The 144,179-nt window shown below is 35.9% G+C and overlaps 1 protein-coding gene across 2 annotated transcripts; it reads right to left on the bottom strand.

Annotated features, from left to right (window-relative positions):
* Positions 1-54,938: 54,938 nt before the first annotated feature.
* Positions 54,939-132,861, bottom strand: HAT1 (histone acetyltransferase 1). 2 transcript variants are annotated; one of them, XM_072612310.1, is made up of 11 exons: positions 132,524-132,861; positions 113,681-113,785; positions 98,263-98,338; positions 96,302-96,422; positions 81,542-81,721; positions 81,133-81,254; positions 80,528-80,632; positions 80,113-80,219; positions 74,799-74,950; positions 72,354-72,470; positions 54,939-55,345 (listed from the first exon to the last, which is right to left on the bottom strand). In XM_072612310.1, exons 1-11 carry the CDS (start codon positions 132,624-132,626, stop codon positions 55,178-55,180), a joined length of 1,356 nt encoding a protein of 451 aa, XP_072468411.1. In that variant the 5' UTR covers positions 132,627-132,861; the 3' UTR covers positions 54,939-55,177. The 2 variants fall into 2 exon arrangements, with proteins under 2 accessions (XP_072468411.1, XP_072468412.1); XM_072612311.1 differs by lacking the exon at positions 132,524-132,861 and adding an exon at positions 131,979-132,136.
* Positions 132,862-144,179: the final 11,318 nt, after the last annotated feature.

The following is a 144,179-nucleotide window of genomic DNA, read 5'->3' as shown; positions in this document are numbered from 1 at the left end:
TTGATTAGTTGCAATTTATTCTGTGTATATCTTATTTGTACATAGTACTTTCCATGTGTTCTCCCACAGTAGACTGTGAGCTCCTTAACAGCAGGGGCTTTATTTTATTTTATTTTATTTTATTTTTTTTGCCATTTCATGTATCCTCAGTGCTTTGCACAGTGCCTGGAACATAGTAGGTGCTTAATAAATGACTGTTCCCTTAAATAATTCCTAATTTGATCATCACTGTGTGGTCATGATGGGAAATCACTTTAGCTTAGAGAAACATTAGATTTCTTCATTTATTGAACTACCAGCATCAGTTTAATGGTTGCTGTAATTTTAGATTACTTTGCATTAAGAGGTAATTTCTGGAATTTAAGAGCTGCCTGATTTAGAGATAGTACTTTCACATATTGTCATCTAGGGATCTGGACTTCCCTTGCAGGGAAGGGGATGATTTTTGCATTTCTTGCAGCAGCAATTCAAATGCCTTTTCTTTCAACCTTTTTCCAACTTCAGCACTGGACAGTGATTTTGATGTCATTTTGAACCCAGTAGGAGTATTTAGTTAAGTAGAAATGAAAGGGGGTAGGGGATATTTTTTCTTTCTCTTTGCTCACTTTGTAAGTGAAATAAAATCATTTTGCCTGAACCCAGTCCAACCCAATTTAGTGCCTTCCACTCCTAACTTCCACAGTCAAATTTGTGAACGGAAATGCTATTCATCATTTGACAGCCAGAAATAAGAATTTCAATTTATCACCACCCCCATTTTACTGCCAATAATAGTGGTGGACAGTCAGTGGCATGAAATTGGCAGTAGACTGAACATTTAAAATGATGCTTACCTTTCCTAATTATATGACATCTAGTGACAGTTGTTGCTGAAAGATAAAGGAAAAACATGCACATCAATGTTTGTGGAGACTCAAATTACAAAAACTTAGTTCCTCTTAATAAAGGAAGCCCTGGACTCACTGCCAGATACATGATCTATATTCATCATATTCCACTGAACTCTGTACTTCTTTCTTTCCTCACACAAAATACACAGCAGCAAAATAAAATTTACAAAAGCATTTTTAAGATTATCTCATCTGTAGTAGCCAACACCCAGAAAAAGGCTGTTTGTAGCTTTGAGATGTACAAGATTAGAGGTAAGGGGGTTCATGTCCAAGGGCCTTAATCTTACTAAAATAGAAAGCCAAATGATTTGCTAAAATGAAGGGGGCCAGTTGGAGTTTTTCATGTTTTCTTTTTCTTTTTTAATCATCCATTTTAAAATTTTGAGTCCCAAATCCTCTCTCTCTCCCCAGCCCCTCTCCCACCATGATGATACCCATTAAACAGGTGAAGTCATGCAAAACTTACTTTCATATTACCTAATCCATGTTGCAAAAAGCACATACACAAACCAAGAAAAATAAAATGAAAAAAAATGCTTCAATCTGTACTCAGAGTTCATCAGTGTCTTTCATATTTCCTTTGGCCACCTTCTGATATGTTAGGCAAGCTAGTCATCTTAATGTATTCGTAGGAAGGAAGGAAAGAAACAAGTATTTATTAAGTACCTACTGTATGCCAAGTACTATGCTAAATTCTTTATGAATATTTCATTTGATCTTCACAGCAACACTGGGGAAGAAAAAAAATTGTTCAAGGGAATTAATGTTTTCAAGAATTAGTCAGCAGAGATTTGTTAAGTGCCTACTATGTACTAGGTGCTATGGTAGGTCCTGCAGATTCAAAGACAAAAATGAAACAGTAAATATGAACCTCTTAAAAATATTCTATCAGAGAAAATAACATGTAAGTAAATAAGAAAGTAAAAAATAAAGTGAACACAATATACCTTTGGGAGGAGAGGTACTATCACCTGGGTGGATCAGGATAGATCTCTTATAAGAGGTTGCACTTGAGCCGAGCTTTAAAAAAAGCTGGGCATTCTGAGAGGTAGAGGAGAGGAGGGAGAGCATTCCAGGAATAGGGTACATAACCTGTATAAAGGCATAGGGATGGAAGATGAAATGGTCCTACATAAAGAATGACAAGAGCAGTTTGACTGAACCATATGGTTGGTTGGTTGGTTGGTGGTTGTCCTTCGTCTTCGAAGAGGACCAAAATAACATCACCTTTATAAAGTGAAATTTCAGTGTGTCCAGCTGTGGCTGATCAGACCAATACGATCTTGGAACACTCTACCAGAGGTTGGGCACAGATAGTCCGTGTGAATGTTTGGGGTGGATATCCCAAATTTGCGCATCGTGCATTTACTTTGTGCTGTCTCAATTTGGCTTTGCTCAAAGAGCACAGCCCCTTTTCTTATGTGGGGATGCCATGCTGAGCATTCCTGTGCCAGTGTCTCCCATGTTGCACAGTCAAGTCCAGAGTTCTTGAGAGAGACCTTGAGAGTGTCCTTGTATCGTTTCTTCTGGCCACCATGTGATCACCTGCCCCATGCAAGTTCTCCATTAAATAGTCTTTTTGGCAAGCGTACATTTTTGCATTTGAACAACGTGGCCAACCCATTGGAGTTGCACTCTCTGAAGCATAGTTTGAATACTTGGCAGTTCAGCTTGAGCAACGACTTCAGTGTCTGGTACCTTATCCTGCCAGGTGATCCTCAGAATCTTCCTAAGACAGTTCAAATGGAAGCCATTCAGTTTCCTGGCATAGTGCATATAACAATGCATATAACAAGCATATAACAATGAGGTCAGCACAGCAGCTCTGTAGACCTTCAGTTTGGTAGTCAGTCTAATACCTCTTCTCTCCCAAACCTTTCTTTGGAGCCTCCCAAACACTGAGCTAGCTCTGGCAATACTTGCATCAACCTCTTTGTCAATTGTACATCCCTGGAGAGTACACTACCAAGATAAGTAAACCTATCCATAGCATTCAAAACTTCTCCATTTGTTGTAACTGATGGTTCCACATATGGATGGTGTGGTGGTGGCTGATGGAGCACCTGTGTTTTTTTGGTGTTAATTATTAGGCCAAAATTAGCACAGGCAGCAAAAAATTGATCCATACTTTGTTGCATCTCAGCTTCAGAGGCTGCATTGAGTGCACAATCATCTGCAAACAGAAAATCATGCACCAATCATGCACTCCCTCCACTTTGGTCTTGGCTTGTAGCCTTTTCAAATTGAAAAACTTACCATCAGTACGGTAATTGACCTTGATGCTTTGTTCATCCTCACTGAAAGCATTTTTCAACATGGCTGAAAACATCATGCTAAAAAGCATGGGAGCAAGCACACAGCCCTGTTTCACTCCATTGGTGACAGGGAAGGCACAAGAGCTTTATCCATTATCCAGAACCCAGGAAACATGCCATCATGAAATTGACGTTCAATATTGATGAACTTCTTCAGGCAACCAAATTTTGACATAATTTTCCATAAACCCTCATGACTAAAAGTGTCAGAGGCCTTGGTCAGATCCACAAATGTTGTGTACAAATTTCTGTTCTGCTCCTGGCATTTCTCCTGGAGTTGCTGGGCAGCAAACACCATATCAACTGTTCCTCAGCCCTTTCTGAAGCCACACTGGCTCTCAGGTATATGCCCATCTTCCAGGTGAAGGGTCATCCTATTAAGGAGAACTCTAGCAAGAATTTTGCCAGCAATGACTAAGAGAGAGATCCCCCTGTGATCATTGCAGGACAATCTGTTCCCTTTACCCTTATAGAGATGGACAATGAAGGCATCCTTGAACTCCTGGGGGATAACTTCCTCTTCCCATATAACCTGGAAAATTCAGTCAGCTTTTGTATGAGCAATGGTCCCCCTACCTTGTAAATCTCAGCTGGAATAGAATCAGCACCAGGTGCTTTGCCACATGAAGGAGCCTAATGGCCCTCAAAACCTCTTCTTCAATTGGAAGTTCAGCTAAGGAGGGATTGACTTCAACCTCAGATAAATGGTCAATGGCCTCAGCATTGATTGATGATGGTCCGTTGAGAACACTATGGAAGTGATCAGTCCATCTTTCTAGGATCATCTAGGACTGAACCATATAGTGTGTGAAAGGTATTAGTGTGTTATAATTCTGGAAATTATGAAGGGTTTTAAATGCCAAAGGAGTTTTTATTTAATCCTTGAGGTAATAGAGAGCCTTGGAAACATTTCAGATGGGAAAGCAACAACGATCGGTAGAAGGTAATTTGAAAAAGCAACAACAACACTTTTCTTTCTTTTTGATCTGTTCCCTGGTTCTTTTGTCTGCAGGATAAGCCTAAAACCATAACTACTATGAGGCTAACAGAGTTTTATCCCAAGGTACCAACCTGGAAGAGGACCATGTTGCATGAGGCACAAGATTCCTTCTCTCTAGAGAAACTACTTCTCCATACTTCCCCTTGCAGTCTTTTTCCTGAAGGGCTTCACTGTACTTGAGCCTCACTATCCCAGGGTCCAGTCTAACAATTCTATCCCTTACCAGAATTGAACCTTGAAGTTATGCTGACTTCTACAGTGCCCTCTCTCCTACCCAAATGTTTTGACCCAAAGTGAAATTATTCTTAGTACAAGCTCTGGGTAAAGTTTGATATTGGAGGCTTTCCACACTACGGAGGCCCCTGGGAGCTGGTTCTTAGAAAAGGTGTCATAAATCAGGAGAATCTACTCCAGTATTGCCTTTTCTAGGCTGAACAGAAGGATCAATGAAAAATCCTATGAACAGTTTGGAGGAGGAAGAACCCTATTATAGGAGTGCTTAAAAGGTGCAAATAAGAGAATAGTTACCCATCATTACTATACCCTGTGGCATATCATAGCATATTCTTTTAGAAAAGTATTACAAAGGTGTAGTCTTCAGAAAAAGAAGAGAGGTCAATTACTCAGAACTTAGTGAGTACCCTCTATGTGTTATCATAACAGCTCTCAGATATGGTCCAGCCCTTGTCTCCTCTGACACTGCCACCATTCTAATGCAGGCCCACATCATCTTATACCTAGAGTATGGAAATAGCCTGCTAGTGGTCTGTCTCCCTCACATCTCTTCCCTGCTCCAGTCCGTTCTCCATTTAGCTGTCAAAGTGATTTTCTTGAATATTATTGTGCTATGGGAAATGATGAGTGGCATGCTCTTAGAAAAATCTGGAAAGACTTACATGAGCTGATACAAAGTGAAATGTACCGTGTACAAAGTAACAGCAGTACCGTAGGATGATCAGCTGTGAATGACTTCACTATTTTTAGCCATACAGTGATCCAAGACAACTCTAAGAGACTTAGGAAAATGCTATCCATCCCCAGAGAAAGAACTGAATACAGATTGAAGCTTACTTTTTTTACATTCTTCATTTTTCTTGAAGGGTTTTTTTTTTTTGGTCTCTGTTTTCTTTCACAACATGACTAATAGGGAAATGTTTTGCATAACTAGACATGTATAACCTATATTGAATTGCTTGCCTTCTCAATGAGTATGGTAGGAAGGGAAGAAGGTAAAGAATTTGAAAGTCAGAGTTTCAAAAAGTAATGTTAAAAATTATTTATACATGTACTGGGGAAAATAAAATTCTAAATAAATTCCAAAAATAAAGTGATCTACTTAAATTTTAGGTCTGACTATGTTGTCTTCCTCGTCGTATCTCCAATTCAGTAAACTCCAGTTGTTCCCTCTTGCTTCCAGGATCAAATATAAAATTCTCTGGCTTTTAAAGTCATTCATAAACTGGCCTCTTCCTACCTTGCTAGTCTTCTTACAGCTTACTCCCTGTAAAGTACTTTACAATCCAGTGATGTCGGACTCTCCATCTCCAAAGTCTGAATTTTCACTGGTTGTCTCTCCTCATCTTTATTTTCTAACTTCCCTGGTTTCCTTTAAGTCTCAGTTAAAATCCCAACTTTGAAAGAAGCCTTTCCTAATACCTCTTAGTGAGTGCTTTCCCTCTGAGATTATCTCCAATTTATCCTATGTATATCTTGTTTGTATATAGTTGTTTACCTGTTGTTTCCCCCATTAGTCTGTGAGCTCCTTGAGGTCAGATACCATGTTTTTGTCTTTCTTTGTATCCCCAGCACTTAGCAGAGTGCCTGGAACATGGGAGCTTAATAACAATGAGGGTTTTTTTTTAAATTAAACTTCATTTTTTCAATTAACAAATGGTTCTCTCCCTTTAACCTTTCTCACACTGATTAAAAATGAAAGAAAAACAAAACTCCTGTTATAAACATACATAATCAAAACAAATTTTTAAAATTTTAAAATTTTATTTTTTTACCAATTACATGTAAAGATAATTTATAACAATCACTTTTTAAAAAAATTTGAGTTCCAAATTTTCTCTCTCCCTCCTTCACATCCCGCTTTGTCTGAGACAGTAAGTTATTAGGCCATACATGTTCAATCATGAGAAACATATTACCTTATTAGTCATAAAGCAAAATAAATTTCTGCATTGACCATGTCCAAAAGAAAAAAAGATGTGGATATATATCTCAGTCTGCACTTTGAGTCCATCACCACTCTATCTGGAGATGGATAGCATGTTTCATCATTGGTCCTCTGGAATCACAGTTATTCATTACACTGATCAGAGTTCCTAAGTCTTTCAAAGTTGTTGGTCTTTACAATGTTGTTGTCATTGTATAAATTGTTCTCTGGGTTCTGTTCAGTTCATTCTGTATCAGTTGATATAAGTCTTCCCAAGTTTCTCAGAAACCATTAATAAATTCTTCTTTACTTGATTTGACTTGGTTATACATGCCTAATATTTTGTACAAATTATGTGGAAGCAGAGAAGAATAAAATATGACTGCTGCCTTTAAGCAACTTAAACAATCACATGTGAAATAATTTAAGACTTTGGACTAAAATGCCAATATTTGTGGTTCAAACTCTGAGGAAGACATGGGAACAAAAATTAACATCAGATAAGGTAATAGGATTAAGAATACATTTGAAAGAATTTTTATTCTGGCTCTCCACAAACTCCTAAAACTGATCGCATAAGAAAAATAAGAAAATGCTCCCTAACTTTTTATCCCTTAAATCCCAGGATTTCTCATCTCTCCTTATAAAGAGGATGATCTGTAAGAGACAAGATGCATTGTCTTACATTTCTGTGCCAGAAGAGACAAGTATCAAAGTGTGTAGACAAAGACAAAGATTTATTTTGCCCTTTTGATTGTTTTTTTTTAAACAATATATATGGAGTTCAATAGGTATTAAGCCTAGGCTTTAGACAGTAAGATTTTACATAAACTTTACCCTTTTTCTCCTCTTTAATTTTTTTCCTCTTGCTTTCTTTTTACCACCCTGTCTCTTCTCTCTGCTTCATTCTTTCCTCCCTGTTGTGAATTGTCTTATTTTCTCTTTCTGGGTTTCCTTCCTCATTGAGCTACTCTGATGTTAACCTGCATACCTCTTTTCCCACTTCTTTTCTTTAGCTCCTATTAGCTTTTGCTAGATTCATAGGAAGTTATGTTTATGGGTGAACTCTTGAGAATGTGAAGCTGCAAGTATACATGGGGTTATATTCTTTTAGTCTGCTTATTATAGGGGTGGGCATGAAGAGAGGGGCTAAAGGGCCAGTCGTCTCACTGGTATAGGCTTTTGAAATTTTCTGTGGGTGAGTAATTTTGACTTATTCCAGCTATAAAGATTAAATTGTTTTCTGTTCCTTTGCAGCCACACAATTTAGTTTGCTGTGAGAACCGTTAAATGTTTACCTCAGAAAATACACTGCAACCTAGGTATAAAATAAGCAGAGTTTTAATCATAGGAAAAAATGACTCTTTCCTGAACTGGTGTATTTCTCAACCTATTCTTCCCAGACTCACCCCCATCCTCCCAGAGTACAGAGAGAGAGAGAGAGAGAGAGAGAGAGAGAGAGAGAGAGAGAGAGAGAGAGAGAGAGAGAGAGAGAGAGAGAGAGAGAGAGAGAGAGAGAGAGGAGAGAGAGAGAGGAGGAGGGAGAGAGAGAGAGAGAGAGAGAGAGGGAGAGAGAGAGAGAGAGATTTGAAGCTCAGTAAGATCCTGTCTGATTTAAGCTCTGGAAATAAGAGGGCAGATTCTGTGACTTTCCTTCCCATTGAACTATATCTCATCTGCCTTCACTTCAGTTCACTTCCATTGCATAAAACTGTGTTCAGTGTGCTTTAACTGGAAGGTATTCTTCTCATCGGAGGCACATTCAAAATCATTGCTGGTCCCTCTGCTCGATAAAGGAAGAAAAGGTGCAGCTGCTGTGGGAACAGACAGCACACAGGGCTTACTCTGCTGTCACCCAGAGCTATCACAATGAAGAATTCAGGAAGCCCAGGCAAATAAACATTTACAGCCCACGGCTTCTGCACAGATTCACCTGCCAAAATAACTCATTACAGTTCTTAAAGACTCATCCAGCTGAAGTGAGAGCTTGACTAAAACCCATTTCCCAATTAGTCTTTAATCTGGGATGGGGAGAGGAAATCATATTTAAAATCCTGTGCGCTTGAAGATGCAGTCCTAATGGGTAAGGAAACTGAGGCCCAGCTAGATAACCCTGCTTAGAGGTAGCTACACTGTTAATGAGTGCAGGAAGTTCTTTCAAATGAACCTTCAAAGTAAGGAGTTTAAACAATCCATATAATCCCCTTCATTTCCTACAATGCCTTGAATAAAAGTACATCTTCAACCATGCTTATCTCTGATGATCAAATAAAAGCTATAATCTGACTCACTTGGATAGTATTATTTGTTAGATTTTCATTACTAACTCCAGAATTAACTTATTTTGAAGAAAGTAGAGTTGAAGTGTCACCAACAGGCATGTTTCAGATTGAATTGGGTAAAGAATTTTAAAATGTCTTTTTTTTTTCCTTTTGGCTCTACCTGGCCCTGAACCAAGGTATGAAGATCTGCTACCACAAATAAGCCTTTTTCACCTCTGGTATGTGACATGGGAACCAGTATTCTGATGGAAAGTACTGTGAACATGAAGCTTCACCACAGCTCCATTGGTTATCTGTCTATTGTCTGAGTTGCTAGGTCTGCAACTTGGAAGCATTAAGCACAGACCTTGTCAGGAACAGCGGTCTGACTGGTTAAACAATTAACTAATTAGGTTAAGCTCCAATGTGGGAGGCCTGACCACATCATTCATAAATATTGAATAGAAATCCCAAATGATCAACCAACTCTTGAAAACAGTTACTGAAAATTCCATCCTTTGTTGCCATACATTTCACCTACATCCTTTCCACCAACACCAGAGGAACCAAAGATCGCCTGTAAACCAGGGTGAATTTTTTAAGGGTGAATTTTAAGACATTTTTTATGGGAAGGGGAGAAAGGAAAAGCAGTTATTTACTGCCCCTGGAAACTTTCTCTAGCTAATAGCCCAGCATTATAGCCCAGTAATTTGTCTGCTGTCCTTTAAGAGTAATAAGGACAATTCGTATTGACATAGTGCTATAAGATTTGCTAAATGTTTTTCTTTAAGCCTGTCCTATAAAGTAGGCAGTATGTTTATTATTATCCCCATTTTACAGGTGGAAAAAATGTCATTCTGAGATGAGTTGTATATGGTTACACAGAACTAATAAATGTTTGAGGTAAGAGTTGCATCCAGCTTTCCTGATTCCAAAGCCTATATTTTTTTTCACAGTAGTATGGAGCCGGCTCCTTTCTCAAAGGCAGTATTGAACCAGATAAGGTGTCCTGGGAGGACTAGTAACTCTGGTGGGAGGGCTTGCTGAGTCCTTTTCAGGGCTGCTCATCTACCTTTGGTGTCACCTAGCACTCAACTCTCACCTGTGGCTCCAAGAAGTTGTAGCATGCAGTGACCATATCTGGATAAAATATCTTGGCAAACAGGCTAACCCAGCTGAGGATAACCAACAGGCCTCAAACCTGTTGGTGAGTTGGGGCAGGGGGGCATCTACCCCAAGCATGTGGCTTCTACCCCTGGCAAAATGAGCAGATGAGAACAATTTGTTCCAATGACCATGAAAGAGGCTGAAGCAGACCCTGTGGAGCACTTAGAACTTGGTCAGACACCAAAGACACCACTGCATCCCGGGTCGTTGCCAGTTGTCTTGACTTGTCTTGCTACTAGGCTTTGATGACTCTGGAAGAGAGAGTGAGACTGACAACTTTTTGCAACTCTGCCTCACTTAAATCCAATTCCCAGTTACTCAGTGATGTCATTGATCCTTTTCAAAAACCAAGAACAACATTTGATCCATATAGAATTTTTAGGAAACTGCTAGATATATAGCTCTTCTGGATATCACCAAGGGAAAACCTTTTCCTGGGAAGGACACAGTAAGGTTGACTGGAGGAACCTTCTTGATCCATTAAGGTAGAAGTTCTGATCCAAGCCCTACTATTCCCTTCTCTCTCTATTCTTTCTCTTGGCAGTGTCATCTATTCCCAAAGCTTTAACTATCACCCCTGTTCAGGTGGCTGTCAGATCTCTATCTCCAACCCTGATCTCTCTCCAAAACTCAGCACCACATCTCCAACTGTCTATTCCATACATCTCCACATAGATGTATCCTATCAACTCCTCAAATGTAATATGTCTAGCCTTGAGCTTGTTATCTTCTCATTATCCTTGTTTTGTGTTACTTTGTATTTAACATGTTTAAAATAATGTGTTTGTGTTATTTTCCCTCCATAGACTATAAGCTCTTTGAGGGCAGGTACTATTTCATTGTTGTCTTGTATCCCTAGTGTTTATTACAGTGCCTTGTATGCAGTAGATGTTTAACCTTTCCTCCCTTCTGATTTCAGTATTTCTGTCACCGAACCACCTTTTGCTCAGTCTTCCACATATAAAACTTTGGTGTCATTTTTGACTCCTTCATCTTCCACATCCAATTAGTTACTAGTTCTGGTGATGCTAGTTCTTTTCACATTTGTTGTCTCTTCCCTATTCTCATGGTTTATTCCCTTGCTACTACTGAATTAGACTATTTTAATGTTATCCTAACCACCCGTTACAGTGGTTAGTCTAATCTGTTCTTACCTAACCCTACCTGGCCCCAGACCAGATCATGCTTCTCATCCAGCTGTCTACTCAGACAATACTGCCTTCTGCCTTGCCACTATTGCCCTGCTTCATTTTAAAAATTTCTTGTTCATTATGAATTAAATAATCATCAGCAAACAGAAATATTTCAGTATAAGAGGGATCACCTGGACCAGTACTCTCCACGTTAGACCTCCAAAATCAATACCCTCATTCCCTACGGAAGTTAATCCATTTCTTTTTGGAGCTCCCACTTTGGGGCTGAGGTATTCTGAGTGGCGATTAAGTGAATACAAACCTACCTACCTTGACTAATTCCAAACTAGATTATACTTCTCATTCTATTTATCTGTCCACCATGTACATCTTTCCATTTATTCTGCCACCACTAGTGTGGATTTTATATCCAATGAAAGATAAAATGACTGAGGGAACAAAGGTTTGATCTTCTGAGCATATTGATTTATCAAGCAGTGCATGCCAGTTGCTCAACTAACCAGAACCAGACCTCCTGGGTTTAGGCTTGGATTCTGAATACAGGGGGAGGTAGACTTTTATACATTAAAAACTGTTAATCAAACAGCAAATAAATTAAAAGGAAACTACAGCATTGAGTAATCTGGTTTCTAATTAGGTGAAAGATTAGAGACTTTTCGAGTTGGGAGGAAGAGAGTGAACAGATGCAATTCCTTGAAATCAGAAAAGGAGTGTCCCATTCCCCAAAGTGTCTATAAGCAATTAAAGGAACATGGTAACTGATTGTTCAGTATGGAAACCAGTTTTCAGATAAAATATATGGGTTGCTTGAGATGTACAATTGTGAGAAAACTCTTTGTATCAATCTTTGGATCTGAGTGAGTTTCTGGTCAGATAACCTAGGTCTCTTATTACAGGTCTCTAAGCAGCAGATAGAAGTAGTACAGTTTCCCAGTCACTCCAGGCTAAGCTAAAAAATACAACAGTTTTCTCTCAACTCCCACAGCTGAATAAAGTTTTCTCATAAGAGAGAGAAGTTGGGGAGTAGAAAGACTCACATACACATAGCTCCGAACCCACAACCCACAGAATGGCTAGAGGGGACCAGCTCACAGTGAATTCTGCACCCAGAGGCCACAGAATAGTGGAGCGAGGGAGATTTCTGTTCTGGAGAGACCTGCAAACCTCTCGCGGGGGGTCGTTCGCGCTGCGGACTGGGCGCCGGGACTGGGAGCAGAGGGCAGCCCTGCAGCGGCCGCGACACCGTGAGGAAAAGATCCGAGTGGGCTACAGGGACGGGATCTCCAGCGGCCACGTGGGTCCCTCCACCCACAGAGGGACCTGCAAACCTCTCGCAAAAGGTCCATCGTGCTGCAGAGGCAGAGCCCAGCCCAGACCTGCAGTGGCTGTGGCTCCGAGAGGTACAGATCCAAGCAGGCTTCAGGGACGGGATCTCCAGCGGCGGCACAAGCCCTTCCACCCACAGGTGACCGGGGTCGGTGAGAGAGTCTCTTTGGCGGGTCGAGAGGGGAGTGGGGTGCCCCCATGGCTCGGGCCCCCCTGGGAGATAGAAGCTGAGAGGCGGCTGCAGACAGGGGCTCCCCAAGCGGGCGGGAGCCTGGATCCATTGTGGAAGGTCTGTACATAAACCCCCTGAGGGAACTGAGCCTGAGAGGCGGCCCTGCCCTGACCTGACCACCTGAATTTAATTCTCACACTGAATAGCAGCCCTGCCCCCGCCAAAAGCCCTAAGGAGGGAAGCAGCATTTGAATCTCAGTCCCCAAACGCTGGCTGGGAGGACCAGGAGGCGAGGTGGGTGTGAGGAGAATATTCAGAGGTCAAGTCACTGGCTGGGGAGAATGCCCAGAAAAGGGAAAAGAAATAAAACTATTGAAGGCTACTTTCTTGGAGAACAGACATTTCCTCCCTTTCTTTCTGATGAGGAAGAACAATGCTTACCATCAGGCAAAGACACAGAAATCAAGGATTCTGTGTCCCAGCCCACCCAATGGGCTCAGGCCATGGAAGAGCTCAAAAAGAATTTTGAAAATCAAGTTAGAGTAGTGGAGGAAAAACTGGGAAGAGAAATGAGAGGGATGAAAGAGAAGCACGAAAAGCAGATCAGCTCCCTGCTAAAGGAGAACCAAAAAAATGTTGAAGAAATTAACACCTTGAAAACTAGCCTAACTCAATTGGCAAAAGAGGTTCAAAAAGCCAATGAGGAGAAGAATGCTTTCAAAAGCAGAATTAGCCAAATGGAAAAGGAGATTCAAAAGCTCAATGAAGAATATAGTTCTTTCAAAACTAGAATGGCACAGATGGACGCTAAGGACTTTGTGAGAAAGACAGATATCACAGAACATAGCGAGAAGATTGGAAAAATGGAAGATAATGTGAAATATCTTATTGGAAAAACAAATGACCTGGAAAATAGATTCAGGAGAGACAATGTAAAAATTCTGGGACTACCTGAAAACCATGATCAAAAGAAGAGCCTAGACATCATCTTCCATGAAATTATCAAGGAAAACTGCCCTGAGATTCTAGAACCAGAGGGCAAAATAAATATTCAAGGAATCCACAGAACACCACCTGAAAGAGATCCAAAAAGAGAAACTCCTAGAAACATTGTGGTCAAATTCCAGAATTCCCAGGTGAAAGAGAAAATATTGCAAGCAGCTAGAAAGAAACAATTCAAATATTGTGGAAATACAATCAGGATAACACAAGATCTAGCACCCTCTACATTAAGGGATCAAAGGGAATGGAATAGGATATTCCAGAAGTCAAAGGAACTAGGACTAAAACCAAGAATCACCTACCCAGCAAAACTGAGTATAATACTTCAAGAGAAAAAATGGTCTTTCAATGAAATAGAAGATTTTCAAATTTTCTTGATGAAAAGACCAGAGCTGAAAAGAAAATTTGACTTTCAAACACAAGAATGAAGAGAATCATGAAAAGGTGAACAGCAAAGAGAAGTCATAAGGGACTTACTAAAGTTGAACTGTTTACATTCCTACATGGAAAGACAATATTTGTAACTCTTGAAACATTTCAGTATCTGGGTACTGGGTGGGAGTACACACACACACATGCACACACACACACATACATAGAGACAGAGTGCACAGAGTGAATTGAAGAGGATGGGATCATATCTTAAAAAAAAAAATGAAATCAAGCAGTGAGAGAGAAATATTGGGAGGAGAAAGGGAGAAATTGAATGGGGCAAATTATCTCTCATAAAAGAGGCAAGCAAAAGACTTATTAGTGGAGGGATAAAGAGGGGAGGTGAGAGAAAAACATGAAGTCTACTCTCATCACATTCCACTAAAGGAAAGAATAAAATGCACACTCATTTTGATAGGAAAACCTATCTCACAATACAGGAGAGTGGGGGACAAGGGCAGAAGCAGGGTTGGGGGGAGGATAGAGGGGAGGGCATGGGGAGGAGAATGCAATCCGAGGTTGACACTCATGGGGAGGGAAAGGATCATAAGAGAATAGAAGTAATGGGGGACAGGATAGGATGGAGGGAAATATAGTTAGTCCTATACAACACAACTAGTATGGAAATCATTTGCAAAACTACACAGATTTGGCCTATATTGAATTGCTTGTCTTCCAAAGGGAAGGGGTGGAGAGGGAGGGAGCTAAAGAAGTTGGAACTCAAAGTGTTAGGATCAACTGTAATGTTCTTACCACTAGGAAATAAGAAATACAGGTTAAGGGGTAAAGAAAGCTATCTGGCCCTACAGGACAAAAGAGAAGACGGAGACAAGGGCAGAGAGGGAGGATAGAAGAGAGAGCAGATTGGTCACAGGGGCAATTAGAATGCTTGGGTTTGGGGGGGGAGGGGAAAAAAGGGGAGAAAATTTGTAACCCAAAATTTTGTGAAAATAAATGTTAAAAGTTGAATAAAAAAAAAAAATAGAGAAGTTGGACTTGACTCATAATTGAATAGAAAGGGAACTGAACTAGCTCCAGAATTGAGTCTTGAGATGGAATCAGTGTGGTTCATTCAATTCCCACAATTAACCACTTGCTTTTTTAATCTCCTCAGTTCTCACATCTAGAAAGTAATAGGTAGCCAATGGAGTTTATTAAATAGGGGAGTGACTTAAGGAATAGGAGACTGCTCTTAAGGAAGATCAATTTGACAGGTGATTAGAGTATGGATTGGAGTGGGGAATGACTTGTGGCAGGGAGACTAAGCTGTTATTATGACAGTCTAGATGAAGAGTGATGAGGGGCTGCACCAGTGTGGTGGCAGTGTCAGAGGGGAGTAGGGAGCATGTAGAAGAGATCTTATCAAGGTAGAACCAACAGATCTTGGCAACAAATTAGACTTGAGAGGTGAGAGAGAATGAAGAGTTGAGGATGACACCTAGGTTGTAAGCTTGAGTGACTAGGAGGATATTATTGCCCTCCACAGTAATAGAAAAGTCAGGAAGAAAGGAGGTCTTAGAGAAAATATGATTTTAGTTTTGGACAAGTTGAGTTTAAAGTCCAGTTTGAGGTATCTGATAGGCAGTTGGAGATATTAGACTAGAGGTCAACGAATAGGTTAGGGCTAGATAAATCTGAGAATTACTAGCATAGTGATGATATTTGAATCCATGAAAGCCAATGACTAAGAAAAATAGTATAGAAGGAAACAGTCAGAGCCTCAAAGGATACCCATGGTTAGCCAGTATGACAATAACCTAGAAAGAAGAAATAACAAAGAGAAAAGGGTGTTCAAAAGTTTCAAAAGCTACAGGGAGGTTAAGAAAAAGAATGTTTAAGAAAAGGCCATTAGATTTAGCCTTTGAATGATGAGGTTGGTTGGAAAGCAGACTGCAAAGGGGTATGATAGTGAGACGAAAGGAAGTGGGGACACCAATTATAGACCACTTTATCAAGTTTAACCACAAAAATAAGGAGAGATGTAACGTAATAGCCAGTGGGGACAAATAGATTAAGTTTTTTAAGGATAGAAGAGATATGACAGTGTAGGTAGTAGGGAATCAACCAGAAGATAGGGAGAGATTAAAGATTAATAAGACATCAGGGATGTCAGAGGGGGAAATATGCTGGAAAAGATGGAATAAAAAGGGATCACTTGTGCATGTAAAGGAATTAGCCTTGCCAAGTACAATGGCCACCTCTTCATTCATGCAGTCTTATTTCCAACCTCATCATTCAACCAAGACTGCTCTCTCCAAAGTTACCAGTGATATCTCAGTTACCAAGTCTAATAGTCTTTGACCCTCTTCTTCTAGATACTCTCTCCTTTCTGAGTTTTCATTAAAAAAAAAAAACTTTCTATTTATTGTTCTCCTTTGCTGGCTCATCATCCATGACACAAACACTAACTATAACACCCTGTCCTGGATCCTCTTCTTTCTATATATACATTCTCTTGGTCACCTCATTAGCTTCCATAGGTTTAATGATCATATCTTTACACATAACTCAGAGATTTCCATATCAAGTCCCAGTGTCTCCGCCTGAACTTTAGTCCCATATCATCAGTGATGGACATTTAAAACTGGATATCCCAAAGATATCTCAAACTTAATATGTCTAAAATAGAACTTATTTTCTCAATGAGTTAACATTCCCTTCCTTCTGACTCCCCCTTACCTTGTACTAGGCAATGCAGATACAAAGATGAAAGCAAAATATCCAGGAAGTAGAATGCATAAATAAATAGATACATAGACACATAAATAAACACACATGTTTGTATGTGTATATATGCATAAAACAGATAAAAGATAATGGAGGAGGAGAGAAGGAAAGGCATTAGCAACTGTGGAGATTGGGAAATGCCTCAGGTAGAAGCAGCTGAGTCTTGAAAGATAATAGGGATTCTAAAAGGTGCTGGTGAGGAGGGAGTGCATTCCCAAGATAGGGGAACAACCAGTGCCAAGGGCCAGAGCTGGAACATGGAGTATTGTGTATGAGGAACAGTTTATTAATTTTACCAGCCTAATTTTCTGGATTGTGACTCTTTATTAGGGTCAGGCTCTGAACATTTCTGGAAGGAATAGCTGGGCTTTGCTTTGATTTGTTTCATATTTTCTTTGAGTGCTAAGTCATATATTCTTCAAGATTCTCAGGGGCAGCTGAGGTAAAAGATGTGAAAGCTTTCAGTGCACCCCAATCTGTCTGATCCTAGGTGAAATTTGATTGCTGCCCCCCGGTCTAAGCTTTGTAAGCCCCTGACTCAGATTTGGGTCTAGACAATACAACTATGAGCCTGCCCCTGGTTGGAGCTCTAATAGACTACTTCTGGACCCAGTCAACATCAGCTAGCTGGAAGATTGTGCAGATTCAGAACAACAAAAATTGTAGACTTCCTCTTATTCTTTTATCCTTTCTCTAATTATTTAGTGGCAGGCTTTGGATCAGGGTGGGGGCTGGATGCAAAACCCCACTCCAAGTCCAAGTTCTGCTTACTTCTGTGCTTGTTCCTTGCCTATTAGATAGCATCAGGCCTATGACCACTCCTTGAGCACTCCATGCCCTAGTCTTCCACTTGTAGGTGCAGGTTCTTCCCTGAGTTAGCACTGGACCTACAACCAGCTCTAGAGTATGAGCAACAGAGCTGCTAGTTTCTACCTGTTCTTACCCCCACACTGCTGTCAGATTCCTCCATGCTAGATTCTTAACTATTTCTTGCCCTAGTGCACAGCCTCAAACTCTTGTCTGGTGTCTTCAGGTTGTAAGATTTCCTTTGGCACTGTCCTAGCTAGGCACAGCCTACATAGTGCTTACAGACCCTTGTAAATTTCCCAATGATGACCTGGGCTGAAAAAAAATGTCTTAACTGTGATTTGTCCCTGGATTTCCCTATCAAGACTCATTGTGGTATTTTTCTAGGCCTTTGTTGGAGTAGTTGTGGTAGGGAGCTGTGCTATACTCCTTCTCCTTGCTCTTCCAACTTGGATAGTCTTTTTTGTATTTGAGGAACATTAAGAAAGCCAGTTTACACATAGAATGAAGGAAGGAGAATAATGCGTAATAAGTGTGGAAAGGTAAGTTGGGACTATAGTCTCTCTAACTTCCTTTGTCCCCACTGGAGGGAAGAATGGGGACATCATCTGTCTTCTCAGATCAATATAAGCCCTTGCATTTAGTCCAATTTACTTGTTTTGGGCTTTCATTTTCATTATTGTAATCACTGTGTATATATTATTCTCCTGGTTCTGCTTACTTCTGCCTGTGTTCATTTAAGTCTTCCCACATTTGGGGGTATGGAGGTTCTATAGTTTGAGGAAGATGTGCAGATCAAACAGGCTCATATAAACTTCCTTTTATAATAGCTGTGCTATAGACTTGAATAAAAATGAGTTTTATCAGTAAAAATTATCTTTTTCTAATCTCCTGTCTTTGTACTGTTTTGTCCATAACAAGGGGTTTTGCTTTATAGAAATAGCACCAATTTATGTTTTGTTTTGGCCATTTTACTAGTTTTAATATTCCAGTTTCAAGAAGCCCACAATCCATTGCATGTTTGTCCTTCATTGCTGAAGAAGACCATGCCATCAGAGAAATAATGACATGACTTGCACTTGACTTTGTTTTGAGTGAGGGAGGGCTGTGCAGGTCACCAGCCTCACTTGTCCTCCACAGCCATCTGAATCCAATGACCAGATATTCATCAGGATGACTGGAGATGACCCAGGATGAGGCAATTGGGGTTAAGTGACTTGCCCAGGGTCACACAGCTAGTGAGTGTCAAGTGTCTAAGGTGAGATTTGAACTCAGGTCCTCCTGACTCCTGCACTGGTGCTTTATCCACTGCACCCCCTAGCTGCCCCTTCACAATCCATTACTGAGGAATCAATAACCATCCTTTCAGCTGCTATGTACCTCCTATTGTCAGGAAAGCATGTGCACATGACCATTGCTATCACAAAATGAAACCATATCAAAATTATTCCTTGTCCTGCATAATTCACACACTACTGGAGGCCACATTCAATTTTAGTTTTTTTAAATTTTATTTTGTCTTGCTGACATGTCACACTGTTAGGATTAAGTTACTTTGCAATTGTAAGATAGATTATACCAGGATAGGAATAAATAAAATTGATAGTATTATTTTCACAACAAATGATGAATATCTCAACTACACAACTCCATCCAAAGAAGGAATAACTAATTGGCTAATAACAATAGAGGCTGCAATTACAACCAAAAGTACATTTTCTTTTGTTATGACATTTGAAAAATTACAAATGATTCTTAGAGAGTTGACATGTTTAAATTTCTTATTCAAAAGAACTGAAATAATACAGGTAAAACTGACCTAAATCAGAATACTGGGATATGTATATTCTAAGCAGCATTCATCAAAGCAGTAATTGATCAGTCAATCAACAAACATTTATTAAGTTCCTGATACAAGTCAGGACAATGCTAGGCACAAGAGGTAAAGACAAAAAATTGAAAGTCTCTGCTCTCAAGGGGCTTACATTCTATTAAACAACTTGTACTCGTATAAGTAAATATAAAATATACTCAATAAATACAAAGTAATTTAAAGGAAGCAGCAGCAATTGGGAGTATCAAGAAAGGGCTCATAGAAAATGTAACATGAGGTGAATTTTGAAAGAAGCCAGTGATTCCAAGAAGAGGCGGTGGAAGAAGAATACTTACCAATAATGGGGGATAGCCCATTCGAAGACAAAGAAATGTTTTGAGGAACAGCAAGTAGGTCAGTTTGATTGAAATATAGGAGGTATGAAGGACATTAATTATGACAAGCCAGGAAGGAAAATCTGGAGTCGGATTGTGAAGGGTTTTAAATGTCAGAGAGCATGTGGTATTTTTTCTAGAAACAAGGGAGTTAGTGGAGATTTTTAGGAGGGATTTGTTATGGTCAGATACACTAGTCAAAACAGATGCAAGAATATTAAATCAGTCTTTTGAAAATAAGTTTTTAAATTTTTTTGTTTTTTACATCATCATAGTTTTTCCCAGTACTCTTCCCTTTCCCCTCCCAGAGAGCCATCACATATAAAAATAATATTTTTAAAGACAAAAAGAAAAGAAAAAGAAGATAAAAAATAGCACAATTTATTAATACTTTGGGGAAAATGTACAATGTGTAACACTTATTACAAAAAAGAGTGGATTAGGAATGTCCTTTCGTTGAATGTCTTTCAATGAATAAACAATCCATGTTTTTTCTTTATAATTTTGCAACATTAGTTTTTGATTTTGTGTGTGCGTAGTTCTTTCTACTTACTTTGTTGTAGTTATGGTGTCTATTGTTTTCTTGATTTTGCTTATTTACCTCTGTATCAATGCACATAGATCTTTCCATGCTGCTCTATATTCACACACATAATTTCTTCTAGCACCATAATATTCCATTACATTCACGTACTGCAGATAATGTTTAGCCCTTCCCTTCTCCAATGCATGGGAATCTACTTTGTTTTGAATTCTTTGCTATCACAAAAAGTTATATAAAATATTTTGATGTATACGAGGACATTCAATGGCTTTCTTGAGGTGTTAAGTCCAGTAATGGAATCTCTGGTTCAAATAGTATGAAAATCATAGTCACTTTATCTGCATAGTTCTAAATTGCTTTCCAAAATGATTGTACCATTTCACAGCCCCACCAGCAACGTGCTAGTGTGCTTGTTATTCCACAGTCCCTCCTATATGGATTACTGCCATTTCTTGTCATTTGTCAGTTTGCAGGGTGTGATAAAACCTCAGGTTTGTTATAATTAGCATTTTTCTTGTTATTAGTAATTTGGAGCATTTTTTCTTGTGCTAATAAATACCTTGTGAATTCTTCTTTTAAGGACTGTTTGTTCAAATCCTTTGACCACTTATTTATCGGGGACTGGATTTTAGACGTATATATATTGTTTATATATCTTAGATACCAAACCTTTATCAAAGAAACTTAATACAAAGATTCCCCACCTCCATTCCACTACCTCCCTTCTTATCCTAGGTACATTAAGTTTGTCTGTGAAGAAACTTTTCAGTTTCATGTAATCAAAGTTATCTACTTCATTTTTTGTAATTACTTCTGTTTCTTGTTTGATTCAGAACGTATCTCCTAAACATAACTATGAGACATATATTATTTGTTTCTCATCTAATTTTTTATGTCAAGGTCACAAATTTATTTACAATGTATTGTGGAACCTTTTGGTCTATGTCTAATTTCCAAAAAACTACTTTCCAGTTTTCCTAGCAGTTTTTATTAAAAAAAAAAAGTTTTTTCCCCTAGGAAATTGATGTTTTATACTTTATCATACTCTGGGTTGTTGAGTTCTGTTGCTTCTGATTTTCCTTGATGCAGTCTGCTCCATTGAGTTGTCTATTTTTTAACCAATACCAGATGGTTTGGATGACTGCTGTTTTATAATACATTTTTGAGTTCTGGAAATGCTATTGCCCCTTTATCTACCCTTTTTTTCATTATTTCCCTTGATATTGTAGATCTTTTGTTTTTCCAAATGAATTTTATTATTTTATCAAGTTCTATGAAATATTTATGAAGTACCTCCTTGGTAAATTAATTTTGGTAGTATGGTCATTTTTATTAAGTTGGCACACCTTAGCCATGAGTGTTGAGTATTCCTATAGCTGAGCGGTGAGAACCTTTTCATATTGGAAGGCTACATTAATATTTAACTGTAATTAAATAAGGCCACATTCAACAAACTTCAATTAGATATACTTTAAAATGCACATTATTTTGTAAAAATCTAACTACTATGTACTTAATACTTTCAAAAAATGAAAACTATTTGTTAATTTTAAAATGAACTAACTTTTAATAACTTTGTTGTGTCTGCTTTTGTTGGAAAGCATTTGAATATTTGGTTTCAACATGCAGGTCCCAGTTTCAGTTGATCCTCTAGGTGGGTATTAGTCATTTGTGACTTGAAGGGTCTCTTAATTTGGGTTAGGTAGTAGAATGCAGATTCACAGCAATAAGTGGTTGAAAAGCAAGAAAACATTTTTTAGGCATATTGCCAAAGGCATAGATATTCTACTGCATTTTTCCATATTTCAACTGGATCTTTCTTAGCATCAAACAACGACTTTAAAATGTCATCTGAGAGCTCAATCAATTCCATCTGTAGTTCTTTAGTTGTCCTGATGATATCACTTTGGTGAGGCTGAAATGCTCATTTGAGTGTGATGTCATGATTCTCAAAGTCAGTGAGCCTTTCCTTGTATTCTCCAATGATTCACACAAATCATCCTGCTCATCAATGACCTTTGCTAACTGGGGAAAATATTCGTCCAAAATTTCCTTTTGAAGAAATGTTTTAGAAAAACATAACTTTTTTCGAAATGCTTGGACTTCTTGCCACATATCATATAGAGACTTAGTTTTATCTTGCAAAGAAATATTCAAGTTATTTTGATTTAACATGTCACATAGAAATGTAGCATTCCTATAGAAATCTCTCAGTAATTCACATTGATGATTCTGTTCTTCATAAAATTTAACTGTTTTCACAGAAATAAAATTTTGGCTAACAGCTGTCCCTGCAACAGCCAGCACACTTTAGAATGATATGGTAAATCTACACTAAATACCTCATTGTTCAACTTTAGCATGTTATGAAATTGATGATACCATGTTGCATGGTATCATCAATATATAGTTAACTATCCTTATAACTTGTTGCAAAGTGTCAGTTAAAATAGTAACTTTAGCACAGAGATTTTGCTGATGCATAATATAGTGAAAAGAAAGGAGAGCATCCAGATCTGTTAATACCTTTTTTTATCTGTGCAATAAACCCTTCATGTTTTCCTGTCATGGAAGGTGCACACTCACTAAATTTACCAAATTCAGCCCAACTTCACATCTGTCTTCAAAGTTGTTGAAGATAACTATTCTCTGTGTTCTGTTCATAAGTGTGCCCAAAGCAACTAACTCTTCATAGCAAAAAAAATCTTCTATTATGACCCAAATGAAATATAAAATCTGCACTGTCAGTAGTGTCAGTTGATTCATCCAAAGTGATTGTATATATATATATATATATATATATATATATATATATATATATATATATATATATATATATTCCTTTTGCTTGAAGTCGTTCTGTTAAGTTGAAGGCTAGGTCTTGTTAAGTTGAAGGCTAATTCCTGCTGCGGTTATGGTTCTCCTTGAAAGAAGCAGTTGTTTACACTTTGAAACATTATCTGTGTATGTGCATCCTACAACTTTGACATTACGTTCTTTCACAATTTATACATCACTGAATGGCTTCCCTTTTCCCCCAAGTATATAAGCTACTTTAAAAATTGCTTCAGTGACATCATTTCCAGGTCTTATTGCTGCTTGAAAGAATTGTCATTGTTTTTGCTTTTCATCTTTTAATTTCTGCAATACAACCTTTTATGCCTCTCCTTCTAAATTTAAATATTTGTGGTCTTTATGAGTGTTATAATGCTGATGAGCATTTAATTTCTTTAATGTTGATATTGTAGTATCACAAAGCAAGCAAATCATCTTATCTTTAGCAGAAACAAGATAATACTGCAATTCTCAATCCTCATTAAAAAATCTGTTTTCTTCCTTTACCATTCTCTTGGTCTTCTTTGATATGATGGGATCCTAAGCAGACAAAATTTAAAAATACTGTCAAACTGAGATTCCACCTCAAACAGAAACACAGTATACCATTGTCAAAAACTGATAATAGACTGGTGGACTCAACCCCCATAAACTCTTGCCAGCCAGACTCATGTGGTAGTGGCACCAGTCAGGCAGGGGAAGTTAGAACTAAATAATGAACATAACAGCCATTAACTTAACCCTTATAGTTTACTAATATTCTGATTGTGCTGGTCAATCTGGGAGGATTATTTTGTTGAAACTTATTTTATTCTTTGATATTTTAAATTGATATTTGCTTTACAATTGCAAATTGATAATTGATATTCATTTTAATCATAAAACAAAAATATAAAAGTTGAACAAAATATATTAATAGAAATAAAAGGATTCTTTCTGTAAAATTTGGATTCAGTAAAAAGGCTGCATTTAAGGACCTAGTAGGACACATGTGGACTTAAGACCATAGGTTCCCCACCCTTGCTCTAGCTACTTAAGTTATTCTTTGTTTCTTTAAAAAGCACTTTGTAATTGAGTGTGTACTAAAGTCTTTTGTGTGCTTTAGTAAGTTGAGCCCCAGATCCTTTATGAATTTTCATAGTTATTTGGAATGGATTTTCCTTTTTAATTTTTGTTTCTTGGGTTTTGTTATTACATAGAACTGCAGTTGATTTTTGAAGGTTTGTTTTATAGTTTTCAAATCTGCTGAGGCTATTATTTGTCCTGATTAGTATCTTTGCTGATTCTCCAGGATTTTCCAAGTATACCATCGTGTCAGAAATAGGCATAATTTTATCTGCTCTTTACATATATTTGTGTCTTTAGTTTCTTTCCCTCTTCATTTTGCTGTTTCCAGAACTGCTCATTTCCAGAACTGTGTCAAATAATAGTAGGAAGAATGAGTTTCCTTGCTTCACTCTCATATTTACTAGAAAAGGTGCTAATATATTGCCATTACATATGAAGCTTACTTTTAGTTTTAAAGGGATTTTTTAATAATATTTAAAAAGGTCATTCTGTATCTGTTCTTGTAGGGTTTTAGTATAAAACAATGTAATACTTTTGTGAAAGGTTGTTCCTGCATCTCTTGAGATGATCATGTGGTTTTGAATGTTATTGTTTTTAGTATGATTAGTTGTGTTGTCTTCCCAACACTGAATCATCCTTGCATCCCTGGTCTTAATGAATGATTTTGTAGACACATCACTGTACTCTGTCCGATAGGATTTTGTTTAAAATTTTTGAATCAATGTTCATTAACAATATTGGCCTATAATTCTTTTTTATGTTTTATCTTTCTCCTATTTAAGTATCAAGTCTATATTTGTCTTACAGGATTCCAGTGGGGTTCTTTCTTTCTATATTTTTGAGAACAATTTGTGAAGTATAGTTACTAATTGTTCTTTAAAACTGATAGTATTCTCCTGTGAATGTGTCAAGGAGTTTTTTTCTTTAATAGTCCTTTACAACTATATTTACTTCCTTTACTGAGATTGGGTTATTTAAGATCGCTATCTGATATTCTGCTAGTTTGAGTATTGTATATTTTTTGAAAATATTCCTCAATTTCTTTTGTGCTCTCAGTTTCGTTAGCATATAATTTTGCATAATTATATTCTGATTATTCTTTTTATTTCTTCTGGTTTTGTTGTGATTTCATCTTGCTCATTTGCTATTATATTGATATTCTTGATATTCTGCCCTCTTCTTTCTAATCATATTCACTAAATTTTTATCAGTTATATTAGTCTTTTCAAAGAACCAGCTTTTAGTTTAATTATTATTTTCATGGGTTTTTAATTTCCAATTTATCTATTTCTCCTCTAATTTTTAATAACTTCCTTTTTGTTCTTATTTTAGGTTTGTTTATTGGTTGACTTCCTAAGTTTTTAGATGTGTATTCAGTTCATTAACCCTCTTTTCCTATTTTGTTAACATATGTTTGAAGGGATATTATTTTCCCCCTGAGAATTGCTGTAGCTACATCCCAGAAATTTTGACATGTTGTTTCATCATTATAATTTTCTTTCACATAATGATGAACTGATGCCTACTGTGATGTCACTCAGCACTCCCTCTTCCACTGACATTTTACATTTATTTACAACATCTCTGCCCTAATATGTGGTCAGTTTTTGAAAGTTTCATGTGGTGCTAAAAAAATCTGTGTATTCTTTTCCTGTCCTGCCAGGCCTAGAGGCCTGTGGGCTACCCGAGTCTTACCTTACCTCTATCGGAAGTCTTCGGCTGGCCAAACCGGATACTCGTATGAGAGAAGAGACCTATCAGAGTCGAACAAGGGTTGAGCTTTATTCAGGGTTCTGGTTACAAGTGCAGGGGGAATTCTTCCTTAGGAAGGAGAGAGAAAGATCTCCCAAGGAGGCAAAGATCTTATAATAAGAGATTGGAAGCAGAAGTGTAAGTGGGGAGAGAGGGGGAGGGGAGAGAGGAGAGAGGAAAAGCGGAGCCTTCTGTCCTCACACGTGGCCCCTCCGCCCAAGAGAGCCTTCAGGCTTTCCTGACCCCAATTAAGCTCTCCAGTCGCATAGTTTGCATCTGAATACCGTGCCTGTTAGATAACAATAGGCGTGCCCAGATCCGGGACAGTCTCGAGAGCGGGGATGCTCCTCCCATCACGTATCTCACGGGAAGAGGCGGAAATACACGAGATAGCTCGGTTCACCTCGATTCCCAGCCGTTTTCCTGGGGGGCCTCGTGAGAACTCTAAGATTTAGAAGTTCCCACCTTTACCCGCCCAAGACTGTCCACATGGAATTGAGCTTCCATTCCCAGCACTGTCCCATTCAGGAGGTACCACAAGTTTATTTGTTTTTAACTCTAGTTATTCTAGCAACAGTTCAGTTCCATATTTTTCCTTTTGTTTATCTGTCTATTGAACTTATTCAAAGCTGAGATATTTGGGAATATTGAAGTCTCATGTCACTATTGTGTTATGATCTGTGTCTTCTTGTAGCTCAGATAATGTTTGCTTTATGAATTTGGATGGTAAGGTTTTTGGAGTACATAAGTTTATTCCTGATATTGGTTTGTTGTCTGTGGTTCCTTTCAGCATAATATAGTTTCCTTGTTTGTCCTCAAGTTTTTTTTCTCTCAGGTTTAGTGAAGTACTGCACAACATACTCCCCACCTCTCAATATACACACACACACACTCAGAGAGAGAGAGAGAGAGAGAGTGAGAGAGACAGAGAGAGATCAGTTCCTCAGTTCTCTGGTCCAGCACCTGCAGCCTGGAGAGCTGCCTCAATGGTATTATGAGGTTGATTTCTGTAGTTCTAAGACTCTAGAAGGAGGGAAAGAGTAGGGTAGAGTATGAAGTTGAGCGCTTTTTCAAACTCAGACACGTGTTCTGATCTTTTCCCTCTGTTTATCTGCTGTTTTGCAGAGATCTTTTGCAACACAAAATGGTCTGTCAAGATGGAAACAGACTCCTAAAACCTGTATCCTAGATGTTCCTGGCACTAGAAAGAGGGAAAGTAGATTGGGTTATGTGGTTAAATTTTGCTGCAAGCCTTTCTATTAGTAGCATGGTGTACGTTGAAGGAGGGAGTACTGGGTGAGATCAATGTTGGCATCAATTTATGGGACTGAGGTTTGTTTGTTTTTTTAATTTAACCTTTTTGATTCAGGGTGTCCTAGATCAGAGGTGTCAAACTTGAAACCCAAACCAGATTAAAATGTAAAATGTAATTTCAGAAATATTTAGGAAATTAAAAATCCAACACAATATAGATAGTGTTATTTTATGGGTTTCTAAGTTAATATATGGCCTATAGGGATTGCTTTCTATTTGAGTTTGAGTCCATAGTATGGAGACAGTTGAATTTATCTTATCTTTGGCACATAATTTCTGTTTTGGAGAGGTCTGAGAAATCATGAGGATCAGAAAAAATTTCTAGTCCTACATCTTGTTGACAATGTGCAACAACTCTTTATTTCTTTAAGGATCACTATACTGTGCTTTTTGTGTGCTTTGGTAAATTGATCCCCAAATATTTTATGCATTTTGTAGTTATTTGGAATAAAATTTATTTTTCTATTATTGTCTCTTAGATTTTGTTAATATTGTTATATGGAAATGATGTTTTAAGTGTTAATTCGGTAGCCTACAATTTTCCTAAAGCTATTTATTGTCTAAATTAATATCTTTACTGATTCCCTAGGATCTTCTAAGTTTACCATCATATCATCAGCAGAGAGATATTTTTATCTCCTTTTCACCTAGAATTATGCCTTTCATTTCTTTCTCTTGTCTTATTGCTAGCATTTCTAGAATTATATCAAACAATAATGGGGAGAGTAGACTTCCTTGCTTTACATCCATATTTATTAGAAAAAGGGTTTTTTTGTTTTAGATAAATTTTCTATGACATTAAAAAGGTCCCCCATGCCTATACTTTGTAAGACTTTTTTTTAGCATAAATGAGTTATCTTTTGTCAAAGACCTTTTCTGTATCTATTGAGATAATCATGTCATTTTGAATGTTTTTGTTTTTAACATAATTAGTTATGCTGATTGCTTTCCCAGTTGAAACTTCCTTGCCACCAGAAGAATGCATGATGATGGGGTTCTTTTTTTGTTTGCCCATTCTTTCAGCCCACTCCTTTATTTGATGTTAGGGCTGGGTTTTGGCACCCTTCTGGAAAGAGGGTCTAAGCTGGTCCTTTTGCTGCTTTCTTGGGGTACTGAATGTTGTGTTGTTATAGGATCTTAGGTATAGGTTGGAGACCTGTAAGTTTTCATTGCTTTCAGAGTGCTCTGATCCAAGGCAAAATCTGATTACTTCCCCCATGATTTGAGCTATGCAAGTTCTTAACCTTAATTTTGGTCAGCAACAATAGACTGCTGCTGGGCTCAGGCCCTCTCAGCCAACCATAAAGTTCTACTGGTTCAGGGACAGAACTGTGGGCTCCCCTTTTGTCTAGGATTCCTGTCTTGGTCAATTTTCTGCAGGCTGGGCTGAGTGCTGGAACTGAAATCCTGCTCTGTTCCTGGGATCTGAGCCAAACCATTGCTGATGATTTCTGAACCTCTTGCTTTCTTGATACATCATTTAGGGCTTTCCTCTTTGGGAATGACACCCACATGTGCAGGTCTCCTCAACTTACATTGAATCTGTGACCTAGAACTAGGTAACTAAGTAAGTGACAAAATTGCTCCAGCTGGCACCTGTCCCCAGTGCAGTGCCCTCGTATGGGTGTGAGAGTGCCCATCCCCTGGTTGGTAGACCTAGTGCACATGTGGTTCCCTAAGCCAACCTGGGCTGGGTAAAAGACTCAGTGTGACTTTTTTTGGATTTCCCTTCAGGATTCTGTCTAGTGCATTTTCCAGATCTGTTTGGAGAAGTTGTGGTAGGGAGCTAACTCTGCACTACTTCTTGCTGCTCCACCATCTTTGTTCTACCTTTCTAGCTCCATTTGAATCCCAATGGGCTTTAACAAAGCCTAGTTTTCCAGAGCTATGTTTCAAGAAGTCATAAATGAAAATTACATGAGACAAAAGGGTTCATTGTCCCAATTTAAAAAAAAAAAAGAAACAGATAGTGATAGAATAAATAGGGAAGAAAAAAATCTAGTCCCCAAATCCCTAGACACTATGTAAAGTATAAGCCATCAAAATTTATATTCCTTTGGACAGACCACCCATATATAAGGGTATGATTCCCCACATGGACAGAGAGAGAAAAAGAAAGGGAGGAGTATGAAGTAGAGGAGAAGGAAGCATCAACATTGCCCAACTGGGAATGGCCAGCTAGGGGCAGTTACTGCTTCTCACCAACAACAATACCTCCCCAGCTATTCACTTACCAGAATGCTCTATAATCTACTCAGATTGCAGTCAAGAGAACTCACAGTAAAATAGATTAGGTTAACTCTTGGGACAAAGCAAAAAAGGCTTGTGGCTTACATCAGAGCTTCCTGGTAACTCACCTTTCACTTCACAGGTTAAAAACTCACGAAATCTCCTCTGTGAAATCAACATTCCTTATTGAATCATCCTTTAGTTCTAGTTATATGGTTTTTCTTTTTGTGAATTTTACCCTCTCAAATTTAAAAACCCTTACAAGTAAATAATGACCTGAGACACAGTACTCTGCAGCTACCACCATTAATCAGTTCTCAGAAAGGTCCTCCATCACAGTCTTTGTCCTTGAAAACCATTTCTTTAAGAAAAAGAAATTTGAATTTTTCTCAGTCAACTGCAATCTACCTTCTCTCCCTCCAATTTAAAAAAAAAAATAAAAAGTAATCAAGAACAAATTCCTGCGTTGGTCATGTCCAGAATTAGTCTACACTGAGACCATTACCTCTTTGAGCATGTTTAGCATGTTTCCTCATGAGTCCTCTGGAATCATGGTTGGGCATTGCATTGAGCAGAATTCCTGCCAACTCCTCAATCTTGGGATGCTTCTGAGGATCAAATGAAATAATATTTGTAAAGTGTTTAACACAGTACCGTGCATGTAATAGGCATGTAATAAATGCTTCTTTCCTTCCTTCCTACATCTTCCACAATTGTTTATATTTATAATATTGTTATTACCTGTGATAGATAATTTTAATTAGACCACTATTTTACTCCAATCAGTATTAATCAGTTTAGTATGATTCCATAGGGGTAGTGATTGTTAGAAATTATTAGCATTGTGCTTGTCTATCAATATACATTTAGTTGATCAGCTAATATTTGTATAGGAAAGTGCATATTAACACATTTTTCATTCAAGGATAATTCAATAAATTAGATTCTTTCTTATCATAGGCCTCAAACTTTAAACTATAAGATTTTAAGTTCATTTGCTTTTATGAGGTTCATTTGTTTAATCATAGGAACCTAAGCAGAGGACCAAGTCCAGTGTGATGAAGTGGAATCAGTGATATAGAATATCCCCCAGCTATTTTTGTTGTCCTTTCGTTCCTTATCCTCTCTCTATTGCCCAATATCACAGGGAGATGATCAACAAGTGACCCTGTTTGCAGCCTATGGCCTACCTCTCTACTGATCCATGTGACTGTTTTGACTTGTTTATCAGCCTAGTCCATGGGTTTGCTCATCAAACCTTGGTAGGACCTCCTGAAAGGTCAACTTAGGTCTGTTTCATTCTTCTCATACGCAAGGTCAAGACATAGGTTTATCAACCAATGGGATTCTGTATTTTATGTAGACCCTCCTGGAGGGTCAAGGTCAAGATCTATCTGTCAGTGAGACTCTGTATTTTTAGTTTGCTTCATCTGTATTGTCTAGGTATCAAGCACTATAAAACTAAGGCCCTGGAGGAAAATCTATGAGGATCATAAGGAAGACCTGAGGTACCATTCATTAAAGTGGGCCATGTCCCTTTAATAAATGCTTATTGCCTCAGAGCTCTGCCTCAGTTTCCTTTACTGCAGATTGGACAATTATGTGCATACATATACAGTATGTGCATACTGTATAAATAATTTCCCTCAAACAGTGAACCATGTTTTTAAAAATTAATTTATTTTAGTTTTCAGCATTCACTCCCATGTTTTGAGTTTCAAATTTTCTCCCCCTTCCTCTTCTTCCCCCTACCCAAGACAGCATGCAATCTGATACCGGCTCTACTTATGTATTCATATTAAACACATTTTCACATTAGTCATGATATAAAGAAGAATTAGAACTAATGGGAGGAATGAGAAAGAAAAAACAAAATAACAAAAGAAAAGGAGAGCAAATAGTATGTTTCCATCCGCATTCAGACTCCAAAGTTCTTTCTCTGGATGTGGATAGCATTTTCCATCGAGAGTCTTTTGGAGTTGTCTTAGATCCCTGCATTGCTAGAAGAGCTAAGTCTATCAAAGTTAGTCATCACACGCAAAATGTGACAGTGTTTTCCTGGTTCTGCTCATTTCACTCAGCAACTGTTCATATATGCCTTTCTAGATTTTTCTGAAGTCTGCTTGCTAATAATCATTTCTTATAGCACAACATCCATATATTTGATTACATCCATATACCACAACTTGCTTAGCCATTCCTCAACTGATGGACATGCTCTCGATTTCCAATTCTTTGCCACCACAGAAAAGAGCTGCTATTAATATTTTTGTACATGTGGATCCTTTTCCCATTTTTATGATCTCTTTGGGTTATAGATCTAGGAGTGGTATTGCTGGGTCAAAGGGTATGGACAATTTTATAGCCCTTTGGGCATAGTTCCAATTTGCTCTCCAGAATGATTAGGTCACAGCTCCACCAATAATGCATTAGTGTGCCAATTTTCCCACATCTTCTCCAACATTTATTATTTTCTTGTTTTGCCATGTCACCCAATCTGATAGGTTTAATGTGATACCTCAGAATTGCTTTAATTTGCATTTCTCTAATCAATAGTGATTTAGAGCATTTTTATTTGACTATAGATTGCTTTAATTTCTTCCTCTGGAAACTGACTTCATATCCTTTGATCATTTATCATCTAACTTAGTTCTCTATATATTTTTGAAATGAGGCCTTTTTCAGAGATACTGGTTATAAAAATTCTTTCCTAGTTTTCTGCTTCCCTATTATCTTGGTTGTATGGACTTGTGCAAAAACTTTTCAATTAAATGTAATCAAAATTATTCATTTTGAATTTCATAATGCTGTCTCATTTGGTCAGAATTCTTCTGTTCTCCACAAATCTGACAGGTAAACTATTCCTTGTTCTCCCAGTTTGCTTATAGTATCAGCCTTTATATGTAAATCATGTACCCATTTTGACTTTATTTTGGTATAGGTGTAAGCTGTTGGTCTATGCCTAGTTTCTGACATACTATTTTCTAGTTTTCCCAGCAGTTTTTGTCAAATAGTGAGTTACTATGCCCAAAGTTGGAGTCTTTGGGGTTGTAAGTAAACCACATTCTGCATCAATTCATACAAGTCTTGCCAGGTTTCTCTGAAACCAACCCCTTCATCCTTTCTTGTAGCAAAATAGTATTTCATTACATTTATGTACCATAACTTGGTCAGCCATTACCCAGTTGATGGGCATCTCCTCTATTTCCACATCTGCTCCTTACCCTAAGAACACCATCCCTGGATGCAGATCTCTTTCTCAGTTCCCTCTGTGTCTGTCACCCAGAAGTGGATAGTCAGCCACAGATATCAATTGATGTCAGAGCCAGCTGACATCAATTGCTGCACCCTGCACAAATTTAGTCCCTTTTGACTTGATTTGGGACTTCTTCCCCTGGTGCACATCATCTCCCTGCACTGGAATGCTGGGCCCAGAATCTACAGATCTCTCTGTTTCCCTGTGCCAAACTAGCTTGAAAAATGACTCTTTGCATTTGTCCCGCTTTGGATTTCCCAATCAAGAATTGATCAGGTACATTTTCTAGATCTGTTTGGAGTTGTAGAGTAGAACTTGGCTATTTGTCTTCCTTCTATTCAACCATCTTAGCTCAGCCTCTCAAAACTATTTATAATATCATTTTATCACTTTTTAACAAATAAAACTTCTTTCTCTAACCTTTTAAACAATCAAACTGTTTACATACAAACAAGACATCCCCCAACATCCTTTACAAAGTGATCTAAACCTTTATATTTATACCATAATTTATTTTCTGCCCCAAAGTGTTTGAAGCCTTACAACTTTGTTTTTTTACACTCATTTTTAGTAATTTTTATTAAACCAAAGTTATTTTCCTAATTTTTTTCCAGGCATCAACTTGTTCATCTATGAAAGAGGCATATTTTACATTTTTTACCAGTTGATTGAATAATTTTGTTAACTGCTATCTTGGTGTGGCTCTGCTACTCTTCCATTGACCTCTCCTGAATCCCAGGTGGGTGGAATTTTTCATCATGAGGCCTCTGGCATAGTGATTGCTCACTGTATTGTTCAGTGTTCTTCATTCTTTCAAAGTTGTTTGTTTTTATAATGCTGTTGTTATTGTATTAATTGTTCTACTGGTTCTGTTCATTTCATCCTTTATCATTTCAGTTAAGTCTTCCCAAGTTTCTCTGCAACTGTCCCCTTTATCATTTCTTACAGAATAATAGTATTCCATCACATTCATGCACCATAATTTGGTTAGCCATTCCCTCAATGATGAGCACCCTCCTTGTTTCCATTTCTTTGCCAGAACAGAGCTGATATAAATACTTCTATACAAATAGGTCCTTTTCTTCTTTCTTTGATACATTTGGGGGTAGAAATCTAGAAGTGGTTTATTGCTATGTCAAAGGATAGGCATAGTCTTGTGAGTTTGGGGGTATAGTTCCAAAATGCTTTCCAGAATGGCTACAACAGTTTACTGCTCTACCAACAATACATTAAGATATCTATTTTCCCACTGGCTTTCCAACATTTATTATTTTATTTTATTTTGTATAATTTTACCAATCTGATGGATGTGAGGTAGAATCTCAGAGTTACTTAAATTTACATTACTATAATTATTAGTGAATTGGAGCAGAGTTGTTATACACTCAGCCTTCAGGCTGCATGCAGCCCACAACACTCCCAAAGAAGACTAAAACATAATTAGGAAATATTTAGCAAAACAAAATTTTAAAATACAGTAAAATGTAGATAAAATTACATTTAAAAAGTAAGTCAATATGCAGTCTATAGGGATCCTTAGGTATGGATAAGTGGTCCCTATTTCTATATGAGTTTGACACCACTGTTTTGAAGCATTTTCATATGACTATTGCTAGCTTGGGTATCATCATGTGAAAATTGGTTGTTCATAACCTTTTATCATTTTTCAATGAGGAATGGGTCTTATTTTTATAAATTTATGTATATACATATATATCTCTTAGAAATGAGATTTTTATCTTCTCATTTTAGTTGCATTGATTTTGTTTGTACAAAAACTTTTCATTTTATGCAATCAAAATTGTCCTCTGAATTTTACCTTCTGTGATTCTTTCTGTCCCTTTTTTGGTCATGAACTCTTCCTTATCCATAAATCTGAAAGGTAACTTTTTTGTTGTTCCTGTGATTTGTTTATGATGTCCCCTTTATTTCTAAGTTATGTATTCATTTGTAACTTATCTTGGTGTAAAGAATGAGATGTCAGTTTACACAAAGTTTCTTCCAATTGCTTTCTAGTTTTCCCACAGCAATTTTTTAAATCAAATAGTAAGTTTTTGCCCCAGTAGCTGGGATCATGAGATTTCTGAAGCAGTAGACTACTGTACATGTTTGTTTCTATATATATTTATACCTAATCTTTTCTGTCGATCCAACCTCTTTATTTTCTAGCCAGTACCAAATCATTTCGGTGCTATACTTTGGGACCTCATATTGGTAGACCTCCTTCCTTCCCATTTTATCTATGCTTTCTCTTTAAATTTAAACTGTTCATTCCACCAGATGAATTCATGTTTTCTTTTTCTAGCTCCATAAAGTAACCCTCAAGAGGAATGAAGATTGAGAACAGAATCAGCGTCAACAAACTTTTATTAAGCACCTATATGCCAGACACTGTGCTAAACACTGGGGATTTAAAGAGAGGCATGTCCCTGCCCTTAAGGAACTCACAATCTAACAGGCCATAAGATTTAATAATTAAGAGATAATTAGTAACTTTAGAAGGAGAATTTTCAGTTGAACTATACAACTGGACAACAAAATGCAAAAAGTTAAGAAGAGAGTGAGATGAAAGGAAGTACAGGCACCAAATTGCAGACTCTCTTCCCAAGGAGTTTAGCCATAAAAGAGAAAAGAAATATAGGATTATAACAAGTGTGGATTGGTGAATCAAATGATAGTTCTTTTAAGCATGAGGGAAATATGGTCATATATTAAGCAGTAGGAAAGCAGTCAGTAGATAGGGATTAATTGAAGATTAGTAGAGAATAGGGATGTTAAAGGTGCTAGAGACATCCATCTCATCTCCTGTGATTGGCTATATTCCTTGTTTATCCATCTCATCTCCTGTGATTGGCTATATTCCTTGTTTGTCCAAGAATTCTTTCCCGAGGTTCTAGCCATAGATGTAATTCCTCCTCTGCTCCTGTAATTTCTTTTTGATATGACTTCTTATATCTAGGACACGTATATATTTGGAGCACATAGTGATAAATACTATAAGATGTTGATCTATGAACATGATTTCTCTCAGAATGCTTTCCAATTTTCCCAGCAGTTTTTGTTGAATAGTGAAGGCTTACCTCAGTAATTGATGTCCTTGGATTCATCTAACACTATGCTGCTATGTTGAATTGCTTCTGAATCTTATTTTCTTTTTAATTTTATTTATTTATTTTTAGTTTTCAACATTCATTTCCACAAGATTTTGAGTTCCAAATTTTCTCCCCATCTCTCCCCTCCTCCATCCCAAAACACCCATAACTTTTAAATTGTCTCTCCTGAATCTATTTTCCAGGTCAGTTCTTTTTCCAATGAGATATTTCACATTGTCTTCAATTTTTTCGTTTGTTGGGTTTTGTTGTGTAATATCTTGGTTTCTCAAAAAAGTCATTAGCTTCCATCAACTCCATTCTAATTTTTAAAGAACTATTTTTTTCAGTGAGCTTTTGAACCTCTTTTCCATTTGGCTAATTCTGCTTTTTAAAGCATTCTTCTCCTCATTGGCTTTTTGGGCCTCTTATGCCATTTGCCTTAGTTTATTTTTAAAGATGTTATTTTCTTCAGCATTTTTTGGGTCTCCTAAAGCAAACTGTTGACTTGCTTTTCATGATTTTCTTGCATCACTCTCATTTCTTTTCCCAATTTTTCCTCCACATCTCTTACTTGACTTTCAAAATCCTTTTTGAGCTCTTCCATGGCCTGAGACCACTGCATATTTATTTTGGAAGTTTTGGATGCAGAAGCTATGACTTTTATATCTTCCTCTGAAAGCACTGTTCTTCCTCATCTGACAGGATGGAAGAAAATACTTGTTCACCAAAAAAGTAACCTTCTATAGTCTTATATTTTTTCCCTTTTTTGGGCATTTTTCCAGCCACTTACTTGACTTTTGAGACCTTTGTCAAGAGGAGGGTATACTCTGGGGACCTGTAAGTTCTCAGTTCCTCCAAGGTGGCACAATGAAGGGAGAGGAGTTTACTGCTCTCCTGGCCTGTGCTCTCTGGTCTGGGAGCTACCAAAGCTTTTTTGCCCAGGATCTGGAAGTAGAATTCCCTTTCCAGAGCCTCCACAAGCTCTACCAAGCCAGTACTCTTCCTCAACCCAGGCCCGTCACTCAGGGCTGAGACCCACATCAGTGGCTCAATTCCCCCAGGGTCTTTAGGCTGAGGGCTCCAAAATTGGATGCTGCTGCTGCTTCTGCCAAAAAGAAGCAGCAGCAGCTGGGCCAGGGTTAGGGGAGGACCCTGCTCCCTTCTCACCTAGATGAAAAAGCTTTCTCTCTGACCCTTGAAGCTGTCTTTGGCATTTGTGGGTTGAAAGATCTGGGAACCACAACTGCTGCAGAGGATTCTGCCCCCCAAAGCCTGCTCTGGTCCTGCCATGCACAGTCAAGGCTGTGCTGGGCAAGCAATAGATCTTTTCTGTTGGCCTTTCAGGCTGCATTGGGTTGGAAATCTCATTCACTCTGTCGTCTTGTGACTTCTGCTGCTCTAGAATTTGTTTAGAGTCATTTTTACAGGTATTTTATGGGCTGTGGGGGAAGAGCTAGAGTAGGTGCGTCTTTCTACTCCACCATCTTGGCTCCGCCCTCCGCTTCTGAATCTTAGGTACTTAATATGTTGGCCAACTTTTCTAGTTTTTTATAAACAGTATCAGATAGTTTTGAATGTCCTTGTTTGTAGATAGTTTGAGAGCTGATATAGCTAGATTCTTTTCCTTCCCATTTGAAAAAATTTAACCTGAGTGTTTCCCTTTAAAAAAAAAAATTTCCTTATTCAAAATAGAATACAAAAAGAAGATTTCATATTAAACTACACATCTCAATTATACAGCTTGATTTTTTAAAATTAAATTATTTTATTTTTTGTCAGTGTTCTACAATAACTTCAATATATCTTAGATTTTTTTCTACCTCTCTCCCCCTCTTTCCCCAATCCTTCCCCACTCCCTCCCTGAGACAGCTTACAAACTTATATAGGTTCTACACATACATTCCTATAAAATACATGTTCACCTTAGTCATGTTGCATAGAAGAATTAAAATGAATGGGAGAAAACATAAAATAAAACAAGAGAAAACATTACACAAAAGAAAATGGTCTGTTTCAATCTGTGATCCAATTCCATAGTTCTTTCTCTGGATGTGGCAAGCGTTTTGCCTCAAGAGTCCATTGAAAATTAAGTCTTTGCATTGCCAAGAAGTACTAAGTCTACCAGAAAAATTCCTCATACACTGTGGTTGTTGCTGTGTACAAAGTTCTCCTGGTTCTGCTCCTTTCACTCAGTTCATATAAGTCTTTCCAGGCCTCTCTGAAGTCTTCTTGTTCATCATTTCTTAAAGCACAATAGTATTCCATTACATCCATATACCACAATGTGTTCAGCCATTCCCCAATTGATGGGCATCCCCTTGATTTCCAGTTTTTGGCCACCACAAAGAGAGCTACTATAAATAAATGGAACCCTTTCCCATTTCTATGATCTCTTTGGGGTGTGGTCCCAGAAGCAATATTGCTGGGTCAAAGGATATGCACATTTATGTAGCCCTTTGGGCATAGTTCCAAATTGCTCTCCAGAATAGTTGGATCAGCTCATAGCTCCACCAACAATGAGTCAGTGTTCCAGCTCTCCCACATTTTCTCCAGCATTTATCACCTTCCTGTTTTGTTATGTTAACCAATCTGATAAGTGTGATGTGGTATCTCAGACTTGTTTTAATTTGCATCTCTCTAATCAATAGTGATTTAGAGCATTTTTTTAAGTGGTTATAGATAGCTTTAATTTCTTCCTCTGAAAACTCCCTGTTCATATCCTTTGACCATTTATCATTTGGGGAATGACTTATATTGTACATTTGACTCAGTCCTCTGTATATTTTAGAAATGAGGCCTTTATCACCGAAACTGTTGCAAAAATTCTTTTCCAGTTTTCTGCTTCCCTTCTAATCTTGGTTGCATTGGGTTTGTTTGTGCAAAGTCTTTTCAACTTAACGTAATCAAAATTATTCATTTTGTACTTCGTAATGTTCTCTATCTCTTGTTTGGTCAAAAATTTCTCCATTCTCCATAAATCTGACAAAGACACTACTTCTTGCTTCCCTAATTTGTTTATAGTATCAGTCTTTATACCTAAATTATGTATCCATTTGGACTTTATTCTTGCATACAGTGTCAGGCATTGATCTATGCCCAGTTTTCACCACACTGTGATCCAGTTTTCCCAGCAATTTTTGTCAAACAGTGAGTTCTTATCCCAAAAGCTGGGGTCATTGGGTTTATCAAACAGTAGATTGCTATATTCATTGACTACTGTGTCTTGAGTACCTAATCTATTCCACTGGTCTATCCCTCTGTTTCTTAGCCAGTACCAAGAGGTTTTGATGACTGCTGCTTTATAATACAATTTGAAATCTGGTAGGGCTAGGCCACCTTCCCTAGCATTTCTTTTCATTAGTTTCTTGATATTCTGGATCTCTTGTTTTTCCAGATGAATTTTGATATTATTTTTTCTAGCTCTAGAAAATAATTATCTGATAGTTTGGTATGCCACTGAATAAGTGAATTAATTTAGGTAGAATTGTCATTTTTATTACATTAGCTTGGCCTACTCACGAGCAACTGATGTTTTTCCACTTACTTAGGTCTGACTTTATTTGTGTGAAAAATGTTTTGTAACTGTGTTCATACAGTCCCTGGGCTTGTTTTGGCAGGTAGATTCCCAGATATTTTATAGTGTTTACCATAGTTTTAAGTGGCATTTCTCTTTCTATCTCTTGCTATTGGACTTTGTTAGTAATATATAGAAATGCAGATGACTTCTGTGGGTTTATTTTGTAACCTGCAACTTTGCCAAAGTTGTTTATTATTTCAAGAAGTTTTTTACTTGATTCTCTGGGATTCTCTAAGTATATGATCATATCATCTGCAAAGAGTGATAACTTAGTTCTTCTTTGCCCATTCTAATTCCTTCAGTTTCTTTTTCTTCTCAGAAATGAAGCTAACATTTCCAACACCATATTGAATAACAGTGGTGATAATGGATATCTTTGTTTTACCTCTGATCTTCTTGGAAATGCATCTAGTTTATCCCCATTGCATATAATGCTTGCTGATAGTTTTAGGTAAATACTGCTTATTATTTTATGGGAAGTTCCATTTATTCCTATGCTCTCTCATGTTTTCAATAGGAATGGGTGTTGTATTTTCTCAAAAGCTTTTTCTGCATCTATTGAGATAATTATGTGGTTTCTTTTAGTTTTGTTGCTGATGTGATTAATAGTGCTAATTGTTTTCCTAATATTGAACCAGCCCTGCATTCCTGGTATAGATCCTACCTGATCATAATGCATTATTTTTGTGATAAGTTGCTATATTCTTTTTGCTAATATCTTATTTAAAATTTTTGCATCTATATTCATTAGAGAAATTGGTCTATAATTTTCTTTCTCTGTTTTGGCTCTTCCTGGCTTAGGTATCAGAACCATATTTGTATCATAAAAAGAATTTGATGGGACTCCTTCTTCCCCAGTTTTCCCTAATAGTCTATATAGTATTGGAATTGGCTTTAAATATTTGATAGAATTCACTTGTAAATTCATCTGGCCCTGGAGATTTTTTCCTACACAGTTCATTGATGGTTTATTCAATTTCTTTTTCTGAGATGGGGTTATTTAAGTATTCAACTTCCTCTTCTGTTAATCTGGGCAATTTATATTTTCTAAAATAATCATCCATCTCATTTAGATTGTTGAATGTATGGGCATACAGTTGGGAAAAGTAATTTCTAATTATTGTTTTAATTTCCTCCTCATTGTAGGTTAGTTCACCCTTTTCATTTTTAATATTGGTAATTTGTTTTTCTTCTTTCTTTTTTTTAATTAAATTGACCAAAGGTGTATCAATTTTATTGGTTTTTTCATAAAACCAACTTTTAGTTTTATTTATTAGTTCAATAGTTTTCTTAATTTCAATTTTATTAATCTCTCCTTTGGTTTCCAGTATTTCTAATTTGGTATTTACTTGGGGATTTTCAATTTGTTCTTTTTCTAGCTTTCTAGAAAGCTAGCTTTTTTTAGTTGCATGCCCAATTCAGTGATCTCCTCTTTCTCTATTTTATTCATGTAGGCATTCAGAGATATAAAACTTCCCCTAAGAAATGCTTTTACAGTATCCTATTCTCTTGAATGAAGTTGTTGATTGTTTCTATGATTTGTTGTTTAATCCACTCATTCTTTAGGATTAGATTATTTAGTTTCCAATTAATTTTTGGTTTATCTTTCCATGGTCTTTGATTACATAAAATTTTTATTGCATTATGATCTGAGAAGGATGCATTGACTATCTCTGCCTTTCTGCACTGGATTGTGAGATTTTTATGGCCTAGCACATGGTCAATTTTTGCTTATGTGCCATGAACTGGTGAGAAAAAGGTATATTCCTTTCTATTCCCATTCAATTTTATAGCTTGATTTTTTTTAAAGTATATAATAATTTCACATATTTTCTTTTTTAAAAATTATTTTTCTCAATGACATGTAAATGAAAATTTTTAACACTTGTTTTTGTAAAAAATTTTGAGTTTTATATTCTCTCTTTCCCCTGTCCTGTCCTTTAAAAAGCAAGTAGTTTGAGTTGAAACCAGGCAAGCCACAGAGTGGAATGAGCTGAGAGTCCAGTTTCTACCCTCCATAAAGGAAGTCATTGGTAGGAGTTTGGTACTTCAGCCTTTCAGTCAGAGGGGAGAAGAAATCTGAGGGAAGTGGTGTCAGTCAAGGCTTGAGTTAGCATCCTGGTGATGAGTTTATTTTAGCAAAGGCATTTTGTTACATGGAGTTGAAACCAGGCAGGTTAGCAGATGCAAAATGGAGTTATTTTGAATGACATCTATCTTTCCATTCCTTTCTCTTATATTTTATTGGTAACATTATAGAAAGGCCTATTTTTGTAGATTTATTTAATATTTTTCTTTTAAAATAATTATAATTTAATTCATACTTTGAGAGAGCATGTAATCCTTATGACATTTATATATACCTTACATATTAATACCAAAAGAAAAAAACAGTCATAGTTACCCTTTATTATTTACAAAGTATTCAGTCAAGAAATTCCACAAAAGTATGAACTTTTGAGATCTTTTACAAGAAATGGGCACAACACAATCAACAGGTACCTCTGTAGTGTTTTTTTTTTTTTAAAAAAAGGAAAGCATATTTGGAACCATTCCCAAAGGGCTGTACATTGCATACCCTTTGACCCAGCAATATCACTTCTAGGACTGTATCCCAAAGAGATCAGATAAATGGGAAAAAGACCCATATGTACAAAAATATTTAAAGCAGCTCTTTATATTGTGGTCAAGAACTAAAATTGAGGGGATGTCCATCAATTAGAGAATGGCTGAACAAGTTGTTCTGTATGAATGTAATGGAATACTGTTGTGCTATAAGAAATGATGAGCAAATGGACTTTAGGAAAACCTGGAAAGACTTATATGAACTGATGCTGAGTGAAGTGAGCAGAACCAGGAGAACATTGCACACAGTAACAGCCACATTGTGTGATGACTGACTTTGACAGGTTTAGCTCTTTTCAGCAACACAAGCATCTAAGACAACTCTAAAAGATTCACAAGGGAAAATTCCGTCCTCATCCACCGAAAGAAATATGGCATCTGAATGCATATTGAAGCATACTATTTGTTCTCTTTTTTGTTTTCTTTTATTTTTCTTTCTCATGGTTCCTCCCATTCATTCTAATTCTTCTTTACAAAATGACTAATGTGAAAATTTGTTTAATAAGAATGTATATGTAGAGTCTATATTCAGATTGCATGCTGTCTTGGGGAGGGGGGAAGAGAGGGAGATAGAGAATATTTAAAACTTACAGAAGTGAATGTTGAAAACTAAAAATTAATTTAAAAACAAAACAAACAAAAGGAAAGCACTCTGAAATGAGGGAAGAAAAGAAATCATGAATAGCTAAAACCCTTGTCTACTGTGATTAAATGTCAGTACTCAAACAGCTCAACCAAATATATTTTGTGGACAAGCAAAAAAGGAGTCAGTTTTTAATTTAATATTTTAGCTGCAGTACATGAGAAAAGACAACCTATCTGGGCTAATGCCTTTGCAAACTAATACTTTGGAAAGAAGATCAGTTTCTGGGGCACTTGTCTTAATTAGATTTTATATTTCCTTAAATTTTTGATGGTCTTTATCCTCTAAGAGATGTAGCTGTACTACCTTATTTAAGGTAATTATAATTCCATTTTGAACAAGAAGCTCAAGACAAACATCTTATCTGGCACAATTCTTAATGAATACAATGTGAATGTCTGCATCTCAGCCAACCAACTCCATTGATTTTTGCTATATGCACACAGGAGTATGTACTCCAAATAAGATGATTCTAAGGATTCCCAGAATTTCTGCTAATGCAGCTTCTTCTTCTGATTTTACTATTGATAATTTCTTCATTGGAAATACAAGTTTAACATCTGCTAAATCAATTTCTTGTACAGTGCTGCTCAAGACTTTTATAACTGTTCAGTTACAGTAACTAGGAATTTCTAAAATGTGTGCCCTTTGTAACAATGTTTGTCCTATACCAGTGAGACCACTGAAGCACATCATGGCTGGTTTGAATCTTTCTTGTATATCAGAGCAATAAACAAACAGACAAACAAATATGCAAATAAATAAATACAGTCCTTGAAGATATAAGCTTCTCAGTGTGATGAGTGTGATTAAATGAATCAGGCACACACTTCTTCTTTTTCTCTAATTCCCTCAATTTCTTTTTCTTGTCTCATTGCTATAGCTAACATTTTAATGGCTATATTCAACAATAGTGGTGACAAGGGGACACCTCCAATTTACCCCTGATCTTACTGAAAAAGCATCTAACATTTTCTTAATTATAGATAATGTTGGCTCTTGTTTTTGGACAGTTACTGTTGGTCATATGAAGGAAAAGTACATTTATTCCTGTGTTCTCTACTATTTTTAAAATAAAATGATATTATATATTGTCTAGACAGTTTATAAATCTGAAATATTTGTGCTTTTTCTTAGTTTTGTTATTAATATGGTCTAGTATGTCTTCCTAATGTTGAAACAGCTCTGCATTTCTAGTATAAATCCAACCTTAGTCTTTTAAATATGTTGCTGTAGAGCAATGGTATCAAACTCAAATAAAAACTGGAAGCCCTAATCTATACATAAGGATTCCTGGGGGCTGCATATTGACTTAGTTTTTAAATGTAATGTTATCTCTGTCTTATTGAATTTTTACTTTAAATATTTGCCAGTTACATTTTAATCTGTTTGGGGTTACGTTTGAGAGTGTTGTAGGTTGCATGTGGCCATGTTTGACATCCCTACTGTAGACCTTTTGTGTTGAGTTTGATAGGATGCCATCTTGCTTCTTGTAAATACTTTATATAAAATTGAAGTTAAATATTTGAACTTTAGGCATTTAATAGAATTCCCTTGCAAATTCTTTTGGTCCTAGAGTTTTTATGTGAAAGTTCATTTATGGCTAGCTTGACTTCTTTTTTCTGAGATTTACATTTTTCTTCCTTATTTTGTTCCCTTGGGCACTTAAAAATATTCAGTCATTTCAATTAGATTGTTAGGTTTTTTTGGTATATAATTGAGCAAAATAGCTTTTAATAATTTCCTTTATTACCACTTCATCTGTTGTAAATTCTCCTTTTTTCATCTTTTTTTTTGGAAATTTGGTTCTCTTTTTGTATCATATTAGCTAATTATATGTTTATTATATTCATTTTTTAAAAACTTCCACTTTTTTATCAGTTTAGTTTTTGGTGTTGATTTTGTTCATCTTTTATCTTTAGATTTTCTTTTTCTAAATTTGTTGATTTAGCTAAAGAGTTGTGGTTATTTGTGGTTATTGTTGTTTATATGCCCAATTCATTGATCAGATCTTTTTTTCTTATGCTAGTGAAAGTTTGTAGAAATTAAAATTTCCCCTCAAGACTGCTTTGGCTTCATTCCAAAAATTTTGCTATGTTGTGTCATTTCATTTTCATTGATGAAATTAGCTCATTTCTATTATATTTTTTCACCTACTAGTTCTTTGGAGTAAATTATTTTGGCTCTCTGTATGTATGCATCTTTTCTTTAAAGGTCCTTAATTAAAAATGACTTTTATTATATCATGGTTAGTAAAGACTCTGCTATTTCTGCCTTTTTACTTTTGTTTAGAAAGCTTTTATGCCCTAGCACCTACACAGTTTTTGTAAAGGTGTCATGTACAATTAAGAAATATATATGTGTATATATATATTCCTTTCTATTCCTATTCAGTAATTACCCCAGATCTATTAAATCTAACTTTGATAAAATCCTATGCAAGTCCTTATTTCTTGTTTATATGTTTATTGACTTCTTTTTTAAAGTCTGAAAGGGGCACATTATTGTCTTATTATTTATTTCTGTAACTAAATGTTTTTTTTTTCTTTTAGAACATAGATGTTATGCCATTTGGTGCATTTATAGTAAGTACTGATATTAATTTGTTACCCATGGTGTCTTTAAACATTATGTAGTTTCCCTGTTCTTTTTTTAAATCTTGTATATTTTTATTATTGCCTTGTCTGAGATCATGATTCCCACCCCTCCTTTTTGAATTAGTTCAGGACATAATAAATTCTACTCCAACACCTAATTAGTGTGAATTTCTGTTTCAGGCATATTGCTTGTAAACAACATAATGTTTAATTCTTCTTTCTAATCTATTCTTCTACCCTCCACTATTTGATGGGTGAATGTTCATCCTATTTACATTCAGCTATGGCTGATAATTTTGTTTTTCTTCCATCATATCCTCATATTTTTTCTATTCTCCACCTTTCACCCTCATCTTTACAGTTAAGGTGGTAAAAGAAAGGGAATGTGATCAATACTAATAATGTTTAACTGAAGCAATCTCTTTAGGCTCTTTTCTTTTCTTCCTCTCTCCCAGACACCATTCACAGGTTCTTATCCTTTATCTCTTTTTAATTCACAATCTACCCTCAGAAATTGGAATTTGTTTTACTTATGGCTAATCCCTCCCTGATACTACCATCTCTCTTAAATCCCTTGCTCCCCATACTTTCCTGTTTCTCTGTCAAGTGTAATGTATTGCAGTGTCACATTCTGTGTGTGGTGTTTATGTATGTGTATATTCAATCTCCTTTTGTCTGTTTCATGTGATGTCCATTCCCTTCATCCTTGCCTACATAGATTTAAATCTGGAAGGGGCCTTGGAAACCATCAGGTCCTGTCCCCCCACTTTACAAATGAGGATACTGTGGCTGGAAAAGATTAAGTGACTTGCCTAGGGTCACACAGCTAGTAAATATCTTCAGTAAGATTACAACTCAATTCTTCCTGACTGCAACTCAAACACTCTGCCCATAGTTTTCCTCCCAGTTTCTTTCCTAGTATATTCCTTTTCTCTTCCCTTTTCTTTTGTGTTTTAAAATTATCAAAATGGAATAAACAGCCCTATGCCCATCTTTTACTTGTCTTATTTAACTTTGTGATCCTGGAAAACATAAAAATTCCCAAGGGATTCTTATTTCTTCTCTTCTATTAGAATGTCAGCATATAATCATTGTAGAGCTTTTTGGTATTGCCCAAATGTATTTACTATTCTAGATTTTGCGTGGCTTCTTTGTTTACATTTCAAAGATTCTACCAAGCTATGGACTCTTTATCAAGAATACTTGAACGACTTTTATTCTATTAATGCTCCATTTTTTTTATCCTTTAGGAATAAACTGATCTTCTTGTTCACCCTTTATTTTTTAATAGGATCAACGACATCATGAGGTGATGTCTTGACTTGCATGTGAGTTGGATTTAAGTGAGGCAGAATTGCACAAAGTCATCTTCCAGTCATAGAGGTCCAGTGGCAGTAAAAAATCGGGATGACTTGGTGTACTTTGATGCCTGACCAATCTCTGAGCACTCCACAGAGCCTGCTTCAGCCATCTTCATGGGCATTGGAACAAATTGTTTTTATCCATTCATCCATTCTGCCAGGGGAACTCTTCACTTGATTGGAATAGATACCTCCCCCGCAAATTGTCAAGGTGACATCATGATGAGTGTCCCCTTAGTGAGCTAGGATGGCTGACCACCAAGTATTTTAGAGTGGCAACATGGATTAGTTTTGGTTTTAATTTTTTTTTTCTGGTAACAAGTATTTTTATTCTCTTCCCGTCTTCCCCTTTCCCTGCTAGAAAAAAACGCCCCACCAAAAAACAAAAGTAAAACCGTTGTATGAATTATGCATAGTCATGCAAACAAATGCCCACATTAGCCATGCAAAATCTATGTCTTGTTCTGCTTCTTGAGGCCATCACCTCTCTGTCAGGAGGTAGACAATATGTTTCATCATGAGTACTCTGGAATCACGGGTGATCACTGAACTGATCAAAATTCTTCAGTCCTTCAAAACTGTTTGTCTGGATAATATTGTGGCTGCTATATACATTCTCCTGGTTCTGCTCATTCCACTCTATATAGATTCATACAAGTCTTCTCAAGTTCCTCTAAAACTATACCTTTTGTCATTTCTTATGGCACAATGATATTCCATCTCATTTCTGTAACAATCTGTTTACCATTCCCCAATTTGTTGGCACCCCCTTTATTTCTAGTTCTTTGCTATCTTTAATGTTAAGGGAATTTGAAGATCTTCCCTGCCCCTTAAAAGGCCTGCTTTGAACTTTGGCCCAGCCCACAACTTGAGTCACATGGAACCCACAGTGGGAGGAGCTTGCTGAATGGGCAGAACTTGGAGAGAGGGAGGCAGAGCTGAGAGAGAGAGTGAGGCAAAGGTGAGGCGGAGCAGCTAGCTTGAGTGAGAGGGAGGAATTTTGCCTAGGGAAACTTGTTTGTGGGGAGGCCTAAAGAAGGGAAGGAAGTTGGTGCTCCCTGGATTGGTGATGTGTATAAATTTCTTTGTTGCTAGGGTGGATTTGGCTTTCCAGCATCTGAATAAATATCTGGGTTTCGTCTTTGATGAAGAGTTATTTATATTTTGCGAATTTATCCTGGAAATATGCATGTATAGTCATAGTGGCTGCTATGGGTATCGCATTGGTGTTACACTATCACAAAAAATTATTGCATATATTTTAGTACCTGCGGGTCCTTTTTACCTTTCTTTGATCTCTTCAGGAGTACAGGTAGATCTGGTAGTATAGTAGTATTGTTATGTCAAAGGATACCTAGTTTATTTTATTTTTAGTTAGAAATTACCTCCTCGAAGTAATTAAATCTATTTATAATCATATGAAAAAGTGCTTTAAATCAGTATTGATTAGAGAGATGCAAATCAAAACAACTGAGGTACCACACCTATCAGATTAGTTTACAACTCTGAAGTATCACACCTATCAGATTAGTTTACATGACAAAACAGGAAGATGATAAATGCTGGAGAAGATGTGGGAGAGTTGGAACACTAATTCCCTGTTGGTGGAGCTGTGAGCTGATCCAATCATTCTGGAGAGCAATTTGGAACTGCCCAAAGGGCTACAAAAATGTGCATACCCTTTGACACAGCATTATCACTTCTAGGACTGTATCCCAAAGAGATCATAAAAATGGGTAAGGGTCCCACTTGTACAAAAATATTTATAGCAGTTCTCTTCGTGGTGGCCAAGAACTGGAAATTGAGGGGATTTACATCAATTGGGGAATGGCTGAACAAGTTGTGGTATACGAATGTAATGGAATACTATTGTGCTATAAGAAACGATGAAAAGGAAGACTTCAGAGAGGCCTGGAAGGATTTATGTGAACTGATGCTGAGTGAAAGGAGCAGAACCAAGAGATCATTGTACACAGTAACAACCACAGTGTGTGAGGTGCTGCTCTGGTAGACACAGCCCTTCACAGCAACGCAAGGACCTAAAACATTCCCTAGATTAAGGGATGGCAAAATGCCATCCACATCCAGAGAAAGAACGATGAAACTGGAATGCAGAATGAAGCAGAGTATTTTCTCTTGTGTTATGTTTTGTTTGGGTTTTTCTCATGGTTTCTCCCATTCATCTTAATTCTTCTATGCAACATGACTAATATGAAAATATGTATAATAAGAATGTATTTGTAGAACTCATATAAGATTGCATGCCATCTCAGGGAGGGAGAAGGGAGGAAGGGGGAGAAAATCCCAAACTTATGGAAGTGATTGTAGGAAAACTGAAAACAAATTAATTTTAAAAAATTACCTCCTTCCTATCTTTTTGTCACCTATTGATAAGGCAAGAAAAATAAAACTCATTACAAATATATAAATATACATGCACACAAAATTTTCACATTAGTCATCTTCTGAGAAAAAAAGAAATAGAAGAATATATGCTTCATTATGCACTGAGTCTATCAGTTCACTTTCTGGAGGTAGAAAGCATGTTTTCTCATAAGTTCTTTGGAATTGTGTGTGACCAGAATTATTAAATCTTTCAGTTTATCTTTACATTATTGTTGTTATTTCTGGTTTTGTTCACTTCACTTTGCACCATCCATTCATACAAGTCTTCCCAGGATTTTCTGAAATCATCTCCTTCATTGTTTCTTAATGATACAATAGTCAATCACATTCAAATACCATAACTTGTTCAACTATTTTCCAATTTCTGGGGAACCCCTCAGTTTCCAATTCTTTCCAATTCCAACCAGAAAAAGAGCTGCTATGTGTACTTTTGTATATGTGGCTCTTTTCCTCTTTCTTTGAGCTCATTGGGGTATAGGCCAGGTAGCAGTATTACCAGGTCCCCCAAAGAGTACATGTACAGTTTAATAGTTTTTTGGGCATAATGCTTTCCAGAATGGTTGACTAGTTCACAGCTCCAACAATACTACATTAGTGTACTTATGTTCCCACATCTGCTCTGACCATTTATGAATGATCTTTGACCATTTATAAATTGTGGAATAGCTCTTATTCTTACAAATCTGACTCAATTCCCTATCTATTTTAGAAATAAGACTTTTATCAGAGCAAGTTGCTGCAAAAATTTTTGTTTCCTGTTTTTCTTCTAATTCTAGCTGCAATGAATTTGTGTAAAAGCTTTTAAATTTTGTATCATCAAAATTATCCATTGTACCTACTATGAACCTCTCTATCTCATGTTTGCTGATGAACTCTCCTCTGAAACATAGACAGGCAATTTCTTCCATGCTTCACTAACTTGCTTATGATATCTCTATGTCTAAATAATGTACCTATTTTGGATTTATCTTGGTATATGGCATGTTAGTCTATGCCTAGTTTTTGTGAGATTACTTCCCAGTTTTCCCAAATAGTGAATTCTTGCCCTAATAGCTGGGACCTTTGGATTCATCAAACACTAGGTTACTGTGCTCATTTGCTTCTATATATTAGGTACCTAATCTGTTCCACAGATCAATCTCTATTTCTTACCCAGTACCTAATTGTTTTTGACAATTACAGCCTTGTAGTTTTGTTTGAGATCTGGTCATACTAGTCTTCCTTCCCATTATCTCTTTGCAATTTCTTCATCTAAGATAGAATTGTTTAAGTATTCTATTTCCTGTTCTCTTAATCTAGGCAACTTTTATTTTTGTAAATGTTCATCCATTTCATTCAGACTGCAAGTTTTATTGGCATATAATTAGGCAAAATAGCTCAATTATTTTTATTTCATCTTCATTGGTTGTGAATTCACCCTTTCTATTTTCGATACAGGTAATTTGGTTTTCTTTTTTTAAACCTAACTAGCCAATGACTAATCTTTTTTATCCCTTCTGCTCCCCTCAACCCCCACCAAAAAAACAAACAAAAAAACCAACCAGATCTTACCATGGAATTTTTTTAACTTTCAATTTTGTTCTTCTTTAGTTTTCAGAATTTCTCTTTTAGTGTTTAAATTGGGGGGAGGTCTTATTAATTTGTTTTTCTAGTTTTATTTAAAGGCAGCTAAGTGGCATAGTGGATAGAGTGCCAGGTCTGGAAGACAGGAAGATCTGAGTTCAAATGTGGTCTCAGATATGAGTTTTGTTACTCTGGGAAAGTGATTTAACCATTTGCCTCAGTTTCCTTATCTGTAAAATGGGCTGAAGAAATGGCAAACCACTCCACTATCTTCAGCAAGAAAACCCTAAATAGGTTTTCTCTGTTTCCCAACAACAACAACCACCACAACCAGTTTTATTTAGGTGCATCTCCACTTCTTTGCTCTGCTTTCTCTTTTACTGATATAAGCATTTAGAGATATATTTTCCCCAAAGCAACTTCTTTGGCTATATCTCACATTTTGGTCTTGTTGTCATCATCTTTTAATGAAATGACTATTTCTTTGATTTGTTCTTTGATACACTCATTCTTTATGAATAGGTTATTTAGTTTCCAATTAACATTTTTTAGTATCTTATTTTTTTCCCAATTACACATCATGGCAATTTTTAGCAGTCATTTTTACAAGATTTTGAGGTATTGATAGCTTAGATTTTTAAAAATTTGCATATTTGTATCTTTTGGTCATTTATCAATTAGGGAATGGCTCTTATTCTTATAAATTTGAATTAGTTATCTTATATATCTTAGAAAAATGAGGATTCAGTGAGATATTTGTAAAGCACATACTACAGTGTCTGGTACATGGTAACTGCTTAATGTTTATTCCCTTCCATATAAAAGAAAAACTTGCTACAAAGATTTTCCTCCAGTAACCGTTTTTTTCCCCTAATTTTAACTGCACTCAATCAACACCCGGCTTTTATTAACCTAATTTTTTTTAAGTTGATGAAATCCATCTCTTCTTTCTCTCCTCCCCTATTTAAAAAGAATAACAAAACCCTTGTAACAAATATGCATCAAGCAAAACAAATTGCTATATTGGCCATGTCCAAAAAAATGTCTCAATTACACACTGAGTCCATCACTGTCAGGAGGCAGGTAGCATTTTTCATCACAAGAACTCTGTAATTGTAATGTTATCTCATGGTAACATGCACCGAACAGTTTTCTGGCCCCTCTTTATAAAGAAGAGGATGGTTTGAAAAGTGTGCTCAGCAGCAGTGCTCTAGGTTTGATAGAATCTGGTTCTGCTTCCTTTCCCCTCTTTTTCTCTTGCCCAGAGCATAAAATCCATGAAATTAACTATCGTGGAAAGAAAAAAACTTTTTAGGATAAGGTAAAAAAAAAAAAAGTTGTATGATACACACGAAGAGTGAGAATATAAGCAAATTCGGTGAGCAAGGAATAGTTTACCTGTCAGATCTACAGAAAACAGATTTATGACCAAACAAGAGATAGAGAATATTACAAAATGCAAAATGGCTAATTTTGATTACATTAAATTAAAAAGTTTTTGTACAAAGCCAATGCAACCAAGATTAGAAGGGAAGCAGAAAGCTGGGACAATTTTTACAGCCACTCATTTCTAAAATATGTAGAGAACTGACTCAAATTTATAAGAATACAAGCCATTCTCCAACTGATAAATGGTCAAAGGATGTGAACAGGCAGTTTTCAGATGAATAAATTAAAGCTATCTATATAGTCATAGTGAAAAAAATGCTCTAAATCACTATTGACTAGAGAAATGCAAGTCAAAACAATTCTGAGGTACCATATCACACCTATCATATTGGCTAACATGATAAAACAGGAAAATGATATGTTGGAGATATGGGAAAAATGGAAAACTAATGCATTATTGGTGAGCTGATCCAACCACTCTGGGGAGCAATTTGGAGTTATGTCCAAAGGGTTATAAAACTGTGCATACCCTTTGACCTAGTAATCCCACTCCTAGGTCTGTATCCCAAAGAGATTATAAAAAAGGGAAAAGGACCCACATGTACAAAAATATTTATAGCAGCTCTTTTGGTGATAGCAAAGAACTAGAAATTGAGGGGATGCCCATCAATTGGGGAATGGTTGAACAAGTTGTGGCATACGGATGTAATGTATTGTTCCATAAGAAATGATGAGTAGGCTGACTTCAGAAAAACCTGGCAAGACTTCTATGAACTGATACTGAGTGAAATGAGCAGAACTAGAACATTGTACACAGTAATAGCAACACTGGGTGATGACCAACTTTGACAGACTTAACTCTTCTCAGCAAAACAAGGATTTAAGACAATTTCAAGACTCAAGATGCAAAATGCTATCCACTTCCAGAGAAAGAACTATGAAGACTGAATGCAGGGTAAAGCATACTATTTTCTCTTTTTTTGTTTCTTCTTTCTTGTAGTTTTTCTCTTTGCTTCCAGTTCTTCGTTACAATATGATTAATGCAGAAATACTTTAATATAATTATACATGCATATTAGATTGCATGCCGCCTTGGGAAGGGGGAAAAACTTAGAACTCAAAATCTTGTGGTAGTGGATGTTGAAAACTAAAACAAATTTTTAAAAAATGTGAAAAAAATAAAAACAAAAAAGTTATGATGCACCTCTGAGCAATCTAAATATACGAGAGGCAGCAAGGTATGGTAGAAAGTGCCGGATTTAGCGTCTTTAGCCTCAAATTCCACTTTGCTTAATAGTATTACCTTGCTTATCACTTAGCCTCTTTTGAGGATGTTTCTGCATCTTCAAAATATAGTGATTGGGGTGAATCTGTGGTCAGCAAACTATGACCAGAAGGCTAAATAAAGCCCTCTCTTTGTATGGCTAAATGTAAAGCTAAAAATGGTTTTTACATTTTTAATAAAACTTTTATTTAAAAAATGTAAACATCATTCTTCATTTGCCAACTCTGGCTGTGAATTGATGATGATTCCATGAATCTAATCGAATTTGGTCTGTTTTATCACGTTGAGTCCCTAAACATTACCATATTTCCAAACCTCAGCATGGGATAGAAGAAAAGAGGACTGAATTTAGATGCGTGTACCTGGGTTTGAAGTCCAGCTTTGCAACTTACTGACTCCCTGATTGGGAAATCCTCTGCGTCTCAGTATCCTCAGCTATAAAACCAAAGTCTCTTCCTTCTGTAAAGGACAAATAATTAAAGACCCTAACAATTGTTTCTAGAGCCAGCTGAGCCCTCTTTTGGTAGTTAAGGATGTTCATTACTCCAGAAATACCGGTTTAAGTAAGTAAGACTTTATTCAGTTTTACTGTTCCTGTACTTGTTAACTCCAAGTGAGTCTACCTAAAGGCAAGTAAGTTTTTTGGGGAAGATGTGCATTTTTCAAAACTTCAACAACAAAAATCTCAAGATGAGAATAACGCCCCTATGTTAAATAAGACAAAGTTAGGAATCTTCTTTGTACCTATACTCTCTGTGGTAGGAGTGTGAGGGAAAAACTAGGACTCCATCAGGCAGCCTTATTTTCCTTTGGCTTTTCCTTCCACACATAATGGGTAGCCACTAATGGCATCTGGTAACTTCAGATTGTGTACAAAAGTTCTTCACTTTCTCTAATCCACCAATATGGAGCCATTTAAATTTTCTTCCCCAAACCCCAAAGTTTTGGGATAGAAGAAACTATTATGCTTTTAGTATCAGTCTATCTAAAAACCCTACATCTCAAAAAGAATCAGCTGAGCAAGAAAAAAAAATTTCTGGAAAGACTTATATGATCTGAGGCTGACCGAAAGGAGCAGAACCAGGAGAACTTTGTGCATAGCAACAACCACAGTGTGCGAGAGTTTTTTCTGGTAGACTTGGAACTTCATAGCAATGCAAGAACTTAAAAAAAAAAAATTCCCAATGGCTTTCTAAGGCAAAATGCCTTCTACACTCAGAGAAGAACTATGGAATTCATTCGCAGAAAATAGCAGATCATGCTTGTGTGTGTGTATTATGTTTTGATTTGTTATATGATTTCTTCCATTTATTTTAGTTCGTCTACATAGCATGACTATAGTGAAAACATATTCAATAGGAAAGTATATGTAGATCCTACATAGAATTGTGTACTGTCTTGGGGAGGGAGGGGGGTGGTGAGGGGTAGGTGGAGAGGATAAAAATCTAAGTTTTATGGTAGTGATTGTAAAACATTAAAAATAAATAAATAAAAGAAAAAAATTTTTTTAAATTAAAAAAACACAAAAAAAGAAAAAATTTCTTTTGGATACAGAGCAAGACAATTGAAAAGAAGCACAGAGAAACCTGATTTTCTAGTTCCATATGGTCTTAATGATTTATGTTATTAATGTTTGAGGATATTTAGTCCTGAGTACTATACTCCTTATTTTTGCCTTATCCCTTCATTTAAGGAAGTAGCTCTATTACTAGAGCCTGACATTTCCAAGTTAGCATTTCGAATGCTTATTTAAGAAAAAAAGAAATGGCAGTAATAGGTATTTCATAAGCTATACCTGTGGTTTATTTAGCAGTGAGTGCTCCTAGAATACAAACAATGTCTTAGAACCTACAATCCCAAACTAACTAGAAGAAAATCTTCAAATAGAGAAAAAAAAAAGATAGCCTTTAATGTAAGTACAAGTGTCACATAAGATTTCTCAATTAAGAAGCCATTACAGGTGTTTCCCAGAACAATGTATAGAAATCTTCTAATTTCCTGTCCAGAAAGGTTGATTCTTTATGCTTGGGCAAGTCGTTCTATTATCCTCCTGTAGTCTGAAACAAGTTGCTGGAAGCTTTCTTCCAACTGTTCATGTTGCATGCTTATGTCTATTTGGTTCATCTGGTTTGTCAGCTCTTCAGGCCTGAGACATCTTCTCATTTTGGCAAGATCTCTCTGCTTTTTCTAGGCAGTAAATAAAATTGTTAGGATAAATAAGTCAATAGCTTATTTTCTTAAATCTGTATAACTTTAATAGTAAAATCCAATGTTAAAAACAAAATAAACAACTGTGGTACCAGTGAAAAGAGTGAATCTGGAGTCAAGAGGACCTCAGTTCAAATTTCACCTCTGATGCTTACAACATGCATGACCTCAGTCAAGTACATTTACTCAGTTGTTATACCTGTAAAATTGGGAGGAATAGACTAGATAGCTCCTGAGAACCCTTGCAATTCTAGATCTGAGCCAATAGGCTCAGCAACAGGGATAAATATAGATTGCAACCTTTAAGGAAGCCTAAAATTTAAACTTAATAGTTAATTAAAAAAAATATACTTAAGATTTGAAGCTTGCAAATATTCTTGGGAGTAGTGCCCAAGAGAACTTGATGTTGGCCCTCAGTTAAAGACAAACATAAAATACTAGGTAGGTAGTACTGTGAGTGAAAAATTATAGTAAGGAAATTTTAGGATTGAGCATTGATCTTTCCTTAACCTTGATCCCATTATAAAGTCAATCCTCAATCTTCTCTGAGTGACTTATTCATGAATTACTATGGGCAAAGAATTCATCAACTTGTGGCCAATTTGCCACAGTACTTTGCACTCTAAGGGTCAACCTCACCATATGTCAAAAGGCTCTTAAACAGTGGAATCTGCCAGTGCTTATGCTGCACAGATATTAGTCCATAAGGACTCAGGAGTCACCTCCATGCCACACTGCAATCAGATTTTAACATCAACTTTAAATCCTTGTCTTATCCTTGCTACTGAGCACTCACTTGGTTCCCTATCACTTCCAAAATTAAATATAACATTATCTGGTATTCAAATCTATTTCTAACCTGACTTCCTACCTTTTCAGTCTTCTTCCACCTTATTCTACATACTATAGGATCCAGTGACATGGCCTCTTGCTGTTCCTCACAAACAAAATATTCCTACCTCCTGAATCCAGACATTTTTAGTGGCTATCAACCATGCCTAGAATTCTTCTCATTCTTACCTAGGCTTCTCTAACTTCCTTCAGGGCCAAGACAAAATACCACTTTCTATCGACTTTCTACAAGAAGACTTTCCTGATAATCTTTAATGGTAACACCTTCCCTCTTATCAATTATCTCCAATTTATCTTGTATATATCTTGTTTGTACATAGTCGTATGCAAATTGTCTCCTCCATTAGAACTTGAGCTCCTAGAGAACAGGGACTTGTTTGTTTTGCCTTTCTTTGTATCCCCAGCACTTAGCCATGTAAAAGGCACTTAATAATACTGATTAACTAGATGTTTAAATGACCTTTATAAGACCCTTGGTTTTTAGACCAAGCTCAGAATTTTGAGAAGCAGAAATCAAAATAATATAATAGCCAAGGTTGCTTGTTTCTACACTGTTAACAGTCTTTGCTGTCTTCAGTTGTCTACTTCTGAGCTTTTTGCTTTATCAAATGATGCCAAGACCCAATAAACAGCATCTACCCTCTTTTAAAGTAGAATACATTCAAGAGCATGTTTCAAGTCTCCCATCACACTCCTTCATATCGTATATTCTTTGGTAAATTTTTAAGTCAATAGATAGTATTTCTCATCATATAGCAACTCTCCTTAATTATTCTCTGATCCTAACCCCCACCCCCAAAAATTTCCCTTTAAAAATAAAGTTTAGTGAGATTTTTTGTGTTTTTTTGTTTGGGGATGGGATGAGAATAAGAAACTGACGATGAAAAAGTTCTCATAATAATCAATCAATGTTTTTTCCATAGAAAATTTCAATCGTTTGGCAATACTGACATTAAGAGAAAAAAAAATAAGAAATCATGTAAGAAAGTTGCTTGAATACAGGAATAGGTTGTAGCCAGAGTTTTTAACTTCTATAATTGGAAAAAGGACTTAAGCTTCAAGAAAAAATTCAACAAATATTTACTATGTGCATAGTATGCTGCTGCTGCCACTCGTGTGTGTGTGTGTGTGTGTGTGTGTGTGTGTGTGTGTGTGTGTGTACGGGCGCGCAGGATACAACATGTAAACAGACAGGTTAAACAAGAGAGAATGTTGAGGAGGGCAAAAACACTAACAACAAAGGAGAGCAGAAAAGGCTTCCCATAAGAGGCAAACCTGAGTTGAGCTTTGAAGTAAAAGTGAGGCTTAGGAAGTAGCCTATGCAAAGGGCATGGAGAAAGATGGAGGAATTCAAGGAACAGTAAGCCGGCTGGTTTAAGCTGTAACATGGAATATATGAAGTATGGTCAGTCCTGATATAATATGCCACATACATTCCCAAAAAGCATCTCTGTATAAAACTGAACAATAAAAACCACAGCGTTTATGGAAAAAGATAGGATTATGATACAACATTCAAAAACTTCATAAGCAACACATTAAAAACCAGGAACCTAACAAAAACTGTAACACAATTTTATACATGTTACAGATTAAATACTACAACAAATAGCAGCATCCAAGGCCACCAGCTAGCAAAGGAAAGGGCTAAGGAAATAAGGTAGCCTCAGGAGGTTGTAATTCTAGAGACCCAAGGTTATGTGGAAAGTGGGGGAAGGGAAGGGGAGTACCATAGGAGATGTACCATAAATGGCACTTTGCCTTGAAAAAGCTGAAGTTTGCTTGTGAATTGAGTATTGGAAGAGATGCAGCTTGTGAGTTAGTGCTATGGTTTCCTGTTCTTCCTGTTTCTCACAGATGAAACTATGGGATAAAACTACAAAAACAAAATCTGTGTTATACTCAAACTATTCTCTAATACAGCAATCATACTGGAACAAATTCACATTTTCCAAAAAACTTACAGCAGAATTAACTATAATATGAAATAAGTTTGGAAAAATACACCGAAGTCAGATTGTAAAAGGCTCTAAATGTCAAGTTGAGGAGTTTTGTATCTTATCTTCAAGACAATAGGGAGTCATTGAAGATTCTTGGGCAGATGACTGACAAGGTCAGACTTGGGCTTTAGGAAGATTATTTTGACAGCTGGTTGCAGAAAGATTGAAGAGGGAGGGACTGAAAGCTAGAAGAGCAATTAGAAGAGTATTGCATTTTCCAGGTGAAAAGTGACAGGACCTTGAACCATGCTGGTAGTCAGTTGATTAGAGAGAAGGGACTATATGTTGTAGAGGCAAATGACTGGATCATAGGAAGTAAGGTTAAATGAAAAGTCCTAGGTTTATGCAAGTATAGTGATACCTTAAACAGAAATAAGCTAGTCTGGACAGTAAAGTTTCAAAGGAGAAGATAATGAGTTCCATTTTGGTTTTTCTGGGCTTGCTGTGCCCGTGGGACATCCAAGTAAAGAAAAGTTATACAAATAAGCTTAATGTTAAAAACAAAATTATGCTTTTGTATTATTAATATTTTACTTTTAGTTAACTCAGAATTACTTTTCTACTTGCAATACACAAAATATTTGTAAATAAAGAAGAAAAAATCTTACATTAAATGTAGAATGGAAGATTGTATATCTATCCATTAACCTAGGTTATTTTCCTTTAAGCTTGCAAACATACATACTTCCACCTATCCCCCAATCTTGTACACCTCATGCCTCAAATAAGAAAATATGGATCTGGTCATTTTGTTTCTTAAATCATAAAAAGATTTTTTACCTAAGTACAATTAAATATTAATCAAAACCATCATATAAATGAACATATCATTCTAGAAAGTAAAAATGTTTGCAATTCTAAAAGCTCCCTTTTCTCCTTATTTTACTCTATCCATTCAAAGTGACTATCTGACAATACAACAGTATTTTATGCCATGAAATCATCCAGGCACAAAGTCTTGTTTATATAATAAGTACACTCCATAGGGAAGACATATCTAAGCTTCCCAATTTCACCAAAAACAAGAAACTCCACCACATTTATTTTGTATTTAAAATACTTAATAAATCAATTTCTTCATTCATAGTTCCCATCATGTGAAAAAGTATTCTCATTAGAAACTTTTAAAAAAAAGTTTTTATTCATGTTGTACTTATTTATTCAAAAGTAATAATTTTTTGGTGACCTTACAGTCATGTGACCTTGGAAAGTTATTACATCCCTGAGTCTGCTTCCTCACCTAAAAACTGAGGGCACTAAATTAAATGACTTCTGAGGTCCCTTCCAGTTCATGACCCATGCATTTACACTGCCAAAAATATAAAAAACAGTAGCAGTTTGTTAGAGGACAAAAATCTTGAGCACAAAAAAAGAAAAAATATTATTTAAGAAAACCAATTTATATAGTCTAGTTCTAGTTCCATAAATACATAGCTGTTAAAGCAACAAAAATGCAATGTCTGATTTATATTTTAACACCAAATCAAACAGTTTTGGAAAAGTAGAAGGAAAAATCACACACTAAACCTTAATGCACAGAAAAATTAAGTGTGAATGAACAGAGAACAATGTGCACTAGTATGGGGATAGTGACTGGACCTGTAATTTCATGGGTAGAGTGAACTAGATGAGGAAACGCTACCAATACTTGTTGGCACCTTCTCTTCAACAAGAGTGGTGGCAAGGGCATGAAGAGGCTATGCAACTTGCCCAGGGTTATAGTCAGCAGGTGTCAGAGAAGCTACCTGAACCTAGGCTTTCCTGGCTTTGAGGCTGGCTCTCTCACCATTGCACCATTCAAGACTACATGTCAAAGTGAGACTCTCCATATCCAGACACATTCACGACAGATTGTAGTAGGTAGTGCACAGGGGGAAAAGTATCAAATAGCCAAAAGCCCTGAATTCCTGCCCTGTCTCTACTACCAACTAGCTGAGCCTTTGCACAAATCACTTATTTCTCTTGGAACCATTTTCTTAGGGGAACTGAATTTGGTCATCTGTAGAGCCCTTCTAGGTTTGACACATATCCATGCATGTATTACATACTTCTGGACTGTTTTAGGAAGCTGTTAAAACTTTGTACAAGCATTTATTTCTATTGAATCAGAGTGAAGATCGTGAGACCTCTATTATGGACTCCTCCTACCATTGGCCTCTTTGAGGACAGTCTTCTACCCTGTTCTATTCTTGGAAGATTTTGGGCAAGTCATTTAACCCCTTGGTCCTGCCTCCTCATCTGTAAAGTGAAAAAGTTGGAGTAGATGGCTTCTAAGGGCCTTTCCAACTCTAGTTTTATTATTCTTTAAACCATGAATGGAGATGCTCCAAAGGTAAAAGGATTCCTTTATGCCCAATTGCAATCTTAATGCTTTGATTTAAACTTGTTCACCTTGATTTATATCTTTATAGACATGAAGAAAAAAATTACCATCATTCTTTTAAAAGTTTGAATATGCCAATTAAGTCACTACCTTAAAATTTTTCGGGTAAACTCTTCCCTATAGGCACTCTTTTCTACTCCTTTAATAATTTTTGTTTCTTTCTTCTGAACCTCCTCCATTTTTAAAGTGTGCTGAGCAAAATTGGACAATCTTCAAAATAGGGATAAAATTAGTACAAAACGTAATAAAAGAGATTTCCTGGTTCTTACATTTCAGGCTTTAAAGCTAGAAGAGGCATTAGAGATCACAAAGTGCAGTCTTCCCTGCACAGGGAGACTAAAGTTCAGACAGGATAAATATCCTGCCTAATACCATAGATGATACTGAAAGTGTATAATAAGCACTTTTGCAAACTCCAAAATTCTAATATAAATGTTGACTATTATAATTAATATCACCAACACAGTGGCTTTTCTGCCCCATAATGTTGCCACATAAGGGACATATTCAACTTATAGTAAATTATAATTTTCAAGTTGCCTTGTTCCTACTCTGTTTTGGTGATCTTAAATATAAAAGATTACATATTTATCCTTAGTGCCATCCAATTTTTTTCAGATTTTTCCAGTTGGTCCAGATCACTCAAATGCTTATTTGTCTTTAGTATCAGGTTATTAACTCTATCTAATCATCATCTAAAAAATCTGAGGATTTATTATTGAGCTCCTTTCTATAGGTCAACAACAAAATATTGAAAAGAATGATGTTCCTGATGACTGACCCTTCTGGGCACACCAGGATGACAAAAGGGTGTGGATTAAAACAATCGGGATACAACCCAGTTGTACAACTAACAAGTTAACTGCTCATATGTACCAGAACAATGAGAAAGATGACAAATCCTGGATGTTAGTTGAGTTGGTTCATGAAATAGTGGGCATTCCCCCCTTCATTAAGAGTTCTTTAAATAAAATCTGGATGATCATTCATTGATGCTGTGTGAGGAATTCTTGTTCAGGTATGGATTTGATTTAATATCTACTAAAGTTCCTTCTAACTCGAGTTATCAATTACAAAATTTTAAAAATAGGAAGTAATTCTTAATATTAAAAACTGTTCATTAATTTTCATATCCCCAAACTTAGCTCTAACCCAAAGTAACTTCTAAGCTTACAAAAATTCTTTTGAGAACACAGATTTGTCATATTTGGATCAGAGGACAATTTTTTACTCACTTAATTATGAAAAATTTAGAGAACAGAAAAGGCAGGGCATGCCAATCAATTGTTGATCAATACTTTTAAATTCTAACTTTATGAAATAACTACTTGTTTCAAAATCATAACAAATATAAAGATATGTACTGATCATAGCAAAAGCAGAATTAAGAGAGATCAGGTTGAATTCTAAAATAGTTTTTAAGGCAATACAGCTCTATTATCTCTAATTATATGCTATAAAAACAAAAAAGTATAAGAGGGAGACAAGTAAATTCTTCTCTTTAGAGTCAAAAGGTTTCACATTACAAATTATTATGGATTTAGTAGAGAAGTTTTACAGGTTTTATTTAAATTAATGTAGAGATAGGAAATAAAGGACAGCATTGGTCAAACAACTTTTCTGACCTGCTCCTACTTTACTTCATACTATTAGTTCCCTGTTACCTTTCTCTCTATGCTCCAATCTTCAATTTGTCTTTTATTGTCCTAATCACCTAGGCTCCAGAATTTACATCATAGTCATCTTTGATTCTTCTTTCTCTTTTGTATCTCACAGCCAGTTAGCAAGTCCTGTCAATTATACCTCCCCCTTCCATTCTATTCCCACTGACACCAACCTAATTTAGTTCCTTATAATCTCCTGGCTGGAATATTTTAGAAGCTATAAGATATAACCCTGCTTCCAGTTCTCCTGACCACAATCTTTTCTACATACTGCTGCCAAATGAATTTTTCTAATAAGGAAATTCAGATAAAAATTCTTTAATTTCTTCTTTTTATTTTTTTATTTAATTCTTATTTATTTATTTAACTAGATTTATTTAATTCTTCTTTTTATTCTCAATAACTTTCAACAGTTCCCTTTTGGAACGTAACAATCATATGGTTCAACGCTCCCTAGATGAGGAAACTGAAGCCCAGAGAAGGTAAATGACTTAATCCAAAGTTGATAGCTAATACAAATTTTAAAAGTCCAAGCTCTTCAGATGAGCATTCAAGAATCTATGAATCTTGCTCCAACCAACTTTTCCAAATTTATATTAAACCATTAAATTGGGGTACTTATTATTTGTTAAAATCTCAAGCTGCCTTTTCCAATCTCTTATGACTTTGTTCATGTCATTCCCTGAACCTAAATTGCCCATGTCACCAATTTCTGACTACTAAATCCTTCACATACCTAATAATCAGCTCCTATATGAAGTCATCTAGTTTGATGTGTATCTGAAAAATCATCTAGTATTTGCTTTACGATATCCAACAAGTGGGATCCCACCACCTGTCAAGGCAGTGGAGAGCTCTAATTATTAGGGAGCATGTTCTCCCTCATTCTTTCCTGCTTTAGTTCCTGGATTTTCTGACATGACTATATTTTAAATAATGCTATTCTATAGTCCCTTTCTCTTTCAGGGCAATATTCTAGTCATGACCCCATTTCAGAAAGTCTCAATAATCCTAGTGAAGCTGACTGATGAAAAGTTAAGTAAAGTTAAGTGAGAAAAGGAGAACAATTTATACAATAAAAACAAATAACTTTGAAAAACTTAAAAACTAAGATCAACACAATAAAACTAAACATGATTCCCAAAGACCAGTAATGAAACATGCTCCTACCTAACCACTTTGTGATGAAGAGATGGTAGTGTCAGGTTGCATAATGAGACATATCTTTCCTGGATGTGGCCAACATAGGAATTTGTTTTATTTGATTATGCATATTTGCTACAAGGGCCGCTTTTATTTTTTTTTTCAATAGTAGGAGGAGGAAGGGGGGAAATACTGCTTTTTCTTAATTAAATAAAAATTGTAATAGGTTCAAGAAGTTCATTTGAGTGATAATATATAAATTCATAGTGGATAATTAAGTAAATTCTTTAATATAGATGTTAGAAAAGATATGTAACCAATTCATATCCACATCATTAAGGATGATTACAATGCTCTCAAAATGTCTCTTGGGGGGCCACTAACCATACACCATATACTGTTAATTTATCTGTAGGGTTTAATGATTTATAAAAGATCTTACATATATTTGGTTCACCAGATCAGTATCTTACATTGTGTACTTTTTCAAAATCCTTTCACTTCTGTTACCTGACAGAAATCATCTGACTAATATAGCATGAAACGTCTTACGCTTAACTCAAACTAGAGTTCCAAAATATATTTAATAGAACTCCTTGGGGAGTATGGTTTGTAAAAAGTACTTTTTGGTTGGTAAGTATATAATGCTTCCTGAAGTCTTGGAAATGAGTTAATGTTTAAATATTTTGAACACTTTTTTTCCTTGTAATCTTATTTTTTTTTAAATGAATATGTTCATCTATATTATAATAAAAGGTTTAAAGTAAATAGATAAAATTCTAATTTGGCACCTATCTCATTTATCTTATGTTTAACTGAGATCTATATATAATAAGAACAATGTAAATAACAATTTTCAAATATACTAAAGAGATTTCTTGGATTTAGACTTTTTATTAAGTAATTCATATTAGCTATGAATTCTGGTCACACAATATACAAAATACATACACTATTTTTTGACACATTAAACAGACCTTACCCAAGAAAACAACAGAAGTAGGCTGCAGCATTCATCTTAAAGGCACATGTCAAATGAAGAAAACTACTAAATAGCCCTTAAAGTGACAGAAGGAAATGTATTCATCTTGGTGTCAAACTTGAACAAGCAGAATGGGATTTTTGACTTCAAAAACTTAGGAATTTTCTTGACCTGCAGCTTTGTAAGCAATTATCAATGGTTTGTGAAACAAAACTTTCTAAGGATTAAGAATGAATGATTCTGAATCTGCTTAGTGTTAGTTTAATTCCTCATGTGTGGAAAAACAGCCATTGTTGTGATCAGAATCTTCTGCAAGACTTCATATTTCTAAAGGGTTTAAGATTTAAAAAGGACCATTCTACAAAGCTGAAGATACAAGTGTTATTATTCCCACTCAACAGATTCTGAAATAATGACTCAGAAAGATTAAGTGACCTGCTCTAAGCCACACAGCTAAGAAGTATCAGTGTTAAGAATCTCAGAATCAGGCAATCTTCATAATTTAGCCAATGATCTCCTGCTTTATATGAACCAATTTTTTTTGAAAAAGGGAATGCTATGAAAACTCTGGATTAAGAGAAAGCTAATGATTGACTGTGTATGTATCCATAACAGTGTCTCTGTAATAAAGCTGGCTTTTTTTTTTCTATCTCTGACAGTATCCAATGCCTGAAAAGACTGTTTTGTTTTAAACTGGACCTGTGATTTTATAGTTGTAAGGAATTCCCTAATGGAGAAATGTTTCCATACATGAACATCAAGAACTATTCTTCAACTTAAAGTCTTTAAGAGTTGCCAGGGACACTGACAGGTTATATAACTTGTCCCAGGGTCCCAAGGCCTCCTCTGACACATGTATATGTCAGAGCTGGGATATGAGGCTCATTCTTGATCCACTATACAGTGCTGCCTTTATGTTTGAGAAGTTATCTTAAGAAAAGTAAAAAACAAAAGGGAACACTAACACTAGTCCCTTCTAAAAGGCAGCTTAAGCAATCATGTAAGACTGTGTAGAAATTACTAAATTATCCCTTTCAGAAACTACGAGCAAAGTCACTAAATATTGGCTATTCAGGCACTTGATAAAACTTTAAGTGGTACTTTGTTTCAGGTTAGCTCCATGACTACTTACATAATGCCAAATGCAACCTACATGAACTTTTGGTACTGAGTTATTCCAAAAAAAAGACCTAAGTGGTTTTTAAAAATTTAAAACAACCAAAACCATGGCTAAGACTGCAAACACAACAAACCTTGAAATTCTAAGGAGGAAAAATCTCAGAAGCACATGCTTGTTACATGATTGTTGATGTTCCATGTAATATAAAGTCTTCCTTTCTAGATGAACACAACATGATGTCATTAAAAACCTTAGATTCGATCTGACAATATATAGTTTAAAATTACTTCAAAATCATATTTTTGGCCCAATCATTTCATAATTAATAATATATCTGGAAAGTGGTATTTAAAAAATCACACAGATGTTCATAGAAGTACTGTATTGAATTGAGGAAAATGTGGGAAGAATCTAAATGTTTAATAGAGGAAAAGTTAATTTGTGGTAGATTAATGTAACAGAAAATCTGTAATATAATTAAGTATACAAATAAGAATAAGGGACACAAAGAAAAAAGTAGAACCCAGAAGAATGGAACATTCACATCACCATATAAAAGGAAAAAGTGAATGAGAATGAATAGCAAAGGATCCTTAAGACTTAATGGAAATGACTAAAAATGATATTTTATACCTTAAAAACAATTAATTTGACTTGCAAATTAAATTGCTTGTTGGTTACTGAATTGATTCAATATTATGCGTTTAATAAAACATCTTGGTTTTTTTGTTTTGTTTTGTTTTAAAGAAAAAGCACTGGCCTGGAGAGCTTGCAGTCTAATAAACCCCCCCAGAAAACAAGCAGTTAGATCAAGTTCCATCTGTGTCTATCCTGTACTGGGAAGCTGGGAGGGATACCTAACACAGGCTTATGGATTTAGATAGGAGGGACATCAGCAGCCATCTAATCTAAGTCCTTTATGGATGACAGAATTAGAAGCCCAAAAGATCTCTACAAGTCAAATGGAATAAAATTACATTATGCATAATTATATTCCAATTCCTATACTTGGGCTAAAAAAAAAAAAAACAATGGCATGAGTACATGATAGAAGATGTGACTAGTTAATTCAAGTGAAAAAGAATTGAGGGTTTTAGGGAAATGAGTTAGGAAAATGGCAGCCAAAAAACAACTAAAGTGATTTTATTCTAATAATCCAATGAATCTGTGATTTCATCAATTCAAGTGTTCTCTCCAACAAAATGTAAATTGTATCATATCCAAGGACTGTATCCCGCCCCCCAAAATGGTTCACCTTCATTACTGTGTAACTCTCAATTGATCTCCCCGTAAAAACTACCTTGCTGTAGGGGGGGCGGTTCATAACATTTTGGAGTGGGGAAGAGATTCCTCAAATTCTCCTGATGTTGCCTGGTTAACAATGCAAAATGTAGGCCAGACATCCATTATCCTTCATTTTCATTATATGACTGGATTATCTTTCTTTTCATACATTCCTCTGAAGACAACTTTTATATAACTTCTTTAACATCATTATTTGTTGATAATATAACCAATCTGCATATACCATGCACTTTTCTGTTATAACCTATAGTCATATAACATCACCAGAACAATACTGGTATTAAAAAGAAAAACCTTTGTTTAAGGGGAAAGTTTTGAATTATTAAAAGGACCCTGATATTTCCCAAAGACAACTTTGCTCTTCCCTCCTATAATCATAGGTTGCATTAAATATATAGTGTACAGAATAAGGAGGTGTTAGTCCTAGGCTGCATTAAAAATATAGTATACACAGCAAGAGGCTAGAGATCTACTGTGCTCTGCCTTAGTCAGACCAGATATGGAAGATTATGTTTAATTCTGGTCAATATATTTTAAGAAAGACAATGACAAACTAGAATGTAACTAATATAGGGTAACTAGGACAGTGAGGGGATCTAAAAATGTATCATAGAACTGGTTGAAGATATAGGGGGATGTTTAAAGGAAAATACAAGTGGCTATGATAACTTTCTTCGAGTTTTCATGTGGAAGAAAGCAAAGATTTGTTTTGCTTTATTTCAGGTCAGAACTTGGAACAATGGGTAAAAGATCCACATTTGGTACAGTGTGAGATGAGAAACAGATCTGGGAGCTTCCTTCCCTTATGTCCTACCACCTACAGTTCTGCCACTAACCAATTCTGGCAACAAAGAACTCATGGTGCTTGGGGAGAGGAAGGAGGGCAATGAAGGAGGGGAGATGAGGTTTCAGACAAAGCCAGGCAGCAAGATGTAATAGAAAATAATGCACTGTGGTTGATGAAAGGTCTGATTACAGTCCCTCTCCCAAATGAAATCGATAATAAGTTGTCTAGAACATGAGCATACTAGTTGTTTTTTTTTTTTTAACCATCGTAGCTTCATACTGAGCTTGCAATAGTTTAAACCTCCAGGTCTTTTTCATATGAGATCTAGCCCTATCTCTTTCCACTCACTACACCAAGCCTGCAATGATTCTTAAACTTTTTTTTTTAAATGATGTATTGCTATCAGTAAAAAATGTTTTAAGCATATACCTCAATATGTATATAATCACTGACAGATTATATTTATATATAAACATACAACACAACTAATTATGCACATCATAAAACATAAAAGTAAAAATTTTAAACGATAAGATTAAGATGAAATAACATTTCTCACTCAGATGATCTTAATTTCACAATCTCCAGAAATTCATCATTCTGCAAGACAAATTCAACTCTAATTCATACCTCCTCAGGTAATTTCTCACCCCAGCTGCAAGTCTTTATCATTCCCACGAGCCCCACCCCCACCCCTTTTCAATTTCTTTTAACCTGCTGTCTCCCCATCAAACTGTGAGCTCCTTGAGGTCAGGGACTGTCTGTCCTGTGCCTTTGTTAGCTGGCACACATTATTGTTTTATTTTAGTCAGTTCATGACCCCACTTCGGGTTTTCTTGGCAAAGGTATTGGAATGATTTTCCATTCCCTTCTCCAGCTCATTTTACAGATGAGGAAACTGAAGTAAATAGGGCTAAGTGACTTGCATCCAGGGTCATACAGCTGGTAAGTGTCTGAGGCCAAATTTGAGTTCATGAAGATGAGTCTTTCTGATTCTAAGCCCAGGACTCTACTTTGCCACTGAGCTGCACCTGGCACATAGCAGACACTTAATAAATATTTATCAACTCTATTTGATCCTATCAATAAGGAACCAGAGATTTACTGAATAGAAGAATCATATGGTTAGACTTGCCAGAATCTAAAGTTGACCATCCCCTTTCTTTTGGATACACTCTCCACACTAAGCTTTTGCAGCACTGGTTTCATTTGGCTTCCTCTCTAATGGTTTGATCACTTCTTACTACTCCTGTCCCTTAACTGTGGGTGATACCTACAGCTCTGTCCTGAACCCTCTTTATTCTCCATACACTTTTATCAATTCGTAAGTTCAATTATCCTCGCTACAGAGATACCTCCTAAACTTATAGATCCAATTCTAATCTCTCTCCTGAGCTCCAGTTCCATATCAATTGTTTTTTGGACATTTCCAACTGGATATTCCATAGGCATCTCAGTGAACTTTAGTTTGATCATGGTGAGTCTATCTTCTATCCTAAATTTATTTCTTCTAACTTTCTTGTTTATGTAGAAGGAATCATTTTTCTAGTCATCCAGATTTATATCCCTAGAATCATCCACAACTCTATTTACTTCCCCTTCCTGTTACCCAAATGCTGAATTGACATTTCTTCAAGCTTCTTTTCACTTTTTTGGCCACCATCTTAGTTCAGGCTTTCATCACCTCTAACCTGGACTACTACCCTAGCTTCCTGATCAATCTCCCTGTCCAATTAGTTTTCTTTCCAAGCCATCCTCCCACACAGCTGCCTAAATCATTATAGGTCTGAGCATATCACTCTGTTATTCAAGACTCCTCAGCTGACTTCCTATTACTTCCCAGAAATACAAACTCATGAGTTTGAGATTTATGTCTTTTTGGTCTGGCTCTAAGCCTACCCTTTTAGAGATTTAATTCACAATACTTCCTTTTCATGCATAATATGACCTAGTGAAAATGTACTAGTTGCTATGCCTCAAACTCAGAACTCTACCTCTTGCCTGCTTGGCTTTTCACAGGTTATTCCACATGCCTAGAATATACTCCCCATTCACCTCTACAACTTGTACCTTCAAAGTCCAATTCAGATGCCTTTTGCAATGGGAAGTCTTTTATGCCCCCCTTAGCTGTTAGTGTTTTCAACCTCCTACAATTATACTGTTCTTAATTATTCATGCAAATGTATCACCCCAGCAGAATGTAAGGTATGTGGGCAAGGATTATTTTGGTTTTGTCTTTCTACCCCCAGGACCTTGCACAGCACTGCAGGACTTTAGGTGGTGCCTATCTCTAACTCCTTGCTTTGTCTTCTTCAGGGAAGGCCTTCACATGGCATTCCTCTCTGCCACTATTACTTGATCTTCTTGCAGCTCAGAAAGAGAAAAGAGAAGACAAAAAGTACCTGCCACATGCCAAGACCCAGGAGAGAGATTTTCCAAGTTAGTCCAAAGCTCTCTGTGAAATTAAATTATTCACTTTGTTTTCTAGCTGATCTGCTTGGGTTTGCTTTTTTTTCAAGTTGCATAAAATGGTTCAGGGCTTGCCTGGAGCAATTTTTTCATCCTAATTCCTTGCTGGAAATGTCTCAGAGGCCAAACCTTCCTCCTCTCCCTCTTAACCTACAAATAGTTAAACACACAGTGGAATTTCAAAGACCTGTTTATAAAACAAAATCATAGTGCAAAGTCAAAAGAATCACTGGAGTTGCTCCACAATAGTTCACTGGACTTCTCACTGTTTTCTTAGCTCTCTCTGTACTCAGAGTCATCCTTCTGCAGGTTATGAAGTAGAATTTTCAGGCTTCATAAAAGATAAAATTCAAAGCCACCTTTAGCTAAGATCTCTGCACTTTTGGGAACAATATCATAAGATAAATGGACCACAGCTCCTAAATCAACCAAGAATAATTTCAAAAGGTGACAGTACATGTGTCAATATATAACAACAATTTTGGCTAAATCCTAAGATTATACTAAATTATTCTGAAATACACTTGGAAGAATTGCAATAAAGAAACAGTTCTTAGATGTTCATTATGTATCTATTTTTGATTAAAATACTGAATTAACAGACTCAAGCTATAACTCCTACAGGTGATAGATACTCAATAGTAGCATCCTCTATGCTATGAAAAATCAGAGCCAAATATTCATCCACAGACAACTAAAATTCAAAACTGCCATAAATAGAAAAACTACATGTACACTCAGACCAGTTCTTTACCAAATACTATCATGGCAATTGTTCAGTTTTTCTGATGAGGTGTGCTTGGACCCCAGTCCTAAGACCATATCTGTCCCCAGTCCAAAGATCCTATCAATAACACTGGTAATAACTCATGAGTAAGCCCAGTGAGGCAAACTATCTCTCCCTGTTTCAAGAACAAGCTGACCTCTGTAGAATTTCCCTTGTATGAACAAGACCATCTTGTATCAGCAGGACTATCATGTACTGACTCCCACAGCTACACATACAATCCAGAAGTCAAGCTACATACATTAACTCTTGAGGCTATCTTATTACAGACATAACAGACCAAAAACACACCCGTTAGAAGCACATCCCCTCCCTCCCCAGTAGTGAATGATGCCTGTGTCTAAGATACAGAAACTATGTTCACTACCTAATTAGCATCCTTGGCACAAAATGTACTGTTTTTCCTATATAAACTTTAGTATCACTCCTGTTAGGTTGTAAGGTCCCTAAAGAGCTTGGCTCGCTATATAGCATTACAATATACTTTTTGCCACTTGACTAGAAGCCGGCTTGAGTCCAAGAATTCTTTCCAGATGAGTCTACCCCGTACCTCGATAGTTTCGGAGTCCTTGTACCCCTAAAACCACATTATATCTAGTTGCTCAGATGATGCCAATATTTTTCACCTCCTTCACCTTGCCACACCTTCCATATATGGAAGGGGAAAACTGCATTTAGAGGTGGAAGAGGAGTAAAGGCAGAAAAAAGAGGCAAAAGAGGTCAGAAACATGGGACAAAACCATGGGGGAGAAAGGCCAACTTATAGTTACAGTGGTGGAAAAGGGTGCCATTAATACAGTAAGGAAAAAGCATACTAAATAGGAAAAATGTAGAAGGTGGAAAAAGTTTGACTATGTTCTGGTGCTTAAGATTTTCCTGGATGCACAAAAGTGAAAGAAAAAGCTACTATGTGTAAATTTATTCTAATGACAGGTACTTCCAATGACATCCAATGACAAGAATCCCATCAGAAAGACTGAAAAAAAAATTGAGGATAGTTATATCATTTCAGTAAAAAAAAAAAAAATTTGTGGAGAAATTTAAATCATTCTAGAGCTTACTAAAAAGTAGCAGGATGGTTTAAACCCTGATATAAATGGTATCCCTCTTGGCCTTTAATTTCAATATTGAATTATTGTTATTCTTCAATCATTTCAGTTGTGCCCAACTCTTCATGACCTCATTTGGTGTTTTCCTGACAAAGATACTGAATTGGTTTGCCATTTCCTTTTCTAGCTCATTTTACAGATAAGGAACTGAGGCAAACAAGGTTAAGTGATGTGGCCAGGATCAGTTAGTATCTAAGTTAGTAAGTTAATAAGGATCTAAGTAAGTTGGAATAGTTAGTACTAACAGTAAGTATCTAAGGTCAGATTTGAAATCACAAAGATGAGTCTTCCTGACTTGAGGTCTGGCACTCTATTTACTGTGCCACCTGGATTCCCCAAATACTGAATAGGATACAATATTTCAAGATGATTAAAACTAATTATACCTTATATGGACCAATTAATCTTCTTTTTATGTCCAGTCTATAGCCTCTGGATTGTTCAGCATCACCCATGTCAGTCACACGTAATCGGAGAATTTCATAAACTCGCCTAGCATGTTGCTGATAAAATAGACAAAAGAAAACACAATGTGAATTTTTAAAATTATCAAATACACACATGCCCTCAAGGATTCATCACCTAATTTAAAAATTAATGCTGTTCTTAGAGAAATTTGAATTTGCTATATTATCTATTCTTCCATTAAAATTACAGCAAAGCCACATTAAAATAGAACCAATGTGAAAACTTGGAATTAGGCAGTCAATACTTTACCTTTAGTCTGTATAAAGCAAAACAAAACAACAAAAACAAGTCCCAATCTAGTGTAAATAAAATTCCCCAACTCTTAAATTAATTAAAGAGCTATCATTTACATGCCACTGTGCTTAATTACATATAACTTTAAAAGCAAATCTCTCATGATTTCAATTTTTAACACTGTATTAAGGTACTTATTTAAAAGCAATAAAAAAATGAGCTTTTTTAAAAGGAAAGACTTTTCACAGTTCACACCACAGAGCCAAATCATTACAAATTAGAAAAATTTATCTTTAAATAATGATTCTCCTATCATTTCTCTCTTATTTTTTTTAAATAGGAGTCTTAGGCAATGAAATATAAATGTCTTTAGTTCCTAGAAGAGTCCAGAGATTTTTAGTATAAATTATAAGTGTTTCCTAAGAAGTACTACTACAATACAGACTGTAATTCTTATAAGCATCTTGGGTATAAAATAATCAGCATATATTTCAAAGTACAATCAGAAAATTCTCCTTTACAAGCTAATATTCCTCTAGAGAGTCCCCATTACTGTCACAAAACTGCCCCAACTCCAAGCCTAACGCTATGAATGCTCACAATACAGGTTTCCACTGTAAGAAGGTGAAATGGTCAATTTATTTTGAAAATATAACATTAAAAATTACCAAATTTTAAAGATACTTGTCCTTTATGTTTTCTACTACCAAAATGTTTGGGATCATTTTTAATAAAGGAAAATACTTTCTCTTTAAAAACTAACACAGTAAATATGTATTTATAACAAGGCTTTTCAATGTCATTTTGTGCTAATTGTGCTAGCAAGGATGGAACAGAAGCCAACCAATTTGGGGATAAATTTCTTATAATGTCTAGAAATCAAATTTTGATATGACTAGAACAATTTAGGCTTGAATTTATTACTGAGGATTTATTTAATGACAAATTATTTTGGGAAAAGAAAGCATAAATAGGAATATTTTACTAACAACTCTCTAAGAGTCCATATTAACTATGAGGTGCAACTATTAATGCAGACATTTGCATTTGCATATTTTAATGCAAGTCCCTTATTTTCTTATGTAGTAATTGCCTTCTCAGAACCCTAACAGCCATTCTTTCTTCCTCCCAAAGTCAAGGTCCTTTAAATAGTTAAACACTCAATTGAAAAGGATTTTAATTTCCCAAGTTTGTATCCACAAAGGTTTCCAGACTGTGTTTTATGGTGTATTTCCTGCCCCTCAACCCCAGTTGTACAAAATGGGGATTTCACTGTCTAACAGCTAATCAATAGACTCCTAAAAACAAGTTTCCTTCTATAGGACGAAAATCAACACTCTAAAACAAGGATGAAAAGGAAAAAAAACTCAGCCAGTTCCCATGCTAAAACATCATTGTTCATTTGTACACTAATGTATTCACTGCTAAAATGTTAGTTTGCTTTCATATTGACAAAGACTAAAAATGATTCTCATTAAATTGTCAAGTCTAAACCAAATTTAAATAAGTTAGCTATTTTAAAACAGAAGAAAAATAATTAGGAAATCATAGGGGGAACCAATTTTTTTTGAGCACCGAATCACATGCATTTCTTAAATATTTGCATGTTTCTATGAATGATGAAGGCATGACACCATTATACCTGAAGAACCAGTGTTCATAACCACTGCCAGAAAGGAAATAGTATGTGAAAGCTATGTTGTTGCTTTTGGATTTTCTTGGAGGATGCACATGTTGGTACTGGGAAGAATTTAAATTATCCTTTTCCTTTAGTAGTTTTAGAAAGCATTTGTAAAGTGATATCTCTTTGAAGGGACAAAAAATTCTGAAGTATATATTTAAGCTCTCCAGCTTCGGCTCCAAGTGTTTCATACATAAGCAGAGGCATAGATGCTATCATAAACTTAAGACATCTCTTAAACCATTCTTTCTTGCTAATATAGCTGTGTTTTAAATATTTTTTAAATAAAGTTGTTTATACTATAATTTCTGAAGTATGCCAGTCACAGTCAACAATGTAATGATCAAATGTTACATATCAATATTTTGTTATACACTTATCAATACCTAAATATAAAATTTTTTGCTTACAAAATTCAAGACTATTTGCCTATTATAATTTAAAATACCTTGTTTATTTTGAGCTTCTGTTGTGCCTCTGTCACCATATCTTGACTGAAACCTTGCATTAACTTGTCTGGTGAAAAGCAAGGCAGATCCTGGCAAAGCTTCACAAGTACAAAATCTCTTAGTTTCACATAGTTTTCAGATGGATCTTCAGCTAAGGAAATAAAACCAAAATGACAACATACCCACTCAAAATAATTTCTTTTTATTTTGAACAATAAATACATAGTCTAAAGGTCCATAAGAATTTATGAAAGGCATAATGTAACTGTTTTTTTAAATACTTAGTACAAACTAGAATTGTGTTTAAGCAGCAAAATTTCCCAACTTAGCCAAATATTAGAACTGAAATCCTTTCTTTATAAATCTATGTAATACTTTTGTGTTAGTCTTTTAAAAGACTAAGTGTTAGTCTTTTAAAATACTACCTCATGTCACATTGCTGTCACAAGCAGTCTTGGTTTTCATACTCACTGAACTAAAAACATAAAAGGCACACCACCAAATAGACAGACACAGAACAACCATTTTAGAGGCAGCCATTCACAAATACATGCCAAGTAAGTCAATTAATTTTAAATTCTGTAATGTATATTGGAGGAAAGTTGGTTTATTTTTGTTTGATCTCATAGCACTGACCTGCTTATGACTACATTTAAAATACAAAAAACTATCCCATAAAAATTATCAAATTTTTAAAAACCAAAACAGTTCTATTCAGCATAGGAAAACAATTATTTAAAGAAGACAAAGTAATGACATAATAGCACAGGAAAAATTGTATTATATTGGAATGTGAGTATTGACCACATGGAAAACATATTTCCTCTAGTTTGGTGGCTAGCACACATCTGGCATTCAGCTTAATAACAACATTCACATCAAAGATTTCTATGCTTAAAGAAGATAACATGGCAAGCTTTAAATTTTCTTTCCAACACAAACACTGAAATATCAACTACCTCTCTCTAACTAACAGAATTACTGATTCACATGTTACATCTTTACAGTGCTCTCTGAAAATTGGCACTATGAAACATTTCACCTTTATATATCACTCCACCTTCTTTTCTTACCCAAACTAATAAAGGCCCACAAATTGATCATTCCATCTGTTATCTATTTTATTATACTTAGCATTACTTTTAAGAGTTGTTTTACTTTGTTTTGTAGTTCTAAAAAAAAAAATGAAACGTATTTTTCAAACATGCCACTATAATCTGCACTCATGTCTAAAATATATTTTTATTAAGACATGAACCATAATCTTTCCTCAATAGATTTGAAAAATCTGTGCATCTAAACCAATAGTCAAATAAAAAAGGATAGAATTTTGATCATGCAATCACATGCTAAAAAAACCTGTGTCATCAACTACTGTCACAAGCATTTGAGGCTTTTATTTTCACTGGCATAAAAACTTTAAAAGGTACAAGAGCTGGGGATCTAAGATGAATAAAGAGGAAAGAAAAAGAACGGTAGGAGAAGAAAGAAATAGCAGTTTCAGAAGTTACTCTTAAGTGCCAAGTTAACTCTTTGAACTTCAACATCAAGTTATGCAAATTCTAAAACTTCATAAAACAATGTGTATGTAGGTATGTATGTATATATATGTGTGCCTGTATATACATATGTGTGTGTAAACATCTATATAACAGAATATATTTAGCCAAAGAAAACTACTGAAGGGCACATATACTTAAATGCTCAGGGGTTCTCTATTTTTTTGTGTTTTACTTATGATGTGTTTTTCAATCATTCCCAATTCTACAAATTTTAAATTTCTTTTATTTGATTCTAGATACTATCGTTCTTATTCTAATATTCCCTTCTTCTAGCTCACATTCTTTATTCCATATATACTGACAGAACATTATCTACCATCCCAAAGAACTATAAACATCTGTGATGCTTAGAATTCTAAAAAGTTCTTATTGTTAATCCTGCCCCTCCTCTTTCTAGCCCTTATGCTCCCACTCCTGGTTTTCAGGCAGGCATAGTTCCTTTAAGTTTAACTGTGTAATAAGTGTTTTATTACTTGACTACTTTAGACTATAGTGGACAAGGATCATGTGAGGTTATTTTAAACTTTTAGATTTCCTAAAAGAGGACCTTGTATACAAATGCATGCAATAAATATCATCAGACTATTCTTCCAGAGAAAAAGAGAATTCAAATTCCATCACAGGCAAGATGAATATAAGCAAGGTCAAAATCAACATTAGAAACAAAAGTGACTTTTAAAAAATCTTCAGCATTTCCAAAAGTAACCTTTCAAAACTGTCAAGATAAATCCTTTCTATTTTCTTATCAGAAATAAACATGAAAGAATAGTAGGGCCAGGCAAAGAAATACAGAAAACCTGTTAGTAAAGCAGTTTGGTTCATGAAAGTGAAACTAGACTGTCAGCTGGCCTATAGGCAACAATTAGCAGTTAAAAGAAAATTTGCATTTGCTCATGATGTATTCAATCCACTAACCACTAAGCTTTCCCTATAAGCACACCAACCAACTATAATGGAGAATGATAACTTCAGATGGGAATTAAATAACAACAAAAATATTTGATTCAAACGAGAAAAAAAGTGGAACGATTTCAAGTTTTTCTAAGATTGCTTACATATGTTTATATACCTTATTTTAGAAATGTAAATACTGACTTTAAGATCCAGACTTCAACAAAATATTTTGTCCATTGCCATTTAAGTTCTAAAATGTGGCATGGAAAAAAGGAAATAAGACCAAATGTTACAAAGAGAAAAGCATATTTATCAAAAAGAAAATCTGATGTAACTAGGAACAACTAGGAATTCACTAGGTATCTCACAGAAATGTGGAACATGTTTAACAATATTTATCTTAAGCAAAATTATAAATTTTAAAACTGAAAGGAATGTCATATTCTCTTCTTCAATTTTCATACAATTGAAAGGTTACCTTAAACTATGCAAATAATCATTAACATTTTAGCTTAAAATAAGCCCTTATAGGCTGATTCCATTTCAGATGTGGCTCGAAAGGGCCATGCTGCCTCTCAAATATTTTTTTAAACTCTGGAACTAAGAGTGAAAGTGTCAGCCTTAGTGAATTTACAGTACCTCCTGACCCCAACAATTTGGCATGTCTCTTTTTATCAGCTGCTTAAGTGCCAAAGAGATAAGCAATATATTAATAATGAAACATCCTAAAATACAGATTTTTACAAGGTTCATCAGGATATGCATTAGAAGACAGGGTCAAAGTTTGAATTTTTACAAGTTAAAACTACAACACTTAACAATATAAGTGCTCAGTTATAATAAAAAAAAAAAGCTTCTTAATGAAATATGAGATAGGAAAATGATATATTAGAAATGGAGAAATAAGATGAAAGCACAAATTAACCCAGCATAAAAATTTAAATGCAGTATTCCAAAAAGCTCTAAAACATGAAGTTCTTGAACAATAAAGGGACTTCTAAAGGGCAAATGTACTTATATGATAATGTTACTGGTGAAGGAGACAACTTTTATTTTCTTATCAAATTTTATTCCTATCTTCAATTTGCAATTTAATATCAGGGAAGGCACAACCAATTATTTTACGTTATTCTATCTGTAAAAATGCTAGCCTAACTCAGGGGATATAGTGGGTATTCACAAGAGTATTTGTGATAGACAGACATCCTCAAAATGAAGATGCTAAACACTACAAATTACTTTTACATTATTTTTATTCTACCACAGGCATGAGATGTAATGCAAATATCTATTTTCTAGAAAGAAGATGACTTAACAACAAAGTATACAAGAGCAAATTTTGGTTAACATAATTGTATAAAACTGGAACAGACCTAGACACAAAGATATATTCTGAGACCCAGAATTCAGCAATAATGGTCAATAAGATTTCATGTTAGTGAGTAGAGCAGTTCAAATCAATAGTCGAAAGATACAAAAGATACCAGACTAAAAGTGCAACAAATCAGAGTTCAACACGATAAGCAAACCATAAGGATGGTTATCCATTTAAACTCAACTGAAGCAAATGATTATAGTTTATATTTTGATTCTTTATAGTTTTAGTGAATTCTCACTAGCAAGTATATCTTTCATTAAATCCTTGCCTATGTCCCATTTTTCAATTCAATGTATTGTATTTCAGTAGCTATAACAGCAACATAAAATGGTAAGTCATTTCTCCATATGCTTTCAAGTTCCTTGTTGAAACGGCATGTTTTCGAGCAGATTATTCAAAATGGCAATTTCAAATATGTTTCAAATCAATTTTAGTTTATTTTAGATTAAAAGTAAGCCTTTCTTATCATATCATGCTAAAGCTTTCTTGTAAATGAAATGAAATTTTAGGACACATAAAAATAAAAGGGTGTGTGACTGGATTTCCAAGAATTCTTTCAGCTTTAAAACTATTATCTTCTATTTGTGAAAATGAACAGTTTGTTTCCATGGCCAAATAATTCATCACCTAGTGGCCAGAAGCTAGAACAGCATTTTACTTTTTTTTTCAAAAAGTTATTTTTTTCACAGTTTAAACAGCAATTTATTTCTTTGGCAACAATTCCATGAACTGCAGAAAAAGAGTAAAGCTGTATCATTTTACTTCAGGCTATGTTACTTGAATTATTCCAATCTGTCCTTGATCTTCAATTTTCATGACATTAACATACTGCTTGAATACAAAACTCCAAAAGATGAAATCACAGATTAATGGTCAAATCTCTTTTTCATTAGTTATTCTAGTCATAGCATTCTATTTTACATTATTTTTATTCTAACACAGGCATGAGATGTAATGGGTAACTAACAGATTGATGTTCACATCATGAAGTGACTCTGCAGTTCACCCATTCTACTACTTTCTTATTAAGTGGCTTTGTATTTTCTTCAAAATGATAAAAAAAATAATGAAAGGAAAATGAAATACCCATAAGTTATTAAAAATTTACTAATTTATATCACAATCAAAATAACCCTTTCTTCATGGTTTCAACAAAGGAGGCAGTACAAAAAACAGATATTGAAAAACTAAACTTTCTGAAGAATAACCTGACTAAATAAAAAGTTACAACCATTTCAACATAATAAAAATGAATTGTGAACTTGGAAAATCCTTTCTATCAAAACATTCCATACAGATAATTAAAAAGATACAGCCACTGCCCCCTAATAAGCTTACAATCCAAAATGTCCTATATAAGCCATGGTACCAGCTGAAGTCTTAATTCAATTGTGACAGATACATAATACAAAATTTAGGCACTTAAAGTAGAAATTTTTCAGTAACTTAATCTGAAGGTGAAAATAAAGATTCACATACCTGTAATATCAAGAACTACAGGAGAAGAAATGTAATATCTATGAACTGTTTCAAAAAGTTGGGCACCATGGCCTTCACCTTGAAATGGAGGCAATATCAACATCTGGCTACAATACAGAAAGAAATCATTTTTAAATTTTAAAAGAGAGATACCATTTGAAATCTGAAATCAGTTTTATATGATTAACAACTTTAAGAGTACCATAAAATCATGGAAACTTTATCTCCAAGAAATGTTTATCAAAACATCTTCCCTATTGTTTCAAAGGGCACAATGAAATAAATCAGTGCATACACACTAGATAATGGCGATTTTTTTTTTAAACAAATCAACACCATTATAACAAGTATTGGAAACTTCAGCAGTTCCCTCTTCTGAAATAAAAGACAAGGCACGTGTTACACTGCCAATTACCTTACACGTGGCCGGGTTTTGTCTGGGTACACATAGTAATTATAGACTGTCATGTAGCCTACGGTCGCAAAGAGCGTAGCTCCATCCTTATTATACTTCTCAAATCTGCAGATAAAACAGAAAGCCAAGCAGGTCAATTACAGTCGCGCTCCCATGCAGTGTCCATTTTCTTTTCCATTCTCTGACTGAATTTTCAGTGTCAGCAAGCTACTCTGTGAGGGCCCAATGGATACACCTGCTATGTTCTGAATGTACAATTCACTTAATTGGTATGCAGCAACTTGGATAAATCAGACCTCTTTACATCACTTCAGTGCACTTGCCTATTATAAAGATGAATAGGTGGCAAGTAAAAGAAAACACAGGCAAAGCTCATTTTACTGTTTAAGCCTACATTCAGGGCTCTAACGGACAACAGCATTTAATTCAGCTCTATTCTCAAGATCTCCCAAAGCATAATGAAGGAAAACTCAAGCCTGATAAACAATAGTTTTTCTTTCCTGGGAAAAATATCATTATACTGTCCCAATAATTGGCCCGCCACAATTAAAATGCAGGCTTTGTGGAGGTAATAAGGTCTACTGTTGCTTTAGAACTGTACTTACACTAGAAAGTAGTTCCATCTTTCATCATCCACGTCAATAAAGCTAGCAGTTTCAATAAACCACATCAAAAAGGTCTGAAGCCTTTCATGATATTCTCGAAAGCCTGTACATGTCATGTCAGCCTAGGGAAAAAGCCAAGAAAAGTCAGGTGAAACTCATCACAGAGGTAAGTGAAAGTCTGTAGAACACAAAACTGTCCTGTGGGAAAATGTCTGGGAGCAGAATGCTCTGATTAAGATGTGTATACACCCACACACCCACATACTCTGAAAAGAACTTTTTTTTTAATGATAAGCACTATAATCTGCAGTCAAGAAAGATCACTGAAAATAAACTAAATACTGGATAAAACCTTCAGCAAATTAAATGTGTCAATTTATGCTAAACAAATATCTAGTTTTGTTCTTACCTTGTATATTTCGTAGGTAATGTTTTCTCCTGCTTCTTTATTGTGAACTGAGTATGTATGGAGTAATGTTCCAAAGGGCTTAAAATTAACTTCCTTTTCCAACAATGAAATAAAATCATCTGTGTTCGTACAAAACCCTGGAGGAATGATTTCTCTAATTTTGCTCTCAACATCATCTGCCTAAGGATTGGACATTAAAAAATTAAAATCAACATTTAGCCTTAATATGTAGCTGAAAACATTTAAAACCTTTAAAGCATAAGTAGGACTCACGAGACCATGTAACTTCAGTTTATACTTATAATATATAATTGAAAGCAAGGATATAAACTTGTAGTGAATTGAGGAGATTGTTATGTATAAGAGCATCTAGTCATATCTAAAATCACACTGATTTTGTCAAACTGTAATTTAATAAAAGGAGGTCAGATAACCACTGCAATATTTTTCCTGGTTTTGCAGTTGTGAACACAATATGATTGATGCTGACTGTACTCCTACATAATCTTTGAAGTTTACCAATTTTAAAAGTTTAGAAACTGGGCTACATAGGAAGAGACCAACATGTTTCTCTATTCAAGAAAGGGTTGCCTTCAGTAGTGGGATAAAGCTAATGACTGGGCAAATGAATAGGAATCTCACAATGAAGAAGGGAGGGCACCTCTCAACTCCTCCATACATAAAAAATTAAGGGTTTTTGAAGATATTTAATACAAGAGATTTCCAACAAAGTTATTTTTTACATCAGCATTTTGGAAATATACACTAATATAATATAAATATGTACATACATTCATATCTATTTGTCGTGATTTCTATAGACTTAGATTTATGGAAGGAGAAAAAGCAAGTCTTAACAAAATTAAATTCAGAGATTAAAATTACCCTTGTTAAACAACCCTGGTGAATGTTCAGACTATCAGCTGAGCAGACTTCATAATCCTTTTCAAAACCCAAAAAGACCACTTGATTGAATACATTTACTACTTCTCTTTAACCATGAATATTTGATGAAGTCTCACAATAAAGTATTACTGCTTCTCACCAGGCAATAAAACTTAATGAATTGGTCTCAACTTAACAAAACCTTACCCCTCAATACAGTCCCTAAAAGCCTGACATTACATTCAACAAAATGAGCTTGCATTCTATTCAAACTTTTTTCTGAACAATGAGGCCAGGTTTTTACTTAATGGAGTTTGCCGTGAGTTCAGCTGTAATGTTTGTATTGTATCTATTTCCACAAGGACTGACACAAGAACACTTTGTGTTAACTTACTAAGCAGCTCTTTCACACCGTTTACATGCATGATGGGTATTAGTTCTAAACCAAGACCCTTGCTACTTAGCATTCAAAACAGGGAAATTAAGATGCTTAGAACAAAATACACTACAAAAGGCTAATACAACATGCTACTAATTCCTGTCCTTTCAACCATCTTTAACTAAGTAGAAGCAATGCACCTGCAGATGAATAGCACTTTATCATCATTCAGTTACAATTTTAGGATGGAGAACCATGGATGGAGTTTATCACAAACAAGTTGTATTTTCAATGCATTAGTACCACCAACATTTATATTTAACTTGTTTTCTATCTGTAAAAAAGAGCTATTAAACAGTTAAAATATAGCTCTACAATACTTTGCCCCTAAGCTTACTTTTAATACATACATAGTCTCTGCATCTGATTCATCAAAATAAAAGAAGCTGAATTTACCAGAATTCTTTTTTGTTCTTTGTTCACTTTCTAAGCAGGATTTGATAAATATCTCCCTCTAAAACTACTGGTTAATCCAAACAACAGAATGGTAAAGATAAAATTAGAGATTTTATTTTACATTATCAATGTAATTTAAATAAAGGAAGAATAACATTTTTCAAAAGCCTGTTCTCTGGTGATTCAAATACAAAGATATTACTGATTAATAATTTTAAGTTGGGTGGAATAGTTAAAGTTCTATGTTTATAAGGTCCCCAACCTGAATAATTAAAAAAAAAATCAGTTTAAAGACCTGGCAAGTCATCTAACATTTTAAATTTTACATTACTCTCAAAAACTCCCATGAGATACTTAGCGCCTTCAACACAGAATATATATAGTATGATCAGTTTACAACTTTGTAACAATTCTTTCAATCACTTCAAATATTTCTTAGTTAAACCCCTGTTTACATTCCAATGAAAGAGATGCAAGGATCACTTGGCTATGCTAGTGTTGGAAGGACGTAGCAATATCAATTTTTTTAATCTAACAAAGTTTTTTAAGCCCAAAGATTTTAACCTTCAAGATAATAGATTATAAACTATAAAACTATAATAAATGACACCAATTAACATGAAAGATATCCAGATAAAACGTTTTTAATACAAACACCTTAATTTTAATCTTTAAAATGTTAAAAGTGAATGGGAAAAGTACAAAGGGTATGGGTTAAATATTCTAAAAGTATTAATTTCCATTCCTAAAAATATTAACTACAATGCATTTATCTGATTTATATAACAAAATTCACTGTTAAAATTTGAATTCACATTCCCTCCCTAAAAACTGCAAGATAAATTTTAAGACCACTAACTGAGATTTTAATCTTTACTTAGTTTTCTGAAGAAAATGAACAAATCAACAAAATGTATGTATAACAATGTGACTTATAACGTACACACACACACACACACACACACGGAAGATGGAAGTACTAAAGAAAATTATCTTTTGGTTAATGAAATTTAATACTAAGGGTTAAGCCAAGTTCATCTTTTTGTTTTAAGTCTTTATAAAGCATTTCATTAAAGTAGGTGTTTATTTTCCTATGTTAGTAAATAGAGTATGTTGAAGAACATTCAACTTTGCATTCTAAAATCTCAAGTATGCTTGTACAATACTGTAGGTTGAAGGAGTCATATTCCCAACTTCTTTTATAAAGAATGAAGATCCCTACTTAATATAAAAAATGCCACAGAACCCAACAATATTAGCTGTGATTTTAGCACCTACTGATAGCAGAGTACAATGGAAGGAGTGCTGAACTTGAAGAATCAGATGCCCTGCATTCAATTATCAGCTCTACCATTTCCCACAGGGGTGATGGTGAGCAAGTCATTTTGTTGGTCTGGTCTTAAATTTCTCACCTGTAACTAAACTAAATGGCTTCTAAGGACCCTTTCTAGCTCTAGAGCTATGATCTTATGCTGAAAGAAAAACATGGCAATGAAAAACTATGAATTCGATACATGTTTAAGGTGATTCTGTGTCTATCTGATTAATCACATCTATATATATTTGAAAAGGATTAACAGATAAAAATATAAAACTTTCAACGGGCCCTTTATTCAAGCAGCATATTCTGCTAGAGCTAAATAAATAATAAAATGACAATGTTTGATACATATGGATTCATAGACCCGTGACAATAATCTTTCAGCTTCTAGGTTGGGAATCATTGACCTAGAATATATTCTTGAAAAGGATTTTCTGTATTTGCCTTTTTGGGGATAAACAACTCTCTCATTGAAGCTTGGTTTCCTAACATTTGAGTTCTTCTAAAAGTTGAGCCTGGGGAAAAAAACTGAGTTTTTGAAAAATTTTCTGGGTTACGATTAATGTTTTAGACTAAATGATCTCTAATTATTTTACTCAATATAGTATACAATGTGCACATAACAACAAGATGGGCTTTATTTCATTACTGTGTTAACAATCAGCAATATTAGAATCACTACTGATCCTTTCTCTAGTTCAGGGTAGGGTAGTGAAAAAGTACACTGGATTTGAAGTCAGAATAACTGGATTAAAATCTTAGCTATCCATATCTATATCTATAATATCTACATATTACTACCCTGGACAAAATTTCCTTATCTATAGAATGGGAGCATTAAGTTAAATGTTCTCAGGTCCCTTCCAATTCTAAATTCTATAATTCTAGTATTTATGAGACTATGAACATTCTACTATTTCCGGTATGAATAATTTTGCTGATATTTAAACACAAGACATCACAATCTTATTGTCTTTTAAAAAGTGACACTCTCTACCTCCAGTTCTTACTAGTTATTTTTGCAGTTAGTAAGAAGAAAAAAATATAGTAGAGACTTGATGACTGAAAACTATTTTGACTGAAAACATGATTAAAAAAACATGATAAAAAAATTAGAGAAGCATTCATAAATTTGCACAATCTCACTTATATTGGAAAAATAGTATTTTTATTAAACAAGCAAAAAAAACCCTGAATGAGTTGAACCTTGATAATTTTCCTTGATTACTTATAAAACAGGTTTTGTGTTATATTTGATTTACAGTGAGTTTGCACTCTTCTTTTTTGCTTCATGAAATTCCTGGGCTAATTTTTGAAAAACTAAAGATATTTTACAATGAAGTTTTGAACATAAACACAGTACTTATGAAGTATCACTATCATACCTTATTCAAAAGCTAACATTGTTAAAAAGTGACAGATTTGATTTTCACCTCTCATATTTGCCTATGACCACCAACAACATAAAATAAGCAGTGATATTACCAGAAAATGGGCAGCAGGATGTGGATGTAGAATTCAGAAAAAAGGGACAAATTAGTTTCTGAATAACCAAAAGTTAGCTGTACTGAACTAGAAGTTCTCAAAGGAAGAAATTCAATATGAAAAAATGTTCTAAATCACTAAAAATTCAACTGCATGAAAAATGTTTTCACTCACTAAAGAATTAAAACAACCTTAGGGTTCCACTTCTCAACCATCAAATTATCAAAGATGATAGAAAAAAGACAATAACAAATGTTAGAGGGGCTTCAGGAAAACAGGCACATTAAAGCAGCTGTTACTTGGCCCAGCTGTTCTGTAAAGCAACTTGGAACTATGCCCCAAAGGTCACTAAACTGTTCATGTCCTTTGACTACTAGGTATCTCACTTCTAGGCTTATACCCAGGAAACTCAAAAAAAGGAAGAACTCATATTCTAAAAAATATTTAATGGCAGCACTTTTTGTTCTAGCAAAGAACTGGAAACTAAGCAGGTGCCCACTGGTTAAAAGAATAACTGAACAAATCATGGCATATGAATGTAATGGAATACTACTATGCCATAAGAAATGATGAAAAAGACCATTAGAGAAACCTAGGAAGAATTTTTTAAACTTCTACTCACATAATGAAGTGAAAAGAATCAGGAGAACAATTCATACAATATAATGTTTACTAACCATAACTTCAGAGGACCAATGATGAATCATGCAGAATGAAATATATTTTTGGATACAGACAATATGAGAATTAGCTTAAGATTTCTTAATTTGTTTTTCCAATGGAAGATAGAAGGAAAGGATTCTTACTGTGGAGTTCTTCTCTCTATCACTCCCCCAAAAAGAAAAAGGGTTATTTAAATTTTTTTTTTTTAAATGCACACAAGAGAAAAGAAGGAACACCAGAAGAAAACACAAACATGACAGTTTTAAAAATTATCTGCTGAGTCTACTAATGCTTAAAAGGAAAAGCAAACTATACATAAAAAAGATATGCAGTTTCACATACAATCTTTTTCCTGTTTAATGCTCATTTCATTTGGTGTTTGTTAAATTAAGAAAAAAACTATTTATTAAACCAGAACAAGCACTAACTTATCTGCAAAGATGATAGTGTCAGACATGAAGAAATCCTAATTACAATGAGATAAAAAGCAATCTGAAGGGATCTCATTTTACTTTAGAAAAAGAAAACAGATGCCAGGGCCATTTTATATGAAGGATAGATTTTTTTTTTTAATTTTAAAAACTTTAGAAATCAACTGAACATCAAAATTAGCAGTTCTTTGTAGCTGGATGATATAAATCACGAAAATAAAAACTACTGTACTTAATTTTTTAAAGTGATTTGCATTTAAGTGTAGCTAGTGGGGAAAAGAAACCTAAAAACATTGTGTGTAGAGCCTAGGTATTATTTGTAAGTGCTTTAAATTTATGGTAATTCTGATAACATTATTTTTTAAAGCCACTTCTTATTTCTACATGTCAAATTAACCATTTGTTGCTTTCTATGCAGATTTTCAACCTTTAAAACAATTATGGAATAAAACGTTCTTCAGTTTCCTTAAAGCCACAACTGGATTATAAAAGCAGTTTTCTGGCTCCTGCTCTCTCTCTCTTACACACTTCCACATTCTTTATCTTGAACACCATGGCCTCCTAAAGACATGCCTTTCATTTTATCTGCCTTCTCAACTAAGAGCCACAACGATGCATGGCATCCTAGTGCCAATCTCATATACTTCTCTTATTTGCCCCTAGCTTTAAAATCCAACTTTATTTCCCACTATCACCTACTGAGTTATTCCTAGGAAGCTATTCATAGTCCTCTACGTATATCATGCTCATTCTCACATCACCATGTACTGGTTCATAACTTTTCTTTTCACCTAAAACAACTTTCAACTTTTCCTCAATACAACGAGAAATATCTACCTTAAGAGTCAACACAATATCATTAAAGAAATATCAGAAGTATTCCTTCTAAAAACAGGTATAAATTGCACTACTACTTTTATGTGAAATGCTACTGGAAATCTTAACAATTGCAATGAGTCTGAAAAAGGTTATTAGAAGAATAGACAATGATAACTGATGGGTCACAGAAATATAGTAAAAATGGCAATATTTAGTTAATTTAGTTAATAGGACACAAAATCAAAACAAATCATGCCCAAACTTGGCAAAAAATAATTATAAGCAACAAAACTCAAAGACAATGGGGATTAAGATTATGATGGAACAAGCACACTCATGGAATGCCACTGGAACTGCAAACCCAGAACATCTCTGAATGATGTAATCTAGCAGTATGAAGTAGAATTTATAAGAATAATTATATCCTTTCATACCCAACAACAGTAGTCTAGGGAATATATGCTTAAAAGTTTTATTTAAAAAAAAAAAAACTTGGTGAAAAATTTTCATAGCAGCACTACTTATAATTGCCAAAACTAAACGCATCTAAATGTCCATTAATAGGAAAGAGAAAAATCTCTCCCTCCAAATCTAGCAGCTTTCAAATTCTAGAGCATCTTACCTGTTTCAGAAAGCTTTCTTCTAATTCATAGCATTTCTTCTAGTAGTTGATATCAAAATTTCACGTGTAAGTGTTCTGTAGTCTGACCCAAATTGTGTTTTCTCCCCCAGCTAGATTATAAATTCCATGATAGCAGAGCCATGTTTTGTTACATTTTCATCAGTGGCTAGTACAATTCTGGAGACTTGCTATGTGCTCAATAAATGCTTGCTGATATAAAAATAATATAATGATCTTGATACATGTCCTGTCTAGAAAACATATTAATTTATACAAAAGATGAGAACTTAAATACTGGAAAAAAAATTTAACCTTGTGTAACTTCTAAAGAAAGGAGGCAAACCCACTAAAAAAAATTCACCTAACTCTAGATTTTCTTTCCCTCATTCAAAAAAAAAAGTAAAAAAGAGGATGGCAAAGGGAATGTCTGAACACATTTAAATGGTTTTTGACTAGAAGAGAGTAAGATACTCCATAAAGTAACTTAAAATCAAAGAACACTGATTTCTCAGTGAAAATGTATTTCTAAACGGAAAAAACAGGTTTTCAAGCATGGAACAATTAGAAGTCAATGTAAATACATAGCTATTTTCCCTGTATACAATATTTGAAAGATTTATCAATAATTAAGTCAATATTTCTTTTTAAAGAAATCAATTTAGCTCAGTTAGCCTTACAACTAAAAAAAACGCATATAGACAAAGAGTTTCATGAGGACAAATACCAATAGCACTTTAAAAAGAATAACTAACTTGTGTTTAGATGATTTAATGACATTTAATTGTGAAAAACTACATATTAATAAGACTTCTGTGATTAATTGCTAGCTGATTTAAGATTACATCTTTTCAAAATTGAGGCAGCTGCCATACTGGACATGAATAGTAGTTAAACAGTCAACTTAGAACGAGTTCAGGCCCTACCTCTGACACATATTGGCTGTGTCACTTAAGCAAGCCAGTCAATCAATAAACATTTATTAAGCAACTACTATGTGCCAGACACTATGCAAAGTACTAGTAATACAAAATGAAGCAAAAGTTAAATCATAATCGTCAAAGAACTCACAACCTAATGAGGGAGACAATGAAAATACAAACAAGCTATATACAGGACAAATAGGAAATAACAGAAGGCAGGCACTAGAATTAAGAGGAACTGGGAAATGTTTCCTTCAGAAGATGAGATTTTAATTGGGACAAAAAGGAAGCCAGCAGATGGAGATGAAAAGAGCATTCCAGGCATGGAAGATAGCCAGAGAATCTGCCAAGAGTAGAGATTTGGAAGTGTCTTAATCATAGAACAGCAAGAAAGCAAGTGTCATTGGATCAAAGACTACAACGTGAGGAATCAAATATAAGAAGACTGGAAAGGTAGGAAAAGGCAAGCTATGAAAGGCTTTGAAAGTTAAAGAGAACCAATGAATAGAGTTGAATAAAGAGGTAACATGAATTGACCTGCACTTTAGGAAAATCACTTTGGTAATTGAATGGAGGATTGATTGAAGTGGTGAAGAAACTTGATGCAGACAGAGCAACCAGCAGGCTATCACAACAGTCAAAGTATAAGGTGATGAAGGCCTGTATCAGAACAATGTCAGTGTCAGAGAAGCCAGAGGGATATATTTGAGAGGTGTTGGAAAGGTGAAATCAAAAGACCTTGGCAACAGATTGGATAAGGAGGGTGGGGGAGTAGGGGTGAGTCATAGTAAGGATAACACTTAGGTTGTGAGTCTGGGATTAGTGGGGATGGTGTTGCCCTCCATAGTAATAGGAAGTTAGGAATGACAGAGGACTCGGGAAAAATGAGTTCCATTTTCGACATGTTGAGTTTAATATGTCTACAGGAATTCAGTTCTAGATGTCTGAAAGACCAGTTAAAGATGCAAGACTGGAGGTCAACAAAGAGTTTAGGACAGGATAGGTAGATAGGAGAATCGTCTACATAGGAATGGTAATGAAAATCCATGGGAATTGATAAGGTCACCAAGTGAGGTAGTATAAAAGAAGAAGAAAAGAGGGCCTCTGCCTCTTTTAGGCCATGTGCCATAGCTCGCCTCAGAGCACAGTGGTATTCTGCTTGAAGCATCCAGGGATGTAAGATGCCTGGTAATTAGTAACCCACAATTTCATGGGCATACAACGTTGTTACTGATTTTTCAGGGATCACTCTTGTTCCCAAAGGACAGCTAACAAGAGCATACCTTTTACAGTATTTGAACTCTGTGGGACATCTATGGTTAGAGGGTGTGATCTAGATGAGGATCCGACAAAGGAGACTGAGGAGAGATGAGATAGGTAGCAGGAGAATCAGGAGAAGACAGTGGTGTCCCAGAAACCTAGAGAGAAAGAGTATTAAGAAGGAGAGAGTGGTCAACAGTGTCAAAGGCTACAAAGAAGTGAATGAAGATTGAGAAAAGGCCACTGGATTTGGCAATTTAGAGACCAAGGATAACTTTGGAAGGAGCAGTATCAGTGAAATGATGAGGCTAGAGGCCAGACTGTAGGAGGTCAAGAGAAGAGAAAGTGGAGGCACCTATTGTAGACAGCCTTTTCAAGAAGTTTAGGCACAAAGAGAAATAAAATGATACAAGGCACAGAAAGATCAAATTAGATTTTTTTCAGCATGGGGTTGACATGGGCATGTTTGTAGGTAACAGGAAAGGAGCCAGAGGACAGGGAGTGATTGAAAATACATGATAGAATGAAGACAACAGCAGGCAAATCTGTTGGAAGAGACAGGGTGGGATAGGATTGCTTGAGCAAAGAGGGGTTAATTTTGGCAAGGAGTAAAGCCACCTCATCATGCGACATGGGTGAAGGAGGAAACAATGGCAGAAAGCATATGAGTGATATGAGACGGGAAAAGGGGAGAAGACGGAACTGATGGAGAATGACCTCAATTATACTATAAAATACAAGGCAAAGTTCTCAGCTGAGAAAGTGGTAGAGAGGGGAGCCCTGAGAGGTTTAAGGAGGGAAGAATAGGTTTGGAAGAGTCACTGCAGAAACTGGCATAGTAAGTTGACAAGGCAACCATAGTAGGATTGTCTAACAGCAGTAAGGACCTGGTTGAGATTGTGTAGTCTAAATCTGTGATAGACCCAATTAGAGGAGTTGCATGATTTTTTTCATCTTCAATTCAGCAGCATGTATGGTGGATGGTGGAAGTTAACCAAGGCTGAGGATTGGCAGGGTACAATCAGTGAAATCATAAGGGAGCTAGGAACTCAAGAGAAGACAGCGTAGAGTTGAATTGGGTCACTAAGGGAATAAAGATATGGAAAAGAGGAGAGAATGGCAAGTGCAGGGGAAATGAACTGGAGGGCACAAGGGGGATGAAGATTAAGGTTATATATAAGAAAACGGATAAAGGTGAAAAGTCAATTGATTATAGTCAGATAAGGGGATTTCAGAATTCTTCAATGTGGTGGTGGTAGATTTATAAGTGATGGCAAAATCAAGAATCTGACTACCTTTGTATATAGTTGAGGTGGGTTGGAGGAGTAACTTATGGGAAATGAATAGGTTGAGAAATAATTATACAGTGTTTGAAAAAGAGCCAGTATATATGCTGAAGTCTTCTAGTATGAGAGCAGGCATTGGAGAAGAAAGAAAAACTGTGAGGCTTGTACCAAACTCATTGAAGAAAGAAGGGGAACAGTTTGGAGGTTTGTTAACAGCTACCAAGTTTTTGATAAGGTGGTATATATGAATAGCATGAACTCAAAGACAGAGAGATTACTGAGTGGTAAAGATAGGGAGAGAACCTTAAAGTGGCAATAGGGAGCAAAATTATTCCAACACCCCTGCTTTGGCCAGTGAGCTAAAGCGAATGAGTGAATAGTGCAGTCGGGACTAGGAAGGGTGGCAAAGGAGACTCTCCCGTCACAGGAGTCCGGTTTCATTAAGAGCTAGTAGCTGGAAGAAATGGAAGAGGTAAAGATTTAGGATGATGGGAAATGTGTTGCCTATGGAACAGGCATTTCAGGGGTCACAATGGAAGGAGTTGAGGGATGGGGATTTGGTTGGAACTTTAGAGTAGGAGGGTTGAAGAGAGATGAGAATAAGGAATCAGATTGTGGGAGGATGAGGATGGGTAATAAGGTTTGGATGATGACCTATAGGGGTTCAGAAACACTGGGATATGTCGAGTATAACTGAAACTGTTTTTCATTGAGTGGAAGGCACCATTCCTCTTCTCAAACGTGGCTGGAAACAAATGTAGCATAAAATGGAAGGCATCGTGGTCAGATGGGAGATGCTGTTTCATCAATCCTCTTCCCTCCAAAAGTTGGAGATCAGGCAGAAGGTGGGGCAGCAACAGATGGAAGTCAGATTGACAAAGCAGAAAGAAGTCCAACTCTCTACTGAATTTTCTTCCCTCTTCCCTCAAGGGATGGGCACAGCTGAGATGGAAGGCCTGAGGTCAAAGGGAAGATTGCTCCACTTTGTACTGGATGTTCTGCTCAGTTCTGCCCTTTATTGTCTTCCCTTAGGGGACACACACAGGAGATGGAAGACACGTGGTCAAAAAAGGCCTCTTCTCACCTAAGGCTGAAGATGAGGCATCACCACAGGATGTGGTAGGCTGCAGAGTAGGATGAAACTGCTTTGGGAAAGACGAAAATCACCCAGTCCACTTAAGGAATTCATTTAACTTCTAAATTTCTCAAGCAATATTTTAAGGCTATTAAGTTGTAGCACAGTTGCAGATCTGTATAGGTGGAGGAAGTTTCTTCACCAGGAGCTACCTATACCAATGAAATCACAGGCCTGGACACTAAAAACAATCTTTTAAAAAACTGAATCATCACAACCTACCATTGGCCTCACCTGCATTATCAACAAATTTTAAATGTCCATAAAAGTACACTACATATAAATGAATACTAGAATCCCTTCAGACCATGATCTGGATAAAGTTGTTGATTTTGAATTAGTTGTAGCTGTTTCTTTTCCACTAAGCTCCCTACACCAATCTTGATAGAAGATCTTAACCTCAACGCCAATAATCTCTTCACCCCATATCCCTTCAATCAACTTAGAACACGGAACAAAAAAAAGGGGGAGGGGTGGAGGAAGTCTCCTAAAAAGGCAAAATGGACTCAATTCTAAAAAGGTTTTTATCTTTTTGGAAGGAGTTAGAACTGGCTATTAAAGGCATATACACTAACAGTAATCAATGATAACCATGAGCAAAGGAAGGTATTCAAAACCTATAAAAATAGATAAGAACTCAAAATAGAAGTGTGAAGCTATGTCTGTATTATAGTCAAAGGTAAAAATGTTTAAGAAAGGTTAAATTTGTTCAATAAACTCTGTTTAAGGTAGAAATGTAATATATTTTGGAAAGATTTACAACCAGCATAATTAAAATAAAAATCTTTTAATATTTAATGTGATAAACACTTGTCTGTGAATTCTTTTCAACAGGAAATGGCTGAACAAATTATGGTGTATCAATGTACTAGAATATGATTGCATTCTAAGAAATACTGAAAAGTCAGTCAGACTCAGAAATCTGGGAAGACTTGTATGAATTCATATGGAGTGAAAGGGCCCAGAACAATTTATATGTTGTGAAGGAAAACAAATCTTCTAGCCTGAGAAATTCTGACTAATGCAATATCCAATCTCGAACCCAGAAACCTCACGATGCAAAACATACTTCCCACCTCTTCACTTATCCTTTCAGGCCAGCTAGTGTGTGGATCCATTTGGCTTGACTATATACGTACTTGTTACAAGGGATTTTTTTTTGGAGGGGGGGCCAACAAAAGGGGGGGACAATCAGGAAAAAAATTAATATATACTCTAAAAATCAAACTATACATAAAAAAGAATAAAGACAAAGATGTTTTCATATACAGTTCTTTTTCTCTTTTCTTCTTTGTATATGTAAATATCTGCCATTTGTTAGATTCATTAGAAAAGAGGCAGTGAGTGCCTTTTCCTATCTCTTCTTCACTTAAGTCTGGTCATTATAATTATAGTTTGGTTCATTCATAAAAGCAATTTTATTACATCTAGGAAAAATTTTTCTAAAACAATATATTTCCAATTTTATAATAAATCAAGGAAAGTAGGGTTCATTTAACAAAAAACAGATTTGAAAGAAACTTTGCTAAAATGTATCTACCTTTTTATGAAAGGGATAAATATAAAGGATACCAAGAAAATACCAGTCAGGGTACTGATGAGCCTCTTGCTATGGGGGCCTTGGCAGGATTTTATAAAGACTATCTTTGGTGTGAGCACTTCAAGCTCACAGTAGAAGTCATGGGGGAAAATATTTGAATCTAAAGTTGCTGAAATTCTATATTGTGGTTGACTGATCTGGTAACAACTGGCATGACTCTACTGAATGTTATTTCTTGGGAAGCTATGAACTGGAACAGTGGAAATACATCAAGCACTTGATTAGCATGTGGATTATTCATTATATATATGATTGCCCTGAAAAAAATTAAAGAAGAATTATGGAGATCCTTCAAGTGAAAGGTGGAAAAGATGAGCTGAAATTGGTTAAACATAATGGAAACACAGTGACTTGTGACAGAGGGGGCATGGACCCTAGTACCATGAGCCAATCACTGATTAGGAGAAACAGTAATACTTGATACTAAGCATTGGTCCTGTAAATCTGATGTGTACTCTTTAGCAGAGGATAAATGAAAAAATTACATACTGTGTTGGTGTTCTCTTTATTGAATAAAAAAAAATTTCCCAGTCTTATAGTTCTCAATGATAATTTAGAGAAAAGATTTTGTTGTTAGGAAATGGCTTTACTGAGTGGAATAATAAAAAAACTAAGCAAGAATTAAGTTTGTAAGGGCCTAAAGAATAATGACTTTGGCAGATGAATTCTACAATATACCCAAAAAGAAATTGGAGAAAGAAAATACAGCTCTATACCAAATGTGTAAAATATAAGCCTCTCAGTTCATCATTTTTTTTAATGGCATGGCAAGTCAAGAGATTAGCTATATAAAAGATTAATGTGATAATAAATCAGAAAAAGGAACATTTTCGGAAGAATAAGTAAGTCTTTTTGGAAGCTGGATAAAACAAAAATATGTTTCAATTTGGATTAGAGAAACACATACTCAAAATACTCAACTTCACTCCTGCCCTGACCTCTATCTGGCTAGTTCAGTTTTGTTTCAATTGACTTCATTTTCTATGCTCAAGAGACGACAGTTCTAATAACAACAACAAACAACAAAATCCCTATGAAGTTAGAGTCAGAAGAAATCAATATGAAAATAGTGACTGATAAGGGAAATTGGAAAAAAAGTTTGCAAGCAAGTTTGGGGAAAGAGAATTCAAGATACTTTCTTCTACCCCACTGATTTCTATTACATAAAATGTGCAATAGTGAAGTTTCTCAGTAAACAATTTCTTAATCCACAATCTAAAGGTAATGGGAAGAGAACTCAAGCATTTGAAAGAAAAATGCAACCTTGGCACAAAAGGTCAAGGTGAAACAGTGTATAGAAAAGTAACTAAGAAATCAGATGGAGTAGAAACATGGCTATGTAATTTAAAGAATAGTAGAATCTTACAAAAAGCAGACAATTTACTATATGTAATTTAAAAAGTAGATAAAATAACCCTCTCTTATCTGCAAATGTTTAGAATGTAATATTTTAAACGTAACTAAAAATACAATAAAATATAAATTTTTCTGCTTTTACCTCTACACAGTCGAAATTCTCACTAACTTTAGACGCATACTCAATTCGGAACAGTGTTGACAGGTTACCAGCATTATAGTACAAAATGATCTTAAGACCCTTGTAACCGAAGACAGTTTCACTGGAAGGAAAAAAATAAACAGCAATCAAGAACCCAAGAGAAACAAAGAAATATATTAACTATCTATGGACAGTTTGAATTTGCATACATTAAAATATTTCTCATTGTTCATATAAAAACAAACATTTGTAAAAATAATTTAAGTAGCCACACACTGCATAGGAGGCAGAAGAGTTGAACCTGGACCTCAAGCAGTTAAAATTCTCAAAGTGGTTCCTCAATTGTTCTACTTCCTTATACCAACTTTCCATCTCTGTAAAAGGGAAGTGACCATATCCTAAACCCCCTCAGGAAACCAAGAGGTGAGGCAGTACACATCATCATATCTTTCAAACAGATGTTCCCAGAGACAAACACGATCATTAGAATTTCCCTGATAGGTGAAATAAGTCTGATTAAATAATTTCCCATAAAACTTCATGAGAGACCATGAGAAACCTAGAAAATGTATTTAAAAACAACAATGGCAGTTTCAAAACTCATCCTAGGCTACTACAGAAGAAATGTGGACAGGCTTTTGTCCTACTTTCATATTGGTGATGTTAAAAGGAAACAATCAGTTGACAAGGAATTAAGGCTCCATTTAAGTTTGTCACTAAGGGCTGAGTTATCTCCTCCTATCTCATTTAGACACCTGCCTTGTTGACCCCCTAAAGAACTGCACATAAACAACCATTTTTAAAAAAAAGATATCCTAAAGGATTGATAAGACACTACTGAGTATTTTCTAGGTGAAATGTGCCAAAAAGCAGTGATACTTATCAACTAATTCCCCAACCCATGCCATTACAGAGAATAATGGCAAAGAGGAATAAAATGAAATACTATAAGACATGTTTCTAATAAAATCAAGAGAGAAATTAGAAAGTGAAACATAACTGTTTTTATATGATGAAGTCTAATTCTTAAAACACAGAATGCCAAACTTTATAGGAAAACATTTTAATTCTCTTTTTAAAAAAGAACACTCAAAAAACTCAAATGGATACACCAATATTTCTCAAGTGGAATGTACTATGAAGAACTATTTATTGTCTAAAACAACAGAGCTCATGAACATTACCCCCAATGAAGCTGTAACCAAATACATTTAACAGTCAGTGAAAGTTAACACATGGTCAGATAATGAAAACAATAAGTACTATTAATGAGTTAAATAAAACCGTTGGAATTTATGTAAAAATCTGATAAAACTAAATTAAAATCCACAGAACACTGTTGACATATAGCACAACTGTGACTGACAATGGACTCACGTTCTTGGTTGACCTTTAAAAAAAAGTCATGGTCTCTTTGTGCATAATAGCACAATTATTCACAAAAACAATAATTCCATGATATAATAAAATTCCATTTAATCCAAAGTGGTAGAGGAATGTTACAGTTATTTTAACATTTTGGTTAACTTAGAGTCATCAAACATACTATATAAAACCATCATAAAGTGAATAAAAATAAAAATATAAAATATAATTTAAAATCTTTTTGAAGAATCAGAAAGTATTTTAAGATCCTGCAATGTCTCAGGTTTATGAAAAGTAATCACCGCTGTACTGAGATCTCATGACATCCTGCAGGTTGCTTTTCTTAATGGGCCCATTATCTATCTGCTTGTTTACTTTTCATAAATCATAATGGAAAAACAACCAGCTACTTAAAATTTCCAGTTATAAAAGAGTACAACATACATAAAATCTCAGTAACAAAAAATTCCCACCATAAGAATATATGAAATGTTATATAAAAGGCACACAGTAAACATGAAATTAATAACTAAGTGAAGCTAAAGAATAAATGTTTGTATCCTATTTATATTTGCCTATGTTTCTACAATACTTACTCATCACCAAATATTTGATGGCTGTACTCAGGATTAAAAGTTGTGCTGTCACTGTCAAGATCTTCAGCAAAGCGAACTAAAAAAACAAAACACATGAAATACACATATATACAATAGCAATTCCATTACAGCCTTCAGGGTTTTTCACTAATTTGTATCATTCTCCTATATTTACAATTGACTGGATTTTTATGAGACAATTCAATATGCAAGTTAGAAGTTTTAAAGCTGAAATACTCTAAAATCTAGCACTTTGGGAATGAAAGGGACAAGCAAAAATAAATAGTTACTTCACTAGAACAATGATTCTCAAATATCTTGGTTTCAAGACCCCACTACATTCTTAAAAACTTCCGAAGACTGCCAAAAGAGCTTTTCCTTACATAGGTAATATCCATCAATATTTTTAATGGCATCAGAACTAAAATGTTTAAGTATTATTATGAAAATAATGACCCTGCAGATCCTCTGAAATGACCTTAGGTAACCCCAAACTTTCTAAGACTACTTTGAGAACCACTGGTCTAGATGTACACACAATTCAACAAACATAAAAATATATTTTTTGATCTAGCCATTCTATAATAAATATAAATAAATAAACTATGAATTTCAGCAACAAGTTATCTTCCTCATGAAGCCACTCACTTATACTTAGGCTCCTTATGCTCATTAAGGACTTTAGATATAAGTATAGTTTTAAAATAAGACTCTCTTCTTTTCCACACTTTTTCCCTTCCTTCCCAGTGCCTCTTTCCCCAAAATGAGTATACTTTTATAAGCTAGATGACTCCTTTCCTTCAAAATGATCACTTTAGGAAGCTATATACTTACTTTCCTGATGCTGCTATTGAGAAAAATATTTTAAATCATCTTTTGAAACTGCAATGATACTGCCTATACTGTCAGACACAGTTGATACGTTCATTGGTTTTCATGAGCTGCCTTTTTCCTTTCTTTGTATCCCCAGAGCTTAGCACAGTGCCTGGCATATACAGAGTTCTTAATAATGCTTCTTGGTTGACTGAAACACAGCCTGCTTCATTGTCTCAGGATATTTTCTCTGCATTACAAAGTACTCTCAAACAAGTTGTTTAAAGGTTATACAGGTATTTGCAAAGGTACAGGTGATGGGAGGCAGGAGGGATGATAACAACAGCTAGCATTTCTAAAGCACTTGAAGACTGGCAAAGCACTTTAGAAATATTATCTCATTTGATACAACAACCCTGAGAGGTAGTTACTATTTTAATCTCTATTTTACAGATGAGGAAACTGAAGCTGATAAATTTCGCCCAGGAATACACAGAGAAAAGGGATAAGTGATTTGCCCAAGGTCATACAACTTAGTGTCTGAAGTTAGAATTAAACTAAGGTCTTCCTAATGTCAAGTTTAGTGCTCTAATCACTGTACCATCTAGCTGCCTAGAGAAGAGATCTAACATCAGTTTTGTATTTATCAATTAGTATATATCTAATTTTATTGTAACCTCTCCTCTTCCTTTCATATATATACATACATATACACACACACTTACACACACATGTATGTATGTGTATATACATGCATGAATATAGAAGAAAATACATACAAAGGCAAGTCAAAAGTCATGCTGTATATTTCCTTTCTTGGGTCACATGAGTATCACTAAAGGTTCAGGGCCAAATAGATGTGGTTTGTATTGAATAACTATGATTTTCCTTTAATTGTTCCCATAATAAAGAATTTCTTTTAACTATAATTTCCAGCTTATTTACTTTTCATCCCAAATCACTGCTTAGGAGCTATGATAATGCCTGCCTACTGATTCCTAAGTGCCTTAGACAGCTGTTGTGGGTCTTTGTGTGTGTTTCCTTCTAATTCAACAACAACAAATAAATCTAAGACAACACTTAGTTGTTAGGAATGGGGAAAATGCTTTTCAATATCTTTAGAAAGACTTTATTGTTCTATAATGTAACTATGAAGAATCCACATATGCCTCTAAATTTTAAACGTTACTGAAAGAAGATAATGCAATTTTAATTCCAGTTAAAATCTGAGAAAAAGGTAAAGGACAAGGGAGAAAGATTTGATAAGAACATAATTGCATTTTTTGGTTTCGTGAAATATGTCCCAAGTTTCTTATAGGCTCCTAAGAAGTCAGGGACAAGACATATGAATCTACATAATTTTCAATGCCTCAAGAAAACCAAGATAATTCTTTACAGTGAATAGCTTTATTATAACTTTGTCATTTGTGAGGATTTAATCAGTTTTGTTATCTGGTATCAAGAAGACATATGACTAAGTCAAAAATAAAGGATAATTTGTGTTAGTTTTAGTTTATAAGTGAATAAAGTCCTATCATGTATTGCTAACTCTCCCAAATCATTCCTCTTTAACAACTGTTATTCAATTGTAACCCTACTGAGCATTTCCTTTGCAAAGACACTGGAGTGATTTACCACTTCTTTCTCCAACTTATTTTACAGATGAAGAAACTGAGGCAAACCGGGTTAAGTGACTTGCCTAAGGTCACACAGCTAGTAAGTGTCTGAGGTCAGATTTAAACTTAGGAAGATAAGTCCTGTCTCCAGGCCTGGCGCTCTATCTGCTGTGTCCCTCACTGCCCTCTTGAACAATTAAAGTATAAGTATTCTTACAACTTACACTTCAGTATCTAAATTACTCGAAATACATTTGTGATCACTTCAATGTGGTACTTAAGTACCTTATGCCCCCAGCATACATGACACTAGTCCCTGTCCAATCAATGTGCTTGGTGCTTCCTTGAGGTCTCCAAATCTCCTGAGGTACAATGTCTACTAGTGCATTCCTTCCTCTTGCCATGCACCAGAACAGTTTTCTGATCATATGATTATACTTTTCTCTGCCAGAAGCCTTTCTGCCACCTCTTCAGAGCTCTTCTTTAGGAAGGTGTGAGAGCTCACACTCCACCTCTTTACTGCCCTAATTCTTCTAAGTGTTCCTTTACTCAAAGACATATAACATCATGGAAAGAACGCTGGTCTAAAAAAAAGATGAGCCTTAGTTTCAGAGAGAAGTTTAGGGTCTTTGAAAGAACTTTGCAAGTGCCCAAAGGTAATTTAAACCGCTTCTCCTGCTCTACCCCATGCCTAATTCATTATACAATTTCAGTGTCTTTCAATTATCCATTTGCAACGTGCATGCACATACAAGCATTCTCTTTCTCTATATATCAGTCTGGACAATTTGTATTCTTTACCAATTTGGTTTTTTCCCATATGAATACTTAGGCCTAACTCTTCCATATTATTATGGATCTCATTTATGTGGCTCTGAAAATGATTCAGAATTTGATGCAATCAGCACAGTATCATTTACAAAGTATCAAGGATACTTTGTACTTCATCTGGAAGTATCTGCTTCACTGTCTATAGGCATACATATTTCACAGATAATTCCAAATTAAAGGTTTTCAAATTATATAAGTCAATTTAAATCTTACTCCCTTCATTAATTTTCCTTTTTAGGATTATTTAATTTCATTGATCAAAATTCTAATCCTTAATCAATGGTAGCTAAAGAAAAAAGTTACTTAGAAAAGTTCTGAACCTCTTCCTTTTCATTCAGAATTAGGCCTCCTTGTAAAACTCAAACAAGCAAGAAAATTTCACATAGTCCCAAACTTTATACTTGATTTAGTCTTTGAAGTGATCCTCTTCTTTACCTGCTACTTACTATACTTCTATCCTGAGCAAAAAACAGATCTGAGGCTTTTCCCCCCTACAAGAAAATACGAATGGAAGGACAAGGTTTTATTACACTTCAATAAAAAAAGACAGAAAAGTAACACATCATATCTCTTAATTCTTTGAGTTTTCTCTCAAAAGTAGACATCCTTACAATTATCTGTGTGTAAAACCTCTACTGTCATTAATAGTATGAACAATAAGGCATCACGGAGATTGTTTAAAATACTTGTAATAAAATTGTTTTAGTTATGTATTTTGGAGGTGAAAATATTAATATTACTATGTGTTCATATAACTTTTTTGTTATAATTATTTTAGCAAATAACTTTTAGGCCTGGGTAGGGGGATGGTGGCAGGAAAAAACTCAAACAAGGCTCATGGTTACGAGACAGTAAAGTGATTTAGATCCACAAGGGCTATGGAAAGATATCAAGCCTGCACTGGTTTTGGGGGAGTCAAGGTAATAGCCCAACATACTGGAGGTGAAAGAAGTAACTTGTTCCAATGATGGCTAGACAAATTGTTTCAGAGGACCAGTGAGAACAAGGGTAAGGGAACGAGCACTTCAAATGCAGCTAAAACACATAGATCTCTAAGACAGTGAAGAAAGCAAAAAAATGCAAAACTAAGAAGGAGGTCAGACAAGATGGAATACCCCAGGCTTTGGCTATAACCTTCAGGATGAGGAAATGCAAGATGGCTAAGGTTGAGGGCAGGAGGGAAGACCCTGCTTAGCTTCAGACTCTTATAGATCACATTAAGGGATTTAAAAAAGTATATTTCTGAAGCCTATAAAGGACTTGCCCATTATTACTTTCATTTCTGGGATACACTAGAAGTAGAATTGAGTTCTAGAGCCAGACTGAGAAAAAAAATACAACAGCAGTAGGAAACTAATATCCTACAGCTCACACAAGATTAAAAATTAAAACTGAAATACAAAATACAAACATATTAAGAAGTTTGTATGCTAGAGACAACATTATCATTGATTGGACACAATCCCTGTCTTCAAGAAACCTAGGGTCTAGTAGGTGGATAAAACACAAACACAGGTATAGTCATATTAAATACTTATAAGATAAATCATCATAATGAAATATAAAGAGAGTTTTAAAATTACAGGAAATTAACCTTCATCTGGTATTTCACTCTCTCTCCATTTCCTTTCCCTTCATGATGGCAGGTTAAAAAGGAAGGAAGAACAGTTAGCCTAGGCAGTATTATATAGTGGAAAGTGGACTGTACTTGAAATCAGGAGAGACTTGGGGTTTGAAATCCATCTCTGACACTTACTAGTTGTGTTATATTGGGAAAGAGGGAGGGAATAAGCATTTAGTAGTACCTACCATGTGCTGGGTACTGTGCAAAGCACTTTTACAAATAATATCTCATTTGATCCTCACAACAACTCTGAGAAGTAAATACTATTGTGATCTCCACTCTACAAATGAGGAAATTGGAACAAACGAAGGTTAAGTGACTTGCCCAGGATCACAGAGTTAGTACTCAGGTCTTTCTAATAACATCAGGTCCAGCATACTTATGCACCACCAGTTGAATCTACTGGCAAGTCTCATTACGTAAAATGTAAATTATACTATTTCAGATGTCAGTTATAACTAAAGCAATTTTGAGCTATTAATATTACTGCTAGTGAGAAAAAAATAGTGGAATATAATGGGACACACCCTGAGGTACCACAATCCAAGAGAACAAGCTTTGCTGGATATTTCAGAAGCATATGCATTTACTGTACTATTTACAAATCTTTTTTTCTGTATAATAAAAGTAGGTACCCTACATGATAGTCAGCACTACTAACCATTTAACATTTCCAAGTATACCTTCTCTAATTATGTTTAAAATTACTTCCAAACACTTGATTAAGTGATAAAGATATTAATTTTTTATTTTTAAAGAATGTACACGACTATTCAAGACTGCAGCAATAAAAGTGCTTCATCTGGAAGTGTAAGTACCTGGATACGATTCCTATCTGTGCCATTTACCACATTTAACCTTGGACTAGTCATTTAACCCCTTCTGGGCCTTACTTATCTGATCGATAAAATGATAGGGCTAAACTAAATGACATCTGTGGCCCCTTCCAGCTCTAAAACTATGATCCTATGTTTTCTAACTTAAAATGTGACCACAGGAAATTAATCCATGCTAGTCCTATCATGTGCAAAATAACACAGACAAGTGTTAGAAAGGGAAACCTCAGAGCACCTTTCCATCCATTATGAGAGGTTGAAAGAATATTAGGAAACTAATAAAGACACAAGAATAAATGAGTAGTCTCATAGTTTTTTCAATGTTTTGAGGAATCTGGACTTCCTAGTCAAGATATTGTTCCTTGACCAACTAAAGTCAGTCAGTCAAGAAGAATTTATCAAGCACTTACTATAGGCCGGGCATTGTGCTAAATCCTGAGAAAACAAATAAAAGCAAGAAATAGTCCCTGCCCTCAAGAAGAATATATTCCTTCCCTGCTACTTACAGTATTTTATTTTTTCCAATTACATACAAAGATAGTTTTCAACATACACTTTTGTAAGATTTTGAGTTCCAAATTTTTTCCTCCCTTCTTTCCTTCCCTCCTCCAAGATAGCAAGCAATCGAAATAGGCTATTCATGTATAATCATATTTAACATATTTCCACATTAGTCATGTTGAAAAAGAAGTATCAGAACAAAAGGAAAAACCATGAGAAAGAAAAAACAAAAAATGAAAATAGTATGCTTCGATCTGCATTCAGACTCCATAGTTCTTTCTCTGGAAGTGGACAGCATTTACCAACATCAGTCTTGGAACTGTCTTAGATCATTGCATTGGTGAGAAGAGCTAAGTCTATTAAAGTTAGTCACTGCACAATGTTGCTGTTACTGTGTACAATTTTCTCCTGGTTCTGCTCACTTTACTCAGCAACAATTCATGTAAGCCTTTCCAGGTTTTTCTGTAACCTGCCTGCTCATCATTTCTTACAGCACGATAGTATACCATTACATTTATATACCACATCTGCTATTGCTGAATCAAAGGGTATGCACAATTTGGTTATCCTTTGGACATAGCTCCAAATTGCTCTCCAGAATGGTTGGATCAGTTCACAACTCCACCAACAATGCATCAGTGTTCCAATTTTTCCATTTCCCTCCCTAAAATTTATCATTTTCTTTTTCTGTCATATTAGTCAATCTGATAGGTGTGAGATAATACCTCAGAGTTGTTTTAATCTGCATTTCTCTAATCTAAACTCAGGTCATACATGCTATGTCCCCAAATGAGGCCTTAAGATTTAATCCAAACTTCACAGAACAAATGCCCTTAATAAAAGGATTCATTTTGTAAAACTTGGGATTCAATCAAAAGGTCACACCCAAGGATCCAGAAGACCACATGTGTCCTCAAGGCCGCAGGTTCCCCACTCCTGCTCTAAACAGTAGTGATTTAGGACACTTTTCATATGACTATGGATAGCTTTAAGAAGCATATATTCTCATGGAGGAAACAATGTGCAAAAAACTAGACAGATATAAGATAAGTGAATAGGGAGGGTTGGGGGCGTGGAAGGGGAAATGCCTGCAAAAGTGAACTTTAAGCCAATGAAGCCTTGGGGGAAGTTAGGAAAATTAAGTAAAGGAGCATATTCTAGGCATGGCAGAAAATCAATGCAAAGGCATGGAGATAGGAGACAGTGTTGTGTTCAAGGAACTGCAAGCAGAACAGCGAAGCTACAAAAAGTAGATAAGTTGTAAGAAGGCTAGGAGGATGTCAGGTTATAAAGAATTTTAAATCCCCAATGAGGCTGTATATTTGATACTGTAGGTAACAAGGAACCCCTAAGTTCATTATCAAGGTGTTAAAGACATGGTCAAACTCATGCCTTAGCAAAATGATTTTGGCAAATGAGGAGACGACAAACTGGAGAGACTTGAGGCAGGGAAACTAGTTAGAAGGCCGTTGCAGCAGATCAGGAAAGAAGTGATAAGAGTCTAACCTAGGGTTATGGCTGCACAAATGAAGAAATGGACACATACAAGTGATGGTGTGAAGGTAGCAACAATACAATTTGGCAACAGATTGGTATACTTGAGAGTAAAGGATCAAGGATGATACCAAGGTTGTAGGATAACTAGGAGAATGGTGATATTCTTGACAGTCAAAAGGAAATTCAGGACGAGTGGGATTTAGAAGGAAAGAGAATGAACTGAAAATTTAAGATGCCTCTAGTCTGAGATGTCCAAGAAGCATTTAGTTAAGTGTGAATGCAGCTCAGCAAAAAGATTTGGGCTAGATATCTGGATGTGGGAATCACTGGCAAAGAGATAATAATTGAACTCATGGGAATTAAAGAGATCATCAAGTGAGATAGTATAGAGCAGAAGTCAACCAACTACAGTCAAGGCTATTTCCATCTGTTTCCATTCAGTAATGGGAATGATCTGTCATCTCTGACTTTTCAAAAGTTCTATCCAAGTCCTTATCTCTTTTCTTTTTTGTTATATCTGTCTAGTTCTGAAGAGCACTGAAGTCCCCACTATCAGAGTTTTATTGCCTATTTCTTCCTGAAATCCACTTAATCTTTCCTTTAAGTATTTATATGCTATTCATTTATAGTAAGCACTGATGCCTTTAAAAAGAATGCAATTCCTCTCATTATCATGCCCATATGTAGTCTTATCTGAAATTATTGCTACTCCTACCTTTTCTAGTTCATCTGAAGCATAATCAATTCTACTCCAGTTTCTAAGCTTAACTCTATATGAATTATTTCAAGTAAATTTCTTGAAAAAAAATATTGTGAGATTCTGCTTTCTAATCCATTCTGCTATTCTTTACTACCTTGTGAGTTAATTCCTCCTATTCACTGTTATGACTGTTAAATATTTCCCTTGATTCTGTCATCTTGTACCTTTCTTCTCTGCTCCCAAAACTCATTTCAGAAATAAAAGTGGGTAGTAAAAGAAGAGGAATTTACTTAATACTTTCAATCCATAAATGAAGCTGTATATTTCTACTTTGTTGCCTTCACCCTATCCCCAAATGCAGGTTTTGCTCTTACTTTTTTTTTGAATCCTTGCCTCATACACACCTTCTCCAATGTTGGGATTTATTTTGCTTAAGACTAATCCCTTGCTTATCCTGCCCTCCTTCTTAAATCCTTCCTTCTCCCCCTCCCTTTCTATTTCCCAGCTGAATTTAACACATTTCTATTCCATAATCTTTGTATTCAACCTTTCTTTCTTTGTTCAGATGAAAAGTGAGGTTTGTGGGACACTGTTCTTTCCATTCTTTCTCCATATTCGAACAGTTTTTATCTAATACAACTATAATGATTTCCCTGGACTTCCTCCTCCTTTCACCCCCAATATTGTCCTCTATCCTTCCCATTTCTGTCTTCTCCTAAGATCATCATACATAGCAAAAACACATCCAGGTCTTCTGTCTGTCTTATTTATCTTTCTCTATGGCCCCTGAAAACATCAAGGTTCTGAGAAGACATTATTTCTTGTCTCCCTATTGACATAATATTAATTTATCACAAGTATGTATCTTTCTGCTTTTCTCTTTACTCCTGCATTTCCAGTAAAGTATCAACTTAGTTCTGGCCTTTTCATTTTATTAAAAGTCAATGTTTTTTTCCACTGTAGGATTATACTTCATTTTGCTGGTTAAGTTATTCCTAGTAGTAAGCCTCTATCTTTCACCTTTCGGAATATCATATTCCAAGCTCTCCACTCTTTCACAGTAGCTGCTAAAACATGTGTTATCCTGGCTGTGGTTCCCAAGTACCTGAATTCTTGTTTTTGGTTGCTTGCAGTATTTTTTTCTCTCACCTGGGAGTTCTGGATTCTGATGATGTTCCTGGGAGTTTTGATTTTGGGGTTTCTTTCAAAAGGTAAGTGATGGATTTTTTTTCTATTTTCACTTTAGCCTATGATTCTAAGAGATCTAAGCAATTTTCATTTATGATTTCTTGAAATATGGTATTTAAGCTTTTATTTGGTCATGATTTTCAAGCAGTCTGATGACTAAGATTATCTGATCATGATTTTTCCCAAATCATATTATTTGCTTATTAATAAATCAATACTTTATATCATCCTTTAATAAAACACCCCAAAAAATTTCACATGGTCATTCTAAATTAGCTAACATACCATAAACAATGTTATTCATTTCTAGTCAGAACTAAAATTTTTCAATGCTGCTTTCCTAAAGATCACATTTCCATTCCCCACAAGAAAGGAACAAAAAATAAAAGTACAGTACAGCTAAAGATCCAGTTAACTGCATTTTATATCACTTATATAAGTTAGAATGTGAAATCTTATGAGTAGAATGTGCACTGCTGTAACAAATCAGCATTCCAGTCTTATATCCTGGCTCCAGCTCTATGAGTGTAGAGAGCATGGCATAATGGGAAGATCTCTGAACTAACACTTAGGAGACTTGGGTTCAAATTCTGGTGGGTCTAATACTTACTAGCTGAATGTCCATTAGCAAATGAAACCTCCCAGCCTCAATTTCCTCCTCATTTGTAATATAAGAATAATATTTTAATTACTTACCTCACAGGGTTGTTACAAGGAAGATGCATTCTTAACTTTAAAACCCTATAATAGATATTGTTATTACTGGGCAATTTCTTTAAGTCTCCTGGGTTTCAGTTCTTTATCTATAAAATAAAGGCAGTTTGACTAGATCTATACAGTCTTTTCTAGGTTAAAAATTCCATAATCCTATAATTATTAACACTGGGTTCATTCAATCTAACTGTACAGTGGAGCAATCAATCACTGGCTCTGGAGTCAGAGGAACTATATTCAAAGCCCATTTATGATATTTGATATACACCAAGGTTGGCAGACATTTAATCCAAGTGTTTATACCATAATAATGATTAAAGTTCAGATTATTATTCAGAGAATATTAAAGAGAAATTATATATATTTAAGGATTTCATTATGCTCACTATATCATCCTTACCAGTTTGATATTCAGGGTATCTAAGGGCAGAAACTACATCTAAAAATTCATCTTTACTTCATTTGTCGAGGATAAAACTTTGTTAAACGTCTACTATGTCCCCAGCACTTTGCTAGGCACTGAGGATACAAAGATAATAAATGAACTGGTCTTGGCTCTCAAGTGGTTTACATCCTACAATGTCTTTGCCCACAAAGACTCAGATATTTTAATTTCCTGAGAGGAAATTAAGTGGAAATCTATGCCTTTTTATCTTACATAATTTTTATCCATATTTTCTCAAAAATCCCCTCACAGAGGGAACATAGTGCTATCTATATACTAAAAGTTACCTTCTTGTCTTAGAAGTACCAACATACCAATCAGATTATTCATTTCCTGTATCTCATTCTTACTTTAGTGCCAATAAAATTCCCTTTCTGGCCACATACACTTCAATAGATCCATGATCTCCCTAGTAAGAGTAGCCTGTCTATGTCCTTCTACATTCATCTAAAATACTCTCGATTAATGCTGACAACATTCCCAGAAAAAATTTCAAGATAAAGCAGGAAAATGTGTAAGTAAATGTTTATGTCTTCCTACTTATCTTTTCAATAAAAACTCTCCATGATCTTTTCTATCCCTTTGGAAATCTTATACTCTTTGAGATATCCTGAAAGGCCAATCCCAGAATACCTTCAAAATTGTAATACCTCTAGCACTGAGTTCTTATCTATATGTTTGTTCAAGTCCACACATTCTTTCCAACTTCATCTTCTTAAATGTCACTGTCATTTCTTCAAAAAGTACATAAGGATCTCATGTCAATTTCTCTTTGGAGGTTCTTCTTTTCAACGTTTTGAGGTGACACTGCTCATAGTTTTCCATCATCCCCTGTAGTATTTCATAAATAGGCTTGTACTCTAAATCAGAACTGCCCTTGGCTTCCATGTCTCTGCAGGCAAGGAGAACAAGTGTTTGCTTACTTTTCAGGCTCTTTTGGCCTCCTCATTATTCCAACTGTTTTGCATTAGTTATACTTCTAATACAAAGATGTTCTTTAAACAGGTTTGGTTAGAGTTATTTGGCCAGGAAAACCCATTTGTTAAAAGAACAAAACTTAAAAATATTAACCAAAGACTGACCCCAAACTTCCACTAAAGTTAGCCTCTTACTGATGTTTCTAAGTGACACAGTACTCTTAAAGCTGTTATTAGAATATAAGCTCTAGCATGACATAAGCCAAAAAGGCTGATGCAGGCTCACTGATGAGTTATCTGTTATAGGAAGACAGGAGAAAAGCTCATCACCAAAAGATTGTCCAATAGGTACTGTGTCTTTGAACAGAGCATATCATGAAGACTATCTAACTGAGGTTTATGATATTTCAATCTGAATCAGTGTAGAGTATCCATATCAATTAAATCACAGATCATAGTGCTGCAATTAAATAATTTATATAACCAGTCTGAAACAAAAAAATATTTCTGATTAACCCTCAGTTAAAAAAAAAACTCAATCACTAACCAGATGTTAATCAAATTTTTCTCATATGTATATGCAAAATGTTAATATATGTATGAATATATATTGTCTCATTAGTAGCAACACAGAATGGATTATTCCATATACATGAATTTTCCAGACAACTGGGGGCTTACCCTTCATAACAGCCAAAATTTTTAAAGGAAATATAAAATTGATTAAATACTTCACTGTTTGCTTCAATTATATCTCATACACTTTACATATCACATGCTTCTATGTCACTGACAGTCTTAAAGGTCTACATGCCTTGATAGTCAGGCTAATCACTAACTTAATTAACTTGTCACTTCTCCATGCCTATTTCCCCTCCTTCCACATCTGGTTCTACCCAGAAAATAAGAAAAGCAATTTTGTTTAAATAAATACAAAGGTGGGATTCCATAAAGTTTTAGTACACAGACTTTATAATATACCTTTTGGCTGCTCAGAAGCTTTGTTGATTAATTCTTGGTTCCCAAAGTAATGTACTTACAAGTATAAATGAGGTACACACAAAATATATATCAGTATTTGTTAAACACACATACATACACATTTTATATGTGGTGTCTCCCATTAACACCAAAAAACTCCCAATCTATACAAACCTGAATGCTACTACATTTAACGTATTTAGAAGCACTTACTCTTGAAGGTATTTACCTCCACAGAAAACTTTGAAAACTGCTTTAAAATGCAAGCAAGTAGTAATCTTCATTATTTACTTACCACTAGTCAAAATTATTGATAAAATCTTAACAGAATTACTTTAAAAGAAATACAATATACTTTCAAAATCACAGAACCAAAAACTAGAGAAACCAAAGGTTTGCTTTAACAAACAACTATGAATAACAGCATGGATAAACTACTCAAGTCATGAAGAACTGAATTCACATCAACTACTAGCTCTGTTAAGATGAGATGTAATCTAATCTTTCTGAGCCTCAAGCAAGTTTCATAAGTCCAAGTTACAGACATGCTCTGATCTGGTGTTGGTAAGAGCTAAATTCCCAGGCCAAGTACACTCAAGGAAATTACGTGTTCTTAAGGTTCACAGAATCATAAATTTAGAACTGGATGGGATCTTATACTCAAGAAAACAAGGTGTAGAGCCTACTTTTATATCAGGCATTTGCTAAGCTCTAGGGATATAAAGAAAGGCAAAAGGAGTCCCTGCTTTGAAGGAGCTGACAGTCTAATGGGAGAGATAATATGCCAACAACCACATACAAACAAGATATACGTAAGATAAAGATAAATTAGAAATAAACTCAGAGGGAAGGTACTAGCATAAAGGGGTTCAGGAAAAGTTTCTTGTAGAAGTTGAGATTTTACCTTAAAGATTTACCTTAAAGGAGCCAAGAGGCTTCCCTATGAAGAGATAGGGCATTCCAGGAATGGAGGACAGTCAAGTGAAAATGCCCAAAGCTGTGACAGTCTTGTATGTGAAGAAGAACAAAAGAGGCCACTATCACTAGATCATAGAGTATGTGGAAGGGAGTAAGGTATAAGACGACTAGAAAGGAAGGAAGGGACCAGGTTATGAGGAGTTTTTAATGTCAAACAGAGGGTTTTCCATTTGATTCTGAAAGTGACAGGTAGCCAGTAAGTTTATGAATAGAGGGTGTGACATAGTCAGACTTAAATTTTAAGATCAATCAGAGAGCTGAATAGAAGATAAACAGGAAAACAAGCAAACTATTGGAACAGTCTAGGCATGAAGTGATGAGGGCCTGCACCAGGATGGCAGCAGTCTCAGAAGAGAGAGAGTAGTGGATAAGAGAAGTTAAGAAGACTTAGCAAGAAACTGGATATAAGAGGTGAGAGTGAGGAGTAGACAATGACACCCAAAATTGTGAGCCTGGGTGACTGGGAAGATGGTGGTAGCCTCAAGAAAAATGGGAAAATCAGAAAGAGGACAGGGTTCGCAGAAAAAAAAGATAAGAAGTTCCATTTTGAGTATGTTAAAGTTTAAAATGTCCACAGTTGGAGATGTGATACTGGAGGTCAGGAGAGAGGTTAGGGCTGGATAAGTAGGTTTGAGATGGTATTAAACAGTAGAATGGCAGAAGGGAAAAGAGCTCTGGAAATAGCCTTAGTTAACTCACAGTTGGCAGGCATGAAGTGGATGAAGATCCAGCAAAAGAGATTAAGAAGAAGCAATCAATCAGACAGCCAGGAGAAGAATCAAGAGAGAAACTCCCCTTTTCTTATATAGGATCATCATCATCACACTATGGTTTTGTAACCACAGAGTAACTCCTTTAATGTTTCCTCTTCTTCAGTTCTTAAAATTCCAGTTGCCAAGTGATTAAATCCTACCCCTCTATTCCTTTTTCTCTTCCACTTACAATGCCCTAATCATTTCTCCCCTAGACAATTATAATAGCTCCTTAATTGTTCTCCAAGCTTCTTAACTCTTTTCTCCAATCCATATTCCAACCAACCAACCCTTTTTCTACTATATGTTAAGCTAAACTGGCTTATTAGCCAGTCTCTGAACTTGACACCCCTCTCTGCATGTTTTCATGCAGGGTATTCCCCATCCCTAAAATGTATTCCCTTCTCATAACCATTTCTTAAAATTCTTCAAAGTTCAGGTATCACTTCCTACAACTTCTCCTGATTCTCCTAGTTCAATTCCACCTAATATTGGTGTAAGTTCTCTCTTCCTCTAATTACATTTTATTTACTTACTTATTTACATGCTTTATCCTTCTGGTATCAGGGGGCTCATAAAGAACAAGTTCTACCAGACAAATCTCACTTGTTTTTTTGACAGAGTTACTAGAAAGTTACTTTAGGGGAATATTGTTGACATAGCATACTTCCATAATTAAAAAATCTCCATTCTGACTTCTTTTCTTACTGAGTATCTCTATCCCACCCCTCCAGCCATAACCAAGGCTATTGACCTGACTACAGCAATATTAAAAATCCCTATTACTTCTTTCTTCTATATTCTACATCTGCTTTGTTTCTATGTTAACAGAATTAGTGACTACAATTGAGATCCACTCACATCAAAGTAGAAAACTTTGAACCATAGATATAGAAAGCTATATGTATAAAAAGTTAAAAAGCCCTTCCACAAATGAATCCTACCCTCAACATGAAATAATCAGCTTTTAAGAAGTACACATATTTCAAAAGCACAGAATTTAAAACACCTAAAATGTACCATACCTAATTTAAGTTGAATCGCTTCATTGGTGTTACACTTGTACTCTGCCAGTTTCTTTTCCATAGCACTCTTGTATTCCACTAAAAATTTTTCCACTGCACCAAATCCTATGGGAGAAGGGAAAGATATCCAAAGCATCAGATTAGAAGTTATTTAGTTCTAAATAAAATTATGAATGAAAATAATATTAAGGAGGCTAAAGCCTTAACATAAAAACTTTCTTAAAGTCTCAAACCATGGCAATATAACAGTAAAAGTAACAAAAATCATACCTTTTGACCCAATAATTACCTCATTAGGAATACACATTGCAAATGTTGCTTTAAAATAACTAGCATTTATATAGAGCTTTAAAGTTTGCAAAACCCTTCATAAAGTAGATAGAGCACAGGGCCTGGAGTTAAAAAGACCTGAGTTCAAATCTAGCCTTAGATACTTAGTGGCTGTTATGACCGTGGGAAAGTCACTTAATGTCTGTTTGCTTCAGTTTTCTAATCCTTAAAACGAGGGTAATTACAGCACCTACCTTCCTGGTTGTTGTGAATATCAAATGAAATAGTACTTGTAAAGCGCTTAGCACTGTGTCTGGCACATAGTAAATACTATATAAATTTAACTATCATCATCATCATCAAGTCCTCACAACAATCTGGTAAGGTGGGTACAATTATTAATCCCACATCACCAATAAGGCAACAAAGGCTGAGAGGTTAAGAGGTTAAGACTTGCCCGCAGAGACACAGCCAACAGATGCCTGAGGCAGTAAAGGAAATAGAGTATTCCTGAATTTAAAGTCAACACTTAAAAAAAAAAAAAAGGCAAAGATTTTCATATAAATGTTACATGTAATTGAAAAAATCCAAATGTCCAATAATAAGGAAAAGGTTAAATTGTAACACATTATTGTGAAAGGCAAAGCACTGGTGTAGACAGAAAGCAGAACCAGCAGTCAGAAAGATCTATGACTCTAAATTGAAAAACAGCTGACCATCCGAACTGATAGAGGGAACCTCCTAATGGAAATCTCCCCACATCAAAGGGCTCATACATCCAGAGCCAAAACAATTAATGGAATGGAATATACACAATTAAGATGGTTAAGTTGCTGAGCAAGTTTAGTTGATTATAGTGATGCTCAATATTAAGTTTCTGATTTTAAAAATTAATAAAAAGAACTTGGCTTAAATTAGCATCAGCATGGCATAGACATGGAGCTGGCTTCAATGTCAGAAAGATGTGGATTGAGTCTTGTCTCTGACATAGACCCATGTCAGGTCATTAGCAATTTCAGTGCCTGGGCCACTGAGGTATATAAGATATGTAATACTTTTAAGGTATAATTTGTAGAGAAGATGACCTATACCAATAAAATCAAAGATGCAGGCCACCCCCCTACCTCAACCCTCCCAAAAAGATCTCATCAATCTACTTAAAAGTTTAAAAGTGCTTTTAGTAATTTCAAATTAAAAAGACTCAACATTTGAAGAAGGATGTTTACAAAGTAGGCTTTCTTTATATATTAATATGTCTGAAAGTACTGGAACACACACTTCTTCTTTAGTCAACACGCAGTGATGTAGTCCATACTATATAAACTTGTTTACAAGTGGTTTCCCTGACAGGATTTACTTTTACACAAAGTTTTCCAAAACACATGCAGAACCAATGATGTGTCTCAAAATGTCAAAGATCCAGTTACCCATTCACCAAAAAAAATAAAGTGCAAAGAAAATTGTCTTTGGCAACTATTATATAACATTTCATTTTTAATGCTAGAAAAATGCTGCTAGGGTAGAAACGGCTAAAGGTTATTATCAATTGTGTACTATTAAGATGACAAAGCAGCTTTCAGATACAACATGGCTTTCAAACAAAATCTTTACTAAATGTTTAGCCAATTCAGACAAATAAAGGAATAAAATAAGACTTACACACCATATTCAATGACCTAACAAGCTACAGACACTAATTATTGGAAGAGCTTTGGCAGGAACTAAGCATATTTGGTCAATTTCCCAATGCAACTAAATCACTTTTACTTTAGCCTTTATACTTGCAACACCCTGAAGCAAAACCAAGGTATTTGGAGCCAAAAGACCTGGATTTCTGCCACAGTTCTTTAAACCGACTTTGTGACTCCTCGTAAATCATATAATATAATATATCCTTGGAGATGAAAAAGTTGTATATAAATTGTAACATGTCCTACAAAAGAAAAAAATATTTTCCTTACAACAACCCTGTAAGGTAAATAGCACAGTTTACAGATGAGGAAACAGAAGCCAAGAGAAATGGGGGGGGGGGGGGGGGGGAAGGACAGCAGAGAGGGGGTATTACATAGCTATCAGGTGAAGGATTCAAACTCAGGCCTCCTGGGTCCAAATCTGGTATACTTTTCCCTAACCCATGCAGCTTCTCATCAGGTCTGTACTCTAAGCCTGTCTAGCCAGCTTGGCAAGACCTGCTAGTGCTTGTGTTCTTTTTGCATAACTTTTGAAGAAGAGATAATATTGCTAACTTAAAGTCACTCTCACAGTAAACTGGATAGCTTTGCTGCAATCTTTCAGTTTGATTTAAGACTGGATGCAAAAAAATTAGTCTCCATGCATGCTTAGAACAATGGCTTTGGTTTATTTGCTTCCCATGAAGCAGAATTTTATTATTTTCAATTTTGTTATATTTCAGTTTTATTACTCAAGATACTTCATTACATATATGTATGTGGTTTTTCTAATGTATACAGCTCTTATTGTCCCAGATTTTTAAGTATCACTAAAATACCTACGAATATGTTAAATATCTGCTTTTAGGCCATGTTAATTCATGAGTTATCTTCCCTTAAGAAATTCTGCATAAATGAAACAGACAACAAAAGCTTCAAAAAATTCCATGAATCCTGTAACAATATTAGAGAACAATAACAGAGGCAGCTGGTCACACAATAAATATAGCTATCATCCTGGAATCAGGAAGACCTAAGTTCAATTCCAGTCTCAGACAGTAGTAGCATGACTCTGGGACAAGTCACTTTACCCTCTATTTCTCTCAGTTTCCTCAAATGTAAAATGGCGATAATTATAGCATTTTGTAGGGTTGTTGTGAGATGAAATCATATTTAAAAAAAGAAATCGTATTTTTAAAAATGAGATCATATTTGTAAAAACAAGTGCTTATTATAATATATGGAACATAGTCAATGCTATATAAAATGGTTATTCTCTCCCTCTCTATTAGAAACTATATCCTTCTTTTCTTAAGAGACTAAATAAAAAGAGAATGAATAAATTAGGAAATATTACTAGGCTCTACTTCTCATCACTAGTTTTGAAAAGTATATGAATTGAGGCAGAGATGAATTATGTTAAAAATTCAAGAAGATGATAAATTTCTCTGTATAACCCCGTTATTATTTTTAAAGGCCAATGTTGTCCTATGCATAATCTAAAACTAGGTTATATTACAAACATCAGCAACACCTCTGTGGTAACAAAATAATGAAAAAGATCATGCTATGATGACAATATGGTACAAAGAAAGGGCTTTGTACTTCAATTCTGGTTCTTCCTAACAATTAAAAGCTAAACAAAGTGGAAAAAGGGCCTTCAAGAGGACACAAGTTCAAAGATTTGGAGCTTCCAATGCTTCTTGGATTATGGGATTCAACCCCATATAGGATCGTAAAAAATTCACCACCAATAAAAGGTTTCTGGATGTGCAACAACCCAAAATTAATTTAAAATCATATGTGTAATGAATTTGAGGTGGCAGCACTTGGCTTGCCAGTGTTGCATCAACTTGTGTTACAACTTTACTGCGGCCTTGGTTCTGGACACGAAGCATTTGAAACCCAAGTGGAGTGAAAAAAGTTTAAGAAGCTCTGATCTGGTCCAACTCCTTCATTTTACAGATGAGGAAACTGAGGTTTAACCACTTGCCTGTGGTTACATTGGTACGGACATATAATTTCAACTCTGCTCCTAACTCCCCATCTGATGTTCCACCTACTGCACCAAGTTACATGTTCCTGTCCTCTTCAAGAAAAGATGGGATGACTCCTCATTGGCCACTTGTCTGTAGCAGAGATATTTTTTCAGGAAAAGATTATACTAGATGGCAAGGACCCTGAAATTCTATGACTGATTTTGAATCCAAGTTTTGTGACTAAACTGGTGGACATAATTCAGGTTTCTCATCTCTCTACCTAGGATTGATGAGGTACAGGCTCTGGGAGCCCCCTTGAACTCTCCTTGAATTTTCCCACTTGATCTGGTGTGGACCTGAAGCCATAAGCCTTCCATTATCACCAAGGCAAATCCCTGTTATCCTTAACCTAGACTAGCCTTCCACTGTCTGTTATCTCCAGGTGGCCTTCAAGTACTTCCCACGCTTAATCCCATTTTGTAGGTTCCTGGCTTCTGAAGTCTACTGGCCACTCCCAAGACCCTCCCTAAACCCCTCCTCTAGTCACCTCAGCTACAAACCCCTCCCATCAATATCCTCCTTAGATTCCTCCTCAAGATCCTCCTGGACCCTTCTCCAGTCACCCCAGATTACTCAGTTACCCCTAGATCCCTCCCAGTCTTTCTATATATAAGATCCATCTAGTCTCCAGGTAGGTGCTCAGATTTAGCTTGCCAATACAAAGCATCACAAATGTTCAGACTCCTTAAGAGTCTACCCAATATATCAGACCTCTAATAAACTTTGTTTTTCTTTGGCTGAAAAAAGGCTTGAGTCGAATTCATGCAGGCAGGACCCAGCATGTTGGTTCCAGCATTACTAAACCTCAACAGGATGGCTGACTAGAACCTTTTCCTCCATGGGTTTTCAATATAATTTTTCTCCTGGTTCACATTCTCCAGGTCTTAGACATAAGTCCCACATCTAACTAGGAATATTCCCCAAGGCTCTTCCTTGTTTTTGTTCTGGCAGTTCAGGACTCTTTGTGACCTCACTTGGCAAAGATACTGGAAGGGTTTGCCATTTTCTTCTCCAACTCATTTCCTCTTTGATGAGGAAATTGTTAAGTGACTTGCTCAGGGCCACACAGGTAGTAAGTGTCTGAGGATAGGATTTGAACTCCAGGCCCAGCATTCTATCCAAAGCACCATCTAGCTGCCCAAGGCTCTTTCCCACTTCAATCTCACTACCTACAAAGGGTTCAATTAGCCTCTCTAAGCAGATGATTCTTAGATTTACCAATCCAATCTAATTCTCAAGGTCCCACACAAAGCCAAAGACCTAAGTATGAGACACCTCTATTTCAAGACCTTACAGACAATTCAAACTAAAATTTATTATTTTTCCCCAAAACCTCCCCTAGTCCTTAATTTATCTATTTCTATTGAGGGTACCACTGCCCATGGAGCCATCCAGATTCACAAGCTTAAAGTCCTCCTCTACTATTCATTCACCTTCAACCTCTAAGACTATTTGCCAAACTGGTAGATTCTACCTAAAAAATTCATCCTTGTCCTCCACTTACATGGCCACCCTCCTAAACTTCAAGATTTCAAGTCATCCCTAAACTATTATACCAGCTTCTGAGTTAGTTAGCCCTAAGGATCAAAAAGCTTCTTTGCTTCACCATTCTCAATGGAATAAGATAGAAATCCTCTGTAATTTACTAACAAATTTATACAACCACCACCTCTCCTATGGACTACTGTAATGGTCTCCTAACTAATCTCTGTACTTCAAAGTCTTTTTCCTTTTCAGTCTACCCTTCACATATGCCAAAGTGATTTTCCTAAAGTGCAGGTTCCAGTGGCTCTCTACTACCTCCAGGATCAAATATGAAGTCCCTGGTATAGCATTTAAAGCTCCTCACAACCTGGACCCTTCCCACATCTCCAGTTTCTTACATTTTACTTCCCCTCCACATACTACAATCCAGCTATACTGACTGACTTACTCACACAGGACACAGCATCTTGTCATCTTTGCTTTTGCAATGGCTGACCCCTGATTCCTGGAATGCTTTTCTCTCCTCACCTCAGTCTCTTAGAATCCCTGGCTTTCTTCAAGACTTATCTCAAAAGGTCACCTTAGCTCTTAGGAGAAGGTCATCTTCCAATTTACTCTGTACGTACCTAACTACATATTGTCTCCCCTATTAGAATGAAAGCTCCTTAAAGGTAGAGAACTTTTTTTTCCTTTCTATCTATCCCCACCACTTAGCATGCTGTCTGGCACTCTAAGCATTTAATAAATGCTTGCTGATTAATTGACAAAATCACTCCATATAGTTATCTAGTCTACATAAAAAAGGCATAAAAAATTTTAAGGCATAAAAATTAACTCATAATTTTTACTTGAAATTATCTAGTACCTACAATAGTATTTTAAATAAAATGAATGTTAAATACCTCCTGATATTCATTATTCATTTTCTAGTTTGTAAGGGCTTAAATATATTACAGAATATGAAAGTGTGGGGCTTTAGAATTTTATGAAAAAGATTTAAAATACTGTATGGATATATTCATAACAACTCTTTTTTCCAGTCAAAAGCATTTATAATCTTTTTTTATATGTTTATTTACTTTTAGTTTTCAACATTCACTTCCACAAAATTGTGAGTTCCAAATTTTCTCCCCATCTCTCCCCTCTCCCCACCCCAAAACATCTGATTACCCCTTCCCCCAATCTGCCCCCTCTTCTATCACATCCCACCATTCCTTTATCCCCATCTTCTCTCTTTTCTTGAACCCCATTGCCTGTATTTCTTATTTCCAAGTTGCATGCAAAAACAATTCTCAACCTTCATTCCTAAAACTCTGAGTTCCATCTTCTCTCCCTTCCTCCCTCCCCACCCATCCACACTGAGAAGGCAAGAAATATCAGTATAGGCTATATATGTGTAACTTTGTAAAAGACTCCCATAACAGTCATGTTGTGTAAGACTATGTTTCTCTCATCCTATCCTGCTCCCATTTATTCTATTCTCTCTTTTAACCTTGTCCCTCCCCCAAAAGTGTTTACTTCTAATTACTCCCTTATCCCATTTGCCCTCCCTTTTATCGTCCCCCATAACCCGCTTATCCCCTTCTCCCCTACTTTCCTGCAGTATACAATAGATTTTCATACCAAACTGAGTGTGCACGTTATTCCCTCCTTAAGCCAAATGTGATGAGAGTAAGCTTCACTTTTTCTCTCTCACCTCCCCCCTTTTCTCCTCCATTGAAAAAACGTTTTCTTGCCTCTTCTATGATAACCTGTCCCATTCCATTTCTCCCTTTCTCCTCCCAATATATTCCTCTCTCACCCCTTGATTTTATATTTTTAGATATTATTCCTTCCTATTCAACTCACCCTGTGCTCTGTCTATATATGTGTGTGTGTGTGTGTGTGTGTGTGTGTGTGTGTGTGTGTGTGTGTGTGTGTAATCCCTCTAACTACCCAAATACTGAGAAAAGTTTTAAGAGTTACAAATATTATCTTTCCATGGAGGAATATAAACAGTTCAACTTTAGTAAGTCCCTTATGATTTCTCTTTCCTGTTTACCTTTTCATGATTCTTGTGTTTCAAAGTCAAATTTTATTCAGTTCTGGTCTTTTCATCAAGAACGCATCAAAGCCCTCTATTTCATTGAATGATCATTTTTCTCCCCCTGAAGGATTATACTCAGTTTTGCTGGGTAGGTGATTCTTAGTTTTAATCCTAGTTCCTTTAACTTCTGAACTATCATATTCCAAGCCCTTCAATCCCTTAATGTAGAAGCTGCTAGATCTTATGTTATCCTGATTGTATATCCACAATACTCAAATTGATTCTTTCTAGTTGCTTGCAATATTTTCTCCTTGACCTGGGAACTCTGAAATTTGACTATAATATTCCTAGGAGTTTCTCTTTTTGGATCTCTTTCAGGAGGTGATTGGTGGATTCTTTCAATATTTATTTTACCCTCTGGTTGTAGAATATCAAGGCAGTTTTCCTTGATAATTTCATGAAAGATGATGTCTAGGCTCTTTTTTTGATCATGGCTTTCAGGTAGGCCCATAATTTTTAAATTGTCTCTCCTGGATCTATTTTCCAGGTCAGTTGTTTTTCCAATGAGCTATTTCACATTATCTTCTATTTTCTCATTCTTTTGGTTTTGTTCTATAATTTCTTGGTTTCTCATAAAGTTTAGCTTCCATCTGGTCCATTCTAATTTTGAAAGAACTATTTTCTTCAGTGAGCTTTTAAACCTCCTTTTCCATTTGGTTAATTCTACTTTTTAAAGCATTCTTCTCATTGGCTTTTTGGGCCTCTTTTGCCAATTGAGTTAGTCTATTTTTCAAGGTGTTATTTTCTTCAGCATTTTTGTGGATCTCCTTTAGCAAGCTGTTGACTTGCTTTTTCATGTTTTTCTTGCATCACTCTCATTTCTCTTCCCAATTTTTCCTCCATCTCTCTTACTTGATTTTCAAAATCCTTTTTGAGCTCTTCCATGGCCTGAAACCATTGCATATTTATTTTGGAGGTTTTAGATTCAGAAGCCTTGACTTTTAGGTCTTCCTCTGATGGTATGCATTGTTCTTCCTCACTCAAAAGGATAAAAGAAAATACCTATTCACCAGTAACCTTCCATACTCTTATTTTTTTTTCCTTTTTTGGACATTTTCCCAGTCAGTTACTTGACTTCTGAGTCCTTTGTCAAGAGGAGGGTATACTTTGGGGACCTGTAAATTCTCAGTTCCTCCAAGGTGGCACAATCAAGGGAGGGCTTATTCCTCTCCTGGCCTGCACTCTTACCTGTGAGAAACCACAAGCACTCTGTTCTGCCCAGAATCTGCGAGTACAATTCCCTCTCCACAACGGCTTCTAGTTCCACCATGCCAGCACTCTTCCTCAACCCAGGAGAGCCACTCAAGGCTGAGATCCATATCAGTCACTCAATTCCCCCAGGGGCTTTAGGCGGAGGACTCCAAAAAGTGGACACTGTCATTGCAGTGGCTGCAATGACCAGCAGGGCCAGACCCCATTCCCTTATCACGCAGGTAAAAGACCTTTCTCACTGACCTCTGAAGCTGTCTTTGGTATTTGAGGGTTGAGCAATCCGGGAACCGCAGCTGCTGTCAGGGATTCCGCCCCCTGAAGCCTGTTCCAGTCCTGTCCCTGCACCTATATTGCCAAGGCCGCACTGAGCTCCATTCCATGCCCCCTGAGATAGACCTTTCCTGTCAACATCATAGGCTGTCTTGGGCAGCAAATCTCTTTCACTCTTTCACTCATTTTGTGGCTTCGGCTGCTCTAGAATTTATTTAGTCATTTTTTATGGGCTAGGAAGGGGAGTTTCTACAGGTCCATCCTTCTACTCTGCCATCTTGGCTCTGCCCCCAACAACTCTTTATAATAGCAAAATAAAGGGGAGGGAGGGAACAAACCATGTCTAAATTATGAAATGGCAGAAAATCTTAACGGTATGTGAATATGTTAGAATATTACTATACTACAAAGATCAGTGAATATGAAGCTAGGAAAAGCCCTACATGAACTGATAATGAACAAGACAAAACCAAATCTAGAACCACAAAAATGGAGACAATTTCAAATGGCAACAAAATTCAAATCAAAAATAATTAATAAGATTGTTAATAACTTGCAAAGCATTTACCTCTACCAATTATTTTATCAAATGGAAAACAGTGCAGGACTACATGTACTATCTCTTATAATTACAAGCTATTTTGCTTAACTATTCTGAGAAATTGTACATGGTGGGGAATTCAGTGTTGCACTGTACTAGGTGCTATGGGCAGGTACAAAGATGTGTAGATCTCATCTAAATGTGCCATCATTACCAGAACATGGAGGTCAACGTGAAGATGTCACATTATTATAACAACAACTCTGACTTTGACAATAAATCAGTATCAGAATTTTGCACCTGAAGGATAACATGATTTATCACTGTGTCATATTTATAAAGCAAAACAAAAATCTATCAATATCACCTTCTTAGAAACTATAGTTTTAACCACTTAAAAAGATGCCAGTTTGATATTTCTAAACCCACATACTTGTAGTTGTGGTACAGTGTACCGAGAACAGTGTCCTGCATGTAGTACATCAAATATTTGGTGGATATTCATTATCAGGATCTCCTTTCATAGAAAGTAACAGAAATTCTTTTTGAACTAGTAGATATGGCAACTTATATAATGTGCTTTGCCAAAGGTGACTATATATTAGAAACTAAAGAAAACAGAATCAAAACATTAGATGATATACTAAATACAGTATTACCTAAAACCTTAATTAATGGAAATACTCAGTGATAACTAGATTAAATGAATTTTCAGTTCAATCAGGGAGGAGATATCCTTTTGATTTCAGACCAAACTGAAAATAACTGAGGGGTATGATGTGAAGAAAACAACTTTCTATAAAGTATTAATTTTGATTTAAACATTAAACATTTGTTGTAAAGTAGATATATGTTGGACAGGGATCCTAGGCTGTCTCTGAAATTTTCAGGTTAAGTCTGAGATTAGGACAGAAATTCCAAGGGCAATGTAATCCTACTTCACTCATACATGCAGTAAGATAATCTTCACAAAGAATCCAGAGAAACATAGGAAGATTTGTATGAACTGATGCAGCATGACACAAGCAGAATGAAGATGATTATATACACATGACTACAGCAATGCAAAAGTAAAGAACACTGAATTGAAACTGAATGCTGGGTAATTTTCACAATTAGGCTTGGCCCCAGAGAATAGAGGATACTCTTCTCCTTCTTTTAGTTGAGAAGTGGAAAACTGTGAGGGCAAAGGGGTGCAAATACCATCAGATTTGGTCATTTTTTCAGTTGGTTTTGCTTAAATATTTTTTATTATAAGACAGCTTATTTGGTGGCAATGGTTGGTGTATCTAGAGATGACTGTGACATAAAAACAGAAGACATTAATAAAAATTATTTTAAAAAAGAAAAAAAAAACATTTGTTGTACAAAATATGTAACACACCACACTGGTATGGTATTGAAAACAAAATCAAACCACTGATTATTAAGGAACTTAAAACACTTCAAGATATAATACTGTAGATGTGGAGTCAGAAAGTATAAAACTAAATATGTTCTGATTTTAGTAAACATCTGGGAAGTAACTTTGCTTTTCTTTTTAAATGAAGAAAACACTTTAATATAAGTTTCTGTTCTTATTTCTTTCTCAAGAGTTGAGATAGCATAGAACCTCTGGTTTCAATCCGGGAAAGTCTTCTAAAAGTATATTCTGAAACCCACTAATACTTCCATACCCTCACATAAATGAACATCTCCTCACATAAATTCTCCACGGGGCATCAATCTCTTAAGATTATGTAGGCAACAGTGTAGCAGGTGGGCTACTATTTCTTGTTCTTCCTATATGACAAGTTCTATCTTTCCAATCAAATATCTTTGGTGACATGTTTTATGACACTTTTAATGCCCAATTCATTGTTGCTAAGGTGCAATAGCCTATTTACATTCATCTTATCACTCAATCACACTTTAACATGACCTAAAATTTTGAATCTGGAGAATGTGGTATTACAATTCTTAGCCAAGGGGCAGCATCTTAAAAAATATTGATATTACCCAATGCAACCAAAGTTCGGAGGGATGTAGAAAACTGGGAAAGAATTTTTACAGCTAATCTCGGGGATAAAGGCCTCATTTCTAGAATATATAGAGAACTGAGTCAAATGTACAAAAATACAAGTCATTCCCCAATTGATAAATGGTCAAAGGATATGAATAGGAAATTTTCAAAGGAAGAAATTAAAGATATCTATAGTCATATGAAAAAATGTTCTAAATCACTTTTGATTAGAGAGATGCAAATCAAAACAACTCTGAGGTACCACATCACACCTATCAGATTGGCAGAACAGGAAGATGATAAATGTTGCAGAGGATGTGGGAGAGTTAGAACACTAATACACTGTTGGTGGAGCTGTGAGCTGATCCAACCATTCTAGAGAGCAATTTGGAACTATGCCCAATGGGCTACAAAAATATGCAAACCCTTTGACCCAGCAATAGCACTTCTAGGAATGTATCCCCAAGAGATTATAAAAATGGGAAAAGGTCCCACATGTACAACAATATTTAAAAGAGCACTCTTTGTGGTGGCCAAAAACTGGAAATCAAGGGGAGGCCTATCAACTAGGGAATGGCTGAATAAATTATGGTATATGAATGTAATGGAATACTATTGTGCTATAAGAAATGATGAACAGGAAGACTTCAGAGTGGCCTTGCAAGACTTATATGAACCGATGCTGAGTGAAAGGACCAGAACTTTGTGCACAGCAACAACCACAGTGTGTGAGAGTTTTTTCTGGCAGACTTGGAACTTCATTGCAATGCAAGGACTTAAAAAAAAATTTCCAATAGTCTTCTAAGGCAAAATGCCTTCCATATCCAGAGAAAGAACTATGGAATTCAATCGCAGATTGTAGCAGATCATTTGTATTTGTGTATGTGTGTTGTGTTTTGGTTTGTTAGATGATTTCTCCCACTCATTTTAATTCTTCAACACAGCATGACTATAGTGCAAATGTATTTAATAGGAATGTATGTGTAGAACCTATACAAAATTATATGCCATCTTGGGGAAGAAGGGGGGAAGTGAGAGAGGGGAAAATAATAACCTAAGTTATATGGTAAGTTATTGTAGAACACTAAAAATAAATAAAATTAATTAATAAAAAAAATATTGATATTAAAAAAGACTGGTTTTGTTTTAGGGAAGAGCTTGAAGTTATTGGACACACTGTTCAATTTCCCAAATGCTATTTACAAAAGTAAAAACACTCCTTCCCTAAAGGATACTACATTCTAGAACCTAGGGTTACCTCTAAGTAAAGATAGGGGAAATGGAGAATTATTTCAGAGGGCCTAAAAAATGGAAAAAAAATTTGCAGGCAGAAGAGGCCTCTGACTACAATTCCAACACTCTACTGTACTATACTGCTTCTCACATTACACTTTGTTTTTACAACTTTTTAATGTAATTATACAGTATTTTGTTTTTTAAAAAAGACTATACTGAGATCTTTTATGATTTATATGACCTATACTTCCTCTATATTTCTTTCCTTACCCCTTCCCAGACAACCATCCCTCACGATAAATAGAAAAGGAGGAAAACATTCTATGAAACTAACCAATATATCAAGTCTGATGTCATATGCATCATTCCATACCCACCTTTCCCCCACCTCTACAAAAAACAGTGAGGTGAAAGAGGTATCATCTATGTCTCTGAAGCCAAGCTTGATCACTATGATTTTGAAGAATTCAGTTTTATTTTCTTGTTCTTTCACTTACATTATTGTAGTGATTGTGTATGTATACTGTTTTTTCTGGTTCTGCTTATTCATTTGCATCAGTTCATAAAAGTCTTTCCTTGTCTGTCTGCATTCATCATGCCTATTGTACTATGCTCATGTACCAATTTATTTAAGATATTCTCCAATCAACTGGCATAATCAGTTTCCAGTTCTTTGTTACCACAAGGAGTGCTATTATACTTTAGTATATTATGGGATCTTTTTTTTGATCAATTTCCTCCTCAGGATATATTCCTAGCAATGGTAATTTATGTGAAAGGGCATGGACATATCAGTTACTTTTCAAATTGCTTTTCAGAATGGTTGGACCAGTTCACAAAGCCACCAGTAATACATTCATTAGCATGCCCTTTCATTTTTATAACCCCTCTAAAAGTGACTACTTCTGTTTCTGGTAGCTTTGCCAATTTGCTGGTTATGAGGTAAAACCTCAAGGTTATAATTTGCATTTCTTATAATTAGTAATTTGGAGCATTCTTTGTTAAGGTTGTATGTTATTTACAATTCTTTTGAAAACTGTTCATATCCTTTGACCATTTCTCTCCTGGAGAATGGCTTTTGGTTTTATATATTTCTTTGACTTGCCTATATACAGAGTATGTCCCAAAAGTCTTGATGCGGTTAAGAATTTATCACCCTCTATTCATCATAGGCAAATATATATAATCAGGTTCACTCCTAATTCTTTTTTATCTCCATTACTCAGGGGTTTTAGCCATTTTGAATTTATTGTGGAATTTAGTCTAAGCTGTTGGTCTAAACCTAATTTCTTTCAGACTTCTTTGCAGTTTTCCTGGTAATTCTTTCCCAGGATTCAATTAAATAAGGGTACTATAACAGCAATGCAATTTGTGTATGTTACTATTTCTTATCAAAACATTTTATTTCTTTCAATGCTTATTAACATAAGGCTTTCTACATATTACTAAAAAGATCAATGTCTATTGAATTTTCTTCAGCAAAATTTTTAGTCATCAAAGATTTAAGAAAAGTTTCCACACAAAAAGAAAAAAAGCCTAGAACTTTGTACATTAATCCCTACTGTGTAAAAGTTTCTTTTTTCATAGTTATCATATCAAAAGAAGTATTTCCTAATTCAAGAAATAAATACAAATTTCCAAATATAACACCACACATGAGGGAAAATAATAAATGTCAGATAAAAGACATGTCAAAAATTTATAGGAATTTAATGTCTACAATAGCTTATAGACTCAGAACATATACAAAGTGATCACAAATTAAGAGGTAAGGTTGTATCTTTTAAAAAATTGTTTAATGCTTGAGTTTATTTTTATTGTATTTAATATAAAATGTTAATTATCCAGAGCAAACTAAGTATTACATGGATTTAATTCTACACTTTATTTTTCCCAATAATTTTCTCCATTTAGGGAGATGAAGAAATAAAAGCTAACTAAACAGCACTTTAAGGTTTGCAAAGCACTTTACACATATGACATCATTAGATCTACACAATAGCCCAGTGTAATAAATATTATTATTACCCCATTTTGCAGATAAGGAAACTGAGGATGGGAGAGATTAAATGATTTGCCCAGGGTCACAGTCCCTTACAAAAAGTGACTGTGGAAAGGCTCAAGTTAAGGTGTTCCTCATTGCAAGGCTAATGCTCTAATTAAGTAAACACTAATCCTATTCCACTGGTACTCTAAGCAACCACCATTAATCTCTTAAAAGCATCCATTTACCAAAGGCCAGTAACAAGGCATAGTAGAATTCAGGTTATCTAAAATTCCTCCTCTTATAATAAAATTGCTAAAAGAAAAAGATAAGGAAAAAAAGTACTTGTGACTTAAAAAAGGTTGATAGTGCATCTAAGATTTCCTTTCTGGTATGGGGTTTAAAAGGCCATAATGATAAATGCTTACATAACCAAAAGTAATCTGGGATCACAGAATTCCACTGGTTCTCTAATTTCGAGGGAAAGTAGTATGGGGAAGACAGAAGAATAAGAATCCCAGCCCAATTTTAATATTTATTTATAAGGATATTTTAATTCACAGAATTTAAGAGATGGAGGTGACCTGAGAGATCACTTTGCATTGACAAATCTAATAGCCTCACATCCCTTAGTTGGAGAAGCCACAAGAAATATTAAGATGCAATTTAAAGTAGGTAAAGTCAATGCTGACCAGCAAATAAAGAACAGGCTATCAGGTCTTTAGGTCTTTAGTTTAATTGTTTGAATATGCAAGGATCAGTTTATAGAAGTCTCTAATGTAGCTTTTAAAAGTAAATTGAAGAAGAGGGTACAGAATTATTCAGGGAAAAATTTTAAATTTTTAAGGGGGGCTAGAAAGGTGATTATGCACCATAGTGTCTTAGTTGATTGTGTATGATAGTAAAACTGCCTATAAAACATAAATTTCACAGATTTTAAGTCCTCTCATAAATAAATCTCTCAAAGGTCTTAACTCATTCATCAAAAGTAAATAAATAAATAAAAAGAAAGGTTGAACTAGACAAAATATAATCCCTTTTTTTCTATTAACACACACACATATACAAATATGCTAAAAAGTATAATACATGGATTTTTCCTTAAAATGGTTGAGCATTATCAAAAGCCAGAATTATATGTAAAGGAGACCAAACAGAGAATAATACAAGTGAAGGTATCCAGTAGAACCACTATTATTTGACATAATGCTGGAAATTGAGGGAATAAGCACAGGCAACAAGGAAATAAAACTATCACTTTTTGCAGATGATATGGTCTACTTTTAAAAAGTCAATAAAAATCTCTGATAAAGGTGTCATTTCTAAAATAGAAAACTGAGGCAGATTTACAACAATCCAAATCACTCCCCAACTGATAAATGGTCAAAGCATATGAACAGGCAGTTTTCAGAAGAAGAAATTAAAGCTATCTATAGTTATAATAAAAAAATGCTCTAAATCAGATTAGAGAGAGGCAAATCAAAACAACTCTGAGATACCACATCACACCTATCAGATTGGCTAACATGACAAAAAAGTGAAAATGGTAAGTGTTGGAGAAGATGTGGGCAATTGGAACACTAATTCATTGTTGGTGGAGCTGTGAGCTGATAAAACCATTCTGGAGAGCAATTTGGAACTCTGCCCAAAGGGCCATAAAAATGTACATACCTTTTGTTTGATACCACTTCTAGGGCTGTATCCCAAAGAGACCATAAAAATGAGGAATAGATCCACATGCACAAAAATATTTACAGCAGCTCTCTTTGTGGTGGCCAGGAACTAGAAACTGAGGGGATGCCCATCAATTGGGGAATGGCTGAGCAAGTTGTGGTATATGATTGTAATGGAATACTATTGTACTATAAGAAATGCTGAACAGGTGAACTTCAGAAAAACCTGGAGAGACTTATATGAACTGATGCTGAGTGAAGTGAGCAGAACCAGAACATTATACACAGTAACAGACACAGTGTGTGGTGATTGATTTTGATAAACTTAGCCCTTCTCAGCAATGCAAGGACCTAAAACAATTCCAAAGGACTCATGATGGAAAACGCCATCCATATCCAGAGAAAAAACTATGGAGTCTGAATGTAGAGCAAAGCAGACTAATTTTTTTTGTTTTGTTTTGAATTTTCTTTCTCATGGTTTCTCCCATTCGTTATAATTCTTCTATACAACATGACTATATGTCACAAAAATATGTTTAATAGGAATGTATATGTAGAGCCTATATCGGATTGCAGGCCATCTTGGGGAGGGAGGGTAGAAAATTTAAAACTTATGGAAGGGAATGCTGAAAATTAAAAATACATAAATTAAGATTTTAAAAGTCAATAAAAATTACCAAAACAATAACGTCAGCAAATTTCCAGCATATAAAATAAGTCTGCATAAACAATCAGAATCTATATATATTATCAACACCCAGAAAGAAGAGATTGAAAAAAGAAATGGCATTCAAAATTACTACAGAAAGCATAAACTATCTAGGAATTTATCTACCAAGATACACAAATCAAAACAGACCTAAATAACTGGAAGTATATTAACAGCTTGTTATCAGAATGAGCTAATAAATATAATATCATCTAACTTAATTTTCTTCTTTGTGTGTGTTCATCCTTCTTTGTGAAGAAGACCATGCCATCAGAGAAATAATGACAGGACTTGCACTTGACTTTGTTTTGAGTGAGGGAGAGCTGTGCAGGTCACCAGCCTCACTTCTCCTCCAGAACCATCTGAACTCAGTGACCAGATATTCATCAGGATGACTGGAGACGATCCAGGATGAGGCAGTTGGGGTTAAGTGACTTGCCCAAGGTCACACAGCTAGTGAGTGTCAAGTGTCTGAGGTGAGATTTGAACTCAGGTCCTCCTGACTCCTGCACTGGTGCTCTATCCACTGCCCCACCTAGCTGCCTAATTTGCTTATTTAAAGTTGTACCAAATGATTACTATATGGAAGTATACAAAATAACAAATTCATATGGAGGAACAATACATCAAGAATCTCATGGGAAATAATAAGAAATAGTAAGGAAGGAGACCCAGGAATACTATATCTCAAACTACAGTAAAAAAAAAAAAAAACCCAGTAATTTTTAAAAGAAATTAGTATGATTAAAAAATGAACTTAGGGGTCTAGTGTTTCATAAAACTTTAAAACATCAACTAGGCATTAAGAATTTTCTTATGGGAGGCAGGTAAAGGCAGACATTAATGCAACGTTAATGTTTCCGAAAGAAGTTTCAGCCCACGAGGCACTTTTATTCTACACGGGAGGCCGGTACCTACACTTGTTATAACGGTTTGAAAACGTCCACCACAGAGATAAAGCCAAATCGAGGCAGACTATCATCAAGTGTGGAGGCTGGAGAAGGCAAAGCAGGGTCAATACAACATAATATACTTGGGGGGAGCTTCCCCTCCCCCGCACTGGTACCCTAAAAGGAAGTCCAGGGATTGGGAGGTGCACAACATCCCGCTTCCCGACCTACAGGCAAACGGGGCTGAGAGACCCTAAACTGAAGCGGCCTCCAGGTGAGAGGTGACGACAAGCAGGTCCGACAGCGCGGGGCAGGCGGTCCCAAAACCGCGGGAAGAGAGGCTGGGCGGGGCCCTCGGCCTGGGAGGTGTCGCTGTCAGCCGGCGGAAGGAGGGGCGCTCGCGACCGAACTGACGAGGAAGGGGGAGGGGGAGGGGCAAGACGAACGCCGGGCCAAAAATGCCGAAGGGGTCGGGCAGAGGAGGGAGCCTCCCGGCCAAAACCTTGCCCTCCGCTCTCCGGCTGCCCCGGGCACGAACGGCCCCGATGGCGCCGAGGTCTGGACCGGGACTGGAGGACGAAAAGGAGAGACGCGCAAGGGAGCGAGAGCTAGAGTCCGGAGCTTGCCCTCCGACGGCAGGGCGCACAGGACGCTGTGACCACCCCTCTTCCTCCCACCCCGGGCCGGCTGGGGTCTCCGCCGCAGCCACCTCAGCATCCCGTCCCAGGGCCTCCCCGCCCCCTTTCCCTCTAGGCAAACTTTTCCCGGGAACTTACCCGCCATTTCCGTGCAGCAGGCTGAAGCGGCCGAGGAGAACGAATCAACCCGCGCGCTCCCTGCCCGGAAGTGAGCGCACCGCAGTGACGTATTTCCGCCCATTCCCGGAACGGCCGGCGGGCTGCAGAGCGAGCGTTTAGAGCGCGCGGCCGGCGGACTCCTGGGGCGGAAGCGCGGGGGAACCGAGCGGCAGACAGCCCGCTGTTGCTTAGCAACCAAGAGGGCTGACCCGCTTGTCCTCTAGCGAGGCGAAGCCGGAGGTCAAGGATCCCCAGCCCCTGACGAGTGCTAAGAATAGTCGCTGCTCTTGAGGAGTTTGTGAAGGGCTCATTTGAATAACCCCGCCCCCCTCGGGAGGGCTTACTTTCGGCCTCTGGCGTCCGTTCTGAAAACCTGGTATTAATGCTCTCGTCCCCTTTCTCTCTTTAAAGTGGGCCACCGCAAAATCGTAGAAGTTTACTCTGTCTCTTCTTTAAACTGTCCCCTGTAAGGCTCAAAGCTGACATGCTTTTGAGGGGGAGGGGGGAACTCTTACAGCAAACGGTAAACAAGCCCGTAAGTGAACCGGTACCTGTAAGTTATATGGATTTTTTTCTCCATAAATTCACTGTGGGATCAATAGGAAACAGTGCATTGAAGCGATGATTTCTGGAGTAGTTATCTAAGCAGCGAGCACTATGAAGTGCTTACGATGTGACAGGCACAACAATGTGTTGTGCGGTTCCGAAAGGCTTGTACGACAAAAGAGGTAAGACCCTGGCAGATCTGGGGCCTTGGGCTTCCTAATATTTCATAGTTGTAGGTAATTTACTCTCCTGAAGAATGACGCTCCTTTAAGAGCCCTGAACGTTGTTTACGAAGGAACGACTTTTCTCAACTATTGGTATGTGTCAGTCATGCACGAAACCGCAGATGGCTTTAAGGACCGAGACTTGGGGGTATCAGGAGAGGAAAGTTTCTTTAACTACTTCCCCCCCCACTTTTGAGCTTCATAAGAATTCTGTAGCCATGACTAAAGCTATGAGACCAAAGCTAGAATCAGAGCAAGGTTATTGAGGATCCTCTTTTGCCCTTGAAATCATATACTTCCGTGGAGGTATCATTGAATAAAAAACTGATCACAATCTACTGCAAACCCCATCATCCTGTCTGACTCTCATTTATATTCTTCCACAGATCCTCCACCGAGAATCTACCCAATGTGCTGGGAAGGCCTCCTCTAAGTCAAAGGTTCTTAACCTCGGGTGTGTGATTAAAAAACCAACAACTAGGTTTTGATAACTGTATTTCAGTACAATCGACTTACTTTGTAATCATATGAGTTTTATTTTATGTATTTAGAAACATTATCCTGAGAAGATGATCATAGGCTTCACCAGACTGCCAAGAGACACACACACACACACACACACACACACACACACACACACACACACACAAAATGTTGACAACAGGTATTCAGGTATTTTTACTTACATTAAAAGGACTACTAGTACAGCACTTAAACTGTCGATCTGTAATCCCTTGCTTATTCTACAGGATCAGCCCATCTCTTTTTCTGAGTTTACATTTCCTGAATAGCATCTCTTATAATGCAAAGAGCCCTGGAGTTTTTATCCGAGGACCTAGATTCCAAGACCAGCCCTGCAACTTGCTGAATGACCTTTTGTAAATTAATCTCTTTAAGCTTTGGTTTCTTCAACTATAAAATGAGAAATTTGACCTCTCAGGTCCCTTCTAGCTCTGTGTTATAGTTTTGTAATCTAGATTTTATACATAGGGAATTGTGTGTGTTCGTCCTGTGTTGCCCAAGAAGACCATGCCATCAGAGAAATAATGACATGACTTGCACTTGACTTTGTTTTCAGTGAGGGAGGGCTGTGCAGGTCACCAGCCTCACTTCTCCAGAGCCATCTGAATCCAGTGACCAGATATTCATCAGGTTGACTGGAGATGACCCAGGTTGAGGCAGTTGAGGTTAAGTGACTTGCCCAAGGTCACACAGCTAGTGAGTGTCAAGTGTCTAAGGTGAGATTTGAACTCAGGTCCTCCTGACCCCTGCACTGGTGCTCTATCCACTGCACCACCTAGCTGCCCCATATAGGCCATTGTGAGTCAAAAAGACAAGGATGTTATCATTATTATATAAGCAAAATGTTGACCCCCTATAAAAAAATTTTAAATTCTTTGCAAGTGGCAAAGCTCCAAAAGACATATCAACATTTTAATTTTGGTAAAAGCACAACTGTCACCAGTTTTGAGGTTTATATATAAGAAATCATTAAGAAGAATTAGTGTTTTCATTGCACTAAATCTTTAAAAAGATGACCAGAACTGTGAAGTTAGGGTTTTAGGGAAGAAATAGTAAATACTGGTAGTAGCAGCTACCATCATTTATATGTTTTTGAAGGCAGTTTCTTTATAAAAACCTGCAATGTAGATAACTAGTATACATCAACCCCATCATGTTGCTGCCCTGCTTAGTAGTAGCTTTCGGTGTTACCCATATTCTTTAGAATAAATACAGACTCCTTAGACTGGTTCTTAAAGGTCTCCAATCTGGTGTCAACCTACCTCTCCAGTTATATTTCTCATTGTTCTCCTTCATTTGCTTTAAAATCCTAAGAAACAGAACTGCTAGCTGTTCCTTGATTTCAGCTTTCCATTTTATGCTTTAATGTATTTGCACAAGCCTTACCCCATTCCTGGAATGAATTCTCCATCACTGCTTCTCAGACTCCATTTTTCTTCATAGCTCAGTTCCAGTGCTACTTACTCTGTGAAGTCTTCTTCAAGTTTCCCATTGTTGGTGGTTTCTCCCTCCTCAAGCTTCCTTGTATTAATTGTGTATATTAATAGAATAGAATAGTAGAATGCAAGCTCTTTGAGGACTGGGACTTTCAGTTTTATCTTTACCCCTTCAGCAACTTTCACAATGCTTTGCAAATAGTAGGTACTCAAAAATTATATGTTGACTTGATTTTTCCAGTAAGGAAATTGAGACTTAGAGTTATTTACCTAAAAAAGTGGTAGAACTGTGACTCAAACTCATATTTTCTGCATATAGGTCCAGTGTGTTTCTGACATGTTGCCTCTAATGTCATGTAACACATTTATTCACTGAATTAAAAACAACAGTATCTACCTAGCACGGTTTCTTCTTACAGGGTCAAACAAAAAACATCACCGGCAGTAGCCTTTACAAAATTGCCATATAGGTGTTAGGTACATAGTATACTCTGAAGATAAAAGAATTTCTTTCCTCACAAGGCTAATTAATAGTAAAACTGTTAAGAGCAAAAGTGCAAAGTACATTATGAAAGTTAAAGCAATAAACTATATGTTTATAATAGTGTTTCAGTAGATGTTATAGTTTCAAATGGAATTTGTATTTCTTGTTTTAAGAACTGCCTCTTTACATTTTGGGGGGCATTTTATCTATTGGAGAATGGATCTCATAAATTTGGGCCAATTCCTTGTTGATTTGGGAGGTCAGACTTTGGTCAGAAATGTTTGTTGAAAATAGTCTTTCATCCCAAATCTGTTTTTTTTTTTCATTCTAAAAATTAAATTTTATTTTAAATGCATTACTTTTTTTTTTTTTTTTGCTGTACCAGACTTAGTATATGAACACCATCTATTTTTGTTTCCTGGGATTACTTCTACTTGAATAGCTTAAGAATTGTCTATTTACAGTTTCAATTGATTGCATTCCATTATCTTCAATTAAAAAAATATTTAGACAAATTGACCCATTTGGAATTTATTGTGGCATATGGCCAATTGTGGATCCTAAGCTTATTTTAAAAAACTATTCTGCTATCTAATTTTTACCAACAGTTTTTGTTAAATAATTCATTCTTACTCCTTTATTTTGTCATGGATTTACCAAACACTAATCTAGTCGTTTGAATGCATTTGGAACTAGTTCCTGGTTAGCAAATCTATTTTGTTGATAGTTCTGGTAATTATTCCTTTAGGTATAATTTGAGATCTGGTAATAGAAGTCCCTCTTTCCAGTTTTCCCCCTCCATACTTTCCTTTGAAATTCTTGACCTTCTGTTCCATATTAATTATCTTAATTTGCATTTTTCTATCAGCTATTCCTTGGGTTTTTAATTAATATTATATTAAGCCTATATTAAAGTTGAGTAATGTCATCATTACTGTATTAGCTCAGACTAGCCATATACTTTGACTCTAATTAATTGATTCTTCCTCAATTTCTGTAAAAATGACATTATAAGTTAATACCCAAGTATTTGATATTTTCTCATTGTCTTAAATGGCATTTCTCTATCAATTACTTATGATTTTCATTGTAACAAATAGAAATTCTGTTGAGTGCTTCCTGAATAGTGTCCTGAAAAAAAGAAAACTTAGTCAGAAACTTTTATTTAGAGAGCACTGAGCATCACTACAAAACTGAAATTCCTGCTGTCATTCGAGCTACCATTCATAGTAAGCGCCACCTAGGCAGATAGGCCCAAGAGTCTTGGGAATAGCAAAGGCCACCCAGACCACAGTCTTTCTTGCCTCTGGAGTCCCTCAACAATCTAGGGAAATGATCCCCATCCCTGATACCACCAACACTAGGTGTCTTAAGCTTGTTCTTCACCTCTTTGTCACTCACAGCTTTTGAAGAATATGAGAACAAAGTTCTTGCCAAAGTCCTCAGCACCATCAAATGGATCAGTGGATGTATTTTGATGGCAATGACACCAAAGATAAATGCATTACTATCTGCTTTTTTGCTGCGCACTAAAGACCACTAGGCCTTTCCATCTAATTTACAGCTGAAACTTCTTAGGTATTTTTTTCCCCTTTTGTTAGAATATGAATTCCTTAAGAGCAGAGACCTACTTTTCTATTTAAAGCCTCAGCTTTAGCACCCTGCTTTGCTCATAGTAAGAGTTTTATCTTTTTTTTCATTCATCTAATCTAACAGGAAACAGGTTGTTGATGGTGTGTGTTTTGTCCATTGTTCCTGAAAAAGACCATGCCATCAGAGAAATGATGACATGACTTGCACTTGACTTTGTTTTGAGTGAGGGAGAGCTGTGCAGGTCACCAGCCTCACTTCTCCAGAGCCATTTGAATCCAGTGACCAGATATTCATCAGGATGACTGGAGATGACCCAGGATAAGGCAATTAGGGTTAAGTGACTTGCTCAAGGTGACACAGCTAGTGAGTGTCAAGTGTCTGAGATGAGATTTAAACTCAGGTCCTCCTGACTCTTGCACTGGTGCTCTATCCACTGCACCACCTAGCTGCCCCTATTAAGTATCTGAGGATGGATTTGAACTCAGCTGTGCCTGACTCCATGTCCAGAGTGCTATCCACTTCACCATCTAGTGGCCTCTTGTTGATTGTGAAATGGCTATCAAATATCTGTGTTATAAGATCAGTTGACTGATTATTTTTTTTGAAAACCTGAAAATTAGAAGGAAAAAGATGAGTAAACAAGGCATACAACGGTTCCATCCCGACAATTTAAACAAAACGCTTGACTTTAAAAATAGGAAAAAGACAATTAAAGACTGAATTTGATCACCATATCCTAGAGAAAACTTTTGGCCAATGTAAAACAGGCACCACAGGAAGAAAACTACAAGAACTCAGAAACTCCATTAGCCAAAAAGTTCTCAGTCTCTTTGCCAAGCAGAGAGACATGGGAGTCAAGAGCATTAGGAATTTAAGAGCACAAACATTTTCAAAAATGGGAGGGATGACTGAAGGTAAAGAAATAGTATTATCTTAAAAATAGGAAAGTAATGAAGGAAAATAGAGCAGTCAAAAGTACAAGACCCAAATAAGCCAAATCATCTTTCAAATGTTTGTGGATTAAGCTTGGCAAGTTACAACTTCCCTAAGCCTCAGTTTTCTCATCTGTAAAATGGAGTTAGTAGTAGGTCCTACTTCACAAGATTGTTTGAGGATTAAGTACAATAGCATATGTGAAATACTTTCCAAACCTTAAAGCACTACGTAAACATCAGCCATCATCATTACTATGCAGTGTATTATTTGAAGACAAAGAAATAGAACAGAAGATCATGTATAGAAGAGTGTCTAGACCTGCCAGAAGAAATCTGTGCTAGAGGCAACAATGTTGAAGGCACCAGGGATCTATTTTTAAGAGTTCTCAGAGGGAAAGAGACGATGTTTTTAAAAATGCAATTACATCTGTACTTAAGCAGATTGGTGATAGGCAGTTAGGTGGTATAGTGGGTAGAGACTTAAGAGTCTGGAAGAGCTGAGTTCAAATTCTTCCCCAGACACAAGCATTGTGACCCCGGGCAAGTTCCTTAATTTCTCTCAACTCAGTTTCCTCATCTATAAAATGAGGATAAATAGTACCTTCCTCACAGTCTCATGAGAATCAAATAAGGTAATATGTAAAGTGCTTTGAAAACCTTTAAAGAAAATATACCAGCCATTATTATCATCTCATTAATGTTGGTTTTTTCATCTGTTTGGTGCAGCTCAAAACCTTGGTATACCTCCACATCCCATGCAATTTTTGTCCATCTTCTTCCATAAATCCTTCATAGAAGATCCATTCAAATCCAGAGCCTTTTCCATAGTACACTTTGTGAGTACCAGCTGACCATTTGGGCTATCTGCCAATTACTCTTTACTCTCAACACATGGCTAGCACACTTTCTTTTATAATTGTACATTCTATAATGTCCCTTATACCACTTCTTGTGTATGTAGATTATGGAGGCCAGGAGAGAAAGGAGCCTTGTGTTTTCCCTCTCTTGACATGAGTGACTTCATATTTAAACTACCCCTCCCCATTTAATGTAACCATCTACTTTCCTGTGTTTATCTCGGGATAAATATAGATATCTACAAGGCTGACTACAGAGGGAAAATTGCCTTGTTCCTCATCTCTGAGTCTAAGGATAGTTAATCAAGCCACTTTCTCTCCTTGATAGAAATAAGCCTACATTGGCCCACTTCCAAGAGCAACTACAAACCATTCACAACCCAGCATGACTTCCCTTGCTTCTTTCTCTTTATTCTATTCTGTATAAACTTGAGGGAGGAAGGCCTTATATCAGAGGTCACTTGCTATACAGAGGAAATTCTGTTGAGTCAGCTGACCTTTTCATGCCATGACTTCTAATACTTTGAGTAAAACTTCTATCAGATTTGTAGCTTAAAATTTTAGTTCTCCCATAACAATGTCATTGGATATTTGCTTCAGGTATGAAGGCATGAAGATCATTCTTAAGAAAGTTTTGTTTTGTTTTGTTTTTAAAGAAATTATAGACATGTGAGTTACTAATTGTTATGTCTTCTTGCTTGCCTTTTCCCAGTAGAAATCAAACACAAATGGTATTATCACTCAAAAAAGACAACCAAGAATACATTAGCAACTCCCAAACAATATTTTTTTCTTTTCATCTCTATAAAAATCTTAAGAATGGTCTGTTTAGGTATTTGGGAGGTATCCTTAAAAAATACAAGAAAGCAGGAAGTTGATGATTTTTAATAGCAGACTACATCTTTAGTCATACAATTTAGTGAGATATATGATATATCCCACTCTATTGATTATAAAAAACATTTGTAAAACAAATGTAGTCCTTAAGGGTATCCTCTAACAAGATGTTTCCCAAACATACATTAAATTCACAGAGAATAATTGAACAGAATCACCCATAGTAAGATTAAAAGAAGGAACAAAACATATAGTGGTGTTTGTTACTAATTATGGTTGGTTGGTTGGTTGTCCTTCATTCTCTAAGAGGACCAAAATGACATCACTATGCTAGAGTCAAGTTTTGGTGTGTCCAACTGTGGCTGATCAGACCAATAAATACAAGCTTGGAATGCTCTACTACTGGTCGGGCACAAATAGTTTGTGTGAACATTTGAGGTGGATACTCTAAATTTGCACATCCTGTGTTTCCTTTGAGCTATTTCAATTCTGCTTTGCTCATAGAGCACAGCACCTCTGATACAGGCACGCCATGCTGAGCAGTCCTGTGTCAGTGTCTCCCATGTCATACAATTCCAAATTTCTTAAGAGAGACCTTGAGAGTGTCCCTGCATAGCTTATTCTGACTACCATGTGAACATTAGATGATAGTGAACCTAGTGAACACAGAGGATAGAGTATCTAGCCTCAGATATTATGGAGGAGGTTCTGTATAAAACCCAAACTGAAGAGAGTTTTCCTACATTTAGTAACAACATCTGTTTGAACATGGTGTGATGTGCATATGAAGCCCCTGAATATTGTAGTACCTCCTTTAGGATGCAGTCTGAATAGTCTATTCCATCCCTCTGGTTTTGCTCAGACCATTTTCCCTATCTAGAATGAACCTCTTCATCTGTCTCTCAAAATCTTTGCTTTCAGTTAATGCTTGGTTCAGGTGCTCCCTTCTTTGTGAGATTTTCTTAGATCCCACCAGTTGTTAGTGTAATCTTCCCTTATTATCTTTTATTTACTTATGTGTACACATTATAAATCCTAGTAAAATATAAGTTCTTTGAGGGAAGGCACTATTTCATTTTTGTCTTTATATATAACCAATACCTGTGTAACATACTATATGCTTAACAAAAAAAAATTTATTGAATTGAATCTTTACAAACTAAGAATAACACATTTCTGTTTTTAGCAAATATGTTTTTATTCCTTCTATTTTTAATAATTAAAATGTTTAAGATACTCAGATTTTAAAGAAAATCAGTGTTAAAATTGAAAGACTTTAGAGTTCATCAAATTAGTCCACCTTCCTAACTAGTGATAGAACTTACTAGTCTTAATTTTCTATCCCCCAAAACCCTAGACAATACAGAACAAACCTATGCCCTTTTTTTCTCATTTTAAAAATGGATATATTGTCTTGAAACTTCCCAAACACTTCCTTCTGCCCTTATTTTTCAAGAGAGTTAAGAGTTAAGTTATTTCAGTTGATGTTACCTTCATTTTTATAGTTGATAGATTAACAGAAAAGATGGGTTCATTTTGATTCTGTTAGTAGTTTATCAACATTGTCCCTGATACTTGATCTGAATTAGTTGCTTTTATTTTTTTGGTTGTAGACTTTGTATATATTGTTTTTCTTACTTTCCTTTACTCTCTTACTTCATGCAATTACCCCACACATTTCTTCAAATTATTCATTCTGAATCTTTCTTTATGACATAATATTCACATTACATTCTAGCATTTGTTCTGCTATTCACCTGATTGTTGGGCACATTATTTCTAGCTTTCTGATATAACAAAATACTATGAATAGTTTTGTTATATTTAGGAGTAGTGGTACATGTGTGTGAGAAGAGGTTTTGTTTATTCAAGTTGTATATGTTCACATGGGTTTGTCTAGATGTGACTCTAAGGGAGATAAGAATAGGTATCTCTAAAATTCCCATCTGTCCCCTTTCCCCAAGAGACACTTTGATTTCTTCAAAAAGAAGAAGGAAGAACTTGGGGCCAGAGTCTAGTTAGTCTGTTCTCCCTAGAGAGAGGGAATAGGATTATATCTATCTGCTGCTTTTAGTATTGTTAGGCTAGGGGAAAGAGTTTTAAGATTCAAGCTGCCCTCCTGATTTCTATTCCTTATGGGGGAAAAAGTGTCCCAAGTTGTATAACCAAGGCTTGACTCCTTTACTACCATATGCCATTTCCATAATGACTGCACATAGCAGATAGCAAAAGACAGCAACAAAAACAGCAACCTATTTATCCAAACAGATAAATAGAAATCAGAGAAAGTATACATATGAGAATATATACTAGACCATACACAGAGTGATTGAGCTGTGAGGTAACTAAGATAAACCAAGAGAGAGTATCCTAGATCTCACCCAAGAGGAAAATGTCTGACGTTTTTAGTGCTGTAAGCTAGGAATAGAAATATGGTCAAAGTTCTGGCTCCTTTAATATCAGCTTTTTCCCAGTCTTTTTCTCCCTTCAGGGACACAAAGAGAGTCTGTAACCATGTGACTTTCTTGAAGCTGGACTCTAGAAGACAAGAATCTGTCTTTTCTCTACCTCTTGCTAGTTCTGCCTGTCACACAGTCCAGGAACATTGAGTCTCTACCAACAAGAATAGTCGCATACAAATGGTTTTTGAGGCTTGGGTTATATACTTGGGAATCTTTTATTTTTATTATTGACCTCCTTAAGATAGAAACCCAATAGGAGGATGTCTAGGTTTGGAGGATATTAGTACTTTTTCTTATATAATTCCAAACTATGCCCCTTTTCTATATGACTGTCCATTAAAATGAAGACCCACAGTACTCTTTAATTCTCTAAACATTTCCCACTTCCTTTAGTTGTTCCTTCTGTTGAGATGGTTTCCAAGTCCTTGCCATCCTGGTTGTCCTCCAGAAAACACTAATCTGTAAGGATCCATCCTAAATTGTAGTACCTAAACTAGAAAATATACTATGTGGAGTCTATTTAGGAAAGAGTATAGCAGGACTGTTTACTTTCATTATCTAGATACTACTCTATTATTGAAATCTAAGATTGTGTTAGGGTTTTTGGTACCTATACTGCATTTTTGGCACAGAGTCTAATAGCTAATAAAAGTATGGCTAGCTTGTTAGAGAACTTCTTCAAATTATTTTATGCACTTACTTACATTTACTACCTGAAATTGTTGGTCCTTTAAATCAGTGGTCTCTGAAATGAGATCCATTGTATGACCCCAAAAGATATTACATCTACCAAGTGGAGGGTAGTAAAGTGGATTATAACTCATCCAGGCCACAATAGCTGATAGTGGGGCTTCTTTCCAACATAACCCCACACTCCCCTTCAATCATTACCTCCCAGCTCACTCAACCTATCACTCAACCTCTTTCCACAAGTGTTCAAGCTCCATAGTTCTTCCCTTTTGCTTTGGTGTGGGCTTATGAGGGTGCTGTAACAAAACCTCCACTAGGATATCCACATGAGTAGCTGCAGAGGTGCCATTGGGAAAATATCCTTTCCCACACACACCCCCACCTATATTCACATTCTGCCTCCATGTCAACTAAGGGCTGTGGTAAGTTTCTTGTTAAAAAAAAAATTCCTGGGGGCGGAGCCAAGATGGTGGAGTATAAACACACACATATGCTAGCTCCGAACCCACTGCCCATAAAATATCTGTAAAAAAAGAACTGCCGGTGAATTCTGGAGCAGCAGAAGCCACATAACAGCAGAGAGGACGAGATTTCTGTTCCAGAGAGCCTGAAAACCTCTCACAAAAGGTTCTTCACGTTGCAGACTGGGAGCTGAGCACAGTCCTGCCGCGGCCGCCCAGTGCCAAGAGGAGCAGATCCGAGCAGGCTTCAGGGACAGAATCTCCAGTAGCCGCGCGGGTCCCTCCACCCACAGGGGACAAAGGTTGGTGAGAGGGTCTCTTTGGCAGGTCAAGAGGGGAGTGGGGTGCCCCCATAACTCAGGCCCCCTTGGGAGGCAGCAGTGGAGGTGAGAGCAGACCAGGGCTCCCCAAGCAGACAGGAGCCTGGATCCATTGTTGAAGGTTTCTGCATAAACCCCCTGAGGGAACTGAGTCCAGGAGGCAGCCCTGCCCCTATCTGAGCACCTAAACTTAATCTCACACTGAACAGCAGCCCTGCCCCTGCCCAAAGCCCTGAGGCTGGGGAGCAGCATTTGAATCTCAGACCCC

Source organism: Notamacropus eugenii, chromosome 5, assembly GCF_028372415.1.
Source record: "Notamacropus eugenii isolate mMacEug1 chromosome 5, mMacEug1.pri_v2, whole genome shotgun sequence".
Taxonomy (NCBI): domain Eukaryota; kingdom Metazoa; phylum Chordata; class Mammalia; order Diprotodontia; family Macropodidae; genus Notamacropus; species Notamacropus eugenii.
This window is presented reverse-complemented; position numbering and strand designations above follow the sequence as displayed.

What these genes read in the sequence shown, in the direction of transcription:
- HAT1 (XM_072612310.1), bottom strand. Translation starts at nt 132,626, where the DNA reads ATGGGCGGAAATACGTCACTGCGGTGCGCTCACTTCCGGGCAGGGAGC. An exon ending in AGCGATTCAACTTAAATTAG is followed by an intron (nt 98,339 to 113,680) that starts GTATGGTACATT and finishes TTGTTTTTTTAG; the next exon opens with TTCGCTTTGCTGAAGATCTT. An exon ending in AAAACCCGGCCACGTGTAAG is followed by an intron (nt 80,220 to 80,527) that starts GTAATTGGCAGT and finishes TCTGTATTGTAG; the next exon opens with CCAGATGTTGATATTGCCTC.